Source organism: Nesoenas mayeri, assembly GCF_963082525.1.
Source record: "Nesoenas mayeri genome assembly, chromosome: 6".
Classification (NCBI taxonomy): Eukaryota; Metazoa; Chordata; class Aves; order Columbiformes; family Columbidae; genus Nesoenas; species Nesoenas mayeri.
Genome location: NC_137545.1, coordinates 27,153,994 through 27,291,611, shown reverse-complemented (window position 1 = coordinate 27,291,611; position 137,618 = coordinate 27,153,994). Strand labels below are relative to the sequence as shown.

The following is a 137,618-nucleotide window of genomic DNA, read 5'->3' as shown; positions in this document are numbered from 1 at the left end:
TGAGCCCCGCTGCACACTACAGAGTCCCTCCTTGTGGACTCCATGTGCAGGCGTGCAATGCTTAGCCACAGGTGGGTGGCTCCAGTGCAGAACCGTGAGCTGCAGACATGCTACCAAGTGGTCCTGTGCTTGCTACTTTGACTGGTCTGAGGAGAAAGCAGTCCCTGAGCGCTGCTGCCTCCTCTCCCAGCCATGCTGCTTCCCCGCTTCCCACTCTTCCAGCCCAGCACCTCTCCCAGTGTGGTCTCTCCTCAGGTGCTGGTAGCCACGAAAGCCACAGCCCTCCCCACTCTGTGGCTTGCAGGAGGCCTGCAGCCACAGTTGGGGACGGGGCTTGTGCCTTGGGTGCCGCTCACTTGGGCACAGCTTGATCCCAATGCAGCCCAGCTGCACTTCAGCCCCATGCCTTGGATCATCCGGCAAGGGGATGAGCCCAGCACTCATTTGCCCTTGCTGGGTGGCCAGGCAGGACAGGGCACAGCAGGGGAGGAGAGGCAGAAGAGGAGGGAGGAGAGGACACCTCTCTTTGGCCACACAGGAGGGGACTGTGGTGTGGGGAGAGTGTTGAGAAGTGTCCCCAGCCTCGGTGGCGGTTGCTAATGGAGTGAAAGATGCCCAGAGGGGACAGGGGTCTGTGGTCCCCTTGATGTGCAGCCCTGGTGCTGTGTAGGGAGCTAGGCCCTGCTCCCATGCTCTGACTGCCCAGCACACAGGGGACACCAGGCTCTTGCCAGTCTCACACTCACACAGCTCACTTTGTTTGCCCTGTACCTCGGGATATGCGCTTACATGGTGGACCTGCCTGGCAGATATCTGTGTCCTCACGTCCCTCATGACCACAGCACAGAAAGACGTAGTCAGGGACTCCACACAAGGCTCCGCAGACCAAAGACCCAATGACAGACATGGCCTGGCAGGAGAGCCTGGGCACAGGATCAGGCCCTTGCTGCCCACAGTCTTTGCAAGTCCAAGCATCCCCCCAGCCCAGTGGAAGCAGTTTGGGGCTTGCGGTTGTGTGGCCGGGGCCACCCGTGGGGGCAGCAGCACATTTGGGCCGCCTGCCCAACCCGCTCCCCGCCGCGTCTCTCCGAGCTGGGGGTGCGGGGCTGGCACGTGTACACGGCATCCCCTGGGCAGGGTGAAGCGGGCGGCTGGGGCTGTGCGTGCTCCCTGACGGAGGCAGCCTATCACGCTGTATTGACCTGCACGGAGGCAGGAACATGTGTGCCATGCACAGATCGATGGGAAGATTGAAGATGTGTGTGCGCTTGCCGGACGACTGGGGAAAGCTTTGCCGTTGGCATCAGCAGCACAGTGAAGGTCACGCTGACCTGCGGCGCAGTCCCTGGGGAGAGGCGAGGCCTCTCGCCGAGATCATGGGCGGCTGTCTCATCACTTGTCCTCCGGGGACCCTGGCTTCCCAGTCAGGCACACACCTCCCCAGCAAAGCCACGTCTCCTGGGGGAGGTACCTTGTGCTGGACTTGTTTTGGAGGCAGAAAGATGGTGTTTCCCCCACCACTGTGTCGCTAGGCAGGGTCACAGAGGGTAGCTTGACTTGTGGGTAGGGGTTCCGTCTCAGCCTTTGTAGCAGAGCTAACCCTCCATCACCAGCGGAGGAAACTGAGGCAGAAAGCTGGGAGAGATCACGACTTGCTGGCAAAAGATGCTGTGCATAAGGAGCAGAAAGATCCATGCACCATATGGCTCTGTGGTTGGTGCTGCAGGGTGAAGCCGTAACCTCACTGAAGCACTGACCCCACTGAGCAATGCAGGCGGAGCCCCACTGCTGTGGGCAGGATGGGGCAGCAGGACATTCTGCTTTCCCTGCTGCCACAGGAGCTGGCTCCTGCATGGGGCTAGATGCGAGTGTGCTGTGGAGGGGCAGGGGCTCAGTGGAGCAGGAGAGGGTGAGAGGTGATCCTGGCTCAGCCTTTCTACCAGAGCTGATCACGACCTGTGGGGATCCACACTTCTTGTGTGCTGTTGTGGGGAAATGTGGAGCACAGCGTGCGGCACAAAAGGTGGTGTGGGGCAGAAATGAAGCTGGGGGCGCCCAGCCCGAGCGCACAGCAAGCACAGCAGGGACGGGGTTGGTGGACACGGGGGGTGGGTGTTGGTGCTGCCGCCCTCCCGGCTCCGGGGCACCGAGGAGCACGGGGTGGGAGTGAAGGGGGAGGGCGGGGAGGTGCAACCCCGGCGCCCCGTCTTCAGTCCCGCTCCGGCGGCTGCTTGCCGGCCGCGTCTCGCTGGGGCCGGTGCCAGGACTGGGACCGACGGGGCTCGTCGCCCGCCGACTTGGGGCGCGGCGGGCCGCGGCAGGGAGGCGGTTAACGGCCAGGGAGCCGCCGAGGCAGGAGGAGTCCGCAGGCGGGCGAGCAGGAGGGGGCCGCCGGGCGAGCTGCCCGTAGGCTGCCCGCCCCCGCCGAGCCGAGCCCAGCCGAGCCCGGCCGCGCCGCGCCGCGCTCTGCCCCGGGGCGCACGGGCCGGCGGGGCACGGCGGGGCGAGGCGGCGAGCGCGGCGGCGGCGGCGGCAGCGAGGGGCAGGCTCCGCGCCCCGCCCGCCTCGGCACGGCACGGCACAGCACGGCACAGCACTACTCGCCTCGGCTCAGCTCGGCACAGCACGGCACGGAGAGGCATCACACGGCGCGGAGCGGCGCGGCTCGACATCGCGCGGAGCAGCACGGCGCGGCACAGCACGGCTCGGTTCCACTCGGCTCGGCACGGCACGGCGCGGCTCTGACAGCTCCTGAGCCATTCAAACAAGTGGCTCCGGCAGCACTTCGGAGCTGGGTCTGAGGAGCGGGTGCAGCGTGGCTCATTGCCCCAGAGGCACCGGGCCCTTCACACTGCCTCTTTTCTCTGGCGCTCGCTCTTTATTTGACGATGAAATAATGTTGACATGTCTTGAATTATTAAGTATTCCCTGGATTTTATTAGCACATGATGCCTAAATGCTGTGTATATCTGCCGGGGTCTTAACCAGACAGGAGCGAAGGAGAGAGGCAGAGAGACAGAGCAAGGGAGAAGAGAGAGAGGGGTTTTTGACAGCTGTATTTGTGCTGATAAGCGAAGGCACAAGGAGACGATCGACTGGTGAGACAAGAGGGAAACGGCGGCTCAGAGCTGCTGAGAGGGGCTGTGCTTCTCTCCCGAGACGGCTTGGCCCTCCCGGCGCGGTGCTGGGGCTTGGGGGGGACCCGAGCCCCCTCCCAGTGCCTGGCCGGGCTCTCGGCCGCTGCCCGTGCCAGGGGGCAGCTCACTGGCTGGGCACACCAGCTGTGCGGGGCAGATGCCGATTGAGATCGTGTGTAAAATCAAATTTGCCGAGGAGGATGAGAAGCAGAAGGAGAAAGAAGAAGGGGATAAGGAGAGCCTGATTGAGGAGCCTGCCCGGCCCCGCTCCCGGGACCTGGCCACTTTTGCCAGCGCCAGCACCCTGCACGGCCTGGGACACATCTGCAGATCTGGGCGCCTGGGTGTGCGCCAGACCCTCTGGGCATTTGCCTTCCTGGTCTCGCTCGCCTTCTTCCTCTACCAGGCGGCCAAGTCAGCGCTGCTCTACCTGGAGCACCCCCACGTCATGGCCCTGGATGAGGAGGCCATCCGTGAGATGGTCTTCCCTGCCATCACCATCTGCAACATCAACCGCTATCGCCACTCAGCTCTCACCGATGCCGACATCTTCCACTTGGCCAACATGACCGGGTTGCCCCCCAAGGACCGGGATGGCCACAAGGCCACGGACCTGCTCTATCCTGACCCTGACATGGCTGACATTGTCAACCGCACCGGCCACCAGCTCGACGACATGCTCAAGAGCTGCAACTTCAGCGGCGAGAACTGCTCCTCCCATGATTTCACTGTGGTGAGTGCACGCCTGACTCAGCTTCCCTGGGGACTCCACCTGGCGCGGGGGCACCCACCCCGCTGCGCCTCACCGGAGCAGGGCTTCCTGGCTCACTCCGGCTGCTGAAGTTTGCATCTCTCTCTGTTTGAGTTTCCCTCCAAGTTTCACAGAGAGAGAGAGAGAGAGAGGATAGTCTGTGGGAGCTCTTGGGAGGGCTGTGTGCCGCAGCACTGGGCTGCCAGCAGGTCCGTGCGGTAGAGGCTCGCAGGCAGGAGCGGGGGCAAGGGGGCAGTGGGGCTCAGCAGTCCCTGGAGTGGGTGTGCAGCAGGCAGCGGGAGAGCTGTGGTGTAGAACCCTGCTCCAGCCTGCACTTCCTCGTGGGTTGAAGTGCTCTGACACCAGCTGCTTTGCAAAGCAAGGGTGGCTGAGGAGGGTGGACAGAGACCCCTTTGCACATAGGGCAGCCTTTCTGTGTTTCAGAGGGTTGGCACTAGGATGTGTGTGAATCTGGAAGCTGCCAGCATTGCACATGCATGTGTGCACAGACACACACTCACGCCAAGCGGCTCCGCTCCAGAGGCACAGCTATGGCTGGGCGAGTCGGGGGCTGCCTGGGGCTGACCACTCGCTGCCCGGGGCTTGCTGGCAGGGTCTCCCCCCAGCAGCACTCTGCATGCCCAGGCAGTGAGCTCCCGGCCGGGCACCACCGGCATGCAGCTCTCACTAATATTGAGCCTAGAATCACAAATCCCCGCTGTGGTTTGGGAAAATAAATGTGCTGAACGGGCGGAATACCTGATGGGACCTTTTTCAGACCATAATGACTCTGGAAATGAGCTGCCTCTCTCCTACGGCTGCCAGGGGCTACTGCTCCGCTGGCTCGCTGCGTTCCCGGGAGCAGTGCTGCCAGCCAGAGCCCGCTCCATGCCGGGAAGGGGGATGCGATGCCACAGGCTGTGCGGGATGCTGCGGGGGGAAGAGGCAGCTCTGTGGGGCTGGAAATGGCTGATGCAGCATGTCCTGTTTCACTTTGTGCCCATTGATACAATGCCTGCTCACTGTGCAGGGTGATGCTGTGCTTGGGAAAGAGCTGTTTCAGAGGGGCTGCCTTGTGTGGGGGGGTGGCATGGGGCACTGCGGTGGGGTGGGGAGGAGCAGGAGGCAGCAGTGAGGTGACCCCGTTCCTCATGGCATTTTGCTGGATTCTGTGCGTGCTCTGCGCCAGCTGCCTGAGTTTGCCAGGGAGAAGTGTGGTTCAGTGATGGTGGCATCAGGGAGCTCCAGTGCTGGACAGTCCTGCACATAGCTCGGCCACACTGGCTCTGCCTCTGAGGTCCTTCTGGGGCATCCTGCACAGCTTTGGCTTCTGGGATAGCCCAGCCTTGTGCTGGGCAGCAGCACAGCATGGCAGTGAGATTTTGCTTGTGCTGAGCCGCACTGTGAGGCTGGCAGGACTGAACTCAGGCGTATGGGGCTAGGTACAAGCTTCCTGCAGTGTGGACATGGTGTGTGGCATGTGCCATGCTGCGTGGCAGCAGAGGGTGACTTCCAGGACAGTCACTGGGACATGATATCTCACCGGGTGGCTGTACAGGACATCTGGCCTGCCTGCGTCAGCTGCTCACGGTTCTGCCCTGGGAATGCCCGGGCAGCCGGGCTCCAGAGTGCCATCACTGTGCACTGGAGCAGGCTTCAGGCATGAGGATGGTTAGCGCTGGACAACCCTCATCCCTTAGCCCAAGGGAGGGGAGCCAAGGGCTCCTGCAGCCTCCGCCCCCTTGTTCCCAGCTCAGCCCCCCTGCCTGGCCTTTGAAGCATGAGGGGCTGTTAGGAGAAAGGGGTGTACCTCTCACTTGCCTGGAGCACCGAGGTGAACCTGGGGCAGCAGAGGCTGCAGGGCACGAGTGTGGGGAGGGATGAGGGAAGATGTGACCTCTCTGCTGCATACCATGTCCCAAAGCCATGCTGGGCAACAGCGGGACATGTTGAAGCATCACATCAGCAGCTGGAGCCTCCTGCTCCCATTCCCCGAGCTGAACTGGTCCCTTGTGCCTTCTCCTGGGAATAACTAAAACACAGCGTGAGCTGCTTGACAGTCAGGGTGAGTCCCAGCTGTGGTGTGTGGGCTTGGGTGCTCCCATGCCTCCTAGCTGTGGCCCCAATGCAGGGGCAGCTGGTCCGCCCTGCATGCAGTTGTCATGCAGCAGGAAGCTCCAGGCTTCAACAGTCCCAGTCTGGGTCCCCATGTGTGCATTTCCATTTGGAACGCTCTTGTACCCCCGCTGCAGTGGGCGGATACGTGAGTCACAGCATGTCCCAGCAGTGATGGAGGGCTCCCAAACTGCAGCACGTCCCAGTGGGACAAAGGCTCTGGGGTCCTAGGGTGACTGGCCCATGGTGAGCAGTCTCTGTAGAAGAGGTCATGTCCCCAGGGATGCTAGAGAAGGGAAGGAGCTTTTCCTGTAGCCATGCTTGCAGGAGTGCTGGAGTCCCTCCTTCCCTCTGGGCATGAGACAGACTTCAGCCAGAGGCTGGAAGTTTTACAGCATGAGAATGGCCAAGCTGTGGGGCACTGCCGGCCAGCTGCCTGCTTGGGAGCAGGAGCAGCATTGAGGCTGGAGCATGTCCCTGTGCGCTGCCGCTTGCAGCCTGTGCTCACACGATAAATAACTTGTGCGGATCCTTTAAGTAAGAGCCGCGAGTGGTAAATGATCTTCCCCTATTTAACGTCACAAATCCACATTCTTTATGGGATAGCAAATTAAGAAACTATGGGGAAAAAAAATCCTCAGCGTAAGCATCTTCTGTGTAATAAAGCCTGGCTGGGCTGTAAATCTCCCCAGGCGGCAGGGACAGCCCTGAGCCACAGCAAGGCTCCCCTGCAGCCCCGCTGACAAATGTGCCCCCTGCGTCAGCTGCCATAGGGCTGTGCTGGAGCCCTGAGGAAGCCTCTTTCCACCCCTGCGAGTTGTGCTGTGCTCCGCAGCCCTCTGGTCTCCTCCATGCCCAGGGACACAGATCTGGTCTGCCCCTGCCTGCTGCCCGCTGCCCCCGGCACAATGCCCAGTGCCTTGGGGAGGGCAGGGGGTGCAGGGTCCCACCGACTGGGTGAGCACAGCTGTGATGCCCAGCGTGCGAAGCGTGCAGCGCCGGCACGGGAAATCAATAGCGCTCTTTACGTGCCATTAAGCAGGAGGCTGGGAAGCGTCCCCACGGGACTGAGGCTCAGCTGTGGCAGGTGGCTCACACTTGTCCCCGTGTCTGGCACTCTGGTAAGCCCACAGCCCATGGCCAGTGCTGGACATGTCAGGGGACACTGTGGGAAGGGAGAGCCCTCACAGCTGTGCTTTGGGGACAGGGGTGCAGGCAGCTGGGGTGGGCAGGGTTCTGGGGGCTGCAGGAGGAGGTACGTGGAGGTGGTTCCTCCAGCTGGCAGCAGCATCCCACCTGCTCACTAGCAGCGACTGTGGCAGGAGGCTCTGCTCGTGGCCGGGCGCGAGCTCGGTGCCTTTCTCAAAACCACGTCCCCTGTCAAAAGCCTTTTGTTTCTGATGTGTGGCTGCTGAATCCAGTCCTGCCAGGGCTGGAAGTTGGGGGGGAGCGGGGAGGTTGGGAGGGAGCGGGGAGGTTGCTGAGAGCTGGCAGCACCTCTCAGAGCTGGCGCCAGCCCCAGCTCTCCAAGCAGGGCCTCCCACCCGCCCAGGATGTGGGCAGTGCAGGAGGTGTCCCCAGTACCCCACGCAGACCCCGGAGGGGAAAGCCCCTGTGCTGAGACTGGAGTAGCATCCTCAGCTGCATCCCACACACATCCTGAGAGATCCTGGCTGGGGGGTGCATGACGGGGGGGGCAGCAGGCTGTCACCCCTGCCACCTCCCAGCAAGGCTCTGCCAACGTCCCCCCTGCAACCCGCACAGCTCCCAACACGGGGACTCACACTGACCTTTCTGCCAGAACTGTACTTAATAAATGTCACATTTTCAGCCTATTTTTATGCTAGGTAAAAGAGCGGGACTCATTGCTCTTCAGCTGCCCTGCCCAACCTGATGACTGCTCAGCCCTTGACGTTCACTCACGCCATTTCCCCTCTCCCCCGCATCCAGGGCTGAGCATGCCCTGGGGTTCGGGGGGCTTCTTGGGTCCCCTCAGCTGCTCACTGGGCTCCAGGCAGTGCAGGACCTGCCTTGGCTGGGGCACGGAGGGGCTCTGGGACCAGGCAGTGTTGTGTGGGTCCCAACTCAGTGTCATCCCTGCTGGAGTGTGACATGGCTGCAGGGACTGGCTGGGCTGGGGCTGGCCATGTCTGTGCCCAGGAGAGCATGGAGCATCCCTTGCCGATCCCATGACTGTGAGCTGCTTGGCCAAGCCCGGTCGTGCCCATCTGGGTCACTGTGCTCTGCTCAGTGGGTCCATGTCCTGCAGCCCCAACCCAGCATCTGAGCCACCTCCCTGGGGGCTTACAGCCTGTCCAGTCTCCCCATCCTCACAGCCTAGCCACTGTGCTTGTGCATCCCCAGGTCTGTGTCCCGGGTGGTGCAGACATATTGCAGGTTGGTTGTGCTCCTGTCCAGAGCTGCGACGGCGGCAGCTTTGGTGCTGTTACACATGAGCCGCCTGGGCACGGCTCGAGGCGCTGCTTGTGCCAGAAAACGGGGGACTTTAATGCAATTCGTTGCCATTTAATTTTACACAATTCCTGCTGCTTAATCCACGGAGAAATGCTAATTTATACAATTCACATCTAAAAATAAATGTCAGTCCAGCAGCTACCAGCAGCGGGTAGCTGCTCCTACCAGCCCCCGTTGGAGCCTTCTGCGCGGACCCCAGCTTGGAGCCCACACTGCTCTCCACCAGCGGCTGCTCCTTGTCCCGTGGTGCCCAGGCTGTGTCAGCATATGGGTGGATATGGAAGTGTTGAGGATTTGGGGTACTGAGGTGGGACAGTGAAGGCCTGGCTGAACACAGGGGTGTCACTGCAAAGCCCCTAAGCACCGTGGGTCATGGGGCAATGTGGCAAGAGGACATGGGAAGCCCTAGTGATCTGTCTGTCTTTTGGATGCCTGGGGAGGTGTGAGGTGGTTTTGGAATCCCTGCTACCCCATGTTTTCCCCCAGGAAAGATGGGCTCAGCCCCACATGTGGCTGCACCCCGGGCTGCAGCTGGAGGTGAATGGGCCAAGAGGGGGGTCCTGGTGTGAAGGGCTGGCATGGGGAGAGCTAGACTGCATGTGAGGGATCCATCCATGGGTCTGGGCAGCCTCTGGCTGTCTGGCAGGTATTAATTGGTTGCAAAGCACCATTAATGACTGTGGGAGGGGAGAGAAGCACACACCCACCCTGCTTGGGGAAAGGGGATGCATCATTAGGTCCCTAAGGAGGCTGCTCTGCAGGGGACAGGGAGGGGGCTGGATCCTGTGGGGAAGTGGACCAGTGGCTGGGAGGAGCCCACGCTCAGCTCCCCAGGCACTGGCTCTTCTACCCAATCATCTCCATACCCCGCTTCCCTCCTCCTCAACCCACTGGCCCTTGCACCTCACCCCCATCGCCTCCCCTCTCCCACCCTTTTGCTGGGCAGACCCCCATGCCACCCCAACCCAGTGGGGAGGCACTGGCTCCAGCAGCGACGCCGGGGCGGGGGTGCCGGGGCAGCGGGAGGGGGCCAAGGCAGGGGAGCAGGGGGGTGCGGAGGCAACGCGGCGGGGGAGCGGAGATGCTGGAGGAGCCGGCGGCTTTCCCACCGTCTCCCTGATTGAGATCGGATCACCGTGAGCATAAAAAAGCTCTCTTCATAATTATATTTAATGAATTGACTTTAAAAGCTCTTACGCTCTTATCTGGGTAATTTAATATCACACACTTAATAAGCCTGTCTCTGATACGGGGGGAGCCAGCGGCCAGGACGCCTGCGTCTGGTGTGGCTCCGCAGGGATGCGGAACGTGCCACAAGACTGGTCCCACGTGCCGGGCTAGGCAGATCAGGGGACACCACCGTCCCCCGAGGCCAGGGCACCCATGGAGGTCTGTGGGGTGGTGTCCCCCAAGTGCTGCTGGCTGCAGAGTGGGGTGAGCACCTCGGGTGACTGCAGGACGGATGGGGCTGGGGCACCCATGGAAGTTTGGTGCCGGTAGTGGGTGCTTGTCGGTGCATGGGGACACAGGGCTGCGGGGCTGTGGGGCGGTGGGGATACAGGGCTGTGAGGCTGACGGGGTGCAGGGTGACTGACTTGGGGGTTTCATGGCAGGCAGTGTGGCTGGCTGGGCATGGGCCAGGTCTTGCTGGGGTGCAGGTGCCCTGTGCTGGTGACATGGCTGGATGCCACATGGCACTGTGGCAGACAAGGCACTGCTGTGACCCCATCCTTGGTGCCAGTGTCACCCATGGCAGGGGTCCCATGGCCAGGCATCACTGGGGGCAAACACGGGCCAGAGTGCACCATGAGTTCCTATGTCATGATGCTGTTGGCTCCCTGTGGCCCTCCAGCTCTGGCCACCTTCATACCCGGGGTAGCCAGCTGTGATGGCACAGGGATAAACAAAGGCTTGTAAGCACAGTCTCTGCAGCTCTGCTCCCCCGGCTCCTGTGCTGCCGACCAGGGTGCTGGCTGCCTTCCTGCAGGCAGGTGTTGCTGCAGCCCCGGCAGGAGTTCCCAGCCCCCCCGCGACCCATCGGTGCGTGATTGTGGGCGCCTGCGGCGAGCCAGAGGGGGAGGCTCTGCCATATGGAGCTGAGGGCCCTGGGGACCACGGGAGCCTCCGCACAGGCTGGGGCTGGAACCTGCGCCCCATGGCCATAGGGGCAGCCCCAGCATCCCATGCACCAGGCACTCACCGGGCAGTGGGGTGGAAAGCCTCCAGCTGGGCTTGTGTCCCCTGCTTGTCAGAGCCAGAGCTGCTGGGAGCCAGCCAGTCCCCTCAGCCTGGCACCATGTCCCATGTCACCCTGTACCCCCAGGTCCCTGATTCCCAAGTGATGGGGGATGGAGCAGCACCTCCCAGCATCCCCACCTGCACTACTCCAGGACCCGCAGAAGGGATGGGAAGGGTGATAAGGGCAGAGTGGCGGTGCCGGCCATCCCCCAGGTGCCAGGGCGCCTGGCGGTGCCGGCTGCCGCGCCAGCGCTCGGTGCCAAGGCCAGAGGGGCGGGAAGGGAGGCGTGTGCCAAGGCGGCGGGGAGGGGGGACGAGGACACAGCTGCCACCTGGCTCTGCGGGGGAAGGGCAGCCCCAGGCAGAGCGGGGACTCCGGGCTCCCTGCTGCCAGTGTGGGGCACGGGACAGCCCTGCCGGGTCTCCCTCTGCGGGGGAGCGGCTGGAGCAGGAGGTTTACGGAGCTGCACTAAGTGACGCAAATGGTTTAAAGCCCATAAAGAGAGACGGTTTTATGTAAGACGACTATATAAAGCGCTGCTGTTCTGCCATTGATGAGATATAGGCCTTTATTTATAGAAGGCAATGTTTGCGGTGCGAGCACTGAAAGCCAGCCAGGGACCAGCAGATAGGGCGTCGAGTCATTTCACATGCAGCTGCCGTCGACACTGTTCACACATTAAAGAAAAAAATTAACAAGTTTGAAGCCAGTCAGGTGGAAAAAACAATAATTGTCAAAAACCGTATTTTCCCCTTTTTCCAATAACAAATAGCTGGAACACTGCTGGGGAGGCTTGGGCTTGCTTGGCGTCTGGGAAGGATGGGCTGCGGCTCTAGCCGGGCTGGGGGATGGAGCGGGCACGGGGAGACAGCCAGGGGTGGGAGGAGAGCCCAGTGAGGGGATGCAGGGGCTGCTGCCAGCACCCAAGCAGCTAGCAGGGGGTGGACACCCCTGCCTGGGCATTTATATGCCCGGGACTGGAATAAGAGGGTCTGTGGGCAAGGATAATGGTGCTGGCAGAGCAGCACAGCTGTGTGTGTGCTGGGGAGGGGGGACAAACACTAGAAACATATGGCTGAAGGTGCTCACTGCACAGGGGCTGCAGACAAAGCCCTGCCGGTTTTTCCTGCCTGTCCCAGCGTTTATTCTCCCTGCCTGCACACACGGAGATGCTCTGAGGTGATTTCTTTGCCAGATGTGGCTAGGTTTTTACCGGAGAGCAAGCAGCGAGTCCCTGTGGTCAGAGTGCCCTGCCAAATTTTGTTTCATGCACGAAAGGAGGAAAAACTTCTCATGATTAATTGTGCAATAGGGGAGAACATGCTTCTCTCTAACTTGCTCCTTGCCTGTCTCTGGCCTTTTGTCACAGGCACTGCCCTGACATGTAGCCGGGGAGAAGGTGGCAAGCTCGTTCCCAGGGCACGCTCCTTACACGGGCTGCACGGACAGCAAGGGTGAGAGGGCAGAAATGTCCCCACACTTCTGCCACATCCTAGCTCTGCAAGGGCTGAGAAAGGGAGGAAAGCCAGCCAGGGATCACAGCAGGGGAGCAGAGTCACACTCGTGCTTGAGCTGCTTCCCTGCAGCTCCCTGCACGGTTCTGGGGGCGTCTGTCCCCTGCTTACACTGCAAAACCTTCCCTCTGTGCTCAGAGCCGTGCCTCTGTGCGCTGTGCAGCCAGTGCGACAGGCAGGGTGCCGCCAGCCCCATCTGCCCACAGTTGTATTGCCATGCCAGCAGCAAGCGGGAGGTGAGCATTAACCTGCTGCTGAGCCCCAGCACGTAGTACCATGCTTCTGGTCTTGACTGGGGGGCCTGGACCTGCACCCTGACCCAGTGGGACTCGGGGCTCTCACTTATGCCTGCCTTGTCCCTGGGAGACGTTGCTGCCTGTGGCTGGTCCTCCCCAGCCACCCTCGCACAGGTGGGGAGGCCCCTTGGTGGAGAACCCCCCAGCTCACTGTGCTCATCTCCAGGTTCAGGCACAAGGCAGAGCACACTTTGCACCTGAACGGCTGTTAAGTACCGGCTAAGCTCGGCTGGACTCAACAGGTTTTCTCCCAGCGGAACAAAAGGTTCCCTCCTGCTGGCAGTGCCGGGGCGGGGCAGGCGCAAAAAGTGAGCACAGGAGGAGGAGGGAGGGCAGGAAAGCTATAGGCCGGGAAGACCTGCGGGTGCCATGTCTCAGAAGCAAGGGGGTCGGGACCCCTCTCTGTGTTGGGGAGCTCAGCTGGGCTGGAGACCCAGGCTGGCCCCGGCCCATGGTGGTGGGGCAGGCAGAGAGCAGGGGACCCGCTGGCCCAGTGCTGGCCACCAGCCCCTGGGACGTGCATGGCAGGAGGGAAGAGGAGGCACAAGCCTGGGCAGAACAGAGTCCCTGATTAATCACTACATGCCGGCCCTCTAGCCAACAGCTCATTAGCTGTTTAATTCTGGGTGCCCAGCATGCTGGAGGGCTACGTGGCTCTGATTGAACCAGCTGCAATCAGGCCATAGCCCCCCTGCCCCAGCCACAGGCACAATTAGTGGCCGTGTCCACCGCGCCCCCCAAGGTGGGCTGGGCAGCGGATGCTGTGGGTGCTGAGGGTACCATGGGTGCTGTGTTCAGGCATGAGTGAGGCACGTCGGTGACAGTGGCTGCAGAGGGCCAGTAGGCATCCCCGGGGGCAGGAGACGTGCCGGTGTCTCCTCTTGTATCCTTCTATATCCCGTCTGTGCCGAGAGCGCTGTGATCCCCGCAGTGTTACGGGGCCAGGAGCTGCTGTCAGCAGTGTCAGTGGCCGTGGTGAGGTGCTGCGCTCGGCTGCACAGGGATGTCTCGCCAGTCTGTCATCCCTGGGGAGCAGCGGCCCTGCCACCTCGCACGTCCCCATGCTGTCCCATCCCTCCTCCACCTGTACCCACAGGGTGGCAAAGCAAGGGTTGCGGGTGTCGCCCATGTCCCTGCCTGCACCCTGTTGTCCCTGCCACCACCCTAGGCTTCATCCTGCCCCGGCTCTTCTTCCTCCTGGGCCAGGGCTCTGCCTGGGGTACCCCTCTGGGGGTGGGCTGGGGGTGCTCACCTGGGCCAGGGGAGCAGGGCAGGAGCAAGAGGGAGCTGGGTGACCCAGGAGAGCAGGCACTAGGCATGGATTCTTCCCATGGATCTCATACCCCAACCTGAGCATGCAGAGATGAACACCGCTGTGCCTTCTGGCTGCAGGGGGGTGTTGGCAGCTCAGCCACCCCCCTTTACCCTCCAAACTCTGCCATGTCCTTCACTCCCAAGCTGCCATCCCTGCTATTTCCTTGCAGCCAGAAGAGGGATGGAGCCTGTGGAGCCTGGGCCCCCACAGCAGACGGAAGTGTCTCCATCTGTCTTCAATGCTCCAGCGGCTGGAGCAGGGCAGGGTGGGGGCCTGCAGGTGTCCCTGCTGCAGGATGTGGTGGGCAAGGAGGGATGGGGAGCACATGGGGGCAAACTGGGGGCCATGCTAGAGCTGACACCTTGTGCAGAGGTGTCAGGGCTGACCCGGCATCTGCTCCTGAGAAGGGCATGGAACAGTCCGCCTTCCCGGGCAGCATGGGTCTGAAGGAGCTATGCAAATCCAGCCTAGATTGATGCAAGTATTAATTATGTCCCAGCGGCTCAGCTCCCACCCAGCCAGGCAGGACACCGGGTGCCACGGCTGCTCACACAGGAGAGATGCTTTGCACTGGCAGTGTGTCCCCTACACGTGTCCCCTGGGTCCCCAGCCTGCTCCCGCCACCCTGCTGTGCACCATGCCAGGCCAGCCTTGCGGCCCTGCTCAGCCTCGGGGGGCAAAGCTGTCACCGAGCAGGGAGACAAACAGTCCGAGGCAGGAGCAGCATGAGAGCTGTCAAGCAGCCTGGCCTGCCCGGCTCTGAGGTCCTGCTAATCAGAGAGCATCTGCAATTACATATGCTAATTACAGGCTGAGGTTTACAGCAGTTCCTGCCTTTCCCACATGGTGCTGGTGGCACTGGGGCACGTTTCTCCTGCACGAGGACAGGAATGGATAACCAGGGCTACTCTGCTGTCTCTCCCTGCCCAGCCACAGCATGGCACAGCTGGGCCCCATGTCCAACCCCATCCCATCCTGTCCCATCCTGTACTGGACATGGGTCCAGCATGTACGGTGCTGTCCTTAGAGTCCTCAGGCATGTGGCTGTGACAGTCACTCCATTCCTGAGCACCTGGCTGATCACATCTCCGTGGAGTTGCTTTTCAGAAGGAGTTTTTCCGGCTCTGACGCCCATGTGCTGCTGCCGCTCTGACATCCTGTTTCCTTATCGCCTGACATGACCTTAATTAACTCCCTGGGCTGATAACACTCTGGGCTTCTCCTCCAGGAGCTGTATCTCAGCATCATGTCCTACCTCACCTGCTCAGGGACCACTGCAGAGACTGTGCAGGCAGCCTGGAGCAAGGGAGAGAGGGGGCTCCATGGTGCAGGCAGGGCAGGGCAGTGATCACTGGGGACACTGGGGGTGACATGGAGGGGATGGGGCAGTACTGGAGGGGGTGGGTTGACGCTGCACTGAGGGTTGCAGAGGAGATGCCAGCTGGGTGGAGATGGCTGTCCTGGGGCAGAGGTGCGGGTGAGGCTAGGAGCAGGGGCTGCGCTAATGCCCAGGGCAAAGTGGTGTAGGCAGCCGTGCTCATGGCAGCAGCATCCATGCCAGGCGGGCAGAGGTGCAGTGGAGCGGCATGGAGGGGTCCTGGCTCTCCTTGCTGCTGCAGGCAGGGCACAGGGGCTGCTCGGCTGGCCAGGGCTGGGACCTGGGGTGGGGGTTTGGGAGGCTGAGCCAACCCATGGGGTCACCCCTCCGCTGCCAGCCTGGGTGTATTGAAATGCTGGCACTGATGACTTTTGTAGCCACTCTATCTTCCACACTTGGCAAATATTGGCGGAGGGGAGAAGATTCAATAGTGAGGTTTGCAGATGGGAATCTGGATGTGTGATTCCACCAGCTCCTTGCCATGCAGCAGCCCGGCTGCCTCTGCCACAGCTGCCGCTCGCCGGGGCCGAGCCTGGCACGGGCACAGCCCAGGGACAGCAGGGCTGCTCCCAGCACCTCCTCCCCGTGGACTGGTTCCCAGCAAGACACTGATCTGAGCTTCACTGTGTCACAGCTCGTGTATCATTCTCTGGCATGGGCAGCTCGGACTCTGGAACAGGGTACCTGCTTGGGGGTCCTGCCACTCAAATGCCACCAGACCCACAGGCAGCTCTGCCCTGGCAGCATCTGGGGTGATGCCTTGAGCCCTTTGCAAAGAGTGCTAAATGCTCTCAGCTGGTCTTCTCCTGGCTTGCAGCCGCACAACCCTGCTCCCCACAGCTTCTAGTCCCCAGAACCTTAGTCTTGCCCATCTCGGTGCTCAGCTCCTGTCCTCAGGCCCCCAGCCCAGACAGTGGGTAGGACAGGAGGCCATTTGTTCCTGGGGCATCCGCAGGCAGGCTGCCTCTGCTAATGCTGCCTGCAGTGGGAATTGCATTTTCCTGAAGCTAGGCATGTGATGGAGACCATGGGCATAATGAAAAGTGCGTATGGATACTGCTGCTTACAGCACGTGATATATGGGCTGCTGCAGGCAGCAGACGGTCCTGGGAACATGGTGCTGGCTCTGAGCAGGGAGAAGGGAACATGGTCTGAAGGACATAGGAGGTGGGAGCTGCCAGTGCTGCTCCCCAGTGTGTGGGAGGTGAAGCGGGCATAAAGAGGGGGAAGGAGTCCCCCAGATGCAGGGGCAGGTTGTCCCATCCCTGCCAGGACATGTCCCTCCTCCTATAGCAAGCCCTGGGAGCTGAGAGGAGCTGAGAGAAGACTGGGATGCCCCTGCAGACACCAAGGAACCAGCAAAAGAGCAAAGTGGCCAAAGCATCCAAGAAGGACAGACATGCTGGGAGCCCTGGGCTCCCCTAGCCCATTGTTTCCTGCATGGTAAGCAGAGGATGATGATACAGGAACACAGGAATATGGGTCACAGGGTTGTCCCTGCCTGACGGTGATGGTGCCTCCTTCCTGGCAGCCCCAAGGAGGGAGCCCCTGCTAGTGCTGAAGCGCCGGGGGCTCTGTTGATCAGCCCCTCCACCCGGGAGTGTGCAGGCTGGGGAAAGCCAACCCCTATCATGTTTGTTCCATTGATTTAGCGCCGTGGAGAGGGTTTAATCAGCCTTTAGCCTGCACGCTCCAGCATTAAGAACAAATCCATTAGCCACGAGATAACCACAAAGGGTTGCGCGGAGGCTGGATGAGGTCCCAGCGCCTTCAAGATGCAAATTGGCAATCAAAGATCAAAGCCGCACAGCTCCCTAATCTCTACTAAAAGGGCTCAGCTATTAACGAGCCCTTTCCTACTGGGCTGTGATCACCCCACTTCACTCAAGCTCCTGATGTGCTGGTGGGTTACACTATCACCCCGACCAGTCCCCCAGCCCCCATGGCACCCTGAACTAGAACTGGGGAGGAGGGTGCAGCTGGGACTCAGGCTGTTTGTGTGTTGTTTTCTTCGGTTCTGACATGCTGGGGTTAAATTAATATTGGCAGAGAGAGTGGAGCCCGCAGCATTGTCAGGGTGTTAGCGGCTGGAGGGGAGAAGGGGAAGAGGCAGAAGCTGGGATGGAGCAGGGTGGTGGGGAAGCTGTGCAGGGCTTATGCGGTGACTTTGGGGACAGGGGGATGCTGGTAGGCAGCTCCCCCTCCCGCTGTTCAGGGATTTAGCCCGATTCAGCCCCTGCCTGGCTGCACCAGGTGGCTCAGGGCAATCCCTGCTGGCCCCAGGGAAATCAGTGCTGGGGACTGTGGCTGGTGGGGGCAGGCAGACGGATGTGTGTGAAGGACCAGGGCAGAGCAGAGTACCTTAGGTCCAAATTTGCCTTTTTTGGGTGTTCCTGCCCACCCCATGTCACCCTGGGACAGAGGGTGCACAAGGCTCCAGCTCCCATAGCCACCCTGCCAGCTCCCACATGGTGACAGGGGATGCTGCAGGTTGGAAAGCTGCTCCCTGTTCCCTGCCCAGGCCATCCTGCCTGCAGTAGCTCCATGCATGGCCACCCCAGCAGCCCCCCAAGTCCCTTGCCATGTGGGAGAGCCACACGGCTGCTGAGCTGTGACAGGAGCTGTGCTGCCAGCACTGTCAGCAAATTTCTGGTAGCACAGATGTGTTCTCTGCTCAACCTGATCTGGCTTGGGGACCAGCATCCCGCTGCGATGGTGAGAAGCTGGGTGAGGAACCCTGGGATAGGTGGTCAGAGGACCAATTAGCCCTGGTAGTGGGAAACAGAGGGACATGCCCGGTGCCAGCTTGTGAAGTTGCTGCTTGTGGCTCTCATGGCACCTCCAAGCAGCAGCACAACCTTGCGAGAGGAGCAGGCAGTGAGGCCCTGGCAGCACCTCAGCCAGGGTGACAATAAATCTTATCAGTGTAAACCCATCCATAGGCAGCAGGATAACCCCCGTGACAACCCAGCTAGCGTGGAGGTTTCATCTGGACCGTGTCAGTGCTGCGGATTTACAGATAAGTGCAATGGCTGGAGGAACCATGTCTGCGCCGGCACTTGCTGGCTCCCGAGAGGCATCCCCCCCTCCTGCCCTCCCCTGCCCTATGGCTGCGGGAACTGCCCGGACCAGGCTGGGGTGACCCAGCGACATTTGCCGTGGAGTGTGTGGTAGGAATGCTCAGACAGTGGATTTGGTTTGACACCCGGCAGGGGAGCACACGGATAGGTGAGGATGGAGGGAGGGGTACATGCAGGGCACAGTGGCATTGCCCTGCCTGCTGTCCTGGCCCTGCTTTGTCCTACATGCACTGTCCCACAGAGCACTACATACTCCATCCACCCGTGGGGACATCAGCATCGCACGGACTGGACCACCAGAGTGGCGGGGTGGGGGAGGTGGGAAGGGAGGAAAGACCAGGGAACGTGTGTGTGTGTGTGACACTGGCAGCGTGTCCCCAAGGCTGTGTGACAGGGCCAGTCGTGAGCAGTGCCGTGTGTGAGACAGCATGCTCCGTGGTGCAGCCTGTGTGCACGTCCCTGTGTGTGTGTACGTGTGTGTGTGTGTGTGTGCGTGCGTGTGTCCCCGCTCCGGAGGGGCAGCGGGGGGTGCCGGGCCCGGCGGAGGCTGCCGAGCGAGGCGGGCAGGCGGCAGCCGCTGCCCCCGGCCAGCGCTCCCCGGCTCAGCTCCTCCGGCTGCCGGCGGGGCGGCCCGCGCAGCCGTGGGAGCGGTAATGAGATGGAGCAGCAGAAGGACGGCGAGATAAGGCTGCCTGCGCTGCCCCAGCAGATTAAACGCTGGGATTAAGCAGGCGGTGCCAGCTCTGCTGCCTTTTTATCTCGCTGCTTCTCTCCTCTTATTCTCCCGCAGTCGATACTGAACGGTCTCGGAGCTGTCAGCAAAGGAAATTGCTTGTTAACCCTTTAGGGACGGGCAGCGCAGCGCTCCCCGCACGGTTGCTTTCAAAGAGAAGCGGTCCCCAGGGACGGCGCTACCTGGAGGGCTCTGCCCGCGCCGGGCAGGGGAGCAGGGGGGCTGCGGGGCTGCGCGGCTGCGCGCTGCCCCCCCGCAGCGCCCCGGCCTGCAAGGGGGAGCAAGGCAGGGCCGATGGCACCCAGGATCTACTGCCATCTCTCAGCGAAAAGCCACCAGCATCCAGCCAGCACCGTGCAGAGGCACTGATGTACCTGCAGGGCAGGGGACATCCTGCAGCGCTGAGGTCCCTGCAGGGTGACAGCAGCCAGAGAGCAGGGGCTGCCTGAGCTCCACAAAGGACCCTTGCTTATCTCACTTTCGGGTACCCTTGACGTTCCCTGCTTCCTCCAGCCTACAAGATAGATGGACTCTGTGCTACACCTCCGTGTGAAATCACGAAGCTGGGGATCCTTCTCTGGTCTGTGGCCAAGTGACACAGAGCATCTGTGTCTGCACAGCACCACGCATGGCGCTGGGTCTCCTCCAGCTGCCAAGAGGAACCCTCTACCCAAACCCATAATTATTGCTTTCTGTGTATGTGCATGTTTTTGTTGGGTTTGCAGCAGCAAGGCTGAGCTGCAGCCCATTGCAGCACTTACCCACAGCCTCCTGTGCTGCGTGCCCAGGGATTATGTGCCCAGTGCAGAGGGTGTCTGAGGATGGGAAGCCAGCTGGAGAGCACTGGAGGGTGCACAGAGCCATGCCAGGATTGTTGCTCAGCACAGTCCAAATCCAGAGCAGAGACCATGTTAGGAGCTCAGCAAGCTTGTCCGGCATGTTTGGGTGTGCAACTTTGGTGCATCTTTCCCATGAGGACCCTGAGCATCTCCTGGCTCTGCTCCACAGCTTTCCCCATCTCCCTCCAGGAGAGTCAGGAGGAAGAAATCTCCTGCAGTCCCAGCACCTGACCCATGTGCTTAGGGTAAGTAGGCAGGATGCTCAGCATCTCAGAGAGGTTTTCTGGCTGCTGACAGGCTTCCTCAGCTCCTGCCCCCATGCCTCTCTGTGCCTCTGCTCTGCACTGCAGCACACCTGACCCCTCTGCCAGCAAGCCCAGCACTTCATCTTCTGCAGTTCCCTTGGTGTTGGCTCCTTCACCTGCCCAGGTGACCCTTTTGGTGGATGCTTTAAATTGCTTGGTACAAGCAAACAATATGAAAGCACAAGCCACCAGGAGATCTTCAGGGAGACAGATAGCCATGGCCAGGGCAGTGGTCCTGACCTGGGTGAGATGCTGCCCCATGGCTGCTGTAGGATGGAGAAGGCAGCATGTGAACCCTGGGCATCTGGGGCTAAGGAAGCTGCTGGGAGGTGGAGCGGATGCTGTGCTGGGCAGCTGGGCTGCACAGGTGAGCTGAGCCTGAATCAGGAGAGGAAACCAGGAGCGATTGGAACGTACAGGCTGGCAGAATGGAGGCTGCAAGGAGATGGGATTGCTGTTCATAAATATATCAAGAGAGTAAATACAAGGGAGGGAAGAGAGCTATTTAAGCTAAGGGGCAATGCTGGCATGAGAAGAAATGGTACAAACTGGCCATGAATAAATTTGGGTTGGAAATGAGGAGCTGAGTGAGATTCTGGGATGAATTTCCCCCAGGAGCAGTGGGAGAGGAAAGCACAACTTTGTGATGGCACTTGCTCTGCTACCAGAGGCAGCTGTGTGCTGCTGTGCCTGCACAACAGGACTGAGAGGTGAGGACCTGGGGTCTCCAGCCTCTCACTGTTGTGCCACAGCCACCCTGGCTCCATGTGGCACTGGCAGCACAGCCATCTCCAGCTCCTGGCTTGTCCAGTGCAGGACTCCTGAGGTAATGCCTTGCAGGGAGAGGTCCTCCCCTGGCACACAAGTTTGTATGTGTTGTCACAGATACTGCTCCTGAAAGCAGGATGGTGCCAGTGTCACCCTGCTTTACTGATGTAACTGGCAGTGCTGGGGCAGATGCACTGGGAAGGTATGCAGTGCATCCCCCTGCCATGCATTGCACCCCTGTACTCCTTACCCACCAGGAGCAGGGAGCCCTGGTCTGGATCCTGCCTGCTCCTGGAAGGCACTGGGCTGCACACTGACCCCAAAGCAGCAGCCTGGCTTGCTCACCCTGCTCAGTGCTGGGGCTCGCGTGCCTTCCACCCCTCTGCTGAGCTGCTGGCGCAGCCTACGGCACAGCTGAGTTATTGGTATTCCAGCAGTGATCCTATTTGGCACCAGAGGGGCTCTGCCAGCCCCCACACCCATGTCCCTGCTTCTGGCTCAGCCTGGCCAAGGGGGCTCAGCTGGCATGGGCTGGCCTGTGGCACAGGGAGAGGCACATCTGTGCAGAGAGGCGGCAGGAGAAGTCCCAGCCCTCCAGGATGTGCCCTCAGCATTTCCCACCTCACTGTCGCTCCACTGCTCTCCCTCCTCCCAGGGAAGTGGGTTGGGGCACAGCAGAGGATGCTCCAGAGCTTGGCCCTTCACAGGATGGGGGAAACAAGGAACCCAGCCCAGTGCTGGTGTGCCCTGCTCAGGGCCAAAGGTGCCCTGCTCTGCCGCAACTGAGACTGCAGGGCCCAGTGCTCCATGGAGGCAGGAGCCCCGACCCCTTTGAGCAGGGCTGCATCCCACAGGATCCATCCTGGCAGTTCTGCGTGGGGCAGGGGGTGGCACTGAGGGACTGCTGGTGTGTGGACATGGTGGTGCCACCGCTGGAGCTGGGGTTGAGCCAAACTGGCACTGTTCCCCAACCCTCCTGGGAGCAGGGAAAGGAAATGGTGCAACCGTGCATGAGAGGGGACGTTTGCAAAGGCGAAAACATCCCACTGGCTCAGAAAATTGCTGCAGAATCAGGCTTGAAATGAGTTGAAATTGCTGAATCCAAGCGGTTCTCATATCCTGGGCAGTTGCAATGCTGGCGTCAGCGCTGTAGCTTCCCTCCCGGGGCACCCAGGCGGGGCCTGGCCACGCTGCGTGGGGGAGTGGGCTACTGGGAACATGGCAGGGGGTACTGGAGCATGGAAGGTGGCTCTGGCAGAGACAGGCTAGGGGACCAGGAGCAGAGAAAGAGACAGTATGCATGGGCATGCTGTTACCCCAGTTCTGCCATTGTTGAACCAATTTGGCCCTACCTCCTGTGCAGCATCTCCTGGCCAGGGGCATCCCTGTGCCTCCAGCACACTCAGGAAGCAGCATTTCTAATTTTGGAGTCTACTTTCTTTTATTCCACAGTCCTGCCCATGCTGATTTACTCTCTGGGCTGGAGTACCCAGAGGACACCCCCAAGGTTACTCCCGGTCTGGCATTTTTGCCAGGCCAGGACAGGCAGCACTCCAGTGTCATCCCCATCCCCATCAAGCCCCAGTGGTGACTGTTCTCAGAAGGGTCCCCATGCCAGGGTACCCTCCCTGCATAGTGTGCCCATGCCCAGGGCCTGCCTGCTGGCTGTGTGCCCCAGCAGGGACATGGGAGCAGGACTAGGTGTCCCAGTGCGGACATAGGAGTGGGGCTGGGTGCCCCGGGCATGCAGGAGCAGGACCCATCAGGGCTTCACATGCCGCAGCTCATTTCCCTTGCATGCAAACATTTGGCTGGAAGCCTAGTGCGGCCTCTTGTCTCCTTGGAGCAATCAGGATTTGTCACTGCTTGCAATGTTTAACATCGTCTTCCAGAGGCTAAATACCGTGGGGAGCCGTGTAAGCCGCGGAAATACCTGCGTGAGCTGGGATCAGCCAGAGACTAGCACAGTGGGCTGGCGGTGGTGGGGATGGGGGGACTGAGGGTGTGTGGGGCTGGTCTTTGTGCCCCCAGTGACCATGGGCAAGCTGGTGTGAGCTGGGGTGAGGATGCTGGGGGCTAGCACGCTGCTCCCAGGGAGTGACCCACTGTGGGGGGAAAGGACAGGAGTGAAGGGGAGCCCCAGAGCTGTGTGAGGTGGGGAGGAGGACGCCAGGGCCCCTGGCGATCTCCAGCTGGGATCCGTCTGCTAGGCAAAAGCAGCTATTTCTGTCAAGGTCAGCAAGTCTCCACAGCAGAGAGCAGGGAAATGAGGAATTGTGTTGAGAAATTACCTCCCTAATGGGGTCTCCCCTGCACGTGAGCACGGCGCGGGGCTGCCGGCGTGTAACGGCTGCGCGGAGAGACTGGCGTGCGGTGCAGGAATCCTGCTGCCCTGGCCCTGAGGGTGCCCAGTGAACAGAGCCCCAGGTGACATCCCTAACTGAACACATGTGCTCCAACCCTGCAAGGTGCTTTTCTGGGTCAGCTGTGGGGAGGAAATCATGTTCCTCATGCAGGCAGGCTCTCTTCTGCCCTTCCTCCTCCTCCCATACACCCTGTTATCTAATTCAGTTTGTCATGCTGGAAAGGCAAAGCCCTTCAGGACTGTGCTGTGCTCTCGCCAGCGCTATTTCACAGCTGGCCTCAGCACCCTGGCAACTGACGAGTAACTCAGCTGGGTGCCACAGCCACCCCTGCCCTCCCCATATGACCCTGCAGCCATGCCTGCCTGCCTGGGGCTACAGGGGGTAAGGAGCAAGGCCACCACCACCTCTGGACCTTTTCCTCCAGCTCTGCCCAACCCTGGTCCCTGCCCCTGAGCTGTCTGTCCCCATGTGACCCGGCCTCTGCATCCCATCCCTCGCCCTGCTCCAGGGTGATTGCGATGCTGCCTGGAGATGTCTGAACCAACACGAGATGGAAGCGTTCAAAGAAATGACATTTCCTCCAGCCTGGAAAGCTCATCTACCGTTTAACGAAAACTAATATAAAAGCTGCCCTGGTGTGCAAGGGGCTGATGGTATCAGGCTGGCAGCCTCCGGCTCTTGGAGCCACAATAAATCTCAGCAAGAAGGCAAGCCGGCTCAAACAGCCCCACACAAACACATCGGCACAGGTATGGGGGTTGCTGAGCTGTGTCCTGGGAATGATACCAGGACACACAGGCCAGAAGGGACAGCTCAGTGTGGGGTGGGGGTGACCCACGGGTCTGGTCCTGAGGGTTCAGAGAGCAGGGAGGCCGATGGCACTCCTGCTGTCATGGGGGAGCCAATGGCAGTGCTCCTGCCCACATGGGCGTTGTGGGGACAGTGCCAGGACTGGTGACAGCTCTGGGGCGTGGGTTCATGCTGTTGGTCAGGACTGCTCCCCAGCCTTGGCTTTGTGACCCCAGGGAGCCGACCTCTGCCTCGAGGAAGTGCTGTGGCCCCGCAGGAGCATTTGTTCCTCCAGTAAAGCAAGCAGCAGTGCAGGCACCTGATGGTGGGAGGGATGAGGACACGGTGCCGTGGGGCTCCATTGCTCCCCATTGCTGCCCGCTGTGGGGCTGGGGTGCTGCCCTCGCCTGCCCTGCGCTGTGCCGCGGCAGGACCCGAAGGCGGGATTACGGGAGGAGCAAGGGAGGGCAGCTGTGGGGGCCCGATCCTGCCGGTCCCGGCTCTGTCCTGCGGACGGCTCGGGCCGGGCAGGGAGGGCGCCCGGCGGGCGGCGCTGCGCGCCTTGCGCAGCCCCAGCGCGGGGCCCTGCTGCCCCCTGCCGGAGCCGGCCCCGCCGGGCCGCGCACCCACCGCTCGGCCCGCGGCTGCCCGGAGCCGGGGTGCCGGGAGCCGGAGTGCCGGGAGCCGGGGTGCCGGGAGCCGGCGCTTGGCCAGAGCCAACAAGGTCTGGTACCTTGGGTGCCTTTGGGCTGGGCTTCTCCCTGCTGCGGGGCAGGGAGTGCAATGGAGGTGGGGCGGGTGGGGAGTGCTCTGTCGCCTCTAGGCACAGGAGATGCTGCCCACTGCCTCTGCTTGCCTCCCTCCCTGCCCATGCCATTCCCAAACTCCGTTCCTGACCTGCCTGGCAGCTTCCTGTGTCTGTCACCAAGCTGCCAGCTATGATCCTGGCCAGGTCCCAGGGATGGCTGCGGAGGCATACTTTGCTCACAGCGGAATGGATGGCACCAGGAATGCCTGCCAGGGCAAGCAGGAGCTTCCCCATTCCAGATGCCACGTTCGCCATTGGCATCTTCTTCCTGCCCCAGCCGCCGCGGAGCAGCAGGAATGATGCCCTTCATTGGCGGCACAACGGCTCCGGCTCATCCCGGGACTGTGGGACGCCCTGGGCCAGCCCGTGCCTTGGCAGGGCTGGTGCTGAAGGCGTGTGCCTGGCGGGGGCAGCACCGGCAGATGAGAGGCTGCCGGGGAGCGCGGTGCCGAGCTTTGAAGACGCCCTGACAGGCTGTCAGGGCCCTGCCAGCTGCGCTGACAGCCTGGTGCAGAGACACCCCCCGCCGTCGCCACGCTCTGATCACAGCCTCACCGTCACTTCAAAGCGCCCGCCGTGCTCATCTGGGCTCTCATGCAGCCTCCTGCTCCACAGCTCTACTCCTTCTGCCCCACAGCCTCACTTCTCCCACCCCACAGGGTTCAGATCCACTGGCGCCCCCAGCTCCAGGCTGGGCAATACCAGAGTGCAGCACTGAGCACTGAGGTATATATATGGTCCCAAGCAGTGCTGGCAGGAGGCAATGGGCCCCCAGGCTTGGCAGTGTCCTGTGCCTGTGGGGCAGGGCCCCAACCCCAGAGTAGCTGTGTTTGGGGACCCTGGTGGTCCAACCAGGTATCTAGGAGTGCTGAAGTGCCAGGGCAGGTGACAATGGCTTGAGCTGGGGCACAGTGTCCTTAGGCACAGGGCTCACGCAACATAGATGGGACAGGACATCACTATCTGGACACTGGTGCCCACCATGCTGGGGCATTGGGTGCTGCCAGTTCACCCTGCCAGGGGTAACGCAACACATCCCCCTGTCCCACCCCGGCTCAGGGAGGAATTTTCCATTCCCGAATGAAGGCTGGGGGAAGGCGTGTGTTTGCAACAGCCCCCTCCTCTCCCTCCCCTCACCCGTCACCAGAGCAGCTTGGGAAGGCGCCTGCCACATTTGTCTCTAGGAAGGTGCAGAGCAAAAGCCTCCCGGGAAGGAGAGCTCCCTGGAGGGGACCAGGGACCCTGGGCAGTTTCAGGGGCAGCCTGAACTCCGCTTTCCAGAGGAGCCACCCTGCCTGCAGCCATGCCACTGCCCCTTGACTGCTGCCGGGATGAGGAAGCCCTGGCAGACGCTCAGAACGGCGGTGCTGCCCAACTCGCTGTCGGCATCCTGCGAGCCACCAGGATCCCTGGGCTGCACTACATGTGCACCCGGCCACAGTCCCGCCTGCGCCGCCTGCTCTGGAGCCTGGCCTTCCTGGCCTCCGCGGGGCTGCTGGCCACCGGCGCCACCGACCGCCTGCACCACCTGCTCTCGCGCCCCGTGCACACCCGGGCACGGCTCACCTGGGCCCCCCAGCTCCGCTTCCCGGCTGTCACCCTCTGCAACCCCAACCGGGCACGCTTCCTGCGCCTCACCAAGCCCGACCTCTACTCGGTGGGGCAGTGGCTGGGGCTGGCCTGGGAGAACCGCTCACTGGTGCCTGAGATGCTGGCCATGCTGGGAGAGGACCAGCGTGAGTGGCTGACCCGTCTCTCCAACTACTCGCGTTTCTTGCCGCCCCGCCGCTCCGAGCGCACTATGCAGAGCTTCTTCCACCGCCTGGGCCACCAGATCGAGGACATGCTGGTGGAGTGCCGCTTTCAGGGAGAGCGCTGTGGCCCCCAGCACTTCACCCCTGTGAGTGCCCTCCTGGTAGGGGCAGGATAGCTGGGCTGCCCCATGGGTCTTGGGAGCAATGCTTCACTCTCCAGCAAGAGTGGAGGAGTGGCAACATGGTGAGACGATGAGATGGGCTGTGCCAAGGGCTGTGCAAGATGTTTTCCAGCACCACTGTGGGACTAGAAAGGGTTCCTGGACCTCGTCCTGCTTGCAGAACACCCTGCCAGAGCCCTGCCTGCTCCCTCACCCACCCTTTTCTCCATCCCCAGGTCTACACACGTTATGGTAAGTGCTACACCTTCAACGGGGACCGGAGGAACCCAAGAGTGACTCGCCAGGGTGGCATGGGCAACGGGCTGGAGATCATGCTGGACATCCAGCAGGAAGAGTACCTACCCATCTGGAGAGAGACCAGTGAGTGGGGCCACGGTGCTGGCAGGGCACAGGCAAGGGTGGGAGGTAGGGAGGGCCGGTGGGGAAACAGGGCACCCCAGGACAGGGATGTATGGGGCAAGTGGGGCACCAGAAGGGTGCTGGGCTCTAGGACAAAGATTCTTGGTGGGCACAGGAGCACAGTTGAGGGCTGTCCCCATAGGCAGGAGTGCAGCCTCTCTGTCCTTCTCCCACAGACGAGACGTCATTTGAAGCTGGCATCCGAGTCCAGATTCACAGCCAGGATGAGCCACCCTACATCCATCAGCTGGGCTTTGGTGTTTCGCCTGGCTTCCAGACCTTTGTGTCCTGCCAGGAGCAACGGGTAAGGCAGGATGCCCCACAGCCCCCAGGGAGATGCCTTCAGGCACCCAGCCTGGCATGGCCCTGCAGCGATGCCCTTCTCATCCCCACAGCTCACCTACCTGCCTCAGCCATGGGGGAACTGCCGGGCCAGCGTGCAGGGGGAGCAGTTGCTGCCCGGCTACGACACCTACAGCATTGCTGCCTGCCGCCTGCAGTGTGAGAAGGAGGCCGTGGTGCGGAGCTGCCACTGCCGCATGGTTCACATGCCAGGTAAGGGACACATATGGCAGTGAGGTGGCACTGTGCTGCCCTGACAGTCCTTCTGGGGCTGTCCCAGATCCCTACAGCCTGTGCCCAAGGATTACTCCTACCCCATCCCTCTGCACCCTGTGTCTTCCCTGCCCCATCTTTCTGCACCCAAGGACCACCCAGCCCCTCCACATGCTGGGTCACCCCCTGTCCTACCCCCTTCCCTGTCTGCCTTATACCCAGGGGCCACCTCTGCCCCAGCAAACCTGCACCCAAGGACTATCTGTCCCCAGCCTGCACCCAAGGGCCACTCCTCCCCATCCCCTCTGCACTCAGGGGCCACTCCTGCTCCACTGCCTTTAGGGGAGTGGGTCGAGGGTGGGAGGCAGAAGCATGTCAGACTTCCACCCCCCTGACCAGCTGCTTCTCCACAGGCAATGAGTCTATCTGCTCCCCCAACGTGTACATCGAGTGTGCTGACCACACGCTGGGTAGGTGCAGCGGCGGGCGGGCAGGTGTCAGGGGGCCAGCTGGATGCCTCCAGGGAGGGGGCTGAGGGGGTGCAGCCATGCTGATCAGTGCGTGCCCCCAGATGCAGCGGTGGAGGACAGCCAGGAGCGCTGCAGCTGCCCCACACCGTGCAACCTGACACGCTACGGCAAGGAAATCTCCATGGTGCGCATCCCCAACAAGGGCTCAGCGCGCTACCTTGCCCGCAAGTACAACAAGAACGAGACCTACATCAGGTGAGCCGCTGGTTCCAGGGTGTTCTGGGGGAGTGGGCAGGGGGCTGAGGACCCTGGGAACCTGCGGTACTCCCACCCCACTCCTGGCAACATGCAGGGAGAGGGTCCTGGCATATGTGGTCCCTGCAGGATCCTCTGTCTAGGGGTGGCTGCCACTACAGCATCTCCCCGACCTGTCTATATCCTCCCAGCCCTCCTGCCAGCACGTCCCCACTCCATGGTCCCTCCCAGCGTGGGACATGTCCCTTCTGTGTCACCATTGCACCACCCTGAATAACTCACCAGGGCCCTGGGAGGACCTGAGAGCTGAGGAGCTGGGGGATGGGGAAGGTTTGGGGGGCATTGGGGGTAGGAGTGTCAGTGACCAGCCCTCCTTGCTGAGCACTGTGGTGTCCCCACAGGGAGAACTTCCTGGTGCTGGACATCTTCTTCGAGGCGCTCAACTACGAGGCCATTGAGCAGAAGAAAGCCTACGACATTGCTGGACTTCTCGGTGACTCCCCTCACCTTCCTATGGGACCCTGAGGCGCGGAGCTCTGGGTCTCAGCGCCGGAAGGGTATATGGCTGGTTGGGGAGGGACTGGCTGAAGGGTGGCACGCTGCTGGCTGTCCCTTGTCCCATACAAGACCCTGCTCTCCCCATCTTGTTTCCTCTGCCTCTACGACCATGCTGTTGCCCTCCATCCAGCAGCCCTGGCAGTGCCCACAGCCCTGCTGCCCACCCTGAGCTCCCTCTGGGTTGTGCAGCATCCCTTGGTGACCATCTCCCCTTTCTCCCCACCAGGGGACATCGGGGGACAGATGGGTTTGTTCATTGGTGCCAGCATCCTCACCATCCTGGAGATCCTGGACTATGTGTATGAGGTGCGTTGAGCCCTTGGGGCTGTGGGGCGAGGTGCAGAGTGGGGACTGGGCTCCCCTGGGGGAGTGGGACACGTGCACAGCCACCCCAGAGGGCTACTACAGCAGGAGGCAGTGGGAGGAGGACAGGTCCTGCAACATCCTTTGGTGCCCTGAGGGCAGAAGTGCTGTCCCCACTATCAGCCCTGTGTCCTCAAAGTGGGCAGGCGAGTAGGCAGCAGGTCCATGCAGACCGGGGTGCCCACATATGAGGTGCTCCCCATGTACGGGTCCAGGGCTGACCCCCCATCTGCCCCCAGGTGATCCGGGACAAGGTGAGCCGGGTCCTGCGCCGCTCCAAGCCACCACTGAAGAAGCCCTCAGGCAGCATTGCCACACTGGGACTGGAGGAACTCAAGGACCAGGTACCCCTGTGGGGGGGGGCTGCCCTGGGGGCTGCAAGGACAGGGCCAGGGCAGCGTCCCCTCCAGGGGGAAGGGATGTCATTCCGAGAGCAAGGGATGGCATGATTCTGTATTGGGTGACCTCAGGCTGCAGAGCTGGAGCAGCCCCAGGGTGACAGGGAGCTGGGTGCCCCTGGGGGGGGCGCTCCTGGGGACAGGCTGTGCTGGAGTAGGGGGGAGCAGGGTGCATGGGGTCTGTGTCCACCCCACTGACTGCCATCCCCACAGAGCCCCTGTGCAACGCTGGGCCGGCACGTGGAGGGTGCCTACAATGCAGGCATCCTGCCCAACCACCACCACCGCCACCACTACCCTCACCAGGGCGTCTTCGAGGACTTCGCCTGCTAGGCCAGCTTGGGACTGGAGGTGGGCAGCCCCCTCCCACTTCTCTGTCCACCATCTGCATGGAGAGGGATTGCGGCACTGGGAGCACAGGCCCCTGCATCCCCCACGCCACCATGGGGACCAGCTGCGCCATTCTCCCCCGGTGACGCTGCCAGAGATGCCTTGGCAATGGCACTGGAGTGGCCCCCCAGCCCTTTCGCCTGTCCCCTCTGCTTGTCCCCAACACATGGGCTCGGTCCTGTCTCAAGCACATGGCGCAGAGGGGAATGGGTATGCTGGGGAGGTTTGGGGGAGCAGCAGGGTACAGGTCAGAGGGGCCCTGGCAATGCAGAGCATGCAGCAGGTAAGCTGCAGTTCCTGTGAGCCCTTCCAAGACGTCCCCTGCTGGTCCCTCTTGGGGGGGTTACTGCCCTGCATAGTCCACCTAGGAGAGAGATGTGCTTGGAACAGCTTTCCCTCCCCAGGGACTACTCACCCCACCTTCCCGCTGCAGGGCCGGGCTGCATTGCAGGGCACCCCTCTGAACAGCACAGCCCCCCTGGCCAGCCCAGGGACACCCCACCTGCAGTCACACCTGCATGGCACCATCCTGACCCCCGGCGCCACCACCACTGTGACATCCCCAAAACATCTGCCTGCCCTTCCCCAACTTCATGCAGCCTGCCAGAGCTGCAGCCCCCCCATTGCTGTTTCCAGCCAGACCCCTGCACTGTGACACCCCCCACCCCTCCAGTGTTGGCCCTAGTAGCCCCCAGTCATTGTGGCACTGCAGACCTACTGCCTCCCCACTCTCCTGCCTCCCATGCCACCATGTCCCTCCCCAACCCTCCCCATCCTCTCCTTGCCCAGGCATTTCCCAAAGCGGCTCGTCCCTTGGTGCAGTTGCCCAGTGCAGCCCAGGCAGCACAAGGGGGTCCTGACCTTGCTCCCCTGCCTGTCACCATTCTTTTGCACCATGCACGTACCCCTTGCCACACTCCCACTCCCTGGGTGCTGAGCACCTGCTGTGCCTCGCCCAGACTGTACATGGTTAGGAGGGTGCCCCGTGCCCAGCACCACCCGAACAGCCACAGCCTGACCTGCTGGCTGGACCCTCAGCCAGGACTGGCACCCACAGCCCTCCAACCTGCCCTGAGGTGGCAGGACCCACGGCAGGACCCATGGCAGGACTCACAGTGTTCTCCCTGTCCTGCTGGACATTGCCTCCTCCCCCTCCACTGTAGCAGACACCAGCGCAGGGCAAACCGCCCCAAAATATCTCAGGAGGGGGGGTGGGCTGGCAAAGCCCCCCTCAACACACACCCGCAACAGAAAGGGGGACCCTGGGGCAGGAATTTGGGACCTTTGGGGGAGGCTGGGGTTGATCCAGGCAGCCCCTGGCCCTGCCGGTTTGGTCCCCATCCCCAGTGCCTGCAGGTGGAGCATGGCTGTGCCATGCTGTGGCCAAAGCCATAGATGCAGGAGGAGCCATCACCCTCACAGCCCCCAAGGTCCCACACGTAGGAGATGCAGGGCAGAGACCAGAGGACCAACCTGCCAACCTGGTGATGTGCTCAGGAGCCCTGACACTGGGTATGTGCAGCCCAACAGGCCCCCAAAATATGCACCCAGGTGGGAACATGTTCCTCGTCAGTGCAAACACCTGGCTGTGTGGTGTCCCATGTTCTGCTGCACGGGGAGGACACAGCAAGCCTCCCAGCAGGACAGGCCAGCGGTGCTCCCTGGGAAGACCCTCCAGAGCACTCCATGCCAGTTCCCCCACACTGACCCACGAGCAGGAGTGCCCCTGGAGGTGTGCCACGTGTTAGCTTGGGAACATGCCATGACTGTGCCAGCCAGCCCTACACCAAGGTCTCCTGCAGCGAGTGGATGCAGGTTGTGGCCCCTCTACCAGCAGGAGCAGCGAGTTCTGAACAGGGTGGGCACAGGCACCGCGGTGGGAGGGCCAGTACAAACACCCTCATGCTGCTGAACGTGAGAGACATGTAACTGTTTTATAAATGTACAAACACTCCCTAATAAAGAGGCACAAGTAGGTCTGGAGCCACCTGCGAGGGCTGGGGCGGGTGCCTCTGGGGGGCTGGGCAGAGAGCTGAGGGGAGTGAGGAGAGCAGGATGTCCTGGTGCAGACGGTGCTGAGCTGATGACAACTGGCAGGAGGACCCAGGTTTAGCACCCTCATGCTTCTACCCAAGGCCAACCCCAAACCTAGTGCTGTGGCCACCAGGAGTCCAGTTCTCCCGAGGGAAGGGGCCGCTGCTGCCTGGGGCTCGCTGGGCTGCAAAGTGGTGCCAGCCCAGCCCAGCGCTGCTTGAATTGCCTGTAATGAGCCACATGAAATAGCTGGGGCATAACTAGAAAGGGATCCACCATAGTGAAACAAGCCCTTAATTTTAATGAGCGCAGCCTTCTGGACAAATGCCAGGCACCTGACCGCAACATGACCGGCTGCACTGGCGACAGCTCCTGTCACTGCAGAGGTGACAAGCCAGGCAGGCTAAGCTCCTGTGGCTGTGTGTGGGATTGGGGTGCTGCCAGCTGGTCCCAAAACTTGGGGATGCCATGCTGGACCCAGGGAGGGGGCACCAGGATTGAGCAGCCAGCAAGGATCCCTTCTGCCCACGAGACAGGCATCTCCTTGGACACTTCCCACAGTACCTCCACCACCACACACCGCAATTACAGCTGTTCCCAGAGAAAAGCTGCGTTTCAGAGAAAACAAACCATCCAGCTTGGAAGTGCAGGGGCTGGAAGTGAGCCCCAAAGTGCCACGGGACATGTAGACTTGCTGCTGTCACCTCCACCCCGTTGCCTCCTGCCTGGAGTTGCTGGTGGCGACAGGCAACACTCGGAGAAAGGAGTGGCCCTCAGCATTTCCTGATGACCTGAGCATGCCAAGCTCCTTGCTTTGCTCCTGGCTGTTTCCCTATGACCCGCTGATGGGAAAATGCACCGGTGGTGTCCGCCAGCAGGACCAAGCAGGGGACACAGCCCTTGCTTTCCAGTGCTTGGCTCCTCACCATGGGCAAACAGACTGGAAGAAACAAGGAGGCAATTAAAATACAGCCAAGCTGCCTGCCTCTCCCCCCAGAGCTTTAGGCTCCTGCACTCCGCTTGTGCTGGGGCTGAGTGTCCCCAGAGGGGACGTCCCTGGGCATAGCTGGGTACACTGACATCCCTGTGCAGAGAAAGCCCCGCGGGCAAGCACAGGTTGGCAGCAGCCCTGCCTGCACTTGCAGCTAATGGCTGTTTCCCGCTTCATCAAAAGGGTCTGATTACCCGCAGCTCAGACAGTAAAGCCCCTGGCTGAAGCCCACCATTCCCTGCACCCTACAGAGAGGTTCAGCAGCACATCTGGCTGCGATCCAGGGCATTTGGCACAGGCAAAGCCCAGCATCTCCGCCTGCTCCTCTTCAAGCAGCACAGTGTCTCCTGCCTTTGTCTGCAGGCGGGAGGAAATGTTTGCTGGGGTTGGGTGCTGCTCTGCGGGTAATGGAGCTCCTCCTGCAGACAGATAGCAAGGCATGGCTGTCCCCTTCCCAACATAAATACAGGGATGAGAGGGCACTGCGCTTCCCCTTGCCCTCCAGACCTCTCCTGGTGCAGCCTTGCTTCCTACACCCTCCCAAACATCAGCTATTGAGCTGATGAGCATTGCCAGGGCTGAAGTAACTCTGCTGTGGGATTTAGCACAGCCAGAAGTGACCTGAGCAGGGCTAGAGAAACAGGTTTTGCCTTTGCCACTCGCAAGCTCACTGCTGCACTTGCAGAGAGGCATCCTCAGGACCGCGCTGCGGGAACAAAGTTGGTGGGGGGCAGAACAGCAGAGCAGCAGTTTGGGTGTTGCCCGGTGTAAGTCCTTGCCATGGTGCAGGATGGAGATGGGAGGCAGGTGCCCCACCAGCCCCTCTCGTGCTTCAGGCTGCTTCGCTCTGAACCAGCCCTTCATGCCCTCTTCTAAAAAACTCCCAAGAAGAACTTGCATTGTTCTTCTCTAAGGCCATGGTGAGACAGTAATGCTTGTAGAAAATTTTCTCAAGGTAAGCGGAAGTCTATGGGCAGCAGACACATTCTCTCCTGCCCTGTTGGGAAAATTGCCCTTTCACCACCCTGCCTCTGCAAACGCATCTGTGCAAAAACCCGCACGCTGTATGGAAGTACCAGTCAAACATGACCAGGGATTGCAGAAAGTCCCTGTCTGCACACTCGCTCACGTCAGCACCGAGGGCCACTCCTCCCTGCCTCTTTCAAGGCATCACTGCCCCAGTCCCACGCCCTGTGCCTTGCCTGCACCTGCCAGCCCTGCACAGGCCAGAGCAGGGCAGAGCACATTGTGCTCGTGTCCCCATCATCACAGGTCTCTGCCATTGCCCAGTGAGCCCACTTACTTCACCCAGGTGCAGGAAGGTTATTTAGGGCCCCAGGGAAGAGGGCCAGCCCACTCTCATCACCAAAACCCTTCCAGAAGCTTCGCACATCCTTTCCCAGGATTTCGGCATGTTTTGATGCTGCAAATAACTTCAGAAATACCAGAGCAGCTTCAAACCCTGCCAGCTCCTTTTAAAAGGGAGCAATAACCACGCTGGGAGTGCCATGAGCACTGTCATTTGTTCCTGCGTGTCAGAGCAGGGAGGGCTTCGCTGGTGTTGATAATGCAGAACGTTAAGTATGCAAATAGCTCTAACTCGATCTGGGCAAATAGCAATGAGGAGGCAATAGCAACTCTATCTAGACCATCTTGCAACAATTAAATGACACTTCAGGGTTTCCTTTCGCAGCCAACTTGATTTGAAGCTGGTTTGCTTTATTAACATTTGGATACTGTTCTAACACCTAATCACATCCGACTCCTGGGTCTGCTTTTCAGAGGAGAAATGTATCTGTAATGCACCTGTCTCTGCCTCGCTCCCTCTGTCCCAGATTCACATTTAAAGGGAATTAAGGATGCATTCTGGGAAGATCAAAACCAGAAATACTCAGAGCAAGCTAACGGTTATCATCTCAAATATGGTAAAATTATATTTAAACATACATGCTCCTGCACCACAGCTATGAAGACTGGAGCAGGAATATAGGAATGAGGTACCTTTGGGGAGGGGAGGGCACAGCACAGCACAGAGCCCAGGGGCTTTCCATGAGTTTCACTGAACACTAACAGCCTTGATAACCAACAGTGAGTAGGTTCAGCTAATTTTCTTGGGCATGTCCTTCGATACGGGTGTTTCATGAACACATAAAATGTGATGACCACGCAAAGCCGTGAAAGTCGTGCCTGGAGCAGGCAGCACAGGCAGGGGACACAGTCTCAGCTTCTCATACTGCAAATAGGAGTGAGACAGTGCAGCAGGGCAGGAACACAGTGCACCATGGCAGTGGGGAACTGGAAAACACAAGAAATTCAGAAGCCTAGATGGAAAACAGCCTGAAAAAGGGTGAAACCAAGCCAGAGAGTAATAATTCAACAGCAGTCCAGCAGTGATGATTCGACACAGTACTTAGATGTGGTTTCTGGCCCAGGAGCTTCCTTTGGAGCAGATCCCAGATGCCGCAGGGCAGACCTTACCCCTCTTGGGCACCCAACCTCTCCTCTGACGTGGGCCAGGATCTGCTGTGACTGACGTACAGCCCACAAAGACTGTTACAGGGACAGCACATGCGGGAGGACACATGGGGAGAACAGCTCCAGGAGAGGTGCAGATCTCCTGCTGCAAACCCCAGGGGCTGAAGCTGGTATTTCCAAGTGTCTGCTTGGCCTGGCACCTGCCAGCCCTGTCCATAAACTGATGGGCTCCCCTGGCCTCACTGAGGAGGGGCAGTCATCTCCCAGACCAGGCAGAGGATGCTGTAGGCAGGTGGGGCAAAGCAGCACCTCTGCAAGGAAGCAATCCAACCAGCTGCAGCCAGGTTCTGTACAAGCAGCCAGCACTTACCACCACACAGACCCCCACGGGATGCCCAGAAATGTCCCGGTGAAAAATCAGCCAGACCCAGTGGTTCATCTCTCTGTTTTATTAGTGTAAACTCACCACCCCCCCCCCCCCCCCCCCCTCCTCTACCCACTATTAAATACCAACCAGGAGCAGAGTGCAGCTCCTCAGTCGCTTTCTCCTTAGGAGATGCACAGCCAAACCCTCTGCCATGCCCACCAAGCTGGGCACCGCATCCCCCGCGGCCAGGAGGGCTCTCACCTCTGTCAGGAGGCTCTCGTATGAGGGCTGCGACCTCCGACGTCCTATTGATACTGCGAAGGCCGAAGCGGCCTGGGTCACGGTTCCCATGGGGAGCAGCTCATGGATTGTGAATACAGCAGGATCCCCTCTGGCACCCTCTGTGCCCACCAGCCCTGGGGTCCAGGACTCCCCGACCTGACCAACTAGGAGTGCTCTGGCTCATTGCCAAGTGGCAAAACGCCAAAACCAACCTCCTTATTGCTCTTTTGGGTTAGGATGTGCCCCATCCCACCGTCTGAGCCTGTGGCAGGCACAGGGACAGAGCCTCCCCTGCACAACTAGGTCAATGCTCCAAAGGAGCGAGGGGCACAGCCCTGTGCTAGGGTGCTGGGGGAACGGTGAGGGGTCACCCCCAGCCCCACGGCAGTCACGGCCCCACAGCAAGGCAGCCTTGGGTTGTGTGTGCCCCTGGTTGAGGGGACACCGCAGGGGCAGAGCAGCCCATCACCTCCCAGCTGGGGAGCAGGAGTGGGAGCAGGGGATGGGGCTGGCAGTCAGCAGCTGTGGGGTGAGGATCTGGGTGTCCTGGCTCACAGCTCAGTGACACTGACCCCACCTCACCCTGGGGTCTGCACAGCCATGCTGGAAAGAGCAGGACATCCTGGGCTGGCAGACCCCAGCCTGGGCAGCCCCAGCTGGGAGAGTCACGAGCTCAGGTGCCAATGGTCCCTGCTCTGCTGGGAAGAGGAAGACAGATGTAGGCAGCAGAAGAGGCAGGGCAGGCAAGCAGGCAAGGCAGGGCCAGCCCCTCCGCACCCTGAGGTTCAGGTGCTGTTCCCCTGCTCCTGCTCAAAAAGCACCATGGCCAGCTGGGAGCGAGAGCCTAGGCCCTCCAGGCTGCTCTGCACGCAGCGGTGGTAGATCTCCTCACTGAGCCGGGGGTTGCAGGCCTGGTGCCGGTAGCGCTGCAACAAGGCAGGCTCCACAGCACGGAAGACATGGAGGTTGGAGTATTTGATGAACATGTCATAGATGTCCAGGGTCTCCAGGATGTCCTCATTTTCCTGCACATCACCCGCCATGCGGGTGCGTGCTGCCATGTAGTCAGCGTTGTAGAAGCAGGCTTCGTGGAAGACATCACGGTCAAAGCGCCCCGCGTCCCGCAGCAGGTCCAGCGTGGGGGGCGGCACCTGGTTGTGGTAAGCGATGGCAGGGTTGTAGCCCTGAAAGTGGATGGGGAAGAAGACCTGCCAGTTACTGATGGTGTTCATCCGGCAGCGGTTCAGGAAGTCAATGGTGACCTCTGTCCCCACGCTGGCCACAAAGAAAAGCGTGTCCACAGGATGCTTCTTGGAGATTATGTCCATGACCTTGATTTGGGAGGGTGTGTCTGTCTTGACGCTGATCCATGGGATCTTCACCTCTGCATACTTGCGCTCATATTTGGTGATTTGGGCCTTCACAGGGGCAAAGATGTCATTCTGCGTGACCTGCTGGGCCTCAAAGGGGTCATAGATGAAGAGGAAGGTGAGCACTGCATTCTCACTGCTCTCAAAAGCAGCTGCTGCATAAGCCTCCAAAAAGCGGGCAGCGTGGTCCCGGTCATGGGCCGTCAGTGGCAGGATGACATTGATGCGACTGGCCTCTGTCACGTAGGGCATGGGGATTATCTCCACCTCGCTGAGGGGTCGCACAAGGTGCACACGCTTGGTGACCGAACGGCTATGCCCCTTCTGGGTGACCACCTCCACCTGAAGGTCCAGCGTGTACTCCATGCCGCGCGTGGGGTCAAAGCGCCGGTACCCATTCACCAGCTGCTGCTTGCGGATGTGCAGCACCGGCTGGTACTTGCGGTTCAGTTCCTCCATGGCCGTAGCCACCACATCAGCCACATCTGCCAGGTCTGCACCACGCAGCTCACATTTGGGGGAACCATCCATGCAGGCATAGACCTGCTCCTCTGTGAAGTAGTCCCAGCGCAGCACCTCAAAGCGGGTTTTGGGCTGGAAGGGGGGTGGGATGCCAATGGGCCATGTGGCACCATGGTCCCCATCAGCAGACAGGCTGCTGGCGTTCTGGATCTCCAACTGCAAGAGGAGAGACAGAGGAGTAAGAGCCATGGCAGGTGCCAGTACGCCTTCCAGCTCTGGCTGCAGGGAAGCTCACTCCAGCTTCTCAGAGATCAGCCACTCCGGCCCAAAGAGCAGTGTCTGAACAGCACTGCTTTCAGCCTGACTCCTGTCAGTACCTCAGGTTTCCTTCTAACAGCACCCCAAATGTGGCACGTCACCTCCATCAGCAGGATCTGCACCTTCTCCCACTCTGCTTGGCCATTGCTGGTGGATTTCAGCACCCTGCTGCCTCTATCACCTTGAACCACCACTGCAACTCCAGCAACCCACCCAGGTCCAAAGCTGCTCTCCAGACAGCAATGCTGCCCCCGCAGCCACATGGGCTCAGCTGAAACCCACATACTGGAATGGGAAGGTGACACAGCGCAGCCAGAAAGCCCACAGGGATGACAGGAGTAACCTAGACCCTCCTAGCCAAGCCAGGTCTCACCTGGAGCTGCTGGATCTCCTGGTAGGTCCTCTCAAGCTCCACCTGTGCGAAGTACTTGTGCAGTCGGTACATCTGAAGGGGATCCAGCACAGGGTGGACAGTGAAGGCGCTCTGGAAACGAAAGTCCATCTCCCGCTCGGGGTCCGTGTTCTTCCCCAGCTCAAAATAGTGGTACCGCAGGCCCTGAATGAACCAGGAGAGACAGGTCATGACTGTCCCCGACCTGTGCTCCCACCCCACCGCTTGCCAGCAGAGCAAGCTCAAAGGACGACAGGGTGCAAGGGCTGATCCCCCCAGGAACTGGGAGCCCCTAGGGAGGTAGGCCAACACACCAGGCCAGGGTCCAGCTCTCAGAGGCCATCTCTGCTTGCAGGACCTACCTCGTGCTCCTCAGCACAGTTGACAGCTGTGTAATCGATGATGCAGCGGCCCAGCCACTCGTCGGGCCGGGCACTGAGGATGTCATTGCGGCAGCTCTCCAGGTGCTGCTGTAGGAGCAGGAGGAGGCTGCGGGACAGCAGGTAGCCAAACCCCCCATAGCAGTAGCGTCGGTCAGTGTCCCCACCAATGAATTCCTCAGGACGGCCCATGTAGAGGTGGGTGTCAATGCTGAGGTGGGCAACTAGGCGGCTGATGCGGTGTGCCTCTGTGTAGGTGTCGTCCTGCACCAGGAAGAACCAGTCAAAATCATTCACGTAGTGGTCCAGCAGATACCTGATGGTCTGGTACATGTTCCAAATGGGCCGCTCATCACTGTGTGTCACCACTGTCATGCCATGGGGCACCTTGCGGCCCCGTGTGCCAGTGAAGTACACCAGGCGCTCCAGGCGATGGGCCAGTGTGCGGTTGACGGCCACCCCCAGTGTGTTCAGTGTGCTCTTGGAGGTCAGCACACCCACGAAGAGCCGCTGTCGCATCCCCAGTTCTGTGCTGATGTACCGGGTCCTGCAGAAGGGAGAGAACATTTGGCTCTGGGGCACTGCACCCCAACTTGGTCTGCACCCTCCCCAACAGCAGCAACCTCGGCTCCTCTGCAAGAACTGCTCCCAGGCTTCAAATACACACATAAGATATCACCCCAGCAGCATAGCTGCCACTATGCCTGGGCCAAAGGCACAGCAGATAACTCTGCTGAGATCCCCCCCAACCTGAGATCATGGGTGTCCCTCCCTTCGCATGAGCTGGCCAACCTCGCTCACACCAGAGGCTCACAAAAGGCTGAGCATGGCTAAAAGAGGGAAACAGGGCTGCACACCCCAGCTCTAGCAGGGACACAACCTGCCAGGCACCCAACCATGCTGCTGGTTCCAGCCAGGACAGCCAAGCTGGGAAGGACCTTCCTGCTGCCCCTGCCAGACACACTGCTCTTGAGCAGGCAGGAGAGCCCATGCTGCACCCCCCAGGGAAGCCAGGCCCCGCTTGGGTTGCTGAGGCCAGCGCGGGGCCAGTTGTGTCCCCTCCCCACCACGGCCCCCAGCTGCCCCCCTCACAATGGCTTTCAGCTTCAATTCTCCCAGCCGGGTGCAGCGGCAGGAAGCGACCCACCCCGCCGCCAGCCCCCAGCCCCCAGCCCCCGCCTGGCACACACTGGCCCCATTCAGCCCCCTCTATCCACCCACCGCCTCGCCGGGACAAGGAGCCCCTTTCACTGCCTGCTCCCCGTCATCCCGTGGCCGCCAGGACGGGCGGCAGCCGGCCCCGGAGCAGACGGGACTGTTCAGAGTTCGGTGGGGAGGTGCCACCACGGGGCGGGTCCCTGCCAGGGCAGGAGCGGGGCAGGGGCAGGGTGCCCGGCAGCACGTGCTGCAGCGGGCACCCTTTGCCCAGAGGGCAGGGCGAGCCCGAGGCGAGCAGGGGCAGAGGGGGGTAAGGGGAAGCGGGGGCGTAAACGGGAGGAAGGGAAGCACCAGGGAAAGGTACTTGCAGTGAGAAAAACCCACCCACAGCCCAGGGAGGCTGCAGGCGACGGGGAAACACGTTGTCGGGTCACCTGTACAGCCCCCCAGCACCAGCCCCGCAGGCAGGGCAGGCAGTCCCCAGCACCGGCCTGGCAGACACACGCCCACACCCGGGCACCCCCAGGGTCGGCCGCAGCTACTCCCATCTAAAGCCCGGTTAGCGCCGGCGGGGACCCACACACCCCCAGCCCGTCCCGGCCCCCCGCACCTGACGGCCTTCTTGGCGGCCCTGCCGGGGCTGGGCGGGCGATAGGGCACGACACGGGGCTCCCAGCTGTCGGCGCCCATCCCGGCGGGCACAGCGTTGGGCCTGCGCGCCGCGTTACCGTTGGTGTTGCCGGGGCCGGGGGGTGGCGCGGGGCCGTCGTCGGGGCGCGGGCGGGCGGCGGGGCGCGGCGGCGGCCCGCAGGGCTCCTCCACCCAGGTGACGCTGAGCAGGCTGAGGGTGAAGCCCAGCGAGACGCCGATAGCTACCGGCCCAGCGGGCCGCAGCACCGACAGCACCAGCGACAGCCGCATGGCCGGGACGGGACCGGGGGCGGCTCCGGCTGCCGCTCCCGCTGGCGGCGCCGCCGTCCGACGTGTCACCCCCTGGCCCCGCCCCGCCGCGCGTCACCGCAGGCGGCCGCCTCGGCCAATGGGCCGCGCTCCCACCGCTGCGTCACGGGGCGGTGCGCGCAGCAGTGGGGGGAGCAGGGGGCGGCGTGGGGGCGGGATGTAGTTGCCAGGAGACCGCGCGGCCGGGTCCCCCCCCCGTGCCCCCCCGCCTCGGCAAGCCGCCCCGCTGCGGCGGGGGCCGGGCAGGGGAGCGGGGCCGGTCGGCGATACCTCTGCTCCACTCTCCGCCGAGGTCCAGGAGACGTCGGTGCGGGGCTGCCCGGTACCTGGCACCGGCCGGGCTACGGCGTTCAGCCCCGGCGCTGTGGGGCGGCAGCTCAGCGCCCGAGGTCCCGGCTGCCCGCTCAGAAAGCGCATTCGTCCGGAGCTGGGACATGGCGCCTGAGCCGGCTTAAGGGCAGATTTCCCCGGCCGGGAGCCGCGGGGCTGGGGCACAGCTGCTCCTTTGTTCTCGGCGCTGGGGGGATGCTGTGTCCCCTCCCTGGGACAGCACAAACCACGGCGCTACCGATTTCATGGTGGTCTTGGAGTGCCATGTTTCCCTTCTCTGCCTGGGTGCTGTCTGGAAAGCGTGGGCAGCAGCACTGGACTACCTGAGCATCCTCAGGGGTTGGCCAGTGGTCATAGAATCCTAGAATCATTTCGGTTGGAAAAGACCCTCAGGATCATCGAGTCCAACCATAAAGGTGGTGGGTAGGTGGGTGGATGGCTCTGAAGCTGGGAGCAGCGAAACATGGGCCGTGGGCTGCAGAAGGCAGCAGGGTATGCTGGATGCCCAGGGAGCAGGTATGAAGGAGGGCAAATGGCCACTGGATAATCTCTGGGTGCAGAGCAGCAAACCGTGAGGTGGCAGAGAAGGGCTGGCAGAGCGGCAGGAGATCCCAGCAGCGGCATCAGGGACCTGTCTGTGGCTGTGAGTTAGAACAGGACCAAAGATGTGGGCTCTTCTGGCTGGGGCAAGGCCACTGACCCCCTACAAGCTGTCTGCAGCACAGAGCCACTGTCCCACCGGCCAACAGAGAGAGGCCCTGGGCAAAAAGAGCTGTAGGAACCAGCATGGGGCAGAGTTTGCTGCACACATGGAGCCCCCAGCATGGGAACAATCCAACCCAGAAGCTGCAAGGCCAGCAGCCCTACATGGCTTCTCAGCATCAGGCATTACTGAATAAGGACAATGAGGAGGACCCAGCCTTTCTGCCAGTTCCAAGCTTGTGGTCCCACTTTCAGCAGCCCCACAGCCACTGGGGCTCCCAGGTGCACCTGAATTTACTCTGGTTGGTGGGGAGCTCATCCTGCCATCTCCACAAAATACATCCCGCCTGCCCTGGGGAGTGTTGGCAGCCACAGAGCATGGCAGGGCACCGAGAACAGGCGGGAGCCCGCTCAGCTCCAGGGTCTCTTTCATTTTCTGGAACAAAGCTGCCTGTTTTCATCAGGAAGCGGTTGGCAGCATTGCCCACCCCAGAGATACGGGACCATCATCCAAACTCGGCTCATTTTCATAGGCCTTTTTCTCCTGAATAAGCCAAGACAAGCAACAAGCAAAGGCAGTCACGTGAGTGGCAGTTTAATGAAGAACATATAAAAATGAGAAACAGAGGGAATGTGATGGGACAAGGAGATGCCAGAAGGGAAAAGATGCAGATGTATGAAATGAGCAGAGATTTTCCATGGACAAAGGCCAAAAAGCAGGCATGATCATAAACAAAGTCGCCTGTTTTCTGTATGCAGAGAAACGTGTCAGAAATACATGTATTTGATTTCATTTACAAGTTGGAATATTTAATATTATTTAGCTTATACAATGATGATTTTATGCGAGTGATAAAAAAGAGGTTTCATTCTGAAACCCTGTTGATCTGAATTTGTATCTACACAGAGGTACAGATAGAGAAAGTACTGAAGTTTTCAGAAACAAGGCTCTGAGCTCAGGAAAACTGCACAGAGATGAAGCTATGGGCAGAGCAAATACCTCCGCAAGGCTTTGCCAGGGTGCAGGCTGAGCCCAGAGCCCCCGTGCCTGGCCCCAGCAGATCCTGTGGGGGAAGCAGCCGCTGGGAACAGTGCCATTCCTCCAATAGCCCCTTCGCAGCCCCCTGCCAGCTGCAGCTCCAGCCTTTGTCTCCCCGACATTGGCGTGGGGCTGGGAAGGGGCTGCCAGGGGAACGGCCGCTGCTGCCAAGAGACTTCTCCCTGCCAGGATTTCCCCGGGGTTCTGGGCACTGTATCTGGGAGGTGCCAGCTCCCAGGAGCTCTGCAGAGTGCCATGTCTTCCCACTACCCACCACACTTGCATCTCCTGCTCACTTGCAGAGGGATGGGTGGACAGACACTAGAGGTGCCTTATACATGCTCTGTAGGTGCCCTATATGTGTGCACCTGCCCGCTCTGAACAGAGGCACTTCAGTCTCCGCCGCCCTGGCACAAGCCTCTTGAAAAAGTCCACAGCCCTCTGCTATGCCGTCAGGCATGGACCGTCAGCACAACCCACTGCACAACCCACATACGGCCGCCCTGCGGTTTGCACACCCACACCCCTGCACGCCCCCCTGCACTCCACACCACTCCATCCCCTTTGCACCGTGCCTAGGGGCCTGCAGCCTTTGCAGCTGCTGCACGCCGAGCACACCACACACAGGGCACGGCCCAGTGCACGCTGCGCTGCACTGCACACACAGCCCTGACTCCCTGGTGCATGGCCTGGTGCACGCCATGCCGCCCTGCTGCACATCTGGGTGCATAGACCAGTGCACGATTCGGTGCACGGGCCAGTGCACGGTTCGGTGCAAGGGCCAGTGCACGAACGGGTGCGCACCCCACCGCCTGGTGCAAGCCCCGCCCCACCGCCTGGTGCAAGCCCCGCCCCAAACACGCCCCCTTCTGGGAAAACCCCGCCCCCATCCGGCCCCGCCCCCTGGCCGGCGCGGTGACGCAGCGCGGTGACGTCAGGCGGAGCTGTCCGCTCAGCACCGCGCGGCGGGCCGCGCCGCCAGCATGCGCGGGGGCCGGGAACGGGAGCGCCGCGCGCCGCGAGGCCGCCGCCGCCGCGGGGCCGGGAGCGCAGGTGGGAGCGGGCGGGGCGGGGCTGCAGGGGGCGGGGCAGCACGTGGGGGTCGGGCAGGCGGGGGGGCGCGCCGGGCCCTCGGGGGAAGGGCTCGGGCACCGGGGACCCGGCCCCTTGTCTCGAGGAGTGGAGCGCCGTGCCCGGGATGGGCGTGCGGGGCCCGGCGGGGCGCCCCCGGGCCCCCCGCCCCGAACAAAGAGAGGGGCGGAGCGGCCCCGCGCCCCGGCGGCCCTTGCGGTCGTCGCTTAGCAACGCCCCGCCCGCCCGCCCCGCCGGCCCGGAACCCGGCAGCCCGGCGGGGGGCAACGGGACCGGTCGGGAGGCGGCGGCGGCGGGGGCAGCGCCGCGGCGGGGCCGGGCCCCGAGCGCTGCACCCGGGGCGCTGCAGCGATGTGCCCGGAGAGCGCGGGGGGCCCGGGACAGGCCGCGGTGGGGAGCCCGGCAGTGCGGGGAGGGCGGCAGCAGGTGGGAAGTCCCGGCGCCAATGAGCAGGCGCTGGGCTCCCCTAGCAACAGTGCCCGCGCCAATGGGCGCCGGCAGCTGCCTGCAACGCTGCCTGCAGCCCTGCCGGAGGTGGGTTCGCCCAGGCGACTCTTCCCTGCTGCCCTGGCACCGACCTGCCGTGGGTCGAGGGGCAGAGAGCAGAACCTCTGCGCTGCCGGCCATGCTTAGCCGTGCTGAGCCGTTCGTGTCATGCCCACGCTAGCCAGCTGCCTGCCATGCCCTGTCTCCAGCTCCCCGGGCACGGCTGCCTGGCAGAGCCCCGCTCGCACCCCACACAGTGTCGCCCATCCCGGCCTGGGCAGCCAGGGCCGGTATTTCTCTCTCTCACTGTGTGGTTAAAGTCCAATCCTGCTTAGCGTCCCCCAGGGGCTCAGGCAGGGGCCCAGTGCTCAGCTACCCGCTCCTTGCCCGCCTGCTTCACCGAGATTAAGTACTGTGCTCAGCTTCCCCAGGGGGATTTGCCCTCACTGGTGTTTCCTTCTCCAGGCAGAGGGAGAGAAGGAGGCTGGTGATGGGGAAGAGGTGCTGGTGGAGCCCGGTGTGGGCAGCAGCAAGGTGCTGGGCAATAGAGAGCTGTGACCACAGCCCCTGCCCTCTTCCTTGCCCCTTCCCAGTGCTCTGGTTTTGTGAGCCATCCTGAGACGGCTGCTTTAATGTGGCACTTGGAAGGACTGGCGCTGGCGTGAGGACAACCAGTGACAAACCCATCCCAAACCAACTGAGTTTGGAAAGGTGCCAGGGGAGCAAAGCGATGCTGGAACCGGCTCCAGGTGGGAGTGGGTAGACAGCTGCTGTAATTAGGTTTAAGCTGGAGCTGGATCAGTCTTTGTGGGGGATTATGACCCCTCCGTCTGTGTAGGCACTGTGGGGGGCCCAGTGACAGCCTACTCAGCATCCCAGTGTGGCCACAGTATTATGAGTGAGCCCTTGGGTAAGGGACAATGTCACCCAGTGCTGGTCCCTCTCCAGCCCCGTGGGTCAGTGTGGGAGGGCTGCATCCAGCACGGGGGCTCGCTTTGTTTTTACAAGGACGCTAGAAGCTGGAGCGGGGATGAAAAGTAGCCAGAAATATGATTAGAGGATTGGAGAAAATGCCTTGGAGTACAAGCTTTAAGAGCTCAATCTGTTTAGCCTATAAAAATAGAAGACTGAGGGGTGACTTAATTATCGAGCATAATTACTTCACAGGCAGAAAATACCAGGTAGTGGAAGTCTCCCTTTAATGGAGCAGGGAAAGGGCACTGGAGAGACAAGGGGAGGAAACTGAAGCTGCAAAGAAATTATAAAACCCTGTGTTCCAGCAACAAAGGTTGCAGGGGGTGCAGCTGGGCTCCCTGGGGACAGTGCATCCCTGCAGACACCCTGTGGGTGACAGTCTGTGCCCCCACAGCCCCCACAGATGAGGCTGTTCACTCATCCCCTTCCTTCCCACCCGGGTGCGAAGGTGCTGGAGTGGGTTTTTCGGCAGCTGGGTGCTGAGTGGTGGGCATTGCTGCCAGGCACGTACTGGCGGTACCTCCATCCCCTTTCTCTCTCTCAGCAGCTGGGACAGGTGCTGGGGTGCAGCTTTGCCGGTGAGCCATGGGGCAGGAGCAGAGATTTTGATGCCTCTCCCGGGAGTCCCTAGAGCCATGACTGCAACTGTGCAGACGCTGCGGTTCAAGCTGCTGCCGCACGAGCCGGGCCAGGACTGGGGGCACAGCTGCCAGCAGGAAATCGAGCGTCGTTACCAGGTGGTGCCCTCGGTGGTGTGCGCCATGTGCTGCCTCTTCGGCATCATCTACTGCTTCTTTGGTGAGCCAGGCCAGCCCAGCGGCTGGTGGGGCAAGGGGGAGATGCGGTGGTGCTGGCCCTGACTGCAGTGTTCTCTTCACAGGTTACCGTTGCTTCAAGGCTGTTATGTTCCTGACAGGGTTGATGTTCGGCTCCATCATCATCTTCATGCTGTGCTACAAGGAGCGGGTGCTAGACACGCAGCTGAGCGTGGAGGCCTCGGTGGGCATTGGGCTGGGCATCGGGGTCCTGTGTGGACTGGTCACCATGCTGGTGCGCAGCGTTGGCCTCTTCATGGTGGGGCTGCTCCTGGGGCTGCTGCTGGCAGTGGCCACGCTGGTGGTGATGGAGCAGTTCTACCACCCGCCAACAGTGTGGATCCCCATTGCACTGCTCCTGGGTGTGGGGATGCTCTTCGCCGTCCTCACCCTGCAATGGCAGCGCTTCTTCACCACTCTTTCCACTGCCGTCTTCGGCAGCGCCATCATGACTGTCACCGTTGACTACTTCATCGAGCTCTTCCTCCTGGTGCAGTATATCTATGAGCGCATCAAAGTGGCTCCCGCTCGCCCCGTGTGCTGGTACAGCTGGGTCATCCTGGGCATCTGGCCTCTCCTCACCACACTGGGTGTCCTGGTCCAGTGGAAGGTCACAGCTGAGGGCTACTCCCACACTGAAGGTGCATGGGGGCTGGAGGACATAGATGTGGCATGGGGTGGGTGCAGGAGCTGGGGGACTGGGTACGGTTCTCAGAACCTCGTTTGTATGCACAGATCAGGGATTTGGGACTATGCTGGGACATGGAATGGCAAGGGGAGGCCTGGGTGTGCAAAGCCAGAACTGGTTTGGGTGTGGGGAGGATTTTGGGGTGCTCCCTGGTGCTCACATACCCTTCTGCCCTGCAGTGATCATCAGCCGGCAGCAGCGCCGCGTGCAGCTGATGCGCATCAAGCAGCGGGAGGATAGAAAAGAGAAAAAGAAGAAGCGGAGACCCCACCACCCGCCACCCCACCAGCACAAAGCCCACCCACCCGAGCCCGCCTACCGCCGCAAGCCCAATCCTGTGCGCCGCTTCGATGGGGACGTGCTCTCCCCCGTGAGTCCTGTGCCCAGGGTAGAGATCTTCCCCAGCCTCTGCGGCTCTTCCTTCTCCTTGCGGGTGGGCTGGGGTGTGGAGAGGGAAGAGATGCCCAGGTACCAGCCAGTATCCAAGCTCCCTGAGGGGACAGTGCTGGGACATCTTGGGGCCAGGCAGCTCAGGAGGTGCTAAGCTGGGACATGCCCACCATGGAGCACTTCAGCAAATGTAAACCGGTGGCCAAAAGTGCAGTGGCTGCAGTAAAAACAGGCAGTGGGCAAGGTATGAAGCATGTACCTGGGGCAGGGATGAGGCTGCAGCCAGCCCCTGGTGGGCCTGACTACTGAGGTGGGTGGGATTGCACAGGGCAGTTTCTGGGGGGCCTCCGCAGAGTTTAGGGTGAGATGGGATGGAACGGGCCAGGAGCAGAGCCCCCCTCACTTTCTATTCTCCCTCTCTCAAGCAGAGCTACATCCAGAGTTTCCGAGAGCGGCAGACGGGGCCGTCCCTGAACAGCCTCATTGCCAGCACCCACGCAGTGGTGGACCTGGACTATGACTGCAGCTCCACCGTGCCCCTCACCACGGGCTCTGGCCCTGCCGTGCGGGTATAAGCCAACCCAGTGACCTCGAGTGACACCAGCACCCCAGCCTGCTCTGACAGACCCCCTAGGACAGATGGGGCTGTGCCCTTGGCCCCGGGGTGGCCACCTGCGCCTTGGAGCTGTGGATAGAGACTCTTCTTGGGGACTTGCGGGACTTGGCTGGGTGAGCCCTGGCTGCCCGCAGGGTCTGGAGGTGCTGGGGAAGCCCTCCAGCAGGGACTCAGCCCAAGGACTGTGGACACCAACACCTATGGACGCATGGTGCAAGCAGCTCTACTGGGGCAGAGGGTTCCTGAGCCCCCACTGCCGTGTTTCCCTATGGCCTGGGAACACTCATCCTGCATCCCAACATCTCCCTCCCCATGTCTGAGCCCCCCTTCCCCAAGAGCAGCTCCTTGTGCCTGCCCCCACCCCATCGCACCTCCCCCAGCAACTCCCCAAGTGCCTGTGTCCCACATCCCTTCCTCAAAGAGCAGATCCACCAGCCCTTGCTCCTCCAGGGACTCCCCCAAGCATGTGTGCCCTGTCCCACCCTGGCCCTGAGAGCAGGTTTCAGGCAGTGCTTCCCAAACCTGCCTCTTCAGAAGGTCCCCCTGCCCTAGACACCCACCCTGCCCCACAGAACTGCTTCTCTCCCCACTTTTTCCTGAGCTGGACCAAGGTGGTTCTGGGGCAGAGGCTGCCAGGGCCAGGCAGTTCCCGTGAAGTGGCTGTCCTGGGGTGATGCCTCGTGCACCCCCCAAAGTGTTTTGATGGGAGACAAGACACTGGATCCAGCCTTTGGGCAGAGGCTGGGCTGCCTCAGGGATGCAGGGACCCCCGTGGCATCAGAAGCTGTCGCTGTTTTGCTGGCGACTGGATTTTATAGTGGCCAGGGGGAACCCTGAGGCTGGGCCGAGCCTCAGGACAGGGCAGGAGCCCCAGAGCGGTGCTACGGGCAGAGGCTCCCGCCTTGTATATAATTCTCTTGCTATGATTTGTATTAATTTATTACAGAGTGAACCAGGATTTCCCCTTGGCCAGGCGGGCAGGATGGTGGTGAGACTGGACCAGGGTGCGCCCCTGCTTTGGGAGCCCTTCCTCAGCCCAGCCAGCCCCACTGCCCCAGGAATTGCACGTTTCTGCCAGGTGCCCCCATCTCTGCAGCGCCACACTGCTGTCCCCCTTTTCAGTCTCTTTTGTAAATGTGCCAAATGCTGCTGAGGCCACAGCCACACAGTAAAGAGCCTTTCGGAGCCCGGCGTGTGGGACCAGAGGCTGTGCAGGGGAGAGGGGGGATGTCGAGGGCTGGGCTCCCCAGGAATGCTGGGCAGGATGGAGAGTGGTGCCACCACCCTTTCTCCTAACGGGACCCCGGCTCGCTGGGATGGAAGAAGCCATGTCAGAAAAAAAAATGCTGTTTAATGCAGAGCCTTGAGGCCAGAGCAGGCTGGGAATGGTGTCCATGTGTCTGTACATTCGAGGGAAAGCATGACCCCATCTCCCAGCAGTGGCGTTCATCTGTCTCTGTGCAGCCCCTGAGCACCACATCCTGGCTCCTACCTCCCTGCAGGGACAAAAGGAATAAGGGGGAGCTCAGTATCCCTGGAGCTGGTGGGGCACCAGAAAAGGGGTGTCCCAACAACGGGGGGGACAGACCCCTGGTCCCATGTCCAGCCTGCTCCCCTGACCCCAGTGCGCAGACCCTTGCAAGCAGTGGGATGTGGGAACAGGGCCCCCAGCGTCCCTCCACTGCGAGGGATGACAGCGCCCACAGCCCCCAGTGGTGCCCCACCCTGTGCCTCCTTACCCTCCACCAGGAGCCGGGCGGTGGAACGATCATCAAAGGCATCGCAGGTGTATGAGTCCTCATCCTCAGGGCCCACGCAGTGGATGATGAGCGTGCGGTAACAGTCCAGGTTGCAGATCTCGTACTTGTCACCGGCAAAGATTTCAGTGTCCCCACGGAGCCAGCGCACCCGGCCCCGGGCGTGGGATACTGTGCACTCCAGCGTCGCCTTGTGCCATGCCAGCACAGTCTTGTCCCGCAGTGGCTTCACGATCCGGATGGGCAGCACTGGCAGGTGGGGGAGAACTGTTGGCATCACTGAGAGAGCGGTGTCCCAAGGGGATCCCACGTGTCAGCCCCGGGCACATCCCGTCTCCCAGCACCGGTACCTTCCACCTGCAGGCTGGCCTCTGAGCCAGCCATCCCAGCAGTGAAGCGGATGAATCCCGCATCCTCGGGGCGCACACCGCAGAGTAGCAGGAAATGCCGGGTACCTGGTGGGGAGAGCCTGGCTTAAGGGGACAGTGATAGGCACCCACAGCAGGTTTGGGGCAGGGATCCCCCCACTTTGTCCACACAAACTCCTATTGCTTGAATTCACCCCCTCCCAGTCCCCAATTGGGTGCAGAGGTGCCTGCCCAAGACGGGAGGGGGTGCAATGCCCGGCAGCAGCTTTGCACCCCCACCTTCTTGCCGTATCTTCACTGTGCTGGAGACCTTAATTTTCTCCCCATCCCGGAACCACTCGCCCTTCACATCCTCGTGCGACACCTCGCAGGTGAAGACGGCATTGTCACCCTCCCGCACACAGGCATCCTGCAGGTCCTTCATGATGCAGACCTGGCGCTCTGCGGGCAAGAGGCAGGGTGCCAGGGCAGCCAAGGACAAGGGAGAGCAGGTGGCACAAGGTTTGGGGGTGCGCCTGTTTCCAGGAATGGGGGTGGCTGTACCCTGGACGTGCAGCGTGGCGGAGGCCTGGCAGTCACCTGCATCGCAGGTGTAGGCGCCAGCGTCAGCCAGCTCGCAGCGGCTCAGCTGCAGGACACGGCGCCGACCCACTGAGTAGATGCGGCAGCGGGGCCCTGGCCGCAGTTCCTGCCCATCCTGCCCGGGGAGTGCGCGCTCAGGGGTGCAAGGCAGCACCTGGCTGCTTCACAGCCCCCGTCCCCTGCCTGCAGCTCTAGCAGGGAGGGCAGTGGCCAGGGGGTGAAGCAGGGAGGACACAGCTGGGTGCTGCTGGAAGGGATCTAGGCAAACCCTCACCTTGAACCACTTCACCTCCACGCTGGGGCGAGACAGCTCACACTCGAAGCTGGCAACCCCCATCTCCGTGATTCCCATGTCCTGTGGGACCCTCACCATAGTGACTGGAGGCTCTGAGGAGAGAGGATACAAGGAGGCAAGGTTTGATAGGGGAAAGACATGAGCTTGAGGATGTGGAGACAGGGAGCTGTTCCCAAGGTGATGGTGGCATTTGGTGGGACACCACCATGGGCAAGGACTCATCACCAGTGTCCCAGCTGGGTCTTGGCTCAGACCCTGGCCACACACTCCCCAGTGACCGTACCCCGCACAAGCAGGCGGGCGCTGCAGCGTAGAGTGTCGGCTGTGAAGGTGATGGTGCCCGAGTCCTGCAGTGCCAACCCCTCTAGCGTCAGGCTGTGTCCGCAGCCCGTGGCGCTGATTCGGCATGTGCCACTGGGCTTCACCCGGATGCCATCCCGCGTCCAGACCCCGGGCACACCGGGGTGAGACAGCTCCAGGTGGAAGGTGGCCGTTTCCTTCTCAAAGGTCTCCACATCTGCCAGCGGCATCCGGATCGACACCTTCTGAGCTGCAAGGGACTTGTGTCCATGAGCGAGTGTCTGCTTCACCCCAGTGACCCTGGCTCCCCAGTCTGTTCTTGCTGGACTGATCCCCTAAATCCAGCCCTTTTTACCAGGTGCCACCCCTGCCCATCCCTGACCCGTACGCTCACCTCTCTGCTTGACCACCACTTCCAGCCAAGTACCAGCCCTGCCCACTCTTCCTCCTTCAGCCTGCAGCATCCTTGCAGCAGGCTGGTGCTGCCCCCATCCCATTTTCCATCACTGTCCCCATTCCTGTCCCCGCTGTGGTACTCACGCTCCACACAGAGCCTAGCCTGCGTGCGGTCGTGCAGGCTCTCACAGCGGTAGGTGCCACGGTCGGCATGGCCAACGCAGCGGATAGTGAGGGTGCGCCGGTGTCCCGACTCCTGCATCTGGTACTTGCTGCTCGGCTGGAGAAGGACACCCTGCTTCAGCCACTGCACCTCGGCAGCCTCGTGGCTCACCTCCACCTCCAGGCACGCGTCCCCCTGCTCCTCTGCCACCACGTCTCGCAGCTTCTGTACGAACAGCACCTGTGCCTCTGCACAGCCCATGCACCAGGTCAGCATCCAGCCCCAGAGTTGTGCCCTGGGCTGTGCCCCAGCCAGCTCTGTCCCTCTCACCTTGCACGCTCAGCCGAGCCATGCTCACCAGCCCTTCAGCGTTGGCCGTCACAGTGCCCGCATCAGCCGGCTGGCACTGATGGAGGGTGAGGCTGTGGCACAGACCACTCCTCGTCACCAGCAGCCGCTCGCCGGGAAACACAGGCTGGCCGTTCAGCTGCCAGGTCACGGCCACATCCTCTGGTGACACCAGGCACTTGAAGGTGGCATCCTCCCCCTCCAGCACTGTCAGGCTCTTCAGCTCTGTGATGATCTCCACCACCCTGGGGACTACAGCTGGGCCATCAGAGCATGGCACCAGGGATCCCCTATCCTGTATAGCTGCTGAGCATCCCTGCACCTCCCACCATCACCATGACCAGCTTTCCCACTGCACCCATGGCACAGGGGTCCCTGGGGTGATAGCCAAACGCAGGTCACAGCTCACCCTGCACTGTCAGTGTTGCCAGCGTCCGGTCATCGTTGGACTCGCAGCAGTACTCGCCGGCATCCTCAGGCTCCACGCGGCTCAGAACCAATGAACGCTCTCGCCCCTCCGCCATCATCTGCCAGCGTGGGCCGGGCACCAGTGCCTGCCCATCCTTCCGCCACAGCACGTCGCCCCGTGCCTTGCAGAGCTCACACCACAGCACCACCCGCTCACCCTGCCGCGCACGCACATCCGACAACCCGCGCAGGAACTTCACCTGCAGCTCTGCATGGCCAAACCCCCCATGTCAGTACCAGCTGCTGCAGGGGTTCCTTGGGCACCCCCACCACCCCCTTGCCACCCACCTCGGACGCTCACGTCGAACTGCATCTGGTCGTTGGAGGAGAGGCAGGTGTAGATGCCGGCATCCTCCTTGGCTACGTTGTGGAGGACTAGGCTGTGCACGCGGCCATCCCGCCGCAGCTCGCAGCGCTCACTGGCCACCACCGCCTGCTGTGGGCCCAGCCAGGTGACATCAGCTCGCTCCATGGACACGATGGCGGAGAGCACAGTGCTGCCACCCTCCAGCACCAACAGCTTCTCCAGCTCCTCCCTCTTGTTCACGAACAGCACAGGTGCCTCTGTGCCAGAGGAGTGCTGGGCTCAGATATGCCCCTGTCAGCAGCACTGGCGTGGGATGGGGCATGAAGCATCCCCGTGCTGGGCAGGGGACCACTCCTGTCCCCGGCATGCGTGAGGGACGCCTCCAGGCTCACCTTTCACGTGCAGAGTGAAATGCACCTCATCATCACCAGCATCGCAGAGGAAGATGCCACTGTCACCCAGCTCCACTTGCTTGATGGTGAGGCTGCGTGCGGGGCCCTCGCTGCACACCAGCAGCCGCCCACCCGAACACAGCATCTGTCCATCTTTCTGCCACTGTGCTGCTGCTGTCTCTGGGGACAGCCGGGCCACCAGCGTCACACTCTCCCCCTCCAGCACCTCCAGTGGGCTCTGTGCCTCCTCCTTGTTGACAATGCACACGGGCTGGGCTGGGGGTGCAAGGGACAAGGCAGGGTTCAGGGGTGTCCTTGCAGTGTGGGACAGGGCTGGGATGGGACAGCTGTGAGCAGAGGGGCAGCAATGCCCAGGGTGAGTCACCATGGGGCAGGGGGGTTGTGAGGCTGATGGCAGTCATGGTGCATCCAGCCGTAGGATGCTGTGAGCAGCTGGGGGTTGCTGTGGGGCTGGCTGGAGGTCACAGTGGGACTTGCTAGGGGTCCTGGTGGGGCAGACATGCAGGCTGGCAGGGTCTGACAGCTCAAAGTCTTCTTGGGGAAGGGGTTCCAGGCAGACACAGTGGCTGAGCCTATTGCTCCTGCATCCCTACCTGCACAGGCAGCTCAGGTGCCAGGTTGGGACCATCAATTTCAGTGTCCCCCCATCCTGAGTGCCTTGCTGGGGATCTGGGACACCTGCCTGAACCAGGCTCTCTTCCACCCTGCCCAGCTCTCCTTCTCCAGATGATAAGGGTCCAGGCTGAGCTCAGCCCTTGGCAGCTTAAGCAGGAGGAACGGCGCCTGGGAGCTGGCCAAGGCTAAATTTAACCAGCCCCTGGCTGGGGGAGACGGGAGGAACGCATCTCACCACGACCCTGACATGTCCTTTCCTGACCAACAGCTCCTGAGGGATGGGGGACAGGGCTCCCACCCACCCCTGCCATGCTGCTGCCCCAGCCTCTGCCATCAGCAGGGTCACAGAGGCATCTCCTCCCCTCGCCCAGGACTGCAGCATGATCCCACTGTGCTGGGGGTGCCCAGGGCGCTGAGCTCCTGCAGGCTCACCCGACACCTCCACGCTCGTCACCATACGGTCACTGGCAGCATCGCAGATGTAGCACCCCGAGTCACCGGACTGCACCCCATGGATGGTGAGCTGCCGCCGCACCCCGTGGGCCTCCATCTGTACCCGTTCACCCGCCTGCAACTCCTGGCCATCCCGGAGCCAGCGTACGGTGGCATCAGGCTGGGAGAGCTCACAAGCCAGCACCAGGTCCTCCCCAGCCACCAGACAGCGATGCTCCATGGCACCTGTGCTGCCCACGATGGTCACCGGTGGCTCTGGGACTGGAGAAATGGGCAGTCACCATGGGAGCAGCAGCCTATGCTGGGTGCTGCAAGGGCCAGATCCTGCCTGCATCCCCTCTGGCTGCACCTGGGCAGTGCAGGGGTTTCCAAAGAGCCCTCACGTGGGTGGAGCTGGCTCCCTGTGTCTCCCCACCAGCCTCGTCACACTCTCTGCCACCCAGCCCAGCCCCACACCAGCCTGACAGCAGACAGGGACACACCTCAGTCCTCATCCCTCTGGCCACTCCACCCAGGATGTCCCGCTCACCTTCCACAGTGACAAAGAAGATGATGCTGTCATTGCCGGTGTCACAGAGATACTCCCCTGTGTCCCTGCCCGTGGTGCCCAGGATGACGAGTGAGCGGCGTGCCCCATCCTCCTCCAGCCGCACATGCCCTGTGTCCTGTAACTTCTCCCCATCCTTGTACCACTTCACCTCCCCGTGAGCATGCGAGAGCTGCACCTCCAGCACCAGGTCCTCCATGGCCTGGCAGTGCCGTTGGATTGGCAGGACATCCCTCTCCAGGATCCTGACCAGTGGATCTGCAGCACCCAGCACCAACAGAGCTGAGATCTCTGGGGTCTGTGCAGACATCAACCCCTGCCAGGCTCTCCCCTAGGTTCTTGCTCACCCAGCACTTGGACGGTGAAGGCAATTGTGTCATCTGCAGCATTGCAGATGTATTTTCCGGAGTCTTCAGCTCTGGCCATGGGGATGAGCAGGCGGCGGTGGGCACCCTCCTCCTCTAACACCAGGCTGCCTCCAGCCTCCAGCCTGACACCCGCCTTGGACCAGCACACAGGTGCATCCACATGGGACAGCTCACAGTCCAGTGTCACTGTCTCCCCCGGGGACACGGTCACGATGGGAGGAGGCCTGAGAGGCTGCAGGATCCTCACTGGTGGCTCTGCGAGGATGACATGGCTGTGATGCGAAGCAGCATGGGGACAACATGGCCGCAGGGACACCTCTGCTGCCAGCCCCAGGCAAGCTTCTGAACTGGGTGCCCCAGGGGGTGGGCACCCACCAGCTTCATCACCATGGAGGAGCCAGTCCCCCTCACCCAGGCTGAGAAAGACCCCACAACTGGAGCCTCATCAGCATCTCCCTGCTCCCAGGTCCCTGCTGACCTGACACCTGGACATCGAAAGAGACGGCCTCATCCTTGCTTTCGCAGATGTACTCGCCCGCATCCTCAGCACTGCTCCTGGGGATGAGGAGGCAGCGCCAGGCACCCTCTGTCAGCAGCAGCAGGTTGTCAGTCTCATCCACCTCCAGCCCGTCCTTGAACCAGCGTACAGGAGCACCTGGCACAGAGAGCTCGCAACGCAGCTCCACGCGCCCCGGCGCCAGCACTGGCAGCTCCAGTGAGCGCTGTGGAGGCTGCAGGATCCGCACTGGTGGCTCTGCCAGGGACATGAAGGAAGGGTGTGAGACCTGCTCTCCGCACCACACCTGGCTTTGCTGTCCCTACTTGCTGTCACCTGCATCCCTGTCCCCATGGGGCTGCATGGATGCTACAGCCTCTTCCCCCAGTGCAAAGGGGCAGGAGCTGTTGGAGGGCATGAGCATTGGGTGCATGGTGCCAGCCCAGCATATCTGGAGGGGGGCGCCCACCTGCCCCTGGGTGATGCAGCCACATCCCCACCTCTGCGATGCTGAGGGTAGGACACAGGGCTGGGGACCCCATGGCACAGAGCCAGGGCAGAGCTGCCCTTCCCGGGACATCCCTGCTGTGTCACCAACCTGCCACCGAGACATGGAATGAGACAGATGCATCCCCAGTGTCACAGATGAACTCCCCTGTGTCCTGCGGCCGGGCACAGGGCAGCACCAGCCGGCACCGCGGCCCCTCCTGCTCCAGCGCCAGGCTCTCTCCCGCCTTCACCTCCTCCCCATCCTTGTACCAGCGCACTGGGGCCGCCGGGCGGGACAGCTGGCACCACAGCTCCACGCGCTGTCCAGCCACATAGGTGTGAGGAGCCGCCTCGTTGGAGCTGACAATCCTCACTGGTGCCTCTGCCGAGGGACACACAGAAGGTACTCAGCCATGGTGGTGGGTGAGCCTTGCAGGAGGATAGGCACCCTCCGGGCAGCTCACCGCTCACGGTCACCCTGAAGCTGACGGCATCATCCCCGGCATCACAGGTGTACACCCCCGAGTCAGACAGGGTGGCTGTGGCGATGTGCAGCCTCCGCGAGCATCCCTCTGAGTGGATGGCTTGGACCTCAGTTGGGACCATGGCCTTGCCATCCTTCAGCCAGCAGATGGGGGCATCTGGTGGGGTCACTTGGCACTCCAGTGACACAGGCAGCCCTTCCAGCACCTCCTTGAGCTGCTCTGCCTCAGGCACTGGGGCAATGTGGACCTGCGGGGCTGAGCAGGTCAAAAACCTGTGTCACTTGGCCTCCATCCTACCTGCCCTGGGGCCAGCAGCCAGGAGCATCTCAGCCCTGCAGTGCTGGCAGATGAAAGGCAAAGGAGCACCAGGGCTAGCGTGTGAGGTGGCAAAATCCACGGGCAGGCAGCGTGGCTGTGCCCTGGGGTGTGGAGGGACAGAATAGCACAGGGCTCTGGGAGGAAATGGAGCAGCTGACCTGCCCCTGTCCACATCCCTGTCCAGCACAGGGGCATGGGAAGGAGCTGCTCATGAGGAGGTGAGAGGCAGCTGAGATGCTGCAGCTACCAGTGGGTTGGCAGTGTGAGCAGGGAGTTGAGCAGAATGATAAAGGCAGAGGGCTGTAGCTGTACATCGCACTCACCTGCCACAGTGATGGTGTAGAACACAGAGTCTCCGCCAGAATCGCAGACAAACTCCCCTGTGTCCTGCGGCCGGGCACAGGGCAGCACCAGCCGGCACTGCGGCCCCTCCTGCTCCAGCACCAGGCTCTCTCCCGCCTCTACCTCCTCCCCATCCTTGTACCAGCGCACTGGGGCCGCCGGGCGGGACAGCTGGCACCACAGCTCCACGCGCTGCCCGGCCACATAGGTGTGAGGAGCCTCCTCGTTGGAGCTGACAATCCTCACTGGTGCTTCTGCTGGGGAGAGATGTGTGATTCAGCCGGGATGTGAAGACCAGAGAAGGCAATGGTGGCCATCGCAGCTGTTTGTGGAGCAATGGCTCCACTGGCTTGTTGGTTTTAAGGCTGAAAGGCATCACCTCATCTGCATCCCACACAGCACAAGTGGAGCCCTGCCTGGTGCTCCCTCTGCTCCTCACCCATCACACCTGACAGGAGCCTCCGGCTTCCAGCCTGGCTGTAAGTCACTGTCGTGTAAGCCACTGACTTCCACAGTACCTGCCCTGCTCTGTCTTAGGAGGGAGCTGAGTGATGCAGAGGTGGGATACAGGTGGGCAAGCTCCTCATTAGCGAGCCCCAAGCACTGCTAATTGCTGTATGTGTTCCCAGCACCAGCCCCTGCGGCTGCCCTGCAGGGGGGTCCCGCCTCTCTACCTGTCTCCCCAATTAGGAGGCTGCTGGGTGGACACCCCCCGGCTGGTGCTTCTGTGTCAGCTCGGCCTTGGCATTTGCTCTCACTGTGGTTCAGGCATGTGGCTTGCTTGCAGTCAACATCCCCATCCCTCCAGCTCAGCAGGACCTGGCACACCGTGCCAGATAACAGAGCTTGCTAAACACCATCCTTAGTGGGTTACATACAAAATGTGTGCCACTGCTCACATCTCCCTGATGACTTGAGTCGGATCTTTAAAGCCAGAGGGGCTCCCGGTACAAGCATGAGGTGAGAAGCCCTCCTCTCTCATGAGAAAAGGTCAGGATGTGGCCCTCATCTGCAGCAGCCAACACCATCTGTCCATCCATGTGCATTGCAATGTGCTGTAGCTGGCCCAGGCTGTACCGTGGTGCTCAGCCAGCTCACGGCTCTGGGCAGGCACAGGGCACGGTGACACCAGTGCATGCTGGCAGCCAAGCAGCAACCTGCCCTTCCCACGGCCCGCAGCTGCCCCATGCTGGGTGTCCGGGCTGCGAACTTCCCAGACAGCGTCTGGCCATGATGCCCAGGCTCAGCAGTGCATCGCAGCCCTGCAGCGCACAAGAGGGGCATGGCGCCGGTTTGCAGCATTCAACCTGCCCCATGCTGAGCTTGCATCCGCCTGGCTCCCTGATCAAACGCTCAGCAGCTGCCTGTCTCCCTGGACCTGCTAAAAGCAATCACGTCGCTGAAGTGCAGCTGGAGATGTTGAGCGGCACCAAAGCAAGGCATGGCAATGTGCCAGCCCTTGGGGGGCAGCACTGCTCTGGCCCAAGCCCCACCGTTGTCTCCAAGGGCGCCCCAGCACTCGGCAGCTGCTGGAGAACCCAGAGCCGCGCAAGGGTGGCCAGGCTTGAGGAAGGCAGGATCCATGCCACAGCAGCCCCTGGGCGATGGCTGGGATGCCTCGGGGAAACCCAAGCGTGCCACAGCAGCACTGACAGCAGCAGCCGGCCCGGCACTCCTGCCAGAGGGGTGCCAGCCTGAGCCTCCCGGCACCCACACTGAGCCCTGCTGGTGACACCAACGCCCAAATCCTGACTGAGCTGGGCCAGCCTCTCTAAGACCCTTCCATCTAAGTTGTGCAAAGCTGCTCAGCCAAAAGGCTGAGCTTCAGCAGATGGTGTTTCCCCTCCCGCTCCAGGGAAGCCGGGCTCTCCATGTCCTGCACCCCCGCAGGGTGGACGACGCTCCTGCCTCTGCCCAGAGCACACGCTGCCTGTCCTTCCTGCTGGCCATTTTGCCTTTATCACACTAAAACACACCTTTCTTCACCCTGCCCAGCAACTCTCCTCACTCATCCCATTTCCACTCCTACATTCTCTGCCATCAGCTTCATCACTTTGCCACATATTAACACTGTAGAGCCGTTTTACCTCTGCACTCACAGGGCCTTCTAACTGGGCTTTAGCTCTGCTCCCAGTCACCTTCCTGTGGTTGAGGCACTGTGGGTTTTGGGGCCCGCAAGGGGAAGTCTTTCACTCATTTTCAGCTTTCATTATCCTCTGCCAGTCAGCGATGCCAGCAGCCGCTCAAAAGCTGGGGCAGCCATGTGGGACAGCATCCCTTGCTCACACCCAGCAAACACCAACCAATTGTCAGTGTCCAGGCAACAACTAATTTTCAGGCTAGCAATTAACACTGTCCATCAGAGTGATGTTTGACCACAAGTCACCCCATGCCAGGTGCTCACACCCACTGTTTTTAGGAACTCAGAGGAGGGCCTGTTTACCGGCCATGGGAGAGGCCTGGCAAACACCCCAGTGTGGTGACGATGGGTGCCAGCCCTTGGGCAACTGAGCGTTTTGGCCTGGCAGAGCATGCTGTCCCCTTTGCCAGCAGTCTGGTGGTTTTGCACACCAGAGTTGCCACAAAGAGCCTGCCTGCCTGACCTGCTGGTCAGGACCCAGCATGAGCATCTCTGATGAGCAACCCCAACCCCAGGGCAGCAAGAGACAGTGAGACCCACAATGACATGTGCTGTGACACCCTGCACCCCCAAAGAAAGCCCCCCTCCCGAGATATGACTCCACCAGCCCATCTGCATTGCACCCACCTGCCACGGTGATGGTGTAGAACACAGAGTCTCCACCAGCGTCACAGACAAACTCCCCTGTGTCCTGCGGCCGGGCACAGGGCAGCACCAGCCGGCACCGCGGCCCCTCCTGCTCCAGCACCAGGTCCTCTCCTGCCTCCACCTCCTCCCCATCCTTGTACCAGCGCACTGGGGCCGCCGGGCGGGACAGCTGGCACCACAGCTCCACGCGCTGCCCGGCCACATAGGTGTGAGGAGCCTCCTCGTTGGAGCTGACAATCCTCACTGGTGCCTCTGCCGGGGGACACACGGGGCTCAGCATGGACACCCAACTGACTTTCAGCTCCCATCATGGGAGCAAGAAGTGGGACAGGACCACTGTCAGAAGGTGGGGTTCAGGCTCCCACCTGTAGTCCCCAGCTCACCAGTGATGGTCACTGTGAAGCTCATGGCATCATCCCCAGCGTCACAGGTGTACGTGCCCGTGTCCGAGGGACCGGCTGAGCGGAGGAGCAGCCTCCTCACACAGCCCTCTGCCTGCACTGCAATAATGTCATCCAGAGGCACGGCCTTGCCATCCTTCAACCAGCAGACGGGGGTGTCTGCGGGGGACACCTGGCACTCCAGCAGCACAGGTAGCCCCGCTGGCACCTCCCGGAGCTGCTCGGCCTCAGGTACTGGGGCGATGCGGACCTGTGGGGCTGATAGACATGGAGGAAGGATGAGAAGCATCTTCCAGCATGAGAGCCCCTGCTGCTCTTCTCCTGGCAGGACCCGATTGCAAACTCCCTGCTCACCTTGCACATGCAGGGTGGCTGAGTCCCGCACAGCACCGGACATGAAGGTGACCTGTGTCCCGCTGTCAGCCAGCCGTGCTCCCCGGATCAGCAGTGAGTGCTCTGTCCCGTGGCACCGCACGCTGCACCGGCCTCCTGCCTGCTCCTCCTCCTGGCCCAGTCTAGCGCCGTTGAGGAACCAGGCACCGTGCACCGCGACCGACAGCTCCAGGGAGAACTGCGCATCCTCACCATCCCGCACCCATGCATCCTGCAGCCCTCTCTCCAGGCGAGCTAAGGGGGCTGGAGCACAGCTGGACTCAGCCCCGGCAGCACCAGCGAGCAGCGTGCCATGGCACGACATCCCAACTGCCCCCAGTGGAGAGCCGGGACCCAGGGGAATGTCCCCAGCTTGGGACCCTCACCCAGATGCACGGAGCCGGGGAACTCCACAGGGCTGCTCCTGCCATGCTCGTTGGTGGCGCAGACACGGAAGCAGTAGTCAGCCTCACGGGGCACGCTGTCGCCCAGCACCCGCACCCGGCCGGGCAGGTCAGTGGCAAGGCACTGCACCCACTCGCCCCCCGCCGCCTCCCGTCGCTCCAGCAGGTAGCGGCTGGGGGGGCGGTGGTGGGCATCGGGCGCGGGGCACCATGTCAGCAGGGCCACGTTGCTCTCTGCGACGCTCATCTTGGCTGCCACCGGCGCGCTTGGGGGGTCATGCTTCACACCTGCAAGTCACAGCCTGTGTTCCCTGCTTGGGGATGGCAGCAAGGCTCCCGTTGGGGTGGCAGAAGGGATGAGTGGGGCTACACAGCCTGTTTCTCTCAGGCTCCTCTCTCTGATGGAGAGGATGGTCTTGCTCCTGTGTACCACGATGCTGGTTACAGGGGTTTGTGAGTGCCAATGAAGCTGGGTCCCTGGACCCCTGCTCAAAGCCTCCTTCCCCAGGAACCACTGCAGCATCACATCCACAGCATAGTGGGTGCCCACCCCATCTCTTCCCCACGTCACCTACTGTGAATGGGCAGGATGGAGGACACAGGGTGCCTCCAAGCCTGGGGCTTACACTTCACTCGGAGCTGGGAGGACGTCTGCGACTCCCCGACAGTGAAGGAAATGGTGCCTGCATCCTGGCGGGTCACATGCACCAGCACCAGGAGGTGCATCCTGCCAAAGCTCTTCAGCACGATGCGGGGTGATTCCCGCAGTTGCAGCCCATCCTGGCTCCAGCAGATCCCCTCCAATGCCTCCCGTGTCTCCACGCAGAAAACTGCATTCTCCCCCTCCATCACATCCAGCTTCCGTGGCAGCCGCTTCGTGATCACCCCTGCGGGAAGAGATGCGTGAGGGCTGGGGAGTGATGCTGGGGGGGTGGGCTGGGCTCCCCAGGGTGGGACAGAGGAGGAGATCAAGGAGGGGCAGCAACAGGCACCACAGCCAAAAGATGTGAAGGCAGTTGCAGGGAGTGGTGGGGAGCCTGGCAAGGAGGGGGATAGCAAGGCAAAGCCTGCCCCCCACCTCGAACGGAGACCTCAGCAATGCTGCGCCCTTTGTCCTTCATCTGGCAGAGGTAGATGCCATCATCATCGGTGCGGACGTCACGGATGGTCAGGCGCCGCAGCACACCTCGCTCCTCCATCACGTACTTGTGGCTGGGCTGCAGCTCCCTGTCCTCCAGGTGCCAAGCAGTGGGGATGGTCTCCAGCGGCACCTGGCACTCCAGCACGGCATCCTCCCCCTCCGCCACCTCCACATCTGCCAGCTGCACCTGGAACCGCAGCCGGTGCTCTGCCGCCGGGAGAGACAGGCGCTGAGGGCGCAGGGGGCACTGCACCCCCAGCAGCCCTTCGCTTGAGGTGTTCCCAGCACACAAACAGCGTTGAGCCCTTGGCCCTTCTGTGCCCCTCTCTTTGGCCTGTGTGGGACAGGCACTGCTCCCAGGAAGCACATCCTCCAAAGTGAGGGGAGCTAGGGCACAGGCTGAGGGGATCCAGCAGTGCCCCCACATCTGTCAGCAAGTTTTGTGGGATACAGAAGCATGCACACCAGCATGCCATGGCAGGCGCCTCGGCAGAGGAGAGAAGCAGGGTGCAGGCGGGGAATGCACCAGATGCCGGGTCACCCCAGCGGCAGGCTGTCCCCAGCTGTCAGGGCGATGCTGGGGGACGGGGCTGCAGCTAGTGCAGACGCCTGGAGCCATGCCCTGCAGGGCTGCCTGCCAAAACCGCTCAGCGCTTCCAGGGGAATTTGTCACAGAGTTACTGTCCTCTCTCCCTGCTGTCGGCTGGATACCCACAGCCCTCCAGGGCTGCCACCTCTCTGCTCACAAGGAGTGAGGGGCACAGAGGAGGACACAGCTCCCCGCCCATAGCTCTGTCCAGAGGAGCGTGGGGTAACCCCTAGCTGCACCGGGAAGGAGAGAGCCCAGGGGTGCTGGGCTCACACACAAGCCACCCCTGCCAGATGAAAATCCCTGGACACCTGCAGGACCCAGACACCCCCAGCAGCACTGCGGCATGCTCCTACCTTTCACCTGGAGCTGCACTGCACTGAGGGTCTGGCCAGCAGTGTTGGACGCGTTGCAGACGTACAGACCCTGGTCCTGGGGTTTGCAGTACAGCACCTTGAGGATGAAGTAGCCTTCTCGGTCCTCGTAGACAAGGTGCCTGCGGCTGGGGGTGAGGGGCTCCCCATCTTTCTGCCAGATGATCTCTGGCTTGGGTTTGCCGGTGACATAGCAGCGAAACTTGGCATGCTTCCCTGCGCTCACAGCAAATGTTTTGGCCCCTGGCTCTCTGGCTGGCACCACACCGTTGGGCACCCAGGACTCTGGTCCCTCACGCTGCCCAGCTGTGTGCCGCCGCCACCTCCGCTGCTGCCGCTCCACCACCAGCTGGGGCTCATCAATGGGGGAGCCATTGGGGAGCCCATCAGGTGGTGCTCGGGGTTCAACCAGGAGCACGGCAGCAGCCAGGGCCTCCCGGGAGCCGCTGCGTGCCCTGCAAACATACACCCCCGCATCTGGTGGCCGGGCACCAAACAGCCTGAGGAAGTGCCAGTCCTCTGGCTCCTGCCCCACTGCGAAGTGGCTGCTCTCAAAGAGGTCAGAGAGCTTGTGCCCGTCCTTCTCCCACTCCAGTACCGGGCAGGGCTGCCCAGACACCCGGCAGGTGAACATCACATCCTCCCCACGGCACACCCGAGTGGATGAGGGGGTGACAAGGAAGGCAGGTGCCTCATCACCCGAGCATCGATCCTCCTCCTGGAGCTCTCCCGCCTTCACTTTGAGAGTGGCAGCAGCATAGGTCTCTCCGACACTGTTCCTGGCCTTGCAGACATAGAGCCCACTGTCCTGGGGGGTGGCATGGGACACCAGCAGGCTGTACAGGTTTCCCTTGGCCTCCATGTGGAAATGGCCTGAGGGCTCGATCGGGTTCTTGTCTTTCTCCCAGAGGATGCTTGGCTGGGGGTCACCTGTGATCTGGCAGCTCAGGACTGCGTTGGCACCACTTTGCACCGTGAATGCACGTGGATAGGCCAGGAACCTGGGGGCTCCCCCAAACCCCTCCATCACCACTGCCTTGGAGTCAGGGCAGGGAGCTGGCTGAAGCAGCAGTGGGGATCATCAGCCTGGGAGGATTCACAGGCCGACCAGGGTGGGGGCTCAGGCTTCAGCAAAGAGAGCAGCATGGAGCACTGTCAGGAGAGATCTGCACCCAGAGCAAAGCCCCCAGCACCGAGCCCGCACTGCAGGAGCATCACCCTCACCCTGAGCACCCCAGCGCCACTGAATATGCTCCTGCCTCAGCCCAAATCACTCATTTCCCAGCCCAGTGGTAACAGAAGAGGTGACAAAAGGCAGCTCTTTGCATGCCGAGGGATCAGCGCATCCACAGCCCAGGCTGCCTGCCCAGGGTCACAGAGGGAGCCCCAGCTTCAGGGGAGGGGGGCCCCTGCCTAGATAGGGAGTGCAGGCAGCTGCTCACTGGGTGTGAGGGATGGGGGATGAGTGAGGGATGTGGGTTGACAGAGGCAGGACGGCCCCAGCTTGCCCCTTCCCCACCCGCAGGGCATTCCTGCAGTATCGGGTGGTGGCAGAGCCGCATTCCTGCAGCATCTGGGCTGGCTCAGCAGGCAGGTGCTGATATGGGGCTGTCGCAGGCAGGAGCCACCCAGCCGGATCCAGGCACTGCTTCCCAGGCTCAGAGGGGCAAGGGAGTGGGGGATCCCCCTGTGCCCAGCAGTCACCCCATGGGGTTATGCCCTGAAGCAGGGGTTCACTGGTAGCAGGTCACCTTCCAGACTGTGGTCCCACAGGCAGGATCCAGCCCTTGGGTACTCAAAGTCGAGAATCATTAGACCCAGAGGGGCAGAGGGCAGGCTGGGCAGATGGGTCCTGCTTTTGAAGAGATCTGCCTCTACCACCAGCACCATGGGTAACCATGCCCACAGTCATGGGCTGGAGTAGGGCACGGTGCTCTGTGCCCCCCAGGGCAAGTGCACCCCTGGCTCTGCACACACTATGGCTGGGGCTGGTGCAGAGGTGTTGGCCTCCCTCAGGCAGGACAGGGGGCAGAGAAACCGAAATACTCCCTGAACGAGCCACAGGGGACAATGGGAGAGGACCAGTCCCTGAGGAGTGGCAGGGACCCAGGCCAGCTTCACCTCCCAGACCCCTACCCCAGAAAGGTGCATCCATTCAGAGCCACCTCACCGGCCACACTCCTCAGACCCACGGGCCACCCCACGGCAGCTCCCACAGACCCACACAAACCTGATGGCTCGGCCACCCTGCTGCCCCCCTAAGCCGCCCCCTTCCCTCATTGCCCTGCCCCATGTGGCCCCAAAACCCAGTCCTGTGCCCCATGCACACATACCTCACTCTGCTGCCTCTCTTCAGTGTCTCACAGTACCAGCACCAGCTCCTGCTGCTTCCCCCAGCTCTGTTCCTGGGTGTCAGCATGCAGGGACCAAACGTTGCAAATGCCTGCAGCTGCTGTCCCCAAAAATACCCTCTGATGACACACTGGGTTGATAAGACTGAGCCTGCTCCATTCAGCGCCCCGCCAGCATGGGGCTGGCCTATGTATAGCAGCCTGGTGGGACAGACCCCCCAGCCCAGAGCAGGCAGGCAGTGCTCCACCTCCAAGTCCCACTGTTTCTCCGAGTGAGTCCTGGTGTGCTGCAAACCCGGCCGTGCCTCCATGCCGTGTCAGGTGGCAGCAGGAGGCAACACGCTGTGTGGGGTGCATGGCAAGGTGCACAGTCTGGCACTCATGGTGTAGGGTGCATGGCATGGGACACCAGGCTGCAGTGGGATGAGACACGCTATGCAGGACATGCTGCATGGGGTGGGATGTGGCGCACTGGGTGCTGCACAGGATGGAATGTGCCACTCAGGCCACACTGTGTGGGATGCTGGGAGGCAGGAGGGGTGGTGGAGGTGGAGAGGCTGCCCACCACCCCCTGGGCAGGCAGGGCTGTTGGATAGGGGACACCTGGCACTGTCCCCACAGGCAGTGGATGGAGGAAGGACACGATGCACTGGGTCCCCTCACAGCATGTGTCCCTCCTGCAAGTCCTGCCCCAGAAGCCAGCCAGCAGCCAGCCAGTCCAAAGGGCAGCATGGGATGCATCTCCTGGAGGTGCTCCGGGGTCTCCAGCTGTCCTGGCTCTTCCTCACCTCTTCCTTCTCACCCTGACACTGGCTTAGCCTTCCACAGCCCCAGGCAGCACTGGGGCCTCTTGCCATCCCTATTTCACGACCCCAGGACCTCACCAGGCTCCTGGCTGCCCTGCAGATGCCACATTTCCCCCAGCCGAGCCTGCCCTCCCCAGCTCCCCCTTCTCATGGCCTGGTTCCCCTGTGAACTTGGGGTATCCCAGCCATGCCTGGCATGAGAGTATCCCCCTCAGCCTGGGGCTTCTCAAGGTTCTGGACTCCGTCAGGTCCCTGCCCCGATGTCCCTACTGTGCAGAGCCACTGCCACCTCTCACTCTCCCCTCAGAAGCCCCAGATCTGCAGCATTTCCAGCCAGGGAGTACCCAGCACCACCTGCAAAGCTCACCCAGGGTGTCCCCTCCATCCCTGACAGCACAGGAAAGCTTTCCCAGCAGCACACTGCCTGCAGGCCAGCGTCCCCTGCCCCACACACCCACTGCCCCAGCAGCATCCCCCCCCTGCACCCCCCTACCCGGGCGCCATCCCCCCCCCCAGATCACACTGTCCTTGCAGTCCTTGCATTCCAGACGTCTCAGCGCTTTCACTGCCCAGAGATAATATTCACAGCAAGCAGACGTTTGCGTCAGTGTCAGATAGGTCTCAATGCCACCCTGCCCCAGGGGGAGTACAGCGGGCAGACAGGCTGCGCAGGCAGGCAGGCACCCACAGCAGAGCCCCCCAAATCACCGGCCAACCGTGCACCCCACGATCATGCTGCTCCTCCTGCACCTGCTGCCTGCCATGCTGCCCACTGCCACCCTGGCCAGCTGCACCGGGGCTGGTGCTGACCGACAGCTCATCCTGGCCAAGGTGCGGGCTCGAGTGCTGGAGCATCTGAGCCCCCCACTTCTCCAGGAGAAGCCCCAGAAGGAAGCGAGGAGGGTGCATCGGAGAGATGTCCTCAAAAACGATGAAGTCGAGCCCGAGGAGCTGGAGGACACCTCCCAGGTGATCCTCTTCCCTTCCACAGGTGAGAATACCCTGGTGAGATGGAGAGGGCAGAGGGGTGAAGGAGGGTGGGGGTTTGAACAATGGGGATGCAGCGGGATGGAGACACTGCTGTGGGGATCTGCAGGAAAAGAGCAAGAGGGTATGCCAGGCTGGGGTGCAGGCATGGGCAAGATGTGCTAGAAAGCCAGGAGGTGGAAAGGGATGGCAGGCGGGCACAGGCAGAGCAGCCCAGGACACAGGCAGGGAGAGGGGCAGGCAGCACAAAGGGGTGCCAAGAGGCTGGGGAACAGCTGGTCCAGATGGCATGCAGTGAGATACAGAGGGCTGAGGAGAAAGCAGGGTGGGATAGGGTGGGATGCTAGGGAATGGGGCAGGATGCTAGGAAATGGGATGGGATAATAAGAGACAGGGCAGGATGACCAGCTAAGGAGCAAGACACTGTGGGATGGGGCAGGATGCTGGGGGTTGGGGGCAGCGGTAATGGACCAGTCTGGGGCACAGCGGGGCTCAGCTGCAGGGCACAGTGCAGTGGCTGCTGCATGGCCCCAGGCACTGGCTTCCCTGCACTGTGCTGCAGCCCGCACCGGCAGCCGGGTGCCCCACCAGCACCCCAGGGACCCTCTGCAACATCCCACCTCCAACCAGGCATAGGGGACCCTCCCCGGGTTTGGGCACTTGCCTGAGCATTTTTTTCACCCCACAGATGTGCCCTGCGAGCCCACACAGCCAGACAAGCTGCTGGAGGAAGAAGGGATTTTCACCTACCTTTTCCAGCCCTCAGCACACACCCTGAGCCGCGCAGTGACCTCTGCCCAGCTCTGGTTTTACACCGGCCCCTCAGCCGCCCCCAACCACTCAGCCCCTGACGTGCTGACCCTGTCGCTGCAGGGCCGTGTGCCGGTGGCAGCCACAACAGTGCAAACACCTGAGCACTGGACAGTGTTCCACTTCGCCCCAGCGTTGTTGCCCCAGCTCTCGCAGCCGCTCTTTGTGCTCCTGGTGCGCTGCCCTGCCTGCCCCTGCCTGGCCGAGGGGGACAAGATGCCCTTCTTGGTGGTCACCACCCGAGCCAAGGGTACTGAGAGGACGCGTCGCTCCGCCATGCCCTGGTCCCCGGCTGCCCTGAGCCTGCTGCAGCGCCCATCCGAGGATCTGGCCGCCCACACCAACTGCCGCCGGGCTTCCCTCAACATCTCCTTCGAGGAGCTGGGCTGGGACAAGTGGATCGTGCATCCCAGCAGCTTTGTTTTCCACTACTGCCACGGAAGCTGCGCTGAGGGCCACGGGCTGAGTCACCGTCTGGGCGTGCAGCTCTGCTGCGCCGCCCTGCCCGGCACCATGCGCTCCCTGCGCGTCCGCACCACCTCTGACGGCGGGTACTCCTTCAAGTATGAGACGGTGCCCAACATCCTGGCCCAGGACTGCACCTGTGTCTAGGGCGTCCTGCAGCCTGACCCCAGACCGTGATCCTATCCAAGAGTCGCTCACCCAGGGGACCACCCGCTCCACATCACAGAACCAGAGGGATCTTGCAGGGAGGTTTGGGCTGCACCACCCTCCCCTGTACAAGCCAGTTTCAGGCTGCGCCAGGTACATTCACGCCACCAGACCTGCCTCACAGCTGTCCCAGCCTGGAGCAAACCAGGTCATGGTGGGGCTTGGAAAGGCACAGCACCGACCCCCTGCCGAAGCCAGCCTGCTGTCTGCAACCAGCTTAGCCCATTTTTCTCTACCAGCTCCATGTGAGCAGTTTCCTTGCCCCACAGAAAAAGACTGGAGTCCCACTCCTGCTGCAGAGTACAACAGCCTCCCCATGTTACTGAGAAGGGCCAGGCTGCCACGGCAGGATCAGGACGTGCCAGGGTGAAGCCATGGCAGGGCCTCACGCCAATGCCGGGGCCGGTGGCACATGCAGCACTGCAAGCGAGCCCTCTCCTGGCAGCACAGCCTGTTGGGAAGCTCAACAGGGTGAGTGAAATAAATCTGTTCCCTTTACCAAAACAGCCTGGAAATGCCAGCTTGCATCAGAGGCAGCCACAGAGGCAGGAGGCAGTTGTGCAGTGGTATATGAGCTTCCCAGGGGGCTTTTGGCTGGAGGAGGGAGAGCAAGGGCGAATGCTGAGAGAGGGATCCGGCTCTAACCAGGGGTCTCTTAGAGGGGGCTGGGGTGTGCTGGCCAAAACCAGCATGGCATGGCTAGGTTTGATCCAGCCACAAGGCAGGGGAGCGCAGGGCAGGGGAGCACCCCTGCTGCTCCCAGCTGTAGCAGGACAGGGAGGCACCGGCGTGGCAGCGGGTGGGGAGGCACAGGGAAGCTCCTCACAGGGTGCCCCGCTGGGGACAGGATCGTGCAGGAAGGTGACTGGAGCAATCCCGCTTCACTATGCCCAGAGAAGCTTCCCCAGCTCCGCTGCAGCCGCCTCCGCACGGCAGGAACGACTGAGTCAACCCGGGCCGAGCAGGGAGGTCCCAAGCAGGCGAGCGCTGCCTGCCCCAGCCCATCTGCGTAGGATTCCCTTCCCACCCCTTCCTCCCAAACGACCGGATGCAGCAGTTCAGTACAAAACGTCTCCAGTCTTTACTAATATAGATATTAAAAAAAAAGAACTAAAACCAGAGTGACAATCATCATTTCCGAGTAAAAAACAACGCTACAAAAGTCCCCGTGTGGCCCTGGCTGAGATGATGAGAAATGCCCCGCTGGTTCCCAGCCAAGCCTGGCTCGGGGTGCTGTGTCTCCCTGCCATGGGACCATGGTCCGGCCCCACACCGGGGGCTCCTGGCCCCACAGCCAAAGTGGGAGGGGATGGGCTTTGGTCCAAGTGCAGCCAGCCGGGAGCAGGGCAGAGGCAGTGGGAAGGACAGAAGGACAGCCCTTGCTCTCTGCACAGACATTCCCCAGCAGCCCAGCCCTGCGGCTCGCAACCCTGCGCCAGGACGCTGTGCAGCACAGCCCCCCGGCCGCATCAGCACCTTCTGGCAGCAGCCACACCAGGATCCCCTGTCCCTCCCTTTCTAGTCCTCACAGTCTTCTCTGCCTCAAGCACAATGCCATACAAACACCCTGCCCCATGGTTCAGGCTGGCCAGCCAGACCCCCATGGTGTGGGGCAATACCGGCATCACTGGTGCAGCCCGTGCATCCCCAGCACCAGCTGGTGCAGCAGCGGGTGACAAGTGGGTGCGGAGGGCACAGGGAGGCACGAGCAGAAGACACTTGTGTGGGAGGGTGGAACAGGAGACCGGGGGGCACAGACCCAGAGCAGGGATCGGGAGCACATTATAAAAATGCCAGGGTGCACACACTAACAAGTTTATAAAAATGTACAAAAATAAGATATTCCCTTTGTGAAAATTAAGTAGGAATGTCCCCAAAGCCCCCATCCCTGTTGCTACCCACAGGGACAGGGCTGCCCAGTCAGCCCCGACAGACAGGCACATGTCACTCTCTGTCCCACGCTCCTGGCAGACTGCCTGTCCCACGGTGGCAGTGGCAGTCACTCCAGCAGACACCGCTGTCATCCCTGGTGGCACTCACAGCCCTGCGGGGAGCAAGAGGCATGTTAGCACCTGCCCCGGGGGAAATGATGACCCCTCCCTGGGGGAGCCCAAGGGCAGCACCCCATGCCCTCACCCCAGAGGGGCAGATCCCTCCCCTTCCCCGGCTCACCTGTGGTCCTCTCGCAGGCAGTGGTCCCCTTCTCATGGGCGAGGTTGAGGCGGTTCTGCTCAGCGGCGATGCCGTTGGCCTCGGGGCTGCTGCTGCGGGCAGGGCTGGGGGGCCGCAGCGGGGGCTGCAGGTGGAAGGCCACCTCCAGGTGCTCCTGGGCCAGGCGCAGATGCTCGCGCAACCGGTCCAGCTCGTGTGCTGGGGGAGCCCCAGCCAGGGCAAAGCGCCCCACGGCCGCCTGTGCCAGGCTCTCCTGGTAGTCCAGCTTGTCTGATGGCAGCAGGGCTCGTGGCGGCTCCTTCTTCAGAGAGTGGTAGGTGGGGGGTGCGCTGGGGGCTTTCTTGGGGTACTGTGGTGCAGGGCTGCTGCCGGGCGGGAGTGAGGAGCTGTCGTGCTGGCTCAGGGCGTCGCGGATGCGCCCCACGCCGAGGTGCACCAGCTCGCAGAGGTTAAGGAAGAGGCAGAGCCCGCTGACAGCATACATGATGAGGAGGAAGATGGTCTTCTCGGTGGGGCGGGAGACAAAGCAGTCGACAGTGTGTGGGCAGGGGCTGCGGCTGCAGACATAGGAGGGGCTCACCTCGAAGCGGTACAGCAGGTACTGCCCAAAGAGGAAAGCTATCTCCAGCAGCGAGCGGCACAGCAGGTGCAAGACATAGGCACGCATCAGCCCATCCTGCTTGATGCGGCGCCGGCCGTCATGCTTCTCTCCACTCTCTGGGCTCTTCTCCTTCTCCACCTCGATCTCCTCAAAGATCATGGGGTCTTCTTCGTTATCATCCTCTGCCTCCTCGTAGTCCCGCCCGGCTCCCCGGCGCACCACCGGCATGCGTGCCCGCCGGGCTGCCGGTGCCCGGCGCCGTGAGGACTCAGGCATGCGGGCAATGCGGTGCACGGCAAAGCCCAGGTAGAGCACCGATGGCGTGGCCACCATGATGATCTGGAAGATCCAGAAGCGGACGTGGGATAGTGGGGCAAAGGCATCATAGCAGACGTTCTCACAGCCAGGCTGCTGCGTGTTGCAGACAAACTTGCTCTGCTCATCATAGTAGATGGACTCGCCCCCCACAGCTGTCAGCACAATGCGGAAGACGATGAGGACGGTCAGCCAGATCTTGCCCACAAAGGTTGAGTGGTTGTTGATCTCCTCCAGAAGCCGTGTCAGGAAACTCCAGCTCATCCTGGCCAGGCAGCTGGCTCAAATCCTGTGGGGAAGGGGAAGGCAATCAGGCACTGAGCAAACCCGTGTGCACCTCACCGGGCCCCCCCAAACCACCAGTTGCCATCCCATCCCATTCCTGCTCCTCTCCCCGTCTCAACACCAGCGTCCCTTCCCTTATGCACCAGACTCACAAACACAGCACCCATCCCTCCAAAACTGCGTTCCTCATCCCGTGTCTCCTCCCCGCACTCCTGCCTACATCCTGCTCCCACCCTGCCACCAGCCGAGCAGAGGGGACCTGGAGAGCAGAGGAAAGGTTGGGATGTTCACCCATCCCCTGTAAGACACATCTAGGGGAAGAGTTAGCACAGTCACAGCCAAGGTAAACACAGCAGCATGGGGTAGCACCAGCTGGGGATTGTGAGGGGACAGGCAAGGGACAGACACAGCTACCTCCACCCCTGGTGCTGCAGCACCCATCTGTCACCTGGTGCTGGGTGGGCCACCAGCCAGCACTGCACCCTGCGCCAGCACCCATGCCCTCCCATGGGGGTCCACGAGCCCCTGAAGGAAGGCAACATACGGGCAGCACAGCAAGGTGCCAGCCACACCTCTGGCCTGCTGCAGCTGCCAGACCTGAGCCCCAGCCAAGGGGTGATCCCCTAAACAACGCTCCCCTCCAGATGCCTGCAAGACAGGTCCTCTGCACTCCGCAGGGCTCTCCCTTAAGGGCTGGCAGAGATGCTGCATCACTCTGCCCCACCAAATCACTGTGCTGTGCCCTCCCTCCTGCAAGACTCCAACCCCTACACGCCCCCAAAGCCCACGGTGGCTGGTGCTCAGAGCACTCCGCAGCCCGATGACAAGGGCTGGTGCGGAGAGCAGAGCAGGAGAGCGACGGCAAGGGGCAGCCAAGGAATTGCACAAAGTCCTGGCAAAGCAGCTGACATCAGAGGTCAGGGAGGAAATTACAAGGGCTGTGCTGCCATTCCCAGCCAAAGGAGACGATGCAAGAGGAGAAACCCCACCGCCACCCCCAGCTTCAGCAGCTTGCGCACGAGATGATGCAAGGGCAGTGGGTGGCAGGGCTGCCTGGGGCACGCAGAGGCGATGTGTCCCCACAGAACCCCCAGCTTCCCCCACGCCTCGCCTGCTCTCCGGCCAGCCGCGTCCCATCACCTCCCGCCAAGGCACGTCCCTGCAGACAACGGCTCCTGCTGCACTCATGCCACTATTGTCCAGAGCAAGATGATTTTTTGGCTTAGCTCAGCCTTCCTCCCAAGTAACCCCGCCAAAACAGATAAGCCCCTCCAGCAAAAGCACTCACACCTGGGACATGCTTTGGCTGATGGCTTGGTGCTCAGCAGAGCCTGCTGAGCTGCAGGAGGTGGCACGAGCTGGCACCACGGACACAAACCCATCCCATTAGGGCCACCATCCTCCTGTGGTCAAGCACCCTGCAAGGTCCTGCTGCTGCTCTGTCTCCCCAGAGGAAGGCCCTCTCCCCAAGGACCCCACAGGAAGGAGGATGCTTTGTGTCTGCATTTAGCCCTTGCCTGGCAGCAGCACCCTGCCCTGGCCTCAGGGTGAGGGGCTGGAGCAGGGGACAAGACAAGAGGACTGGGCAGGAGAGCAGCCCCAAAACTGGCAACCCCGGGGAAAGGGAAAGCTCACACATGAGCACCGCCAAGGTGGGGTGACAGGGATGGACCACGGCACGGGTGAGGAGCTGCAGTGGGCATGGCCAACAGTGCAAAGCTCCCCACACCATTTCCCCCTGCCCAGGAGAGGGGCCCCAGGGCAGGTAGCCAGAAGCCAGCTCTCTGCGAGGTGACCAAACCTCCCAGCGCCTCCCAGCCACACCGTGAGCCAGCACCATGTGCCTTGGCCAGGCCCTACACCTACACCTCCGCCTCCAGCCCTACTGGCCCCAGGCCCCCTGCCTCGGGCCCCCAGTCTTTTCTGCCCAGCCTGCCCTGCTCAGGGCCCCCTGCACCCCAGTACTGGGCAGCCCCTGTCCTCCCGGGGACCACCGTCCTGCTGACCCTGGCCAGCCCACACTGGAACCCACTGACCCCGCCAGCACGGGGAACAGCCCCCCCAGCCCCGGTCTTCCCAAGGTTCCCACCCCACTGACTCCAGCCCACCGGGGACCTCCAGCCCTCCTAATCCCAGTCCCCCGATTCCCCCTGCCTGCGGCCCCCAGCCTCCCCCACCGCAGCCCACGCCTGGGGCTCCCACCCCCCGCTCTCCCGGGGTACCGACGTCTGTCCCACCTTCCTGTCCCAGCCCCACCGACCCGCGCACTCCCGCCGCCTCTGCTTCCCGGCCCCACTCACGGCACGCCGAACGAGCGGCTCCCGCCGGCAGCGGCGGACAAAGCGGTGGGGCGGCGCGCCGCCGCCGCCCGCCGAACAAAGGGGCCCGGGGCCGCCCCGCCCCGCGCCCGCCCGCCGGTGCTCACCGACCGCCCCGCACCGAGCGGCTCCCGCCGCGCTTGGAGGGGAGCTGCCGTCCCGCTCCGCCCCGGCCGGGTGACTCAGCCGCCGGGCGGGTCGCTGCCCCCCCGGTCCCGTCCCGGGAGGCCGCGCAAGGCCGCCGGCAGGGACCGGCCCCGGCTGAAACTCGCCCGAGCATCGTGTCTGTCGGCGACATCAGCCGCGGCAATCCCCGCTTTCCAGGCAGCGGCCGAAACTCACTCGTTCCCCGGAGGCTGCTCCCAGCCCCTCCAGCCCCTGGGGGCCGGATCTCCCTTTCTGCCCCCGGCGAGCGCGTTGGCTCCGGGCGCCGCCCACCCACCCCGAGGTGCGAAGCTGAAGGTTCGTGCTGGCCGTAGGGAAACGCTGGGTGTGCAGCAGCAGCCCCGGGGACTCTGGCTCGGCCCGCAGTGTGGTCAGAGATGGGCAACACCTTCCAAAAGAGTGCTGGTGAGCCTGGCCACAGCGGGAGAAGAGGGAGCCAGCACTCCGGCCATGAGACTCACCTGCACAATAACCTCCTGTCCTCCACACCACCAAATTCTTCCTCTCTCAGTGAAGAGAGAGAGGATGGAAGAAAGGTTGAACCTGACAGCACCAGAGAAGAGCTGGCTCTACACACAGTGGGAATATGTAGCAAAATATGGCTGTGTGATGGGAATGTGCTTCAAATCTTCTGAAATCTTCTCATGCCCCAGACCAGGTCCCTGAGCATGCAGAACCTCCAAATGTGCCCTTAGAGAGTCACCGCTGCTCTTCCTGGGCAAGAGCACCACTCTCCCAAGGCCAGAACAGTGGCAGTGGTGGCTTTGAGTCACCACCTTGGAGCTGTGAGCTGTCCCTCTGCCAGAGCACCCCAGCCACTCACTTTCCACACTGCTAAAATTGGCTCCTCTGGGGGTTTTATTGGGGATGAATCCCTGCGCTGGACCGATGACGTCCTACACAGAGCATCCTGTTCTTGTTTGGGGACAGGGAGGGACGCTGGGCTGCATTGTGCAACCAGAAGAGCCAGGGGGAAGCTGGTGTCTGCGTAAGCTCGTGAAACGCAGCTTCTTCCCACTGAAACACTTGCTCCATCCTGCAGAAGGGTTTCCATGAGCAGGCATGGGGGGGTGCAGCCCCTCCACCCACCTCCTGCGGGCAGTACCTGGTGCTGGCTGCAGGAGGGCTGAGGCCAGGTGGCTGGTGCAAAGAGCAGGGAGGGAAGTGTGGCTGCTGCGTCCAGTGCGGGTTTTGGGTTATTCTGGGCCCATAGAGTAAAAACGGCTCTGTTGCTTCCCCAAGTCAGCTACAGCAGAAGGAAGAAGAGTTGACCTGGCCATGGAGAAACACTTTCCATGGAATCCCACCCCCACACACACGCAACCTGGCCACGGAGAACCACTTTCCATTGGATCTCACCCCCACACATGCAACCTGGCCATGAAGAAATATTTTCCATTGAATCCCATTCCCACGCATGCAACTGCAGCATTAACGTTTCTGGAAAGGGAAATGTGTGTTACAGATTCAGCAACAGATGCACTGGGAGCAACCCTCTAGGCACAGTCTCCATCCCAGACCAGGAGCAACAGGCAGAGGTGGATGCAAGGGAGCCAGCAAGTTGAGCACAGAAACTCAGACTTTTGGAAGGATGCAGGGAAGCGTTCAGGGCTAGGGAGGAAGCCTGGGGCTGCAGCCAGGTGCCATGCACAGTGCGGCATGGAGAGGTGGGAGCTGAAGAGGGGGTTGCACAAAGGCCATGTCCCAGGAGCCTGGGGAGGGCAAGCAGCACACCATCTGTGTTGAACCTCCTGCTCTTGCTGGGCTGTTAAAGCCACTTGGAGTTTTCTTTCCCCACAGTCATCACTAGTTTTTAAGTGCTCCCAGGTCTCATGTCCAGCCTAGCTTCACCCCTAGGCATCTGAGCAGTTTGCCAGGATCAAGGGACCTATTTGACCCTTTGACTCTGGTGCTCAGCACAGTAAGAACAAGTCCCTGTAGCACCTTATGTTAAACTGGGGAGTGTGACCTGCTGAGGCACTGCCAGCTGAGGCCATTGTACCCAGAACAAAGCCACTTGTTGGGCCAGGGCCAGGTATAGCTGCTGCAGTGGCTGCATTTTTGCACAACACAGCTCAGCCCATGCCTGGGCTGCCTTGGGAGGCCAGGCCCAGAGGCTGCTGTCAGACAGCCCCAAGGACAGGCGTTACTGTGCCTCTCAGCATCCAGACGTCAGCAGCAGAGCCCTCCTGTTTCCCCCACAATGGTGCCCTGTGTGTTGCCAGGCTCTGCCCTCATCTTGAGCTTGCAAAACCCAAGCACCTGCAGAGGCATCACCCTTTCAGTCTGGGGCAGAGGGCAAACCCACAACAGCTGGGAAAGGAAGGCAGCAGGCAAAGGGTGCTACCCACCCTCATCACTTCCCATGTCAGCTGAGGCTGATGGAGCCCGGGACCACTGTGAGCAGGAAGGATGTGCAAAACCAACAGCCTTGTGGGGTCCAGCTCAGAGATCAGCTCTGCAGAGGAAACAGGAGCACTGTCACCAACCGCAAAAACTGGGACCAGCCTCAAACCACTAGATCTATGGGGCAGAGCACAGAGCTGGAGTGTGCTGAGTATGGCAGGGTGGCTGCATGGCCTGGTGAAAGCAAGGGGAAATGGCAATTGAAGAGACAGTGGCTGAATGGGAGTGTAAGTGCAGGGATAAGGAGGATACCCACTTCTGGGATAAGTGCTACAGCTCAGGCGGGACAGAGAAAGAGCTCCCAGGAGCAGCCCCTGCTCATCGCTCAGCCACAGCGCCGCAATAGAGGCACCCTCAGGGACCCTACTGCCAGGCTGCTGGACACAGGGTGCCAAGGAGGGCCCAGGACCCAGCCTGGCTCTCCATAGCAGCCTCAGTTCCTGCTCTGATCGATCAGGCAGGATGGGCTGCGCCCTGCCATGACTGCCTCTGCTCCCGGGGAGGGTGGCAGTGTGGCAGATGGCAGGGCTGGGCGCCCCAGGCGTGTTTGCGGCGCGGCGGTGTGGACCCTGCCCAGCTGGTGCTCAGTAGCCAGGTGAGGAAGGAGCGAGGAGGAAGTGAGGCAGCTCCACCCTGCCATTGCAGGGCCATGCTGCAGGTGGGCAGCGTGTGTCCTCAGCAGCAAACACGCTCTTCCCTGATTAACCTGGCACTGGGACAGGGAGCAGTTGGCTCCATTAGGGACTGTTTGTCCTGATACAGGACAACTTCACAACTGCTTAATAACCTTTTGATAACAGGCAGAGGCAGGCCCCATGGCAGCTGCACAAAGGGCAACGACCATCCCCTATAACAAAGGCCAAGAGAAGGCTGAGATGGCTTCAAAATGAAGTCTCCTTCCCTTTGACCTGTGCTTGATTATATAGCACAGTCGGAGGTACATGGCACAGCCCCTGCTCACCTCCGTCTTGACAGGGTCTCCTTCCCAGTTCCTGGGTGCTGACTGCTGCTGGCACCCCAGTACTGCGTGTTGTACCCAAGCCCAGCCAAGCTGGAAGGAGCCCCCAGGGAAGGGGTTTATGCAGCCCTGAGCCATTGCTCTGTAAGATGGGCAAGGAGCATCGGCACCCACAGAAGGAATGAAGCTTGACAGGCAGGTCAGTGAGCCACAGGGAACATGGGCCCTTTGCTGCTACATCTCCAGTACCCTGGAGATGAGGCCAGCAGGGATATTCTAGAAGTAAATGACCAGTCCCTCCAGTCACCCAGTTTGAGTGGAAACAAGGCTTCATTAGTTAGACATAGTGCAAGGGAGCTAACAGCTAACCCACAGGCTATGTATACTCAAGGCAGTGCTCGTTTAGAGGGCAGAGACACAGACTAGGAAGCACTAAAATAGCCAGACCTGTGACTGAGGCATCATTTTCATCGATGAGCTGAACAGCAATATAAGGCAGGGCTGGTGTGTGCCCACGGAAGTGGTGGTATTTTCAGGCTCACGGCACCAGCCAGCCTGAAGCCTGAACCCATGGCTGCCTACAGCCTGTCTCCAGAGCCCTGTGGCTGCCCCAGGCCTGGGCATCCCTCCAGCTACACACACCTCAAGAAGAGCTTGCTCTAGGCAGATGCAGGCAGGGAAATGCTGAGATTCAGACCAGCCTTACTCCACGCTAGCAGCTGAGCACTGGAGCCAAGTGCATCCAGAAAAGGAGAGAAAAATCAAGGGTGCCTAAGAGCACAGCTTGGGGGGCTGCATGTTCAGGGTTATGACAGGCAGAAGACATCTGCAGCTGGTTCAACAGATGTTACACCTTTCCACAAACCCTGGCTCTTCTATGCAGCCCCCATTCCTGCATGGCCATCCATTGGGGCTGCTGGCAGTGCTGCGGCAGACAAGTGTGTCATGGAAGCCCTTGCACACATGCAGCTGATGCAATGACATCAGTTAAGGCTATCACTACGCTTAGTGAAAGGAGCCCCACAGCAAAGTGTTCATGATCATAAATTAACCACAAAGGGGTTAATCTGGTAACAACCAGGACAAAACCCTAAGGGGAAAGAAAGAAAAGCAAGCGTTTCATGAAGAGGCAGGAGATAAGTTGTGGCAGCATGTGAGCTTCCCTGCTAGGGGAGGAATGCAGAAATGCAGAAGGGCAGGGAGCTGTTAACAGGGCCGAGATGCTAATGTTGAATTGAGGGCACAGACCTGAAGAGACATGGCAAGAAGCAGAAGCAAATACATAGTGACTTCTCCAGTAAAAAGGGGGACGAGCTTGAGAAGAGCTCCAGACAGGCACACTGCTGAAACCTTTGGTTCTGGCAGCCCACACTTTGTCAGGCTCCTCAATGCATAGCCAGATATAGTCATGGCAGAGCAAAGGTGCAGCTTGGCTAAGACAGACAAAGCAAGCTCCAGGGATGGGCTTTCTCTGGGGTTCAGCTTTTGCATAAGAGCTATCAACAAGCTGGTCCAATAACTCCAACTTTGACTCTTGCCCTTCATCAAAAACACAGCTATAGAAGATCAAGACAACTTACATGAGCTCCTTAAATGGCAAGATGAAGACAGAAATCCCTTACTGGTCTTTACTGGCTCAGCTTTCTCAGACTTCTTCCCCTGGATAAAGTGCTGGGTGCTGGCAGCACTTCTACTGACCTCACTCCCACTCACGGTCTGAGATTGCTCCAAAGGAGCAGAGAGCAGCAGCCATATGCCCATTTAGGAATAGGGGAGAAAGTGGAATGCATTATGACATCTGCCTGAAGACAGTATAGATTTTGTCCATCAAGCCTATAGAAGGCTAGAGAAAAATATCAGCCACTGTGGGCCTTCAGCAACTCAACTGCTTCTAGAAGTGACAGGAGAAATTCTAATAGTACGGCAATTCCAAGAAAGCTTCCAACAGTGTGTGGCAAGGTGGCCTTCAGACCACCACAAAGTACAGAAACAGAATTTCCTGCTCTCCTAAGGTTATTGAGGGTGGCATAGCTGGGTTTGAGCAGGGAGGGAAACATTATTTCATATACCCAGGTGAGACAGGAACAGTGAAATGCTGCGGGACCCAGTCACTCCTATGTTCTACAAGTCAGAAGCTGAGGCCACAGACACCAATTTTGGGTATGCGGAAAGTCTGGATGTCGTAGAGACTGTTGCAAAGAGCTGCTGTGCTCAGTATCCAAAGAAAACGGTCATCAGGTCACTGAATGAAAAAAAAATAAAATTTCAAGCTCACCTCAACATAGAGGTTTTGTCACTAAGGATTCAACTGTGGGAAAACCTGCCCTGAAACTGTGGGTTGAACACTTACAGCAAGACAAAGACAGTGCCCTGGGAAAAGCAGACATCAGTAAAGGTCCCCTTTGGGGGTATCACATCTCACCTGGCAGCACCTTCATGTGACAGGTCCATTTCTGCTCACCCCAACAGGAAGCTTCAGCTGCATTGAAACACCACACGTGGCTTCTTCACTTGCTCTGCCCTGGGCAGGGTGCAGAGATCTTGTGGCACAGCAAGCCCAGGCCAGGCAGCAGCATTTTTTCAGCTGCATTTAACTCTGTGCAGGACAGTTTGAGACAAGGTAAAGCCTGGTACAGGGAAGAATGTGGGGGCCTGTACAGCCAGTAAGCAACTTGCTGGAGCTGGAAGCCCACAGGATGCTCACCTGAGGACAATTGTCACAGGAGAACACAACCAGTACCTGCTGTCAATCTAATCCTGTTTGGGCCTTGTTCCTTGGTTGCTGCTTGGGAGCCAGGCAGGTGAAGAAGATTAGCTTGGCTGCTCATCAGCACTCGCCCTGAACAGGAGGGCAAGAGTGAACCCTGTGTGATGTTGGGGAATCCTTGTGGGTACTGCAGAACTTGTATGCAAGACCTTACAAAGGCATTACAGCAGTGCAAGTGGATGAAACAAGGAAAATGTGACAATTCAATAAATATAAGCTTTTATTACAATAGAAAATAGTAAAACTCATGTTAAAATAGACTCTTGCTTTTGGACTGCTCAGAAAAGCCCAAGCCTCACTTTTACCTGCCAGTGCCCACCAGGGTCCTGACCCCTAAGTGATGCACAACACAATTCTGTGCTAAGAGCCTCACAGCTCCTCCCTCCCCAGTGACAGTGAAAGACTACAGCAGCAGATGGAGCCATGCCCTGCCAGGCAGGCAGGTAAGGGCTCTCTGTGGGGTTAACACTACAACATGAACATGCCTCATCCCCTTGTGCAATCAGGCTCCTGTTTGAAGCAGGCAGCTTTAGGGAAGCTGTGGACAAGACAGAGAGGAAGGACAAAAAAAAAATCAGCAGATGATGGCATCTGTTCTGAGACAGCTAGGAAGGCAGCAAATATACCTGCTAGAAAGGCCACAGCACCTGACTGCCTCTGGGCTCCTGCTTGCCTAGTACCACTGCATGTCCCACTGAACATGTTCTGGACTGGTTCCCCTCTTCCTTCAGTGACACTCCATATGACCCTGAAGAAAACTAGCAGACACTGCCAAGTTAAAACTTTGTGTAGTATACGCAGTATTACAGGGAACGCCCTCCACCTTCCATGGCCAGCCCAGTGCAAGTGAGTGACTGTGCAGCCTGGACCACTCTGTGCTCCCCTCCTCTTCACCAAAAAGGGCCAGGGGCAAAAGCAGAGTAGAAAGCAGAGGCCACAGGACAAGGACAGCAAGGTCAGATGGGAGTGGGAGACACCACCATGGCCAGCACAGCAGCACTCTTGACTCCCAGGTCTTGCTTGCCTACAGCTGGCAAGCTCACTCCAGTCCCTCGTACACAGCCGTCCGTAGCTCGATGGAGAACATCTCCTCCCAAGGCTTGCGGATCCACTCCACCAGCTCTACCAGGAGCTCCGGGCACTCTGTGCGGATGTGCCAAGTGCTCTCCACCTTCAGCACCTGGGAAAGAGAGGGAGGCGGATGAGCAGGGTATAGCCTCGACAGCACCCATCAGCCCCGAGCCACCGTTCCCCAGCACAGCTGCCAGTTCCTCCCAATTCTTAAGTGATATCCTCCTCCTCTCTCTCTGCTGCCAGACATGGAAGTGTCCCTGTATGACTTTTGTACAGCAGCAATTCACTGTGCTCCCCTGCCTCTGCGGTGCAAGCCCCTAGGTTAGGATGGGAGATGACAGCCCCAAGACACTCTTGGCAAGAACAGGATCTAAGCACAATCCAGCCCCCAGCATCTCATGTGCCCTGTAACCACCTCCTGGTTACCTCATCATAAAGCATCAGCTTGATATCACAAGGACAGAGGCGATACGTTATGACATTGCTAATACTGCTGATCGGCTGCTTCTCCTTCAACTGGATGCTGCTCCTAGGAGGCATTTCTGCCCCGTGGTCTTCATCCAAGGAGGGCTGCACCTGCCACTGGTGATTCTCCTCCAACAGAAACAGCATGTTTCGAGTGCTCAGCAGGGTCACAGGGAAAGCAGATGCCCCTAAAAGGATACAAGGGAAGAGGAGAGGCTTTGCCGAGAGCCTGAGTCACCACAGAACCAGCTTTGCTTTCCATTCCTCCCCTAGGGAAATCCTTTCCAGCAAGAGTATCTGGGTGAACAGCTTTATCCAGCTTCCTGACTGAAGGGCGCAGGGTAGCTGAATGTGGCCATGATCGACTAGCTTATCCAAGCTCATTGCAGGAGCACACATACAAAAGAGCACTGCCCAGCAAGCCTTGTCCAGCCTGTGTCCTCATGTAAGGCAGGAAAAGACACTCAAGTCCTTTGAGCTCCTAAACAACACTTTACTACTTCTTAGTTAAAAGTCAGCAGCTCCAGCTAAAAGGTCGCCTTTTTTGGCCTAGATTCATCTGGCTGCAGACATCTGGCAGTTGCAACAAGTATGGCAGAAAGCAAAGTAGTTTTGATAAACTGTAGTGTGCATAAGTATCATCCAGCTGATTTCAGTGGATGCAAATGAAAAGCATGAGAACTTGGGAAAAAGTCTGATGCACAGAAACAGGGAACCACTAGGTGAAATGGCTGGGGTCATAGGGAATCACAAGCTGCTACAGCAACGTTGCTTTTCTTGTCAGATCTCACTCTTGGGAATTAGTAGCAATATCAGAAATAGGATGTTTAATTAGTCCTGTTTACTTGGCACTGAGGCCTCAGCTGGAACTGTGTCCAGTTTTGGGCACCATACTCTAAAAAAGGAGACAATTGTAGAGTAAGAGAAATGCACTTGAAGTTCTCCCTCCCACAGGCTATTTACTCAGCTTGAGGAGACCAATAAACAACCTGCCCACAGATTCCTTCTGATTGTCCTTCTCTCATACTTCCCCGATGGCCAAGGGTGAACTAAGAGTGCAAGAGCAGTAACTCACTGGTCAGAATGTAATTAACAGCTAGGTTACCTTCTCCAGTGTCCCAAGCTAAGACAACACTGGAATTGTTCACTGAAGACTCAAATCCCAGGTTTAGCACACTTGGCTCTCAGCAAGCCCTGGAACAGAACTTGATGGGCTCCAGCAACCTGCTTCTGTTCTATTGTCTTGGGTTCCAGACATCTGCTTCTGTTTTCCCAAACTGAGGAGCCTTTCAGCTCGTCACACAAAACAGCTGTGTGTGACCCCTCAGCTTTCCCTCAGCTCAGGGCAACAATCCAGTCCTTAGATAATCTCCAGCTTCTCAGAAACCATTCTGAGTCATCACCAAACCTGGTGTGCAAGACCAACTACTCTCTCTAGAGCCTGGGCTTCCACACATTAAAAAAAGGGCTAGGAGACTCACTGACTATATGGGATAAAACATACTGCTATCCCACCCATCTCAACACTAAGAAAAGAACCCTCACCCATACCCCTGCCCCATCTCACTGCAAGACCAATTGCCCTGCTCTTTTCCTACAGACTGTACACTAAAACCACAAACATGAAAGCAGACAGCACAAGGTGTGGGTCACCTGCTCACTAAGATCTCCTGTACCTTGGATCAGATAGGCCAGCAGGTAGAAGAAACAAGCGTCATCTGCAGCTGCAGAATCTGTGGTCTTGGAATCCAGCAGAGGCCTGGAAGAGATACAACGGCAGGCCAATCAAGGAAGCACTCTGTTTCCAGGCTGGGTTTGCTGTGAGCTAGCTGCTCACTGTCCTCTTAAGGAAGGGAGAGACCCATCTCTTCTAGATGTTGCAAAATTCCTCTATCTCGTGTTACTCTATCACCTTGCCAGCTAGGAACCAGATGCTGCTTGCAAGGGAGCACGCTGCTGTATGCCTCTCCCTTTTCCCACCTCCATTATATTCTTCCGTTCAGGCTCCTCCAGGAGAGCAGAGTTGCCCTGCTTTGCTCAGTCAGACACCCCTTTGCCTGCTCAATTCCTGAGCAGTAGGTACTTGAGCCAGCTGCCTTAAGCCTAGCTGCCACTCCAGTGGTGTCTCCTCCTGTGCTGCCCTGTTTTGAGCACTATGCTGCCCAGGCACTTCTGGACAAGCAGACAGTCTCTTATACCCCAACCTCTCAGAAGCTGTTCTTACCATAGCCAATGTTGAGGATTCATTTCCACAGTAGGTATTTCCTTCACCTTACTCCTGTGTTTAGCAGGTAGCTCCTGCATGAGATCTAAAGAGGGGGAGAAGGTAGACATCTTTTATTGCAAGCCCAAGGACAGTACATAACAGCACAGGATGGTTCTCTAGTCTACAGAGAGGCACTGGAAGGTATTATGCAAGTGGGGTTCTCCCTCAACTTTTTTCTGAGCTGGGAAGAAGTGAATTTCCAACAAACACCCAACTACAGCTCTCCCGGTAGGTCTCCGAGAGCAAATCTTCCAATCTTCTTCCCCCTGCCCTCCCCTACAGCTCTGTTCTTACATGTCAAGTTCTGCAGGAACTGGTCACAGCAGCTTTGGTTCCGGATCAGTAGATTGTATGAGGCTTTCGGGTTCTCAAATTCCATTCGCAAGCTCTGGTGGCAGAGTCCCACTTCCAGATGGGAAATATCATACAGGTAGTGAGAGTCATCCTTCTTCAGCCAGTCTGCAGGTTGTCCCCTAATCACAGAGCACAGCCCTCAGCTGCAGCAGGCTGCCCAAACTCCACTCCCACATCAGATTGCAGCAGGAGGGGTTGCCAGAAGAGCCTCTGCATGTCACCACACCTCCAGGGTAAGGCTAGCACAGGCTGGCACAATGCAGCACTCACAGCCTTGCTGCAGGGTCCCACTTGCCACTATTCTCCTCACCTGATAGCCCCAGTGACTTCCAGCACATAAATCTTGAGATCAGAGGCAACCAGGACTGAGAGGAACTCTCCTTGTCGGCCAAACTTCACCACGACCACCTAGAGCACAGAGAGGGTGGGTCATAACACTGTCCTGCCCCTTGCCAGCCCGCCCGTGGAAAGGACTGACTTAAACACCCTTCAGCTCCATTCACACCCCACAGTCTCTGGGACGACACCCCAGTGCAAAACCCACAGCGTGGCAAGCAGGACAGCCGAAGAGCTGTAGAAGTGGTCGTGCAGAAGCTCACCTTGAGGAAGCACTGGAACTCCTCAGTATTCTCCTCAAAAACCTCCATGTCCAGGTACAGCTTCAGGCGATGATCCACACAACGGAAGTCCCTTGTGTTCAGGACGCCATTTACAGCTGAGGAGAGTGAAGGGCAGCACTGACACTCTGCCCACTGACCAAAGCTACAGCTATAGCTTTATTCAGCAGGACTGTAGAAAAGCGCAGCAGCAAATAATCAGTGAAGCTTAAAGAACATTTTTAAAATAAGTACCAAGGCCTCATATTTGTTCTGAAACCATTTGCTTTATTTTCAGGGAATACCTTTTAATTTAATTGCATTGATTTTTTTTCAGCAGGTGCTGCCCAAGCATGCAGACCAGCACCAGGGCAGCACTGTCACCTCCTCTGCACACCTGCTTCCATCAGGTCTCAAGCCAAAGGGCCCAAGACTTTCCAGACTCTCCAGGCTACAGGTCTCAATGTGGAAACATGAGGGAACTCCAACACTTGCTTTTTCAGATCTACAAAGCTTTGGTCTAACCCACTTTTCAACCTATGCTCAGCTGTTTAGTTAAAGGAGGACACTGCTTTGCTGCCAAATTTGGCAGCAGGGCAATTCTTTAATCACAAAGCCAGAAAGACATTTCCCATTTCAACTAGTGTCAGCTCAGGTCAGCTTTTTAAACTCTGACTTCAACTGTGGTAAGGTTAAAGGGGACTGAGGAAGACACTAATAAAACTGCTTAAAAACATAATTAAGTTTGTCATGCAATTGTATGACCAAATAATTTCTACAACAGCCACGATACACTTCCCAGCAGAGCCTGTTCTCCACCAGAAATGCTACACTAATTAACTTCTCCCCGCAGGAATTTTTTCATAGGCTCAGTTTTAAATTTGTGATTTGACTCAAAACACGAGACCATTTTATTTCTTATACTTCAAGTGCACAAGACCAAACATAGCAATCCTAAACACGGGTGCTATACCAACTCCTCTTCAGAGGCACAGTCCTGAAGGCTGCAGGAGGTCTCTAAGAAGCTGGTAGGTTTGCAAACCAGCACTAGACTTTAGTTGCAATAGAGTCACTTGGGCTGGAAGAGATAACCTCAGTTACCCTTCAGTTATTCTGTAAATCACAAGCTGATGCCCAAGAAAAGGCAGTCTGCTGCATCAGAAATCCAAGGCCCTTCACAAAAAGCATTTGTGGACCTCCCAGTAACAGCTATCTTGCACAACAGACCTCACACAGCCAGCACACAGTCTCTTCTTTTGGACAGGCTTTGTCATCTGAAGCTCACAAAGGCCACGGAGCAAAGCACAAGTAACTGTAGATCCACTAACCAGAGCCTCGTTCAAACACACCAGCCTCACACTGCACATAAGCCAGAGAATAAATACAGAGAAGAAATTGTCCACAGGTAATGCTACAGCTGGCAGCTCACTGGTGCCACAGGAACAAAGCGTGTCTGGAACTGAGCAGGGCAGCTCCCAGAACAAGACCCTGTTACTCAGAGTCTGAGCAATACCAGAGATTAGGAGCTGACTCAGTTTTCCCTGCCTTCAGGCATGATGATTGAACAGAAGGGGGAATGAAAAACTCTGCTCACAAGAACCACAGTTGCTGCCACTCATGCTAAATGACTCCCTCATTAGACAGGAGGTGGTGCACCCTGCAAGCACCAGTGATAAAGCCCAGCCCCACACTGTGCAAACCCCTAAACCCTGCACAGCTCCCACATACTCACGGGGACTGAGATTCCATGTTTCCTCGGACTCAGAGTTCAAAGAGAGCTGGGAAGGAGTGGGCCCGTGAGAGCCGCTGTAATGGTAGCTGCCCATCAAGCTGCCCCCGTTGGTGTCTGTGTGGCTGAGGGACAAGTACTGGCTCTTCATGCCCAGCTCCTTCTTCCTGCAGCCCCCATCTGAACTGCGGGAGCTGGAAGGGAGCGTGCCATCGTGCTCGCCACTCAGCTCTGGAGTCCTGGTGCTGTTGCTGGTATCCATCTCCGAGCTGTCCTCCCCACCGATGTAGAACTTCCCACTCTCAGTGGTCAGGGCAGGCGCTTCCTCTGGGCCCTCCTGCTGGCTGCCTCCCTCCAGGATAGAGTCTGACAGGTCCTCACTTGTGCTATCGAGGCCAGGTGGCAAAGGTGTGCTGGAGCACACCTCTGAAGGCAGGATGACCACATGGTCACTGGAACAACTGGGACAGGCTATGGGCTCACCAGCTGCTGAAGCATCTGTGGAAGATCTTGTTAGGGATAAAGAAAAGCCAGAACAGTTCTCCCCCAACAGGCCTTGGCTTTTTTTTTTTTTTCTCTGAAAACCACAAACCATCCCTTTCAAAGCAGACAACAGTTATAATCCGACTCAAGCAGCTTGTTGAGTAACTCTGTTTCAAATCATATCCTAAACACCTCCCCTCACAAATCAACAAGAAAATCAGTACCAACATCCACCTGCAATACTTCTGCTCAGATTTAGGGTGACCAGTGAGTGCTGTAGTTGCAAGCAAAACTACATCAGGGCTTTGTCTCATGATTTTCCTCCATTTCATGTCCACCAGTGCTCCCATTGCTTTTGAAGCCCAAGTCCATGACCAGTCAACCCAACCTCCCTTAGTCACCTCTGTCCCCAGTTTGGTGTATCCTCTTGGCCAGCCAAACCACAACCACACCATCCCCCTTCTCCAGCTGTCCTCATCCCTTCTGACCCCCAGTTCCTGATGCTTCCTTCACCCATACCACAGCAGGCTCCCAGCTGGATCCTGGGACTCCCACTACCCTGGCAAGGGGAGAAAGTATCCTGGGGTGGAAGAAAGCGCTGCCACCGAGGCAGGGACTTTTGCCCTCAGAGCAGTACTCAATCCCAGGACACTTCATCAAATGCGCAGCATCTTCTGAGCTAAGGCTGGGCACACCCCACTTCAAATATAAACTGAGCTTTGAAAATCTCAGCAATCAGAAGATGCCTATTCAGCACTAGCCATGTCCCAGCCAAAATACCACATCTATTTTCAGACACCTGAAGAAAAATGTGGACAAATGGGAAAGAGGACAAAGGAGACCACTGACAAGCTAATTATCTAGTGAGCTGAGCTTATTTAGTCTACAGGACAGAAGACGGGACTAGTCACCAGGGGAGACCAATGGCCCTCAAGTACAAAGAAATGAATAAATCATTCCCCGTAAGAGAAGAGTGGGCTTAAGATCATAGCCATTGAGACTTAGGTTAGGGTTCCAGTTGTTTTAATAGCCAAAGTTTTACCTGAAATACTGGAGCAGATTCCCCTGAAGCCTCCATTAGCAAAGGCTCTTTAAAACAAATTAATCTCTGTGGCAGAACTGACCACAGTTTCAACAGGACTACATGATCTTTAAGGCCTCTCCTAGATTTCAGATTTATGTGGGCCATCTCCAGTTTCCAGCACTCCTGTGCTCTCCCAGACCTCAGGCCACCCACAACAGGGGTGCTGTTTGCTTAACCTTAAACCTGTCACTTATTTCTGCCAGTGAAAAAGGCAGGCTCTTCCCAGTCCAAGTGGGCTAAGTCAGAGTATATCCTACAACAGGTTTCAATTCCAGTACAGCCAAGGCATCACCCTCACTTACACATTCCACACTCTGCACTGCAGCTGCCATTCTGGCAGTCTGCCTGGGCATCAGCAAGCATTCTTCTTCTGGGCACTACATCCTACCTTGATTTGAGGCAACCAGGGTCTCCAGGATTTTGGCATCATGAGCCTCTGAAGGATAGGGACCTTGATGCCAGGGAGCCAGGGACTGTGAAAACTCCCGCTTGCATTTCAGACACTGGAGCTTTGTGGATCCCTTCTCCTGGTCCTGATTTCGCCGATTCTCCTCAACAGCTGGGGACAACACTTCAAGGACACACTAGAAGTAGCAACACAGGGAAGAGTGCTAGCAGGCAGCTATAACCGTCCTAATAAAAGCAAGTCTCTGACATCAAGTTTCCTCACACGCCTCATTACAGCACTTCAGAGTGCAAGGGGTGCAGGGCCATTTTCCAGCTAACAGCGTACCACAGTCAGTCTGTGCGAGACTTGTGAAGGGCATAGAGCTTCACTGCAGAAGACCAAGAGAACCTGTTTTTGCGGGTCTGTGCCTTGTATCTACATATCGACTGTTTTTTCTTGGAACTCTGGTCTCAAAGGTGCCATCTATTTGTGCCTTCTCTGTAATAACTTGTTTAAATGTACTCAAACAACAGTACATCAAGAAAATGCTTGGATTGAAGACTGGAGTTGCTACAGCAGCTGTGCAGACCAGAGCTGCCATAGCACTGACACTCACTACCCAGAGGGATAACTACAGGCTACTACATCACTCAGTACCCAGGGAACATTACGTTGCACATGCACAACAAGTAAGGAGCACTAACTTGACTCCTAACTTTTCTTCCCAACAGGGAGAAAACTGCAAGGCTTTCTCCTTGAGAGCACCTTTATGCTCCAGGAGCTCCACCACCCATGGCCATGCTCACAGGGCCCTCCACAGGCCATTTGTGCAGCAGGAGAAATCCTCAGCTTATAAGCCAAGCACAAGCTGCCACAGGGCAGCAGAGAACAGGGGCCCCATGCTGGCTGGAAGAATTCAGTGTCTTCCATTAGCAAATGCACCCTCCCCAGGCTGCCCCCTCCAGCCTCCCCTACCTGCAGACACTGCTCCGGGCAGTTGTCGAGCACCACATATTTGCGCTTCTGCCGGTCCTTGCGAATGTAGCTGAAATGCAACGTGAGGACAGGAAAAACTCGCTCCAGGTCCTGCAGGAGACAGAAAATGCCAGTTCTAGAAGGAGGCTGTAGCATTCAGTTTACAGACTACGTTAGTTTGCAACTGGCTGAAACACGGCCATACAAGCACTTACTAAATTAAGCCCTGAGTATCCCTCCATAACTGATAGCTTTTGAAAGCCTGGTAAAATCGGCATAAATAAATAAATAAAATAAAATAAAAATAAAGTGCTTGAGTGCTGAGGACAACAGTAAGCTTCAAATTCCAGAAAAAAGCATCTCAAACAAAACACCTTTTCACAAAGGTATGTCAGAAGAATGTCAAGCCACAAACACTCAAGAGGCACAAGGGCAGGAACGAAAAAAAAACCAATGAGTTGGAGCTTTTGATGAAAACAGTACTAGAGAAGCTTGAGGACACATCCACACACACATTGATGTTAAACCCTACGACGACAAAAAGTAGATTTCCAAACTCCCTTTCTAACAAACCGCAAAAGCAAAATAGGGCTGGTAGTGCTAAAGCATGCACCTAGAGCAGATGGAGAACCACCCACTGAGCTCCCAGTGCCTTTCTAAACATCCCGCTAGGCTCAGTGCTGCACTGTCTAAGGAAAAGCGCAATCCACAAACAGTCCTGCAAGGCCAGGGTGATATCCCGGCAAGGAGTGGATGGTAAGGTCTCCATTTCATTTAGGCTCCTGTTGAGAAGTCTCTCATTCCCGCATACTGGAACAAGTCCAGCTACCATTTAAACTCCAGCTTTGGAACAGAACTGGTGCTGGCTTCTGCTGCATTATCACAGGTATTCTAAGCAATACAGATGCTGTTAGATACACATGCATTGGGTGGGAGAGATGCTCAAGTACTCAGGCTTTGCAGGAGCAAGGAAAAGACCTGCAGGGACTCTGACAGAAGCCCAAATCTAGGATGCTGGCCCACACAGGGAGTAAGATGCCAAAGGCTCACAGAGAGGCATAGCTCACCATCCTCTTCCAGCTCATCTCAGAGGTCTCCACCTTCTGCAGGCATTTCAGCTCCAGCTTGTGGAGGACTCTGGCAGCTTTCAGCTCCACCTCAATCACATGCTTAGCTGTGATTCGCAGGAAGATCCAGTCTGGCTCTGGGTCCCCCTCCCCTTCTATTTGGCTCACCAGCACTGGCTGGCAAAGGTCCACTGCCAAACACAACAGAGTACAGGTCAGTACACACACCAGGCCTTCAGGTTTGCTTGGCTCAAGCCCTTAGAAGTCTCATAATACTGGGCAGCATGATAAAGCTTCAGGGATATCACATTTGACCCATCTCTTTTATTGCCACCAAAGCCCTCAAACACAGCAGTGAAAGGACTTGTTTACCTTCTGGCTTCTCCTCTTCTTCCTCTCCCACCATTAGCTCATCTGCCTCCTCTTCTTCTCTCTGTTCTTCTTCCACAGGCTCATCCAGCTGCACTTCAGGCTCTTCCTCCTTCTCAGCATCGTCTAAAGGAGAAGAGGATTCCTTTTGGGATACTTGAGGTTTTCCTTGCTCTGGGTCAGAGCTCTCACTCTGCAAGTCCACAGCAGCAGGTCTGCCCACAATCTCATCTGCAGAATGGCTACGGCAGATGATAGGTTCTTGGTCGTGCTCCTCCAGGTGTCTCTTGTACTGCAGCCAGTCAACACCAAAGCGATCTCTGAAGCTGTCCAAGCGCTTCATCTCCTTCTGATGCTGCAGGACCAGGCCTGCAGAGAGAAAACTGGGGAAGTATGAAAATAGACACCATGCCAGAGCACTTCTCTGACTGTGGCAGTTCAGCTGCTGCATTACTGAGGAAGAAGACAAGCCTCACCAGCAGAGAGAGATAAAGGCTGGGGCTCATGTTCTGTGTCACTGGGCTCCGAAATGCTTGCTCTGCGCACTTTGACTTTTCCCTGGAACAAACAGGATAAGAATAGTTGGGAGGCATCAGAATGACCAAAGCAGCATCTGATGAGAGGCTCTGCCAACCTGAAGGGTTCATAGCTATAACCGCACAGAGGCACACTGTGAAACATTTGTCACAGTATATCAAGACTGATTTTAAGCCCAGACCCTTCCTAACGCGCAGTAGAGGCTCAGCACCACACAGTCGGTACAAGACTGCATCCCATAGCACAAGGCTTTCATGCTGAGACAGCCTCTTCACCCCAAATGACAGTTACATGGTTAAGAAGCTGTCTCAGTCCCTGACCTTGCTTTTCTTTCGAGGGCGCCTGACAGCCACATTCTCTGTTGGGGACTGACTGTCACTGAAGTCTGCAGCACAGGAACTGTCCAGAGCACTGCGGTCCAGCGTGGTTTTCTCTGAGGTAGAAGTGTGGATGGACTGTGACACACTTTGCACAAGTCTTGGAAGGTACTGAAGGCAAAAGAAGAGAAAGTTGCCTGCTGAGTGCAAAGGGGAGACAAGGTAACCAAGCCACAACTCAAGCTGACAACTTCCCTGCCCCTCACCATCTCAGTCCAAGTGGTGACAACAGATCCTGCCTGGCTGACTGGATTGTTTATCACAACCACTCCAATTTAACTCAATCTCTGCCTTTCTTAAAACAGCAGATGGGAACCAGGCAACTGTTTGTTTTGCTGACATGTAATTCAAGTGTCAAGTACCAGATAGTCCCTGAAAAGGAAACAGGCAAGGCTCCAAGTTATGCAAGGCTACATAAGACAAAATAAGTTATACTGGCCAGTCCCACAATTAGTAGGAATCAGCACAGGCTGAGCCAAAATTAACTGCGTCAGAGTCAAGGCAGCACACATAGATTTAATGAGGCACATGATGATGCAAAAACCTGACAGAGTTCCCACTTCCAAAGCCAGTAAGATCAGTTTACAGCAATTGTACTTACCATGAGGTCCGAGGAAGAGAGTGGCTCCCCATCCAAGAGGAACTGTAATTAGAGACCCATTTGCAGTCAGATTCCACTTGACTGGCACACACTCAGGACAACATCTGCTGACTTCTATTCCCTTTCTGGCCACCCTCAGGTTGAAATCCCTGGCACAAAACTGCAAAGACTACCAGAAACAACCCTATTCCTGCCTGTCCACCACTCTTCTAGTCATAGCTACCTGACCTAACAGCATATAAGGCCGGAAGGGACCATTGTGGTTTTTCCTGTTTACAGACTTTATGACTCCCAGAAACATATCCAAGACAGTTCGCGGAAGTGGTACGACAGGTTATTCTGCAACAACTCATTAATTGTTTTGAGACACACTCACTTTCACCTCAAAACCTGTAACCTACTTCTAGCCTGAGTCTACCTAGCTTCCAGTAACTTGAGCTCCATTAAAGCTTTTTCCAAGATGCAGTTTGAAGACAATGAATCCAGCCATTTGCCACTAATGTGAAAGACTGACCAGCTCTGAAAGACCTCTGATCCATAGCAAGCAAATTTACTTTGCTAAATTGCCAGAATTCCGTCTTTGCTGGCTTCTTAAATCAGATTACCAAGAACTGATCTAAGCACCAGGGTACAAGGGAAACAGTGACTGACACCTAGCTGACAGCAGAGTGATGGGGAGAAAGAAAGAGGTGGCCATGGCTGCCAAAGTAGTATGTAACTAAGCACAGTAGGCCGAGACAGTGAGCTCCTTCTTTCTAAAGTCCAGCTACACAGTCATTACCAGGAACAGAGTCAAGTTTTGGGACCATCAGTAAGCAAAACTGATGAAGTAGATAGTGAAGATGTGCTAATATCTGAGGTCTTGCATACCTGAGATCAGTATTCAAGTCTGTCCGCCCTGGCAGGCACACCATTTAAAAATTTAAGGACAAACCCATACAAAACAATCAACACTCTTAAACCACTGGAATAAGTTTTCAGGTTTATGAAACTCTTCGCCCTCATTTGCCCCAAGTGTCAAAACACCCTACACCTTCAACAGCAGGGGCAGAAAGTACATGGTAATACTCACATTGGAGGAAGCTGCCCGGGGAGACAGATGTACAAGGGTTGCAGATCGGTGGTTTTGACAGAACCATAATGGGTTTCCCTCTAAATGCAGCTGGATAGGGGAAACAGAGAAATTGTTACTAGAAGCAATATTCTATACCCTGAGGTGATCTGCCTGCAGGCTCCATTTGTCTCTGCCTCAGGAACTATCCTTGCAGTGGAATGGTGATCAAGCCAGGAAAGGACTAAGCTTTTACAGTGCTTCCGGAAATTTGTCCAGCAAATACAGAAGGAAATTAAAGTACTTCCTACTCATGCTGTTAAATCATTAGCTTTTTCAGTAATGACTCTGAGAAGTGTTGAGAGTACAGTCCTTTGCAAGCACTATAGTGACTGCAGTTATCACCCTTCAACCTTCTCTGAACACACAAATCCACAACAGGATTAGAGAAGGATCATTACTGAACTTGAAAGTGTTAAAAAGAGAAAAGGGGAGCAAGTACATGGGGATGAATACATGGAAAAGGGTTAGCTTCAGCACAGGCCACTGAAAACAAATGCTGAAACGCAGATGTCTCTCCAAGGCTCCCTCATCAGCTTCCCACATTAAAATTAAATGCCCAGGAGTTTAACTGATCTTTCAAAACTTTCTTCTCACCACACAGTCGCCACCTTGCACCCCCTGACCATAATATCTCTAATCTACCAACCCATCAGGTGTTGTGCTTACTTTTTTTATATAGTGCAGGGTGGACAATGGTGCCAACTGAGTATGTTCCAGCAGCAGGTTATAGGCCACATCTAGGTGCTGCAGATTCACCAGCTGTTCAACCCCTGCAAACAAAGTAAGAAGCCATCAGCATGCTAGAAAATACAACTTAGGACCCTCCCACCTACCCCTCTCCCCCTCAAATTGAACCCTAGTTAGAATAGCTGTACCCAAGATTTCAACTTCTTCTCCTCCTCTAGGAAGAGAGAAATGCCTCAAACCCAGACATGCTCCTCTCTTGTGGGCTCACCATTGATGCTGTCGAGTTCATTGTTGCGCAGGATCAGGGTCACCAGCTTGGACTGGCTGAAGATGCCAAGGTTTGGCACCTTGGACAGGAAGTTATAAGCCAGATTGAGGTACTCCAGTTCTGTAAGGGTCTGTTCAAAGAGAAGAGCAGCACCAGATCAACTGGGACCTTAGCTCAAAGTCTCACACTGGACTCAAGAGATGGCACTAGGCCCTACCGTTCTCTCCATCCCACTAACGTCACCTAACACGTGAGTTTCTTGAGACTATTTCTGCAGCAAGACTTGCACATTCACATTTGGAGTGGTTTGTCTAGGGGCACTCAGCATGATCTAACTTCACAAAATTTGCTAGGAGCAGCTTTCTCCTTCCTCATCAACTTCAGTGGAGCACAGAAAGGGACTGGAGCCCCTGCCTCAGCAAAAGGATTGAACTACTAAAAGAAGCCCTTCCTTACCTTTCCAAAGATGATGATGAATGACACACATGCCACTGTGATGGATTACTACCTTTCTAAAGTAGCTGACAGGAGATTTCTGAGCGCAAGAAGGAAATGCTACCAGCAGTCCGAACAAACTGAACAGCAGGTCTCCACAGCCTCACACCTGGCTACAGAATTCCCACCTGCTGCACTGATTAGAGTGAAGTCTTGGCCGCAGTGGAGTGCATACTGCATGTGTGACTATATGTACAGTACACACTGTATGCATCTCTGTATTTAGCACTCAGCCACGCTGGAGAGCCAAGTGGCACACACAGTGACACACACATTGATACACACAGTGATACACGCACCTAACTCTCCTGTCTTAGAGCAGATGAGGAACGCTGCCTTCCCTGTCTCAGAGGCTGCACATACAGGAAAACACTTCCAAGGCTGCAAGCACTGGCTCTAAATCACATGCCTGCTGGGCCACATCTCCAGTTTCTTTTGTTATACTTCACCTAGCAAGTACATGGTCAACGATTACAGCACTCTGACAGTGTCCTTTCCATACAGGGAAATTCCAGTGCTCAGCTCAAGATACTCACCGTTAAATAGTGCTCACAATCCTGGATCTTGTTGTGACTCAAATCCAGGACTCTCAGAGCATTCAATAATTGCTGAAGGACAAAAAGATACTAGATCAGATCCTACAAATGTCTCCACTGCAGCATGGAAACCTTGTCCTACTGGGAGAGGCCAGCAAAATTAACACTGCCCACTCCCTCCCACCCAGACCTAGCAGCATCAGTAAAGGAGTGCCCGGTTCTTGGCTGTGGTCACCTCCTCCCTCCCCCTCAGTCATGCAAGAAGGAAGCCCCACTCACCAGTGAGTCATCCAAGGCAGTGATTGAGTTATAGCTGAAGTTCACAGTCTGTAATTCCAGCCACGGGAGAGCACAGCTCAGATCTCCACCGCATGCTGAAATGATTTCCTAGGAAGGAGAGAGGAGTATTAGCTGTTACAGCAACAGCAGATGAACACAGGGGAACAGCTACTCTAGAACAAGGCTGGCATATTGTGCCTTACAGACCAGGCCTTGCCTAGAGCAGTGATGACTTTCATGTCACTAATTCAAATATTTCGAGACGGTGGGAATTCCACGGCTAGATATTTAGAAAGAAGGGGAGATACTTCTGCTTCCTACACTCAAGTGGGAAGTTAACCTGTTACAATTTGTAGGCTCTGAACACTAAGCACAAAGATTTATGCTAACAAAACCTTTTTCAGACCTCCATCAAAGCACAGACACAGAAGATACACACACCTTGGTCAAACGATTTGTGCTCTGGCAGACTAAAGAACCTCTTAAAACATCCCACACCAGCAGCCCCTGCTCCCCAGCAGGCAGCTGCTCCTGTGCCACAGACAGAAGGCCGCAGCCCCACGGCTCACACAGCCCACACTACTCAGTTCTCTGCAGCTGGAGGTTGCCTTCATGTTTCAGAAACCTGCTGGGCACCAGAGCAGATAAGACAGTGGGGTACAGTATTCCCTCTGACAATTAGCTCTAATTTAACACTGCTGAGGTACAATGGAATAAACCTCAATCTGCTGCAGGCCTTTTGAATTTGGTACCAGCCAGACATGCAGAACCGTCAAGCAGTTAAAAGGAGACCACAGAGTACATGTGTATTCAACCATGAAATACTTCAACACTGTAGGACCCCAGAATGGGAAAGGGAGAAAAAGGCACATGCAACATGGTTTGGTAAAATGGTTAATGTTGTATCCCACATCTCACCTGGGTGAAGGGCTATAGGATCAAGACAGGTGTTCTCCTGCAATTTTCCCCATGAGCTGCACAGAGACACTCACCTCCAGTGTACTGATACATTTGCAACAGGTTAGAGATTCCAGCTGAGAATAGACAAATCGCAGTCCCCGGAGGCAGTGTGAAGGTACAGACCTCAACTGAAGCAGTGATAAGAAAGTAAGGACAACATACATCAAAATACTACAGTGTAAGAGAAGCTGCCATCCCAGGCCCACCTCTGCAAGGGATCTCTCATTTCCTGCTGGAGCCTCCCTCCCTAATACTCATATCCAAGCTGGAGCCTCCTTCCCTCTGCTCATATCCAAGCTTTACCCCGAGCAAAGTGTTGCAGTTTAGACTTAGCCTTCTAGGGAAGCCACAAAAGCCTACCCAGTTTTTAGGAGCAGACACATTCTACAACCACAAAACTAACTCAAGAAAATCCAAGCAGCAAGACTCAAAGCCAGTTCTGTCTCCTATACTTACTTCCAGATGCCGGAGGGACTTGAAAGGGAAAATCTTCACAGCAGACTGCAAAACACAGTTTGGAACATGAACAAGCTAGAGAAATCAGAAAAGAAGTCTCATGTCAACCTCAATTTGTGCTGATGGACTGACTGCAGCACCTTGAATAGCCTCCCCCCCTCCAGCTCAGCTGCTCACTAACAAGCTCTTCCCAGCGCTGTATCGGTGCTGTCTCCTGGCCCCATAGTTCAACAGAGGTCAAAGACAACAGCACATTAGCAAGCACAAGACCATGGTCTGCCAGACCACAGAGTTCCTTTTCTTCTCCCCTGCCCACGTGGCTTCACTACTTTCAGAAGCACAGCGAGGTCTGACAGCTGGATTCTTGATCAGTCACCACTAAAACATCTACTAAATAAAGACAAATCTAACTGCTGGAGCTATGTTTATCGAGCAAATGAGCTGAACTAGCACACTGGTGGGAGGTGTGCCTGTGCATTTCACAAGAACAGGCCAAATAAGGCAAATCACAAGCAAATACAATGGAAAACAGAGCTGGTCTCCAAGACACTGTTAGCATTAAACTGAAGTACCTGCAAACCTCTCCTTTGACTCCTGTAGCACAACCACAGGCTCTTTCACCACAGGGTACTGAGGCTGTGTTCATGTACCACAAAGCAGCATATTAAATCCAGCTTCTTATGCTTTCTATGGACAGTGTATAAACAGTATTTCAAAGTGAGTAATGAAGCAGTTAACGCTTCCACTGCGGACACCAGAGTACAAATGGAGAGACCATCTCTGCCAGCTACATCCACGTTCATGCCAAAGTGACTCATCAGGTGCAGAACAGACATCCCAAGGCCTCGTCACCATGACCGCTTCCACCATTACAGCCCTGGTGGCAATGAATCACTACCTGCTGCCTACCAGCATTGATACAGCATGTGGAACAGGACCATTTGCAGGGGGAGCTTGCACTGGAAAGCTCTGATGATCAATTTTAGTAGTTTATTTCAGATGCCATTCTTGCTCTGTGTCCTGACCATTTCCTCTCCCTCCACTGTCCTAAGAATCTGATGAGGCTGATATAAATTATTAGTTTCTCCAAGCAAATCAGTTACTGCACCACAACAGGTAGCCTCCCCTACCTTACAGACTTGTTACAGAAAGAGCCCATTTTTTGGTTAACACAAGCCCTCACCACAACATCCTCCTGACTGCAGCATCCATGCACACCTCCTCCTGCCAGGGGATCTGTGTTTCTCCACAGGCTCTGAGACCCACTCCAGTCTCTACCCTCAGTACACCACTACAAAATCCTCCTAACAACATTCAGATAATCTCTCCAATCTGTTTCATATGGGAAACACTTTTAAAAGACATTGCAGGCTGCAATGCTCAACCACAACACCTCCTGAGCACCACTGTGGAACCTAAGAACTGCTGTTAATTCCCCTTCCCCTTTCAGGCCCATTGCACCTCTACTATCCTCCCAGCAGCAGAATCATGTGCAGCGTTGTAACACATGCCACCTTTCAAAAAGCCCTCGGAAGAATCCCTAGCTCTGTACTTTTATTTATTTTTTTTTTTTTACAGCCTTCTTAAAATTAACGAGGATACATTACTAGCAATGTCCCATGCTGTGAAACAGATCAACCAGAACCACTGCCCAGGCAGGAGCACATAGAATTCAGAGATAAGAAGCAGCAGGTCTCAGAGTAGTGGGTGTACCCAGTGTCCAACTGCTCTGCTGCCTCGTGCAGATCAGTCACCACTCAGGGAGCACTCAGCAGTGCTCAGCTGCCAGATACTGCCCAAACTGCTCAAGCATTTCAGGAAATAATCATTTTCCCAACAATGTCAACACCCTACCAAGGTCAGAACATAATTAACCCCTGCTGCCCCTGTTTTTAACTCTGCAAAACTTTCTGCTGAGTTGCACAGCTGATCCTAGAGGAAGCAGCCACACACTGTCATGCTGGACTACGACTCCACGCAACAGCCCTGTGGGAGCTGCCAGACCCACACAGCACACACGTAAGACGGGGTATATGGGCACCAAAGGAGGCCACTCTGACACTGGCAGCTGTGCCTGCCACTGGCCAGCCTTGCAGCATCCCCGGCCCCAGCAGGTACGGACCTTCAGGGAGTGAGTCTTCTGCAGAACGTCGAAGAGGAACTGCGCCTGCAGGATGGCCGCAGTCTCGGCGGGGTGCGAGGGCAGCGCCACGAAGCCCCGGTTCTGGTTGCGGGAGCCCAGGTGCTGCTCGAAGACCTGCGTGAGGTGCTGCAGGGTGGGGGTGAGCAGCGTCAGCGTGCTGGAGCCGTCCAGGACGAGGTCCCCTGCGGGGAAGGGGAAGGCCGGGCCGGGCCGTGAGCGCTGCTGCCCCCACACCAGGGCCTTCACCTCGGGCCGGCCCAGCGGGACCCGCGCCGGCCGCCACTCACCCGCGTCCTGCAGCAGCCGCGCCAAGCCGTGCACCAGCGTCTCCGCCGCCATCTGCAGGGGTAAGGCCGAGGCGGCGGTGACCGCGGCCCTGCCGCTCCCGTCCCACGCCGCCGCCGGCCCCTCGCACTTCCGCGTTACCACAGAGACGCGCCCTTCCGCCGCAACAACGAGGCGGCCGCCGCGGCTAGAGCGCCGCCGCTTACATCCGGTTGCCATGGAGCCCGCCCCAGCGTCCCCCTCCCGCCCGGCGGGGCCCGCGCCCCCTGGCCCCCGCCCCGCCGCCGCCGCCGCCGCCGCCCCGCGCCGCCGGGGGAGCGCCCCGCGCCGCCGCCCCGCAGCCCCACCGGTAAGCGGGGGCGGCTCGGGAGGAGCGGCGGGCCTGCGCCGCGCTCTGCGTAGGGCCGGCGGGAGGCCGGGGCCGCAGCGCCGCCCGCCGCCGGCGCGGCACGTGTCGGGCGGAGCGCGGTGGCGGGGCCGGGGCGCGGCGGCGGGCGGCTCTGCTTCTCCGGCGGTGCGAGGTACGGGCCGGGCGGGGGCCGGGGGGAGGCGGGTCCTGGCGCTTGTCCCTCCGCTGCCCCGGCGGCAGCAGCCCACGCTCGCCGCGGACACGCGTGGCGGGCGCCGCGGACACGCAGAGCCCGGGCAACCCCGGCGTGCACAGGGCGGTCCGGTGCGGGTCACGGCGCGGGTCACGGCACCGTGCATGGTAGGGTGCAGGGCGTTGCATGGTGCACGGCACGGTGCAGGGGGTGCATGGCACGGGGCACGGTGCATGGCACAGCCGGCGTCACAGTCCTGGGCACGGTACGGCGCCCGGTGCGTGGTGTGGTCCTGGTCCTGTGCACCGCACCGGAGGGGTTGCATGGCACAGCATGGCATGGCACAGCATGGCACGGTACATGCTGCAGTGCATCCTCAGTGCCCGCCTACGTCCTTTCACTTCCCCGGCTGTATGTGTGTCTGTCAGTGTGTATGTCCAGCGGAGGGGTGTCCTCTTGTCACTGGTGCTGGTTCTTCGTTCCAGAGTAGGTTTTGTTCCTGTGTGTTCGTGCCTATGTCTGTTGGCTGTGTGAGCTCTGTCCCGTCTAGTACTGCTGTGAAGGACCTGTGAAGGGAGAGTCAGGGAATGGAGCAGGTGCTTCAGAGGGGAATGGCTATGAGGGTTCATCCAGGCTAGTTCAGTAGGGTATAGAATTCATTAAAATATCTAAGCCTTATAAAATACTTCTGTGTTCTTAGTTTCAGCATAGCCATGTGGCAGAGAGATCCACAGGTTAAACCCTTCATGCCTGAAAACTTTGTGTGCTTACTGTCTTATACGTTGCCTTTTCATTCTGGTATGTGTGTCCCTGTTCCTCCGCTGTGGCAGGGGAGAAGTAGGGACTGTGCAGCGCCCCCTCTTTCATTCAGCTTTGAAGCTATGACAGTCTCAGTGACATCCCAATGCTTTGGTGTATGCAGCAGCACCCCTCCTGCTCCTCTCCTTCATGGACAAGCTCGTCAGTATGTCTTCCCAGGAAAATCTTCCCAGGCCTCTAATCCTTCTCCGTTTTGAGCTCTTCCCATCTGTGTCTATCAGCCAGAGTCTCTTCTCCTCCTCTGTCCCCAAACCAGCTTTGTCCCCGTGTCTTTATCCCTATCTTAACATCCACTCCTTGTCTAGACACTTCACGGCTAAATTATTCTCAGACGGATGGCCAGGGGATTAGGGAATAGCTGAGGGGATGGATGGGGGCCCTGATGACTGCCTCCATGCAGCCCCTTGCTCACATCTGCTGTTGCCCTCCTGGCTCATCTGTAGTACAAACAGGCAGCATGAACTGCTCACCTCTGCCCCTCAAAGATGTGCCAGGTGCGTTTTTCTCAGCAAAACAGACAAGCTCCTGCACTGGCACTATGAAACTGCTTTTGGGGGTCAGGGGGAGCCCCACTGGAGTCCCTGTTAGCAACATATGGGAGATGCCATAGCTGCTACCATTGCAGGGGCATGCCTGTTCGCTTTCCTTCAGCGTTCGTTTAGCCTAGATGGTCAGTACGCAGTACGTTGATTTATGTGAGCCAGTTCTGTTTACTGATGTGCTTGCAGAGAGAGCAGGGAGGTGTGAGTGCGCACGGGTCGGCAGGCTCTGGATTGTTTTTGGCCTCGCTTCGAATCTGGCCTGCTGGCACGATGCTTCTGTTACTGAAAATTACTTCTAGCAGGAATGCTGAATCACATACTCCTGACAACCAGGAGATACAGTAGGATGAAGCTATCATTCATTTAGTTTTCTTTACTGTTTATTATTATTGTTATTACTATTTTCTTTCTTTCTTTCTTCTTTCCCCTTTTGTCTTATGTTCTTCTTACGGCAGCCCAGGCAGTCATGCCAGCAGGCTGGGCACTTCAGCATGATGCTCACTAGCAGAATTCTCCCTAATATTCATGTTAAGCTTCTCTTTTAAATATTAAGCCACATCTAAGTCTGTGCATGGCTGCCTGAAAAAAAATCTTTAGTTGTGTTTTACACCCTTGAGATTTTTCCAGACTGCTGGCTTGTCCCCTCCCCATCTTAGTCATCCCATATTATGCTAGACAAATTTAGCTCCTACTGGCAATTTTTTTGTTGCTCTTCTCTAAACTCCTGTTGTGGGTAATAGAAAAGCCAGGTCAGGTATGAGTAGGTGTCCATCCAGTCTTTGTCCCAGAGGTTATACAGAATAAGGGGCAAGTGGCCTCTAGTGGCCAACCATCAATTAATGCACCTAAAGGGAGTACCAGTGCTCCCAGGCTCTGGGTTCTCCCTTCTCTAGAAGGCTGGAGACCCGGTAGGGTTAGGATCAAAGAACACACATCCTGTCCTTGTTGCTTTCTCTGCCCCGAAGCAGTAGGTCCCTCTGGCAGCTCTGTCACCAGCCTCCCCCCCGGCCACATCGTGTCCTGCTTTCACAGGGTGGTGAGCAGGGGATTGATGGAAGCCCCATGAGCACCTTATAGCCCTCCTGAGAATTCAAAGCAAGTCCCAAGGGTTCTCTTCCTTTACTGCTAGTACAACTGTTGCTTTTAGCTGTCTAGCAGCATCATTAGAGTGACATATTTTCAGCATATTTCAGAATATGCTGCTTTGGTGGGTAAAGAAAGATTAAATGCTGGATTTCCCCTCTCTTTTAACTTTGTTTAGGCAGTCAGGCTGTAGTTTTAAACTCAGTGTAACATCTTGTGAAGCCAGAGCCAGCAACATTCATTCCATCCAGCAGTTCTCCCAGCTTTGGGTTTCCTCCCGCCTGGAGCACGGATGCCCCAGTCAACCTCTGCCAGGCTCCAGACAAACCTGAGCTTGACCTGAAAAAAAGCACATTGTTTTGCAGCATTGCTGATAGTTTGCAGCTTCCTTTGGAGGCCCTACAATTCATGTTAGTGGCACAGAGGTGGAGCTGTGCATTAGCTTTTTTTTTGTTGTTATATTACTTTCACTGTTTTGCTATTTTTTAAGGATTCTGCCACTACAGGAGCTGCCATCCAAAGCCCTGTTGTCATTTCACCACCCTGAAGTAGCAGTGCTTGCAACACATTTTTGCAGGCAGTCCGTAGCTGTGGATATTATCACAGAACCACAGAATGGTTAGGTTTGGAAGGAGCCTCTGGAGATCATCTAGTCCAACCCACCTGCTAAATGTGGGTTGTATTCCTGTATTCCTTTCAAATACCCAATCCTTTCTCTAACAGTCGCGATGCCGTGGCCCCACAGGACTGCAGAAGCAGGTTTCCCCGCCAGCTTTTCCTGCTGGAATAAAGCATCCCCTGCCTTCAGTTTCAAATGTGCTGCTGTTTGGTTTCATGGAATGATACCCTGTTTAGCTAAATGCCGAAGGAAATAAAAGCCATGTATTACCCTTTTCTCTATCATGTCTCCTACTAAAAAGCAGCTCATTCTCTACTTACAGATAATTTTCAGACCTTTCTCCTTTTTTCTGCTTTCCCTCTCAGAACCCTTTTGCTCTTTATTGGAAAACAGGGTGTGAAGTTGAATATTACAGCTTAAGATCTACAGGATAGATTGGATGTTTTCATTCTTTTCTCACCTGTTCCTATGGCCCAGACTCTGCATTTGCTTTTTAGATGTCTGTCTCTGCAGATATTTTTCTTGAGCTGTTCAGGTCTCACGAAGGGATTCAGTTTCTGAACAGTTCAATGAGATGCGTTTGGGGGGTTTCTTCCATTAAATTTTACCTTGTTCCTGGTGATTAGGAGGGTGGACCAAGGGAGCATGTTTCATCACTGGCCAGGTCAGCTCCTCAAAAACTTGCCTTACAGGTGGCCCTGTGATTTTTAGTTTGAGTAAGCTAAATGTGTGCCTTCAGGCAGGCAGAGTAAGCAGAGGCTGTAGCAGCATTTTCTGGAGATCTTCAAAGATAGAAGGAGGGATGATGAAGTGGCCCTACTGGTTTCACCTTTTGTCCATCTGTTTTAGCGTTTTAGTGGCCTGTCCTGAGCAGTGGCCCATACTAGGTACTTCAGATGAGACAGTAAGAAACCCCTCAGCAGATCACCAGGTTATAGCCTTCCAAAGCTTTCATATCTAGAGAGTAGCTTGTTCTGAAAGATGAGTTTAACTTTGTCATAAATATGACAGCTTGTTACCCAGAGAGATAGCCAGACCATCCTCTGACTTTGCAGTTTTTTCCTGCTTGATGACCTCACTGAAAAAAATGTTTTCTTTTGCCAGTTCTGAATTAATTTATATTCTACCCTTGCAGTTTTAAATAATGTCCCATTTCTTGTGCTATGAGATGAGAACACTTTGCTTAGCCCTGTGCCCAAAGCACTGTGCATGTGCTTACATCATCTTCTCTGTATGAGTTCAGATGAAGTTTTGGATATCAGTATCTGCCCAGTACCAGTCTCTGTTCCATCTCCAGCTCTTCCTGGGGTGCAGCCATGCTGAGCTCGGCCTGTGCTGTTGCTGGAGATGATATGACTAGAGCTGTTTCTGTGTTAGTCTCCATCTCACTCCTTGTGTTCCGTGGCACCTCGTTACCTTCACTTGCAGTTGCATATTGAGCCGAGCACTCCTTCAGACTGCCCATGGGGTATTTTGCATCCCTCAGCCATGCCAGTACAGACAGGGCACAGATCTGAAGGTTGGCCTCCTTACCTGTAACATGTTGTTTCGTGTTTGGTGTTTGAATCCTGAACTGTTTGTCCTTGTGCCGTCTCCCTGGCCTGCATAGATCTCTCTGAGGCTCCTCCTGGCCAGTTTGGGATCTGCCCAATTAAAGCTAGGTGGCACAGGACCTCACTCCTGCCTGCTGCTGGCATGCCCTCCCTCTACCCGATGTCTACAACTTTATCCTTTCCCAGCGGTCAGTCACACCCCGGCTTTGCACGGACGTGCAGGTGGAGAGGTGGCTCAGCAGAACGCCTTTCCTTCTCTCACACTGCCCGTGCAGGAGCCACGCAGAGCTGCTCCTCTCTCATTCAGCCCTTGCACCCTCTGAGCAGCAGGTCGTTCATAGGAGGACAGAGTCCCACCTGCCTTTGAACTCTTGAAGACGGTGCCCAAAGCAGCGTGGGCTGGGCCATTCTTGCCCCTTCCCTGCAGCGTGCTGGGGGACAGCCCTGTCCTAGTGGTGCTGGGGACGTTCCCTGAGGGCTGGCGAGGTGACCTCTCTGGATTAGGTGCCAGGGGGGTTGAGGACAGTGGCCATCAGTCTCCCACGACATTCCCTTGTCCTGCCCTCTCTCCACAGGTTATGCCACTCTCCAGGTTTGCTGGGTGCCTGCCGGTGAAAGAGAAGGGTTGATATTTTGCCCAGGCCCTTAGGTCCTGAAACAAAATGGCAGCTGGAGAGTCCCCTCCCGTAGGAGGTGTCTTCATCGACCTGCAGCAGGTGAGGTGGGAATCCAGCAGCAGTGGGGCCATCTCTTCCCTGGGGACCACGCCAGGCTGAATGCAGGACTTGAGTCCTGGCAGCCCACTGCAGTAGAGGACATGGCCTCCGTTTGCCAGGGACAGGTCTGCACAAACGGTGCCCCAAGGCTGCCCAGGAGTTCACGTCCACTCTCCGTGCAGATAGCAAACTGTGGTCCAGAAAAACCCAGAGGCTGCTCTGTGGGGTCTCTATGTTTTCATGTGCTGGTGGTGGGGTAGGCAAGTGGCAGGAGGACACCCAGGCTGAAGTGAGAGGAGAAGTATTCTCACCCACAGATACAGAGCCACTCCTGGGGCTCAGCTGGGAACAGCTGGGGGATGTGGGGAGGGGCTAAAGCCTCCTTGCTCCCTCTTTCTGCCCAGCACAGACAGATTTGTCACAGTTGGGTCTCCTCCTGTTTCTATGGAAACACGAGAGTCCACAACAGTTCCGCGCTGGCATTTTGGTTATATTGACAGAAAATTTTACTGGCTGGAACTGCTCTGGAGGCAGAAAGGACAGGAGTCACCTGGCAATGCTCTTCTCCACCAGCAAAGGGCAGAGAAACACCCACAGCCTGAAACAGAAGGAAAACGGGCAGAAAAGCCTGCAGACAGCGTGCCGAGGGGAACGGGGTCCCCTAGGAGTGCGGAGGGAAGGTGGGAAAGCACAGGGTGGTCACTGACCCAAGGGCAACTCACTAGAGCAGGGATGCTGTTTCCCAGAGGGAAATAGGGGAGGTCTAAGAAAGACAAGGAGGGCAGAGTGGGCAAAGGGAAGGCTAGAGGACAGCAGGTACATGTGAGAGAAATTCCAGCGAAACAAAAGATTATGCATCTTCGCTGGTAGGAAAGAGAGACACTGATACAGCCCTGTGATAACTGCTGCTGAGGTGAGGTGTGGAGGACCACTAAGGTATCTTTGCAGAGTGCGGTGTGGGGGCTTGTTGATCTGTGCTGGCTCTTGGTTTTGGACAGAGCTGTGCCTCTAAGTGAGAAACTATATCCCAGCCTTGTGTGGAGCCTGCTGCTCCTCAACAAGCCCAGCACCGTTCGCAGGGCAGGAGGATCCAGAGGGCTATAGGGATCTGCAGTGTTTGATTCTTGTCTGGCGATTTCTGTGCAGGGCAGAGATCGCGCAGAGAAAGCCTCTCCTGGTGCCGAGGACGATGAGGACTTGGATAAGACTTTGTCAATCGAGAGATTTGGGGACCTGATAAGCAAATCAGCATCAAGCAATCTGGAGAAGCAAAGACGCAGCTACAGTGAGAAAGATTTTGAATGTATGTAGGTCTGAACTGTTGTACTTACTTCCACCCTCACCTCCAACCCTTGCTCAGCCCCGTGTGCTCTGCAGTCTTGTGCCAGAACCCTGCAGATGGTGTTAGCCTGCTATTCACTTCCTCCCTTCAGATTGTTCCCAAAGTGCTATGTATACCCAGTTGAGCACGAGTGCCCACGGCCTCTTCCCAGTCTGTTCCCTGTGTTCCCCATTCCCCCAGGTGTAGCTGCTGCCCAGCCCATGCAGCAGCACAGCTCAGCCCAGGGTGTTTGCTTACCTCCTCACCCAGCATCAGGGACCTCTGCAGCCACCTCCCCCATGTTGAAATTTCCAGTTTGAAAGTGATTTTTCTTCCATATGGCTGCAAAGAAACATCCAAATATGGCCAGAAGCCAGGCTGTCCTCCCCAGTCTGAAAGCAGATGGCTCTAGTCAGACATGCCTGTGTATTTCTAAATAGCAACCACGAAACCATCAGGCTTATCAGCTCAAAGAAAGGTCTGCAAAATAAAAATGGGGTGTGAATTTAAAATGCTATAGCTATCTTACCTGAACTCCTCTCATCAGCACATTTATTTCTCTAACTGCCCTTCCATGATGAAGGCAACCAGTCTTCTCAAACTCACTTTAGCTGTAAAATGTGAATGTGCCCACAAGAGTGGCTCTAAGCTATTGCCTGGTGTAGTTGGGTTGTGTTACCTTGTAGTAACAGCAGTGAAAGGCAGGAAGAAGAGCCCTCCGGCCAGCAGCCCGCTTGTGTGGCAGGCAGGAAACAACAGTTGGAAGAGTTTCTCCACTGTCAGCTACTGCTTATTTTCCAGCTTAACTTTGGTGGGATACAGCCTTGGGAATATTGTGTTCCACGTACCTCACTGGGCTGTTTTCTGCTTGGACACTCATTTCCAATGGCTGTTGTAAAAATTTGCTGGTAGAAGTCTATTACTGTAGCACACCCTAGCTGCTCCTTTCTGCTTGTGTCATTTCCGTACAGAGGCTCCATTCAAATACTACTTTCCACCTGAGCACACACTCACTCGTGCACATGGCTGCAAGGTGCTTCTAGCTTTGCTATGGGTTGAATACCTGTCATGTGCTGGTAGGACGTACCTGCTCAGAAGCTCTGCCTCTGTACACAGGTGTTTGGGTTGGCTTGGAGGACATAGACAGTCTGCTTGAGCATGCATGGCGGAAGCTTCTTTGAAAATTTGACTAGAGATTTGTACTGTTTTGGTTTTTTGTTCTTTTTAATAGGAATGTCCTTCTTTCTTTGTCAGAATCAAGTCTGTTTTCCTCTGAGCTTCTGATGTATCCCCATTATCTAGGACTATACCAACCCTGGTTATCAGAAGTTTCATGCAGTTTATATTCACAAAAGCTGGAAGATCTGCTTAGGTCATTAGACTTTGAAAGATAGCATACCAGCCCACAGAGGTGAATGCTCTCTGGGTTCAGAAATGTTTCCTGCCCCATTCAAAGCCAGGAATTCCTAATATGTAGGCTCTTCCTCCTGGGCTCCCTATCCAAATTACTTTTTCATATCTCTTGTATCAAGTTCACTGAGAAGTGTAATCAAACATCTAGGACACTGATTTGGAACTTCCCATACAGGCAGGCAGTGCAAGGAAGAGAGCGGGGAAGGAGGGCAGGAGCTGGTCACACAGGAGTTGCAGGAAGACAGGGAAGACGAAGAGGGAGGCAAACACATTCCTTGTGTGTTTGGGAGAGGTATGCTTTTCCCACCCCCAGGCCACCTCTGTGGAGATATGATTGGTTGACATGAGAGGTGCTGTGTGCAGGGGTAAGGAGTGGTGCTCCCCTCTTCTGTGCCAGATCAGCCACTTACCATCATTGCCCTTCCCTGCAGCCCAAGCCTTGGCTTTCCTTCTGATCTAAAATGTAAACATTTCTGTCTTGGGCTGATGTGAACAAGCCAGAAGAGAAAGATGGGCTGTGTTGTCACCAGCAGCTCTGTGCTGTAGAAGGAGCAATGAGTGTGCAGTTGGAGCCTTCCTTGCTTCTTCTTATGTGAGAAATTCACACGTGACCCATCCATGGCGTGCAGAGCAGTGCCATGGGTGTGCAGCAGCAGGGCGAGAGGGCCTCTCTGCCAAAGCCTGCCAGTGAAATAGGATAAGGTAAGTCACAGAATTAGAGAACGCTTTGGGAGGAAAAAGTGTTTATAAAGAGCCCAAACTGTTTCCAATTTGCAGATGTCTGACCATTCCCAGTCTCCTCTAATCTTGCCACAAGCCTCTCCTGCTGAACCATGGGGCTGTGTGAAATATCCCTGCTGTTCCCAAGGGGGGAAACAAGGGAGAAAAGACTTGAGAAACCAAAGGAAAGGAAACATGACAGCAGAACAATGAACCTGCCCAGCTCTCCCAGGGAGAAGGTTACAGCTTCCATTGAAAATGTCCTTTGAAGGTAGTTTTCACTATAAACAGATTTTGCTGCCATGTCACAGGAAAGCTGGGAAGGAACCGAATCAAAACAGGCTGGAAACAATTCCTCAGGAAGAGCTGCTGAGCAAAGCCCCCTCGCAAAGTGGCTGGTGCCCCCGTTATTTCAGCTGCTCCACGTGCAGCCCCAGGATCTGTGCATTTTGCAGACTGTCTATGGGAGGCTTTGTGCCTGCAGATAGACCTGGCAGAAATGGCTTTCCCTTCTCTCACGGGGAGATGCTGAGCTTACCTTATTCCCTGCATGGTGCATTATCATTGTTTTTGAGTGAAGGCTCAGAAATGCCATTAATTTCTTCTCACTCTATAATTCCCACGACACCCAGGTCAAGCTTGTATGAATTTCTCTTTGTAGATTAGTTTAAAGAAAAGTCCTTCTGCCCTGTTTTTTACCCTGGTTTTTAAAAGACAGCCTCCTAATAGAACCTGCATGTCAGAGGCTGGTAGGCACAAGCCCTTGCAGTACCTGGGATGCATCTGCACTAAAAGGCTTGGTCTGTGGTCCCTGTGGGTATAAAGGAGGGACTTTCTTTCAAAGCCTGTATGATAAGTAAGGTGCATCTATTTAACTCAAAGAACGCTATGCAGGCAAGAAATGTTTGTAAAGGGCCCAAATCATGCTTGTTTGAGAACGTGAGAAATGTTTCCCTGTGTTTAGGAAGGTGATAGTGCCTCTGGCAGTCCACCACAGCTCTGCGTAGCCATGCAAATGGCTTTTGGTATCATTGGGAGAGGAGTCCTGCCATCCCCAGGGCAGTGGAGCTGCATTAGGGTGCTTTGGCACTGCATGGGGGCTGCCTCCCCAGACACCCCAGGCTGGACATAGCCTGCGCATCACTGGAAGAGTTTTGCTGTGTCCCTGTGGGCTGGTGGCTCTCCTTGCCCTTCCTGGCCCTTGATCTCCAGACCATGCTGTTTCCTGGAGGGGCGCCTGGCAGGTTCCTCCCAGCCTCTTCCTGCCCCTGACTCTCTTTTTCTCTCTCAGTCCACCGCCAAGCCTCGCACCACATCCATCATCCCCTTTCCACTCACCTCCCTTCTGCCCTCAAGTTCCAAAAGAGGCCCCCCCGTGCCAGCAGGAGGAAAAAAAGAAGGAGGAAGAAGAAGAAAACCTCAGTACCACCCTCAGAGGTGACCCCCACCATCCAGGAAGAAGACGAGGAGGGGGAAGAAGAGGAAGAAGAGGAGGAAGAAGAAGAGGAAGAAGGAGAGTCTGAGGCAGAAGAGACCCAGGAGAAAGAGATCTCTGCAGACTCTGAGGGTGAAGCTTGTGGGAAGGACACGTCCCCTAAGCTGGAGCCCCCAAGCAAACCAAAGGCAAGGCTAGGACATCCCTATCTGGACAGGGCTCAGAGGCTGGGGAGGAGGTGGAGGGAAGGTTGGTGCTGGAAGGGTGCCAGGCTGTGTGGTCATGGCAGTGTGCTGTTCAGGGGGAAGACGTAGTAGCTGTACAATATTGTGGGAAGGGTGATTTTGTTTGTGCCTAGCAGAGATGGACACTGGAGGACAGTGACAGGTAAGCCATTGCTTGGGGTGGATGCTAGGAAGGGTGTGCATGACTGTTTTGGTGTTGTAAGGCCCATGGGGCTGTTCTTAGGGTATATAGGATATGGGGGAGCTCAATATGGCCAGTCCCAGGGTATGGGGCCTGTTGGCAAAGTCGATGTGGGGGGGTGAGGACATGGGAAGGATCTGCACATCAGGGACTGGGGTGAAGGCTGCCTGTCCCGGCTCTTGCTGTCAGGACTGTCATCTCTGCAGTTCACCATCGGCAGCGATGAGGAGGAGTCTGGCAGCACTCTGGCCCCTGCGCAGTTCCACGTGGAGGAGGAGTGTGGCATCCTGTCCCCTGTGCCACGCTTCGCTGACCTGCTGCAGGACAAGGGCCCTGCCTCTCTCCGCAGGTAGGCAAATGTCTGCTGAGCTACCTCCTGCTGTCCCTGGCTCAGGATCGCTGCACAGACTGTCCCTGGGGACAGCAGTTGTGAACAGCCAGGACTTGCCTGCTGAGCCAGAAGGGACATGGGGCCCAGCGTGAGAGTGGCTGTGAGTCACACGACTGCTCCTTGGTGGGACAGTCACTCCCTGGGACTCCTGTGACCTCCTTGGATCCCCAGTTGCAGGTTTGGGGGCACTGGGCTGCACATGTGGAGCACCCTACCTCCCAGCTAACTTGCCCCACCATGCTGACCTGCAGGCTGGGAGCCCCAGGGGGCTCAACCAAGTCAAGGAGCCATGAGGCCATTGACTCAGTGGGTCCCCAGCACAGAGCACGGGATGATCTCTGCAGTGGGGGAGAGCAGGAGCAGAGGGGGCAACTTTTAGATGTTGGGACAGGTGAGTCCTGGCTCTCCTCCTTCTCAGAGACTTGTTCGTCAGGGCTGGGCTGAGTGACAGAGCACTGGAACAGGCTGCCCAGGGAGGCTGTGGAGTCTCCTCTGGAGACATTCAAAACCTGCCTGGAGGCCTTCCTGTGTAACCTTATCTAGGTGTCCCTGCTCCAGTGGGGGGATTGGACTAGGTGATCTTTCAAGGTCCCTTCCAATCCCTTACATTCTGTGATTCTGTGACCTCAGCCACTGTGAGGGGCTAGTGCCCATCCTTACTCATTGGTCTTTTTGGTTCTTATAGCCCCCCTGGGCCTCGAGAGTGTTTGTCTCGCGGGTGGGAGAAACGCAAGCCCTGGGGCCAGGTGACAAGTGGACAGCGAGTTACCTATGACTTGAAGGAGAGGATGTGCATTGGCAGCATGACCACGCTGGAGAGTGCGGCGTACCAGCGCGTCCCCACGGATGAGGCCGAGGCCCAGATGCTGGCGTCTGCTGACTTGGATGGCATGAAAAGTGAGGTTTTGTGATACTACCTACACTACCGGTGCATGTGTCCCTTGCTTCTCCCTGCTTTGTCCTCTTCCCTAGCAGCTCCAGGCATGGTCTTCAGGCTGCCCAGAGGACCTGATCCTCACCTCCCTGTCCCCCAGCCCCTGCTTCTGCAGCCCTGGCTCCTCTCGGTCAGCTTTGCAGTGTCCACAGTGCTAGTCCCCATGTTTCCAGCACTTCTACTCACACCCACCTCATGAATGCCAGCTCATCCACCCACCCCACTGCCCTCTTCAGTTCAGGGTCCCCTGCATTTCCCTGAGACCCAGCTCTCTCCTCTCCTGACACACTTTCCCAGCAATCAGCCCTCTGTGTGACACGCCAGCTCTGGCATCACAGAAAACCTGAGGTGAGGAGCCTCCCTTCCCCTCCCCTCCGCTCCTCTGGCGGATCGGCTGCTGCCCCTCTGGAGTGCCTCGGAGGGGACTGCCCCTGCGCGCTGCGCGAGGACAGACAGAAGAGACGTCATGGAAATGCACGCTCCGGGCCCGAGGACATGGAGAATTCAATAGGTTGCTCTGCAGGCTGGAGAGGGAGGGAGACACCAGAGGGGAGCGAGGGAGAGGAGCGGTGCTGCACGCACAGCCTGGCTGTCCCTGGGCCACAGCCGCTGCGTCCCTGGGCAGCCAGCACGAGACCCCGCGGCAGAGCAAGGACCCTGCCCTCGAGGAGCTGGTGGGGCAGCCCCCCACGGAAGCATCCCCAGGTGGAGCTGAACTTCCTGGGACCTTGTCAGTACCCAGGGGCTGCTGCAGCAGCACCTTCATGCCCCGTGAGGAGGGGAGCAAGGCAGCAAGGCTGGGTGCAGGGCTGCATTGAAGTTCCCCCAGGGGCAGCTTGCTTTCTTTTGACACATCAGTCTGGCTACCAGGACCCCTCCTCTGAAGGTGAGTGACTTATGGCACCTGAACCTTGACCTTCGCAAGGACAAAATGACAACCCTTGGAGAGAGAGAGGAGGCAGCGAAGGAATCAGAAGGGGGCAGCAGCCCAGAGGTAGCGGTAAGCGCCCGCATTCGCAACTCACTCGGCTATGAAGACTTTGATGAATTTGCCTTCAATTTTGAAGACTATGATTTATGGGAGGCCATCAGAAACCATCTGGGCTACCCAGACGGGGAGCCCACTTGTAAGTACCAGAGCAGTGACCCTACGGTTGCAGCTGTAGATCAGATCCCCCAGCTAAAGTGCGTATCCCTGCCCTGTGTTTGCTGTCTGCACCCTCTCCGTGTCAGCTTGATCTCCTGGGTTAGAGGGGGTACTGTCTGCCTCACCATATGCCTGGGGACACCAGAGGAGCTAACTGGTGTCTGTGTGTCTGTCCAAGGTCCTTGTACAGATCCGTGTCGTGGTGCTGAGATGCTTCCCTGTCTGTGTCTCGCTCAAACAGCTCTGGAGGCAGCTGCATCTTGCTGTTTGTGCTTATCAGGATGTGGCCCGTGCTGTGGCCAGAGAAAAAGTGACTGCTCTGAGGTGTTTATAAGGATAGAGACATTTCCCCTTCCATCTGTGCCACAAGGTGACAATGTGCTGCTGCTCTCTGTTTGCTGGAATTTGATCTGAGCTGTGGGTCCAACAGCAACAATGGTATCAGATTCTGGGCTCTGCACTGTAGAGGCAGAGGAATGCCCAATGCCCAGAGGAAAAAATAACCTTGTCCCTATGTCTGCAGGTGTGAGCATGGCTGCGAAATGGGCTAATGGCAGGCCGGCCGGGGTGCTGGAGGGCAGAAAAGAGGAAGGAAGCAAGAGTGGCAAAAGCAGGGAAGGAGCGAATAGGAATCCCAAGAGCAAAGAGTATCTTTCTGTTCTCTGCATCCCTTTCTGTACCCACATATCCCATGTGGAGAGCTGGATCTCTGAGCCATCCTGGGAACTGTGTAGAAACGGGAGCCTTGCTCCCACCTTGCACAGGTGGTCCTTCCTCGGCAGGTGTGGTAACCTGCAGTTAAAAGGTAGCTTTGTATATCACTGTTCACATTCATAGCTCTGTGGTGGCTGCCCGAATGTCCTCATGCAGATCATGTGTTAATTTTTCAGGGGATTTTAGAAGCACCCATGGGAGGGCGGCCAGGCTCCAGAACTCACCCACTTGGCAGCTTCACCTGCAGGAGTGGGGAGGCAGAGTGCTCACAACAGGGACATGGGACACCTTGGTTCAGTTTCTAGTCCTGCCACAGCCTCTTTGTGTGATCTCAGACAAAACACTTAACGTCCCTGCCTCTCAGTCCCAGCATCATGTTCTCTTTCTCAGCCGGCTCATCTTTACAAGCCATCAGGGAAGAAAATTCTACCTTTGTGCTTCCGCGGGGACCAGCAGTGCTTCTGCCTGGGTCTGCTACTTGTTACTGTAAATTGATAAACAGTATAATAGCAGCTAAGTTCAAAATAGAAACCTGGAGCAAATTGGCTCCATCAGCTGTCCCAAGGTGAGCAAATACATTGTGAGAAATAGCCCCAAGCTCACCTGGGAAAGGATGGCTGTTCTTGGGAAGGTAGAAGTGGCAGATCGCTTCTGCAAGGTGTGATATGCATCGCTTATAAAGTGGGGAAATTTGGCTCGCTAGCAGTTACCACCTTCATTGGTTGCTACAGCTAATACTGCAGGTGCTTGAAATAAGATGTGCTATACAGTCAACTCTTAATTCTTTCTGCACAATGAATCCACACTGTGGATTAATCCTGCAGAGAGATATGGCAGAGGGAGAGAAGGCAGAGACACCAGAGTCAGTTCTGTGCAGAGCCAGCTCATGTCCAGCCAGTGCCACTTGCCCAGCTATTTACTCTTTTGTGGTTCCTCTTCCAGGACCAACTCAGATCCAGGAGGAATTTAATAGCTTTTGAGCAGGGTCGAGTCTTTGCTGGACCTGAGCTAGTCTCCTTGCATTTCTTTTAGTGTTGGGAGCATGGGGAGTGCTATGCAGGGTCACCTGGACAGCAGCAGGGATGAGCTGGGGTCCAGTTGTCCCTGTCACATTGAACTCGGCATCAGCCAGGAGAGACGTGGGCTCTGCGCAGGACAGGGCAGTAACTTTTCCAGAAGCCAGCATAAGGTTGTGACTTAGTGTATGTTGATTAGTATTTTGTTTAGTCTATTTTTAAATATTCCAGGAGATGGGGTTTCAGTCTCTTTTTTCTTGCTATTACCTAATTATTCACGTACATGAGAAGTGTGCTCCATCCCTGTGATGCCAGGCTAGCAAGTTGCTCTCTAGTACAGATACAGATATTCTGATGCCTCTTTCTGAGCTTCCTGCTTGGGGACAGAGGGTAGTGAAAGGAGGAGGGCAGGACCTAACACACAAATTGAATGCAATCGTCTGCTGAGTTGGACTGACTAGGACAGGCACTCTGGGGGAAGACTTCAGCCAGTGCAAAGTTGAATTTGTCATCTTCAGATTTAAGCTGGTGGAAAAGGAGCTTGATCATCCCAAGAAATCTGACTGGTGGAAGCCAATGTGGCAAGAAGATCTTTTGGAGGAGACTGTAGGAGATACAGTGTGGGAGGATGACGTACCAGTTTGCCATAGTGAAGCCACTGTAGAAATCACACTCTGTCCTCAGACATTGTCACTGTCTCGTGCTCTGCTCCTGGGGAGTGCTGGAGAGGAGGGACAGAACGAGCTGTCATTGGCTGCTTCATCTCACCCTGAGGAGTTTGGCTTCACCCCAGGAGGGCAGAACTGTGGCCTGGGCACATCACCCTTTGGTGTTAGTCCAATATGCTGTCTTGAGTAAGAACCTTGGACTTCAGGTGGTTGCTTGAGCCGGGCTTTCATTTGGGGAAAGCATCAATCTGATGGAACGCAGGAGAGCAGTCTGGAGCACCTCAGCTGGACTCTGCATGGGTCTCTCAAAGCCACTGACTGACCTCTTCCAAAATTAAGCTTATGTGTCCACCCTGCTCCTATGAGTTGCCTCCCCCAGCTGGCATCAGTGGCCACAAGTACTGCCAAGGAAGAACAGCAAGTGGATCACTCCTTTCCTCTGTAGGACTGGAGGTGTGTGTGCCTTCACCAGCTTGCTCTGAGCCTGCAGCACTCCAGCTCTTGTCCCTGTCAGCCTGTGTGGGAGTCACTGGAAATGCTGGCAGGAAACTTGGCTCCTTTTGTTTTATCTGTCCACCAGGCATATGGTGGCTGAGGCTGAACGCCTGTGTGTACTTTCTAGGGCTGTTGCTGAAGAACACTGTGTGACAAGTTGGCATCACCATGGGGGAGGCTTACCCTGCTCTGGGTGAGCGCTTTCTCTTGCTGGGCAGAGCATCCTCTGGCCCTGTTCTTCTAGAAATGTGGTAAGAATGAGTCCCAGGGTACATGGGTGATTCAGAAGCTGCAGGGTTTGGAGCAAAGGTGCCAGATACCAAGATTATACACGAATCTGCACCAAGTGCGATGAAGTGGCTGTTGTGCATGCAGGAATGGAGAAATCCATGCAAAAGTCCAAGGGAGCCCCTCACGTGCCTGGCTCCCAGAAACGTTGGTAGTGTTGGGAAGTTATTGGCTCCGATCGACATTGCAGAGCAGTAAGTGGAGCAGGGAGGAGTCCGGCCACCCGCGGGCCGTGCATCAGCAGGGCAGCCAATGGAGGGAAACAACCTGAGGCTCAGTATTGATTCATTTTATATTTAATTTAGCGACCCAGATTTCCAAGGAGCAAGGCCATGGCATGCCCAGCCTGATGCTGGGTGTGTCTTTCCATGCCAAAGATGCACAGATATTTTTCTACAACATCAAACAGACCACTTGGCCTTCAAGCCCAATGCTTTTCGCTACCTCTCGTGCCCTGAGAGCTGCAGGTGCAGAAAGTGCAGAAAGGTATATAGAACCTGAACATTCATCCCAGCCGACAGAGAGCTGCCCTTCTTGCCCCAGGGAGAAGACCTTGGCTTTGCTTTACAAGCAGGGCCAGCAAGCTGTGCAAAATGCTTGGCTCCGTGATCTACCTGGGGAAGCCTGGCCTTCCTGGAGCGGTGCTCTGGGGCTTTACCCATCTCCATGGTTGTCTGCGCTAAAGAAGATACACTTGTCTCTGGGTAGTGTCCAGGGAAACTACTCTCCATGGCAGGCTGTTGCCCACATGCTGTTCCTCTGGCATTGCAAAAGGGGCTGGCGTGGTTATGGCCCAGGTTTAGGTGGCGCTGGCTAGACAACAGCACTGGTAGCTTGGTGGTGGGTTTGTAATGCAGCCTCAACAGCCTCTCTGGAGGCTTCAGGAGGCTTTGGTTTGGCCAGCTGAGCTCTATCACAGAGACGTTTCAGAAGGCATTGCAGCAGCACTGCAGATCATCTAGAAACTGCAACAGCTGGAGGTACCTGACCAACCTCCATGCCAACCCAGCTCTGCACTGTTATGCTACAGTCTCATTGCACAATTAAATATAACAGCCATTGATATTTCTATGTGTCTCCCAGACCAGCAGCTAAATATCCTTCTCCTTCACTGCCCTTTATGCTTGCTGAGCATCAGGCCTTCCTCCAGTGGGAGAAATGAGCCCCAGCCAGTTGCCTGCCTGTGCTTCCTGGGAACAGAGCTGTGCAGACAGGGCTTCAGCTTGCCCTTTGTTGAGAGGGTATGGGAGGGTCCATGCACCACTTTTTTGGGTACCATGAATAAAAGCTTTTGCAATGATGCTCCAGTGTATGCACAGCCTGGGAGGAAATGTTCTTCTTGAAGGAATCAGCTTGCAGACATCTGGAAGAGCTGGAAGTAGGCAGATGAGGGAGAAAGGATCTTCAGAAGTCTGGAGGATGCTGGTGAGTGCTCCAGCTGCCAGGGCTCTGCTAGTATAAGCTAATGGGAGAAGGGTGGACTTGGATGTGTTTCCCTGCCAGACGGTGTGCTTCCACTAGACAAACTGGTGGTCTTTTTTCCTTTCCTATGTCTTCAGGCCACCGTTTTGAAGATAACCCTGGTGTGAGGAGGCATCTGATGAAAAAACCATCTCGTAGTCAGATCACCAGGACAAGCAAAAAATTAGCATCAACTCCATCTGTCAAGAAAAAGAAGAAGAAGAAGAAGCTGGATAGAAAGCCCCATGAGGTATCCATGTGCTATCCTCCCACACTTCCTTGAGAAGCCATAAATCAGGACTAGAAACAGGCACATTATAAAGTGGTAAATGTGCCTTCAATATAATTAATTCTTTACATGACCTTGGGGGTGACATTTCAAGCTGTATCTATTATCATGCAGGCTGAAAATGCACTTCAGTAAAAGCAGAGATTTCTCTGAAATCACAAAGCTTTGACCTTAAGAAAGATGTTAAAAAGTCACAGAAATGGTAGTGCTGTTGTGGAAGTTGGCAGCACAGTAATGTGACAATCTCTGGTAAGTGTGGAAAGTTTTGGGGGAAACCAAGAAGCAGACAGAGGACGAAATTGTCACAATTTGGTAGAGGGGTGCAGCACTGCATCATTCTCTCTCCTCTGTCCACACCATCTGACTTGGAGCTTTCTAGTGCTCCATGTGCTGAGGGAAGCTCCTGCCATGCTGCCAGTGATATTTGTACTGGCCCTTTCAGTTCACCAGACTTCTGGTTGACTAAGGCAGGTTTGCTCTGGCAGTGTCTTAGACCAAGTGGCACCTTGAGAACAAACCAGAGGCTTGCCATGTATTGTTGATAGAGCTGTGTGCATCAGGAGAAGTCTCATGTCCTTGACGTAATTTGCACTAGGTGTTTGTGGAGCTGAACGAGCTGGTGGTGGATAAGAACCAGGAGATGCACTGGAGGGAGACAGCTCGCTGGATCAAATTTGAGGAGGATGTGGAGGAGGACACAGCAAGATGGGGGAAACCCCATGTGGCTTCACTGTCCTTCCGCAGCCTTTTGGAGCTCAGGAAGACGATTGCCCATGGTGAGTCAGGAACTATGGGCCAGGGTTTGTGTCTTGCTCTGGGACAGGTTTAGCTGGACAGCTTCTCTCACTGTTTTGCCCCTCACTGGAGACATTCCAACAGTGTTTGTGTCCAGGCTCCACACAGGGTCTGCAGGTAGAGACTGTCCTGCATGCCACTTGTCAGGGTTTGCATTAGCCCAAGGATGCCTGTGTTTGTTCCTTACTCTGCTTTGCTACTCTCAGGCACATGGCAGCTGCAACACCCAGCTGTGCCTGGGCCAGCGGGTCTTTGACCCATCTTTGGTGTGAATGGGCAAGTTCAGTCAGGATGGGAAACCAAAATGAGAGGGAGGTACCAGGGCTACTAGTGCATCTTGGAGCTTTTGCATTCTCTTGGGAAAAGGGTTTACACAGAGGACATGGGACACCTGGACTCGGGGCATTTTTCAACTGAGAGAACCTGTACCCCGACCAAAGCCTTGCTCCTGGCTCCTGGTGGGATGGCTGTGTCCCCAGAGGGGGCGTGCGGTGGGGAGCGCTGCACACTAGGAACAGGGCTCTTACCTTCCTGCTGGCAGGTGCTGTCCTCCTTGACCTGGAGCAGACCACGCTGCCTGGCATCGCTCACCTCATGGTGGAGACCATGATCATCTCTGACCAGATCAGGGCAGAAGACCGAGCCAATGTGCTGCGTGCCCTGCTGTTGAAGCACAGGTGGGTGGCACATGGCTGAGGGCTGCCAGGGCTTGGGGATTGTCTGCAAGCCCCAGGCAGCAAGGGAAGTGGCTCCCCTCATCGCCGCCATTCTCCCCCTCAGCCACCCCAATGATGAGAAAGAGGGCTTCTTCCCAAGGAACCACTCCAGCTCCAGCATGAACTCCATTGTGGGGAACCACCACCACAACCACACCACCGACACCTGTGTGCCCCTCATGGGGGAAGAGCGCATTGAGATGGCTGACCCCAAGGTCAATGAGACCGAGTGCAAGGAGGTGAGGGTGACATGAGGGGTTACTGCTTATTTTTCCACATCCTGGGGACAACTGTTGGCCAGCAGCAGCACTTGGCACCCATCTCTGGGCCCCTTCATGGGGGGCCTTGTACTTGCAAGGGTTGAGCTCCCCTGGATCACCTGGATTGCTTGAAATCAGGTCACTGCATTATGATTCCAGGACCTAATTTCAGGCTCACACAGTATGTGTCTGCCTGAGCATGCCCTGGCAGGAGCAGCCCCGGTGCTTGCAGGGTGGCCCTTTGCTATGCGGGTGCCTTGTGTGTGACACAGGGTGTCGGGCATGCAGCCGAGGCAAGCCTGGCTGCAGATATGCTGGTGGGGTGCGAGGCTGTGTGGGGAGTCCAAGGCATGGGGACTCTGTCCTTACTTGTTTGTACTCTTCCCCAGCAGAAAAACCTCCATCTCCATAACTCTGAGGGCCACCGTAAATACCTGAAGCTGATGGAGAAGATCCCTGAAGATGCAGAGGCCACAGTCGTCCTCGTGGGTAAGAGGTGACATGTGGAGACTCCCAGGGCCAGAAGAGACCAGTTCAGATGCTGGTCTGACCCAGCCATCTGTTCCCTCCCTGCTGAGGGGTATTTGGACATCTTATACACGTTCCCAGAGTTCAGACGGGTAGAGAGCCTGGTGCTCTCTCTCCTTTGGTGACGGCACACATTTTGTCTGTCTGTAGTAAACATAAGGGGTGCTTGGGTAGTTACGTTCTTAAGTTAAGAAGTACTGAAAGTGAAGAGGTTGATAGACACTGCTGCTGGGAGCTGGGGCCCAGCTTAGAGAAGAAAGTCCCACCAGGCTCACTGTAACGTCCCATTTTGCAGCTCAGAGGTGGGTAGTTGGTGCTGGAGGGACTGATGGCCAGGTACTGACTGCTGTCAGGCCTTGTGCTGTTCTCTGACCATAGCTGTCCTGTGTCTGGCCTTTTCACACCTCGCCAGCAGCTGGGCCCTGCCCTGGCTGTGTGTGCCAGCGAGCTCTGAGTTTATGGAAGCAGAGCTTGGCTGGCGGCAAGGTCTTGGGTATCAGCTGTAGCACTGCCAGAAGATATTTGTCTGTACGAGAGGTCTACGGGCAGGCAGGCTCAAGCATCAGTGGGCTTAGTGCCTTCTGACCACAAGACTTGTCCTTAGCACTTTGCTGGCATTAACATGTCAGCAAATGTAGCTACAGCACATGCAAAGTAAATGTCGTTGCCTATCCAGTAGATGAAAAGCTCAGGCAAAGAGGCCTGACAGCTCAACTAAGCTGATGCTTAACCATGAGGAGGCCAAATCAGCTTCACAAACACACTTTGAATACTCAGATAACTAAAAGCTGCCATTTCTGAGGTAACACTGTGTCTTGTGATACACTTGGCCACTCAGATAGCCCTGATTTGCTGGTCTAACACAGAACACAGCTCTTTGCTGGATGCAGATGACAGAAAGATCAGTAATAATGCTAGAGAAATACAAGTATTCAATAACCATTTGTGTTTGGTTATGGGAAGGAAGCGTCTGGTGTGCTGGAGGATCCGGGAGTACTTCCTGATCTGTTAGGAATCGAGGATCCTGCCAAGCGTTGATGAGATGCGGACATTGCAAAACAAACTGTGCAGTTTGCACCTATGAGTCTTTAAAGAACTGGCTCATTTTAATCAGAAAAAAAAAAAAAAAGAAGTCTAGGAATACAGGGAACATACAAGAAAAGCAGAAGAAAGCTCATGGCATCAGTGCTCATGAAGGAAAGGACAGTGATCCAGTATCTATGGGCTTTTAACCTGACATCCTTCCCAGCCGAAATAATGGCAGAGCTAATATGGGGATTCAATTAATAAAGAGCTAAAGGATAAGAATGTAATTATTGCCAAGCAGTGAGGTTTATGGGAAATAGGTCATGTCAAGGAAACCTGATTTCATTATTTGATGAGATTAGAAGTTTTTTTGATAAAAGTAACATGTATGAGACTGCCTTCCATAAGGCAGTGGCTTAGTAGAAAAACAACCTCCTGATTTAAAATTAGCCCTTTATATTGTAAGTAGAGGCCGTCGTAAGAGATGAAGAATGACCTAACTGGGAGAGCTAAAGAAAGTAGCACTGCTTGGGAGTGATCAGTAAGCAGAGGACTTGGAGCAGTGCTCAGCACAGTGCTCAATGCTGTGTCAGGGGTCTGGAGGCAAGTACAGGACAGAAGGGCTCGTGGGAACCCCCAAAATCTGTTTCCACTGTTAAAGGCAGCCCAGTACAGCTCACCTCAATGATTAACTCTTCTCCAAATATTGCCTCCTGGTAGGTTGCGTGCAGTTCCTGGAGCAGCCAACTATGGCCTTTGTCCGACTAAATGAGGCTGTCTTCCTGGAATCTGTCCTGGAGGTCCCAATTCCTGTCAGATTCATCTTTGTGCTGCTCGGACCAAGCCAGGCCAACATGGACTACCATGAAATTGGCCGCTCAATCTCCACCCTCATGTCTGACAAGGTGAGGAACTGATGAGCGGTGATGCTAGCACAGGTGAGGGAGCTTCAGTAGCTCCTCAGAAGTCAGTCCTGGGACGAGAGGGCTGAGATATGCTGTGCTAAGGCCTAGGTGGGGCAGGCAGGTGTGAGCACCCGGGATTTTTAGGAGCAGCCTAGCTCAACCAAGGTTGGGTGCTCCAGTACAGAGGGAAGAGTGGGACAGACACTTGGCTGGGACAGAGAGTGCTGGGTTGGGTGAAGGGCTGTACTTAAAAGCAGGAGCAAAAGACTGCCCAAGGTTAGAGGAGTTGTGTTCAGTTCATGCTTCACAAACAGAGAGGAGGGCAGGCTGAGTGATGCCTGTGACTGTGACGTCTGGCCCAGGCCACACTGATGAGAAGACCCAGAAATGCCTGGGGACCATTCCTCAGGAGTTTGGATGAAGCTTTCTAGCTGAGTCACGTGACTGGGGCATCCATGCAGAGAGGCACATCCATGCAGGATGAGACATGAGGAGGCAGAAAGGTTTTACTGCCAAGCTTGTGCACTGCTAGAAGTCCCCATCTGTCTAGGTGGCAGAAGAGTGAAATTCATTATCCTGGTAAGGAATGAAAGGCAAAGAAAAACCAGTCTGAGCATCTACTGCATACATCCAGGACAGGAGAATCAGAGGTTCACAGGGTCCTCCTGGCTGGTGCCATGTAATTATAATGGAGTAACAAACCTACCTGTCCTGCCACCAGTGCACAACTCTCCCTCAGCTGGGGGCTGAAAGGTCCACGCAGAGCAGGTGGGTTGTGCACAGCAAGGGTTCCCAGCTGAAAGATCCCTCCCCTGGAGTTGCATGGGGCTCAGCTGACACTGTGTCTTGAGCCACCAGAAGTGAAGTGCCATATTCCAGCTTCAGTGCTGCCTTTGTGGGCTGATCTCACTTATCGGAGCCTCTACTTCTCTGTTGCTGGAAGAAGAGACGCAGCTGCCGCAGCGGGGCTGGCCACAGCAAGGTTACATGGTGGCTGGCGCCATGGAGAGAGTATGATATCCTTTACAGTTTGAAGCTGTGGCGCCAGGGAGTCTGTGTGCTGCAGGAGCCTTAGCTCTCTCCTACCTGCTTTACAAGCTCTTCACTTGTTCATCTTCCCCAGCCCTCACTCTGCGGGGGTATTTCAGAAGCAATGCAGCACTTCTGCCCGTTTGCTAGCACCTTCCCTCCTGTCTGCAGTAGTACTGTCCCCTCATGGTCTCCTTGGAGTTCTTCCTTGTCATCTTCACCTTTTGTCAGACATATCTCCCCTTTTCTGCCTGATTTACCTTGCTTGACTTCCCTTATGCTGTAGATTCTTATTTTCCTGCCCTCTCCCATGTTTTACATTTTTATGTTCAAGTCTCTCAAGAGTCTTATGCTCCCTGCTCATGTCTCACACCCTGGTTATTGTGCTTTATCTGTGGTGCTTTAGGGCTCCATCAGCTTCTCTATAAAACCCAACCTAAGATCAGACCAGGAGTATATCAGTCTGTTGAGGAGTCCTAATTTTGAGCTGCAGGGACAGGGAAAGTCTTTCATCTCTGTGGTGCCTGGCTTCTGGTACATCTCTTGAGCTGAGCTCCAAACAAGAGTGCCGCAGGACCAAGAGATGGCATGCAGAGCTTGTAAGGACAAGTACGCAGCCACAGTGATCTGGTGTAAACAGTGGCACAGGCTGGCCAAGTGTAGCAACTCGCATGGGCAAGAGGCAGTAGGCTAGTTGGGAATCACAGATCTGATATAGTTTGGTGGAGATGTCCCACAAGGGGCACCTTGTGGTCTGGTGGAGTGTGCAGCTGGCAGAGATGCTGCAGGAGCATGGTCTTGGCCAAGAGCAGTGTGGTCTGGGGGAGAAAAACAGGAGCAAGGAGGTCACTGGAAGAGATGGAAAGAGTAGGGAGGACAGACATGGGATTAGGTGGAATGTTGGACAGGAGGGATTCAGAAGTGTGGGTCACAGAGTGGCAGTAGTGAGTCAAGCAGTGGGTTGAGAGAGCAGGCTGTTACTGTATGGTCACAGCAAGCATTGTGTTTCTGGGCTGTAGATACCTGGGTGCAGTCTGGGTCTGAGCTGGCTTCTGTTTTTCCCGTTCCCTCTTAGCACTTCCATGAGGCTGCGTACATGGCAGATGACCGTCAAGACCTCCTCAACGCAATCAATGAGTTCTTGGACTGCAGCATTGTCATCCCCCCATCAGAGGTGGAGGGGAAAGACTTGCTCAAATCCATTGCCACCTTCCAGAAGTTGCTGCTGAGGAAGAGGAAGGAGAGGGAGCAGAAGTCCATGAAGGAGGGGGCTGTCCAGGAAGCCAAAGGTCTCTCCACTCACATTTGGGCAAAAGAGTTTGTGCCTAACACCCTGTGTGCCCTAGTGGGCTCTTCCCTCGCAGAGCCTGGCAGAGGGGTGAGCAGGGCCTGGCTCCTGCAGCGAGAGGGGGGCAAGGGGAAGCAGGACGGGGCTGTGGGCAGCTCGGGCAGCTGCAGGCAGGGGGATGTGCACAGGTGCACATGTGCAAGGGGCCCTCCAGGTTAGCGCTGCTGGAGGAAGGTCTCTACAGTGTATAGGGGAGAGGGACAGCCCAAGGGTGGACTTGCATTCCCCTGCTCAAGCCCTGCCCTCCATGCACCTCCAGAGCTGTGTGAAGTGAAAGCTGAGGAAGAAGAAGAGGAAGCTGAGGACGATCCTTTGAAGAGGACCGGGATATTTTTTGGAGGTCTGGTTCGGGACATAAAGCGCAGGTACCCCAAATACCTCAGTGACATCAGAGACGCCTTGCACAGCCAGTGTCTCGCGGCCGTTCTCTTCATCTACTTTGCTGCTCTTTCTCCTGCCATCACCTTCGGGGGACTCCTAGGTAATGGGCCTGCTTTCTGGTCTGCTCTTTGCACGCTGGGACACTGGCTGTGTCTGTGGTGCTGTGCTGGGGTGGGCTCTGGTGCTGCTCGCTCAGGGACAGTGGCAGCACTGTGGCTGTTGCCTTGTCCCCTCCCTGCCGCTTGGCCTCTCCAGCCTCGGCTCCCCGGGCTCCCTCTGTGCTCCCTGCCCAATGCAGGAGACCTCTGGTGGGATAGGCACCTGCCTCCTCCGTCCAGAGCTGTGTCTGCAGCCTGCCTGCCTGTGGTGATGGTGCCTGTGTCTGGGCTATAACTCACACGTTGTTCTCTTTCCCAGGAGAGAAAACTGAGGGTCTCATGGGAGTCTCCGAGCTGATAATCTCCACCTCAGTTTTAGGGATCCTCTTCTCCCTGCTTGGAGCCCAGCCGCTCCTGGTCATTGGCTTCTCAGGGCCTCTGCTGGTGTTTGAAGAAGCTTTCTACAAGGTACATGTGAGGCAGTGTCCATGCTTGGCACTTGGTTGCTCTGCCCTTGTGCTGGAGAAGGCAGCCAGCATTTCTCAGCTCTCCAAAGAGTCTTTGGTTGTGTGGAGTCCTTGGGTCCTGCCTGTCTGCCCTCAGCTTGGCCAGGGCTGGCCCTTGCTCTGCTGATCCTTTGGAGGTCTCACCACGGGGACTTCTGCCTCCTTTAGCTGTATCCCCTTGAGGTGTGGCAGTGGTAACGGCACTGCTCTACCTGCTGACTGTGAGGGAGCATCGTCCCCCAGCCCTGTGCTGCAGCCCATCCAGGCACAATGAATACTTGTGGCTGCATCCTATTAATAAAATACTGGTCCATAATACTTTCTTGTTCTTGACATTTCCTTTGAAGACCATTTCACAATTTTATTCGTGTCCAGGTTTCCTCAAATGGAAACCCAACAACATGCAGTGTTCCACCCATTTGAGATGTCCCATCTATGTTACTCTCAGGATGAACCCAGGAGTGTGTGCAGAAATAACCTGGCCAGCCAGGATGGACATGTTTCTTTCTCATGGAGCATGATGTCTTCACTGTTAAGAGCATCCCTGTGTCACCATACCGTCAAGAAGTGGTTCCAATCCTTCTTCTTTTTTTCTGACTCTTAGTGTGTCTGGGCTTTTAAAGCATCTAAGGTGTCTGGACTTTTAGAGCATGGTTTTTCCTACAGCTAGATTTTCACCTTGATGTGTCAAGAGTTTGGAGCTGGTGATGCCATTGCACAGTGGAGGTTTCTCTGCTCTCCTGTGAGTGCACTTCTCACTGACTGCTTTGGCTTTGCCCAGGCGTGGTGCACAAAGCTGTACCTCTGCTGTACTATCTGAGCTGGTACAGCTAGGGAGGCTGCAAAAGGAGGGATCTGTGGGAGTGACGTACATCCAGGATTTGTGGCTGGAAGTAGTTGGTGTTGCTGTGATGGGTCAGGCTTGGGATGTGTGTGTGGATGAGCAGAAGCAGTGGAGATGGTCTGTTGGTCTGTTCTGTTCTGGTGCTGCTCGCTCAGGGACAGTGGCAGCACTGTGGCTGCTGCCTTGTCCCCTCCCTGCCGCTTGGCCTCTCCAGCCTCTGCTCCCCGGGCTCCCTCTGTGCTCCCTCAGGGCTTTTCTGCACACACATACAACTGTGTGTGTATTTGTCTGAGATTGTGCCCCGGTTAATGTAGCCTTTGTGTGGTGGGACACAGGAGGCTGCTCCAGCTCTCCTTTGAGGGGAACAGACTTGTGCTCCATGAAGGAGTGGAGATCTGTATTTGAGTCACGGCAACTCCATATGGGTGAGATGGGGAACGTCATGCATGGGGTGGCTTCAGCAGAGAGCGGAGGAGGTAACAGGAGCAGTAAAGACCTGCTTGGCATGACCTGGCTGGTGTTAGTTCAAAGTCTGCAGCTTTACCTGTGACTCCAACCTTGAATTTGCTGTCCCTGTGCTGGACGCTCGAGCAGATGTGGATGCTTTTTTTTTCCAGGACAGTCTGTGATCTTAATGGGGAGGAGATGCAGGAGGCAGCCTGAGGAGCCATGATTAATGTCTTCTGCTTTCCATTTCAGTTTTGCCAGACACAAGGCATTGAGTATCTGACAGGCAGAGTGTGGATTGGTTTGTGGCTCATCGTCTTCATCTTCATTATCGTGGCAGCCGAGGGAAGCTTCTTGGTGCGCTACATCTCGCCCTTCACCCAGGAGATCTTTGCTTTCCTCATCTCCCTCATCTTTATCTACGAGACCTTCTACAAACTGTACAAGGTGAACCTCCCCGAGGGAAATGGACTGCCACACCTCTTGGTCCTCCAGGAACCTGCAGCTTTAGTGTAGAGGTGGCAGGGGAACAGGGCCAGCACAGCCACAGCTTTCCTAGGCATTCTGCAGAGAAGTTCTTTGCTGGCCACTCATGCCCCAGCCCAGCTGGCCCCTGTGCCACCTCAGAGGCTGGCAGGATGAGCCCTAATGTCTGTCTCCCCTTCTCTTCCTGCAGGAGGCATTAAAGAGAGGCCACTTTTCTCCCCCCAGCCCTCTCCAGCTGGGTAGGTTATGAGGCGAGGTGATGGATGCTGGGATTGTCCGTGCCCACCATCTACTGCCCTCACCTCTCCACAGAGCAGGACACCTCCGCACCCCCTGCCCCCAGTAGTGACAGTTCCCCCTGGCCCTCCTTGCAGTGACAATACCCACTGTTTCTCTCATCTGCCCAGGTGTTTGCAGAACATCCTCTGCTGAAGTTCTACCCACCGAACGTGCAGAGCAGCCTGAATACCAGCATGCTCTCTGCAGATGCGATGTCACTGGGGATCAGGATGCAGCCCAACACTGCTCTCCTTTCCCTCATCCTCATGCTGGGCACCTTCTTCATTGCCTTCTTTATGCGCAAATTCAAGAACAGCCGTTTCTTAGGAGGAAAGGTGAGTAGTTTGTGGCACCCAAATGTTAAAGACAAGGGACATGCCCAGCTTCTTGCTACAGCCTTTTGTTCTTCAGAGCATTTGGACCATCCCCCAAATACCATTCCCTTAAATACCATGCAGAAGGGACGGTAGCCTGACCTAGGCTGCAGACCACAGCTGGCTGTTCATGATATCTCCACTGTCCTGCTCTAGGGAGCTTTGCCATAAGGGCCCCTGGGCCTTGGGAAATGTCCTTTGGCTGGATACAAATCTGTTATACTAGAATATAGGAGGAAGAGCCTACAACTTGTTCCCTTTGGACATCTCTGTACCTGCAGGGCATATGTGTAATACCTGAAGCACCATCCAAATAGGCCAGTTGGAGCAATTAGCCAGTCACTTAGGAGTGGCTGGAGGACCGTGTGTTATGTGGGCAGTGCAGCCCCATGGGCCAAGGCTGGGTTCTCTTGTCCTGCTCCTCCGCAGTGCTCGGGTTTGCAGCGGGGCCTGGCCCCATCTGGGGCTTCACTTTGCCACAGGGTGGGTACAGGGAGCCACCCTGTTCCCTCTGCCAGCAAAGGTGTCTGTTCTGCAGGCTCGGCGGATCATCGGAGACTTCGGGATCCCCATCTCCATCCTGGTCATGGTGCTGGTGGATTACACCATCACTGACACGTACACGCAGGTATGTGCCAGCCCTGCCCTCAGAGCCCCTCCTGCAGCCCAGCAGCGAACCCTGCAGCACTGTGGCTCTTGTGCAATGGGGCATTTGCCTTTCCTGCCTCTTTAGCCATAACAGCACAAAGCAAATGGAGGTGTTCCCCTCGTCCTCACTCCCACACTGAAGGGAAGCACCAAGTGTCTTGCTGAGACTGAGACCAGAGCTACAGGGACTGGTATGTCCCTGGTATCCCCTGATACTCCAGCTGTTAGCAAAGGAGGCTTTAGGGGACCAGAGGGATTCAGTGCAGTTAATTCCTTGTTTGTAACTCTAAAAACTTGCAGTCAATCAGTAGGATGTAAATTGGTTATGCACACAGAAGAGCGTGGCATATGGAGTGGTTTCAGTGGGATACTTGTCATGGGTTTAGTACTTAACATATTTATACTCTCCTTGACTATAGGCTACTAAATATTTTCATCACTTCATCTCAAACACAATGATCTCTTTCCTAGTTTATGCACAAACTTAAATATTATGAAACAAACCCATCTCGCGTGTTTCCTTTCCCCCCCTTTTTAGTAGATGTGTAGTTATATCTTTTGTTTTGGTATTTATTTCAACTAATAACAGGGAGAGGGTGAGAGGTATTTCCTGCTCAGCATGCAAGCTTTTATCAACACAGCCCGAGGCTTAATGGAATCCAAATGCATTTTTATTCATTTAAATTTCAATGCTGAATCTGGTTCTATCACACATTAGTAAAATCATGCACTTTGTTACATCTTTTTCATACCCTTCTACACTTCCACAATTAATATCAAAAGCATTATCATTTCACTGTTAACTCAGCATATGTGCAAAGTCTTCTGAGAAAATCGTGCTTAGTTACACAACTTCGCTCAAGTACAAGCATTCCAGGAATATTATTCATACTTATGCTGATTAACATAAATGCAAATCATAAACTCTCCCTGCAGTGCTCACGCAGGCAGATAACACGAACTGCCAGAGCACAGAGCAGAGCCGAGAGTTCAAAGGTGGGTGAATGCAGGGTCAGGTCAATGTACAGCGAGGAGTCTGTGTGGTCTCTGACTGTAGCACAAACATGATATTCCCTCTGAAGATGGTCAGAGTGAGGTCATTTCCAGAGAATGTGGCCAGTTCTGGGGTCCACACTGCAAAAACAGTATTGGAAAATTGTCTCAGAAAAGGCTTGGCAAGTCTGGAAAGCCAACTAGAGAATGGTAGACAGTTCAGGATGCTTTGTTTGTCCAGGCAGAGGTCAAGGTGCATTTTAACCATGTTTTGTAAGCACTGTTGTGGGGGTGAAGTTCCTGAGAGAAGATCTTTCCTTAGTCTCCTGGACAAAAACCAAGGGAATTCCAGTGACTGAAAGGAAATCGGGCAGGCCCATGCTAGGGGGCATGGGATTTTTTGCACTGAAGGGGATTATCCTTGAGAAAGTCCCACATGGGTCAGGGTGGCTGTCCCATCATCTGAGGCATTCATACCAGGGAGACCACGAGGATCAAGTCTGGTCCTGTGTGAGGCCGTGGGCATGTGTGCATTGATAAGTAACTGCTGGGTTTTGTGGCTACACCACCAGAAGCTGAATGTCCCCTCTGGCCTGTCGGTCACATCTCCTCACAAGCGTGGCTGGTTCATTCACCCCATGGGCAGCAGTGGGACCTTTCCAATGTGGATGATGTTTGCTTCTGCCATCCCTGCCCTCCTGGTCTTCATTCTTATCTTCATGGAGACACAGATCACTACGTGAGTACCTCTCCCACCAATGCTAACCATCACTAACCCTGGGCAGGCAAGGCTGGGATGGGTGCTGGTGCCATCAGCGTGGAGATGCGCTTGGCCCAGTGGACAGCAAGGGCAGGATCCTGGCCATTTAGGACTGTACCCTGGGTTCTCCCATCCTCTCTTGGCTTCCCTCCTAGCATGCAATGTGGCAGAGACCTGCCCCAGCCAAGCCCAGGAGGAAACCTCTAACCTGAGGTTGACAGCTGCCATCCCTCTCCCTGGCCATCTCCTCCTTGTCCCCATGTGTGCCCCCTCCAGGGAGTGAACATTGTCCCTAGCTACAGTGCTGTCCCTGGGCACTGGAGTGGGCCTGGCACTGATCTGGGGTCTTTTTCCTCCCAGGCTGATTGTGAGCAAGAAGGAGAGGAAGCTGCTGAAAGGCTCTGGCTTCCACCTGGACCTGCTGCTCATTGGCACCATGGGGGGGCTTTGCGCACTCTTTGGGCTGCCCTGGCTGACTGCAGCGACAGTGCGTTCTGTCACCCACGTCAATGCCCTGACGGTCATGAGCAAGGCCATTGCACCAGGAGAGAAGCCCAAGATCGAGGAGGTGAAGGAGCAGCGTGTGACTGGAGTGCTAATCGCTGCCCTCGTCGGTGAGCCTCTGCTTGGGTGAAGGAGTCAGGGGGAATGTCAGGACTGACCATGTGAATCTCCTTCCCAGTGGCATCCCTGCCCCATGGACCAGCCTGCATTCTGCCAGCTTGCTGCACGGCTGCCCCCACCTCTACTCACATCAGCTCTCCTCTGGCAGCTTTTGGTAGCCCATCCTGGTCAATTTTCCACTGCAACCCCTCCAGCTTCTTAGACCCCTCTTGAGCTTCCCTCCCCTTGCACCCTGAGACAGACAGAGAAGAGGCAGGAGAGGGACAGAGGCCAGAGTGCCTTGTGGAGGGGCTGGCATGGGACACTCCATGCCATGAGCTCTGTCTGTGCAGGTCTGTCCATTGTGATGGGGAACATGCTGCGGCAGATCCCGCTGGCTGTGCTCTTCGGCATCTTCCTCTACATGGGGGTTACGTCACTCACTGGCATCCAGCTCTACGAGCGGCTGCTCCTGATCTTCATGCCATCCAAGCACCACCCCGACCACATCTATGTTGTTAAGGTGAGTGAGGCAGGTTGCAGGGAACCAGGTAATGAGGAGCAGAGGAAGAAGAGGCAGGCGAGGGGAGGATAGTGACGGCCTTGCTAGAGTGATGCTTGGCTTGGTGACCCCCCCTTGTCTGCAAGTCTGTGCCCAGAAGTCAGTGCAGGCCATGCACAGAGATGATACAACACCAGGATAGCATGTTGACAGGCTGCACAGAGAAGTGTCTTGCCAAGATATTGCATGGATGGACTGTTTATAGGGTGATGCATTGCTTGAATGTGTGTAGGGACACTGCATTGCCAGGTAGCTAAGCTGCTAGGTGGTAACAAACCTAGTGTGGTATAGAGTTCTGCCTTGCTGGAGAGTACAGGCAGGTAGAGCAGGCAGCAGTGTTGTATTACTGTACCAGGCTATGCAGAAGGGTTGTGTTTTGCCAGTTGAGTCTTCATTAACCTGTGTGGAAGGATAATGTGTTCTTAGACTGGATTTACCTGTCTAGGTGAAGACCTGGAGAATGAATCTCTTCACCTGTATTCAACTGGCCTGCATTGTGCTGCTCTGGGTGGTGAAATCTACAGTGGCATCCCTGGCCTTCCCCTTTGTCCTGATCATGACAGTGCCATTGCGACGCTTTGTGCTGCCCCACTTCTTCCATGATAGGGAGCTTAAAGCGGTAAGCAGATACCTGTCTTCACAGTCTGGCTTGCAACACTGGAGTGAGGTTGAGGAGGTGGGAGACCCTCCCCTGGCAAAGCCTTGGCTTTCCCTGCTGTTGTCTGGGGCTCTTTGTCTGACAGCAGTAGGTGAATGGTTAGCTTCCCCAGAGCTTGTAGCCCTGGGAGTGCAGTGTGGGAAGGTTGGGTAGCCTAGGGCAAGGTGGCAGAGGATCCTGCTATGCAGAGACCTGGAATAAGGGTTTCCTCTTTCATCTTCCTCCCTGTTTGTGACTAATTCATCAAAAGACATGCCATTGCCCCATTGAGAGAGCAGCAAGGGCAGCCCAGCATCACACCAGGACCTGTGGCTGCTTGGCACAGGAGCATGTAACTGCAGTGCCGGGGTGCTGGCAGTTCCTTGGGTGCTGGCAGCTCCTCTGCTGCTACCAACATCCTGAGCTGCTGTTGGAGAGCAGCCTGGAGCAGCACCCAGAAGTGGGTGCTGCCAGCAGGGGAGCAGGGAGGATGTGCTATGCTGGACCCAAGCCCCAGCAATGGGGCACTCTCAAGCAAAGACACTTACTGGAAAGGGCATCGGGCTGGGGAAGCATGGACGGGCATGAGAGGCAAAAAAGGGACCTGTTGGGAAGGGAATGAGCAAGAGCTTTGCTCTTCCTGGTGCAGCCCAGCTGCCTGGCTTGCTGTGTGCTGATTTCCCAGAGCAAGGCTCTGCCTGGCTCTGGGGGTGGCTGTCACCTTCAGACCCTGTTCTCTGCCTCTCCCCAGTTGGACTCAGAAGATGCGGAGCCCAACTTCGACGAGGATGGCCGGGACGAGTACAACGAGCTGCACATGCCTGTGTGAGCTGGGAGCTGGCGTCCCCCATCCTGGGACAGGCTGCTGTGCCTGCTCATCTTCCCAAGGACTAAATGGAGACTTGCTGTGAGTCACGTGATCTCTTGCCCAGACCAAGGAATGGCTGTCCCATAGCGTCACAGGAGGCAGCCCTGGCTCCTGCTGCCCCATCGCTCACTCAGCAGAGGCTGTGAGTCTCTCTCCTCTTGGACCTGGTAGGCTGAGAGATGCCTCTCACATCCCGAAGCTGCATGGGTCCTGAGTGCCTGTGGTTCAGGGGTCTGCCCCCTCCTGTGTCCAGTCTACAGATGGGGAAGGGGAGCCATGCCAGCTGGTGCCACTATGTACCCCTCCACTACCATGAAACTGGGGTGTCTCAGCAACACGTGCCACTGAGCAGTCACAGCGATGGGCTGGATGTTGGTTACAGACGGGCAGTGGGCTTCTCCCAGGCCAGCAGCTTCCTTGCTCGGCTGGCAGACGCCATGTTACTGCTCCCTGGCAAAAGGAGGGACCAATGCTCTGGCCCTGTCATCCAGACCATCATCTGCACAATCACCCTCCCACAGGACTGTTTTCTGCTCTTGCTTAGCATGAGGGAGGCTGTTTGCTTCTTCCCAGTTTTCCCAACACTCTTCCCAAAGGAAAACCACGCAGGCTGCATGCAAGCAGGTGTCCTGAGGCCTCAGGTGCCTGCCCCCTTGCAGAGACTAAGAGAAGTCCTGTGACATTCTGCACCTCCACAAAGGTTGCAGCAGTAAAATCTTATCACAGGGCTGCATCCCAGTTCCTGATCCCTGCATTCTTGTTCCTGAGAACAAACCATATTTAAGAAGCTATACAAGAGATGTAGTGCTTGAGCACAACAGTCCTTTGGGTGGTCCCCTCCCTCTCCCGGTGATCCACTGGGTCTGGCCCCCTGCAGCCCCATAAGGAAGTCACTGAAACCCCCAGCCCCAGTTCTGCTGCTGTACCAGGGTGACTTTTCACGTCCAGAGATGGCCTCTGGGAAGGAGCAGCATTCAGCATTCCCAGCACTCAGCCCCCATCAGCTCTGGGCAGCTCTGAACACCTTCCCTGGCAGGGCTGTCACCTGGGGTCTCCCCGAGCTGGCAGACCCTGCTCAGAGCTGCCCTGGAAACCACTGAGGGTGCCCTTGCTGCCCACAGCAGCTCTGGGGATGGTGCCAGAGGAGACGAGCACCCCAGCCTCTCCCTGATGGTTGGACCCACAGTGGCTTTGAGGAGGAAGCCGAGATGCTCACTCCACCATTGGATTTGGGACAAGCTGCTGCCCTGGTTCCCACTTATCAGCCTGGCTCCTGCAAGAGACAGTGGGTGCTTCATTACCGGGAGGGTCCAACACCTTCCCCAGGAGGCTGCAGAAATATCTTACCAGAGAGAGAAACCTCCCCCCGCGGCAGGTTCCTGCCCCACAGCCTGGCCCCCCTGCAGGGCCTGGGGTGGAGAGACGAATGTCTCTGTGTGTCTGTGGCCATGTGTGTCCTGTCCTCCCCGTGTAGTGTAGGAGGCCTGTTGTCGCTGTGCATTGTGACTCCTCTGACCGTAGTGGAAACAGCTACACCAATAAACTCTTCACAGGAACCACGTCCGGCTCTGCGCTTTTGTTTCTTAATTGGCAATAAATTGAATTGATTGAAATTCCCCAACACAACAAACTGTTCCTTGCCCACAACGGCAGCCAGTGAGGTAGCAAACCCCAGCTGGAATGGGGACTGTCACCTTGTCACCCACCAGCAGCCTGAAGGTAGGCTCTCCACCACCTTCCCCAAGCAGGCTGGTTACTGTGGGCCCATCTGGAGCTCTCATGCTGACTGCTGGAAGCGAGAGGCAGAGCCCCATATTTAACCAGAAGCACGTGCTCATGCCTGCGTGCATCCATACCCACACGTATAGGATATTTAACCAGAAGCATGTGCCTGCATACTCAACAGCACTTGGTGTCTATCTCTCTACCCAGCCTGTAGCAACATGTCGAACAGCAGGGCCATGGGCTGAGCACGGAGGAAACATCTCCTTAAATATGCATTGTCTCCACACTTTCTTCCCAGGCAGGAGCTGAGCCAGGTCCCCATGAGCTGCTGGCTGCCCACAGCCCACATGGTGGTGGGTTGGGTGTCCTCCAGTCGTGCTCTCCTGGCCGCTGCTGCTGGGAGTAGGTGGTCCCACCTTCTGTGGTCAGGGTCACTGGTTGCTCCTGGGGCTGGCCACTGCCATGGGTCACATGGCAGAGGGCTGAGCCCACCTGGGCATGGTGTTGGTAGCCATCTGGTTCCTGAGCCAGCCTTGCTGTGGGGTGGGCAGTGCCTGGCCTCGCAGCATCCTCTCCAGGTGCTGGCAGTGCTGCTGAACCTGTGGGACAGGAGGCAATGCAAGTGCCCGGCTCTTGAGCATCCAGGTGAGCTGGAGCACCCACAAATGTTTCCCACAGGCTGCTCTGCCACGTTAGGAAACACTCCCTCTCCCATTCCGCACTCCACAGCTCTCCCTCCTCGCACCTGAATGCCCAGAGCTGCCTAACAGGCCATCAGTTTGGACTGGAGAGGTTATGGTTCTACTTGGTCCCACAAGATCCATATCCCCATCCAGATGTTCAGCCCTTTCCATGCAGCTCCCCTGACCACAGCA

At 57.2% G+C, this 137,618-nt stretch overlaps 8 protein-coding genes across 8 annotated transcripts; 4 read left to right on the top strand and 4 right to left on the bottom strand.

Annotated features, from left to right (window-relative positions):
- Window positions 1-3,294: 3,294 nt before the first annotated feature.
- On the top strand, window positions 3,295-30,175 carry ASIC4 (acid sensing ion channel subunit family member 4; the record flags this gene model as incomplete). Its single annotated transcript, XM_080347100.1, has 10 exons — window positions 3,295-3,870; window positions 27,060-27,204; window positions 27,420-27,547; window positions 27,639-27,798; window positions 28,212-28,268; window positions 28,370-28,523; window positions 28,925-29,016; window positions 29,308-29,387; window positions 29,684-29,788; window positions 30,056-30,175. 10 exons carry the CDS (start codon window positions 3,295-3,297, stop codon window positions 30,173-30,175), a joined length of 1,617 nt encoding a protein of 538 aa, XP_080203226.1.
- A 6,063-nt stretch (window positions 30,176-36,238) lies between these two features.
- Window positions 36,239-41,396, bottom strand: CHPF (chondroitin polymerizing factor). The gene is made up of 4 exons (XM_080347194.1): window positions 41,071-41,396; window positions 39,285-39,849; window positions 38,905-39,087; window positions 36,239-38,429 (listed from the first exon to the last, which is right to left on the bottom strand). Exons 1-4 carry the CDS (start codon window positions 41,379-41,381, stop codon window positions 37,167-37,169), a joined length of 2,322 nt encoding a protein of 773 aa, XP_080203320.1. The 5' UTR covers window positions 41,382-41,396; the 3' UTR covers window positions 36,239-37,166.
- A 5,256-nt stretch (window positions 41,397-46,652) lies between these two features.
- On the top strand, window positions 46,653-48,512 carry TMEM198 (transmembrane protein 198; the record flags this gene model as incomplete). The annotated part of the gene is made up of 4 exons (XM_080347148.1): window positions 46,653-46,842; window positions 46,925-47,500; window positions 47,727-47,917; window positions 48,366-48,512. The coding sequence occupies 4 exons, from the start codon at window positions 46,653-46,655 to the stop codon at window positions 48,510-48,512; spliced, it is 1,104 nt and encodes a 367-aa protein (XP_080203274.1).
- Window positions 48,513-50,041: 1,529 nt separating this feature from the next.
- On the bottom strand, window positions 50,042-65,159 carry OBSL1 (obscurin like cytoskeletal adaptor 1; the record flags this gene model as incomplete). Its single annotated transcript, XM_080346960.1, has 27 exons — window positions 50,042-50,049; window positions 50,293-50,559; window positions 50,661-50,765; window positions 50,958-51,119; window positions 51,222-51,375; window positions 51,535-51,647; window positions 51,839-52,105; window positions 52,396-52,662; window positions 52,745-53,020; window positions 53,172-53,438; window positions 53,519-53,794; window positions 53,930-54,205; window positions 54,998-55,279; window positions 55,548-55,823; window positions 55,913-56,188; window positions 56,412-56,687; window positions 57,028-57,300; window positions 57,383-57,634; window positions 58,045-58,320; window positions 60,831-60,894; window positions 60,967-61,103; window positions 61,217-61,510; window positions 61,607-61,879; window positions 62,011-62,316; window positions 62,655-62,915; window positions 63,107-63,376; window positions 64,115-65,159. The coding sequence occupies 27 exons, from the start codon at window positions 65,157-65,159 to the stop codon at window positions 50,042-50,044; spliced, it is 6,999 nt and encodes a 2,332-aa protein (XP_080203086.1).
- Window positions 65,160-68,021: 2,862 nt separating this feature from the next.
- Window positions 68,022-69,698, top strand: INHA (inhibin subunit alpha; the record flags this gene model as incomplete). The annotated part of the gene is made up of 2 exons (XM_080346893.1): window positions 68,022-68,280; window positions 68,965-69,698. The coding sequence occupies 2 exons, from the start codon at window positions 68,022-68,024 to the stop codon at window positions 69,696-69,698; spliced, it is 993 nt and encodes a 330-aa protein (XP_080203019.1).
- A 1,230-nt stretch (window positions 69,699-70,928) lies between these two features.
- Window positions 70,929-81,060, bottom strand: LOC308041880 (gap junction gamma-1 protein-like). The gene is made up of 3 exons (XM_080346852.1): window positions 81,048-81,060; window positions 71,931-73,135; window positions 70,929-71,802 (listed from the first exon to the last, which is right to left on the bottom strand). The coding sequence occupies exons 2-3, from the start codon at window positions 73,108-73,110 to the stop codon at window positions 71,795-71,797; spliced, it is 1,188 nt and encodes a 395-aa protein (XP_080202978.1). The 5' UTR covers window positions 73,111-73,135; window positions 81,048-81,060; the 3' UTR covers window positions 70,929-71,794.
- An 892-nt stretch (window positions 81,061-81,952) lies between these two features.
- On the bottom strand, window positions 81,953-101,444 carry STK11IP (serine/threonine kinase 11 interacting protein). Its single transcript, XM_080346777.1, has 24 exons — window positions 101,336-101,444; window positions 101,028-101,230; window positions 98,906-98,980; window positions 98,482-98,577; window positions 97,490-97,597; window positions 97,211-97,282; window positions 96,180-96,309; window positions 95,891-95,994; window positions 95,183-95,272; window positions 94,111-94,152; window positions 93,453-93,620; window positions 93,072-93,153; window positions 92,599-92,964; window positions 92,227-92,417; window positions 91,160-91,270; window positions 90,185-90,380; window positions 88,233-88,727; window positions 86,504-86,619; window positions 86,215-86,312; window positions 85,845-86,023; window positions 85,509-85,593; window positions 84,961-85,043; window positions 83,246-83,472; window positions 81,953-82,925 (listed from the first exon to the last, which is right to left on the bottom strand). The coding sequence occupies exons 1-24, from the start codon at window positions 101,385-101,387 to the stop codon at window positions 82,785-82,787; spliced, it is 3,510 nt and encodes a 1,169-aa protein (XP_080202903.1). The 5' UTR covers window positions 101,388-101,444; the 3' UTR covers window positions 81,953-82,784.
- Window positions 101,445-107,153: 5,709 nt separating this feature from the next.
- SLC4A3 (solute carrier family 4 member 3) lies at window positions 107,154-134,979 on the top strand (the record flags this gene model as incomplete). Its single annotated transcript, XM_080346719.1, has 22 exons — window positions 107,154-107,207; window positions 108,354-108,510; window positions 111,953-112,284; window positions 112,729-112,871; window positions 113,599-113,810; window positions 119,735-119,886; window positions 120,521-120,701; window positions 121,262-121,397; window positions 121,501-121,675; window positions 122,086-122,185; window positions 123,971-124,155; window positions 126,260-126,473; window positions 126,792-127,013; window positions 127,331-127,479; window positions 129,061-129,255; window positions 129,702-129,908; window positions 130,486-130,575; window positions 132,161-132,327; window positions 132,709-132,962; window positions 133,305-133,474; window positions 133,959-134,132; window positions 134,902-134,979. 22 exons carry the CDS (start codon window positions 107,154-107,156, stop codon window positions 134,977-134,979), a joined length of 3,747 nt encoding a protein of 1,248 aa, XP_080202845.1.
- Window positions 134,980-137,618: the final 2,639 nt, after the last annotated feature.

Bases quoted from the DNA above. Each gene is read 5' to 3' on its own strand.
- CHPF (XM_080347194.1), bottom strand. From the start codon at position 41,381: ATGCGGCTGTCGCTGGTGCTGTCGGTGCTGCGGCCCGCTGGGCCGGTA. The intron at 39,850-41,070 runs GTGCGGGGGGCC...TCCCTTCTGCAG, and splicing joins GCCGCCAAGAAGGCCGTCAG to GACCCGGTACATCAGCACAG. The intron at 38,430-38,904 runs GTGAGACCTGGC...CTCCTCTTGCAG, and splicing joins AGGAGATCCAGCAGCTCCAG to TTGGAGATCCAGAACGCCAG.
- LOC308041880 (XM_080346852.1), bottom strand. From the start codon at position 73,110: ATGAGCTGGAGTTTCCTGACACGGCTTCTGGAGGAGATCAACAACCAC.
- STK11IP (XM_080346777.1), bottom strand. From the start codon at position 101,387: ATGGCGGCGGAGACGCTGGTGCACGGCTTGGCGCGGCTGCTGCAGGAC. The intron at 94,153-95,182 runs GTGAGTATTACC...CTCTAATTACAG, and splicing joins CCCGGGCAGCTTCCTCCAAT to TTCCTCTTGGATGGGGAGCC. The intron at 82,926-83,245 runs GTAACCAGGAGG...TCTCTTTCCCAG, and splicing joins AGCTGATGCTTTATGATGAG to GTGCTGAAGGTGGAGAGCAC.